The 144,179-nt window shown below is 33.6% G+C and overlaps 2 protein-coding genes across 2 annotated transcripts; one reads left to right on the top strand and one right to left on the bottom strand.

The window, feature by feature from the left end:
• Positions 1-11,519: 11,519 nt before the first annotated feature.
• LOC123523838 (uncharacterized) lies at positions 11,520-89,056 on the bottom strand. Its single transcript, XM_053538141.1, has 2 exons — positions 88,820-89,056; positions 11,520-13,322 (listed from the first exon to the last, which is right to left on the bottom strand). The coding sequence occupies exons 1-2, from the start codon at positions 89,054-89,056 to the stop codon at positions 11,520-11,522; spliced, it is 2,040 nt and encodes a 679-aa protein (XP_053394116.1).
• Positions 89,057-89,421: 365 nt separating this feature from the next.
• Positions 89,422-91,335, top strand: LOC128555550 (uncharacterized). Its single transcript, XM_053538194.1, has one exon. The coding sequence runs from the start codon at positions 89,422-89,424 to the stop codon at positions 91,333-91,335; it is 1,914 nt and encodes a 637-aa protein (XP_053394169.1).
• The last annotated feature ends 52,844 nt before the right edge of the window (positions 91,336-144,179 follow it).

The raw sequence follows: 144,179 nt of genomic DNA on the forward strand, positions 1-144,179 counted from the left end.
TTTGATAATTTCTTTATGCAACTACCGCCATTGCCCCAACATGTGTACGATATAGGTGTTGACATAATATTGCCCATTATTTAAGCGCATTTTCCTCACCTTCTATTTTTTACTGTGTTACAGCTTTCAGCGTTATGAACTATAAAATTAAAGGTATGCTTGTTGTTGATAAGAAACAGCAATTTTACTGTAATTACATAATTTATGTCTTAAAAGTTGCCAAAATTAGTACGTTTTTTATCAGTAAATATTTTCTTTAAAGAAATCCATTTGAGACTCATTTCTATTAAGAGATGTTTAATGAAGCAACAGATTTCTGTCATTCTCTTTGATGATCTTTTAATAGTTGTTTGACCGTAAAACAAAACATTTTCGTATATAATATTGGCATCAGTATATATAGCAGATGCTACCTCATAAAAGAGTAGTTAACAATGGTAAAAATGCATTCTGAAAAATAAACATAAACCCCAACAAATCATTCAATTAGATGAATCAAATAAAATCATGAATCATAGGTTAGGTGGATCAGGAACAGATTCATTGTTATTCTGCCTCGTTGTATTAAACCTAAATACCTTCACATAGTGCACCATATTTTTCGTCTCTAATGTTTAAAGTTAAATTAATCTTGTTTGATTAAAAGTAGACCCCTTGTATTTCAGTGATGGATGTTCGTGAGTTACGTTCGTTTGAATCAAAATGAAAGTCTAATGCATTTATCACTGAACTTAAAACTCCCATGATTAAACAAGTGTGTAGTAAATCACAGAAAGTAAATGATGAATCGTTCAGTTGATTCTACATGATGATTGGATAGTAGCTCCTTTAAGAAGTACAGCATAGATATATTGTATAATTGATTATGACAGTTTAATTCTCTGGCTTAATTCATTACCATGTTTTGACATGTTATCAACTTGCAGTAGTCTTGATATACGACTTGACTTTATTATGCATTTCTAAATTGCCGGGGAAATAGCAGTTCATTTTCTTGGAAGTGAATGGCCATGTTATCTCCAGTGTCCAGATTCTGATTGATTATTTACTGAAAGCTCTTAAAGGCGAACTTAATGTGTAACAATCGGAGGAAAATGAATTCCCAGCTTCCAGTAATTGGCGTCATTGCTTTAAGATAAAATTTCGTCTTAGAATAGGACAGTGATATTGCAAAACATTATGGGAAGGTGAACTTTTGAACTTGATGAGATGAGTATGGAAAGACATTTAAGTAAAAAATCCATTCATGTAAATGACTTATTCTTGCATGTAAACTACATTGATACAATGGTAAATTAATATTCTAATATTCTTAGTCCCAATTTCTAATTTCTATGTCCGATTTTCTAATTTGTTTGTATGGAAAAGATAATCAATTGTGTTAAACATAACATTTTGTCACAAAATTCTTGCATGCAAAATCAATTTTACCTATTTTGTTAGGTTTAAAATGTTAATGCTGAAGTTTTAATTTTTCTACGCCGTATTTCATCAAGTCTCATTGTTCGCATTTTTTTTTCATTCAGAATGTATGATTACGTTTGTATCATCAATTTCAAACATATATAACATCATTTAGAAATTATAATTGGAAACTTAAAAGTTACAATCTGAAAAATAATATTTAGAAGGGTACCAGTGATATTGGTATCCAGCTAAATAGAAATTATAACAAAGAAGGAACCAGAAATACCGGTTCCCTTTTATGACAGAGGGCGCTTCAATGGGCTATTCCAGAACATATCCGCACCCCCCTATGAAAGGCATTTCAACCTCCAAATACCCCCCTTGGAAAAGCATAAGTAGGGGAAACATCCCCCTGGCCAAAGTAGTTTGACACAGTGTACCCCCTGGACAACCTATGGAAGGCATTTTTCCAGAAAAATATCACCCGGACAAGCCATCGTGAAAGACCGCCCTGGACGAGCACTCCCTGGACAACCTATGGAAGGCATTTTTTTTCAGAAAAAAAAAATACCTTCCATAGGTTGTCCATGGGGCGGGGGTTGGAAACAATTTGTACATGGGGGTGGGGGTTTGGAAATGCCTTCCACAGGTTATCATACATTTCATCACAAAATAAAGCGCTGAGAAAGTTGATGAGGGTAGATAGGTTGGTTTTGCTAAGGTATTTTTTGATAAAATCGTAACACTATATGTACTGGTAAAATGAAATATCCTTCAACAATTAATCAAAATGTTTTTCATAAAAGTTTACAGATATTCATAAAACAGTTATATCTCATTCAATCAATAAAAACAGCAAAAGTAACAATCGTCCTTGCAAAAACATTTATTGTAGCATAAGCTATATCTGGTCAAAGGGATAATGGACACATATTATAATATTCTGGTGTGTACGGACTTCCACAAGATGAAGCATGTATGTTAAATGTTCCTAAACAAAGAGACGGACGAAAGTAGTAGTCAATTCCTATATGAATTTCAGCTGAATATGAGTCCAATGTATATTTAAACACAATATATTGAATGCTCTTTTCGTAACCAAGAGCAAAACAACTTCTCTCTGACCGACAGGACCAAAATACTGATAATGTAAACATATACAAGAACAATAGTATGCCAGGCACTCAAAATCTGCAAAAATGCGTTACAAAACATCAATACAGTATTGTGCTTTGTAAGTGCCATGCTGAAACAAAGCAAACGAATTAAATCAATAGCTTCTTGCAAGAACATTCTTACTTAAAAAAACTTAAAAGTAAAAACAAACACTGAATAATCACTCCCAATATCCATTGTATACTACAGGTAAATCTGATGTTTGTAAATATGTCAAACGGAGTAAAAGTATCTTTTTCTCTGCACAAATCAATAAAATTGGCAGTAGTGAAAAGTAGACTTTGAAGAAACGAAATGCTTTATAATCGTCAAATAGGAAAAACAAAATATTAATAGTTTGTCTTACTTTATGGAGTGATTGTAAGTAGAGATTCTACTGCATAACTTCCAAGATAACTTCTTAATACAGAAGTTTGCTGATATAGTATTATTCTGATTAAAGTGTATAAAAATCCCACAAGTGCCTTTTCAGACACATATTATTCTATATAATGTAAAACATAACAGTCCTGTTTACAAAGGCTGTTGGTCGAAAAGCCAAGAACAACCTTTGTGCACATTGAATGTTAATTATTGGTCTTGATATGTACGAAAAATGTCGACCAATTTCATGACCGGGAAGACATGTAAGCATGGTTTCCATCATTTCAAAAATAAGTCTTACATAACATGCTGTCAGCTCCAGATAAGAACATGATGTTGGAAATCTGTTTTTTTTTTTGAATTTGAAATATGTGAATGCCTGTGAAATAGCAAATTCTATTTATCATTGTCATGGAAGACTTGCAGAGAACTGAATTTGCTCTTAGATATACCAGACAACATGATCAGCCAATAAACAATTTATTAAGGTCTTAAAAATGTGCAGCTCAACACAAAAATTGAATTAAACATAAAAGTTAAATGATATCAGTATCATTAGTCTCTATAATATCAATTGCTTGCTAAGAGATATAAGAAAACTTAAGTGAGTACAAACTACCAAACATCGACATGTTAATGTAATAACATACATAATAATGTATACCTTAAAATAATGAGTCAAATCATTATAAAACATTTTTTCTTGGTGGGAGGACGTGTTGATTTTGGTTTGGTCTGTCTAGTTGTCCGTCGATTCGTCCCGCAAATTGTGTCTGATCTGTATCGGTTTGACACCATGAAGGATGTTTTATAGCTTGCAATGCAGACCGTAACATTTGGCCCTGTCTGTTCAAGGATGTCTGGTGAGACCAAAGGCAAAGTAGGGATTATTTTTGTATTTGCCTCTAAGTGGACGTTTTATTTAGACCCTTTCCCTTTGCACTATGGCTAGTTATTATACATCAATTCACCATTGATCTCCATGAGACTGGATCAGGGTACAATTGTGTAATTGTCTTTATGAAATCCTATACAAATTTAAAACTGTGTCACACTGTGAAACCATAGAGACAATGTCATATTGTTTAAACACTAAAGGCATTATGGTCAACCTGATCGATATCACACATTGTCAGAAATTTCATCTTTATGAAATAAATGTCAAGTTTGGAGCTATGTCATATGCGATTAAAACCTAGGTCATCTTGGCCCTCTTTTTAAAAACAATTTCGTAATATAAATCCCTTTTATTGCCTTGTGTCCTTGAGGTGGAATTATCTGTCATTTTATAATTACAAGGGAAAAAGGAGATTGCTTTTGTAAAACATTCATTAGGAATGAAAATACTGTTAAAATGGAGAATAACGAATTCTATTAAATTGGAGGGATCAGAATGACTTTCATAAATGTCCACCCACACTAAATAAATATTATAATTAACAATCTACATGCACCAGTATTAGCATCATGGATATGCACTGTATTAGGAAGAAATCACTTACATAATTTGGAACTGTGAACTGTTTCATGCAAACATTTTATTGATGTGATGTTATGTCGGCTATTTGCAGTCTGTGGTTAATATCAATATTGTTTGCCTCATACAGTTCTCCTTATAAATGTCAGTATCTGCTCTGTTCACGTGCCAACACGTAAAGATTGTTGCAGGACTGTTGCTTTTAAATAGATGAGGCAAATCCCTAATCTGTCTGCATATCGGCCAGTAGATTATCGGTTAAGGTCACCATGTCTAAATTTTGCGTTGTACTTTCTCACTTACATTTTGTTGCCGTTTGCGTCACAAAAGTTTTGAATGTTAGCAGGTTGGTCAAAAACTGGTATACCTGATGCTTTAATACTAGTAATATGTTCTTGACCTTAGATGAACTTAAAGGACAAGTTACATAACCGTAACTTACATTTAGCATATAACTACAGAGCAAAACGCTTTTAAAGTCATTACAAGTCATTGCCACTAAGAGGTCGAGTCACATCACAGGCTTTTATTCTGTCACAATTATTCTTCATTTAAGGACATTTCCTACAGTTGCTCTACTGACAGATTTTTTTTTACATATATCTACACCAGTATAATTCAGCGATAATTTGGATATGTCACCATGCCAATTGTTAAGGTGTAGATGAATGACAAATTTTAAATTGTTATGACAACCAAGAACTGATGCAAACTATGAATTAAATTTAATGACACAATTATTCTTACGTTTTACTTCAATACGTCTAATACTAAATAACTGATACAAATAATTGTATTTATTCCCGATTCCAAAATTGATACAATTTTTTAAAGTTTTTATTTCAAAGAAAATTTCTCGTAAAATGTAAGAAAAATTGCACTGTTCTTTTCTGTTTTCTGTGGACAACTTTTTTCTTTTTTTTTAAATAAATACTATATATGGCTAACATCATATACAACAAAAGGGAAACGTAAAAAGTATTGGTATCCATGTCTTTCTTTCTGGGTTATGAAGATAAAATTCTTCCTTGGATTTTGACTGATTCTTACAAAATAACTCATTTCTAGATAAAATGTATTAATAAATATGTTTTCTATGTTTAGCCTATACTGTTAGATACGATTTCCTACACATATATCAACAATATACATGTAGATATAAACTATTACTATAATATGCACACATCTTGCAAAAAATCAACAGTTACATTCATATACTGCATTTTTATTACTTTTCCGTCTTACGTGTATACAGGCATCTCTGTGTTTTATTTAATTTGCATTTCCATTAGATATATACCAGTTTTTTTAGAATTTACCAGTTGAAACATTTTCACTCGATTATCTCGAATTGTCCGAAACCGTCCGCAACTATTCAACTTCATATTTAATCCCAAAAGGAGTAAGTAACAGATCAGTACGGTACCGATATAGAAATTTTGAGTACGTTCTGCATCTAAGCAGATTTCCAAGAAATTAATTGACTGTATGACTTCAAAGTCAACACAAGACTTTGGAATAAAAGTATAATCTCTCATACTGGCTTTTCCTTTACGACACAGAACCTTTTGAATGTTTTGCATCTAAGCCTAAATTGCAGACACAATTAGACACTTCTTCTTCAAACTCCACCACCACTTTAGAATTATAAATTAACCTCACTTAGCAGGTTTCATAACTCTTGATAGCGGGGATGGGGTGAGAGGTGGTGCAAATTTTATTACCTCTTATGAGCAGACTCAGTAAAACAGAGTCTGCTTTTGTTTTCTGCATGATTGCATTATATGCTTCCAAACGATCTTTTAACAAATTTTATTATCTATTACAAGAGCAGTCTTCAAGTACCTTGCGGCATGCGGCAGCTGCTAAGTCTCCTCGTTCTTGGACTCAGTGTCGTTATATATTCTGCTCCGTTTGGATCACGGAGTATATACAACTTTTCTAAGATAGAATTTCGATTACGCTGGTGCTAGGGGGAGTAAATGGTGTTGCACACTTTCTTACCTTTCATATACAGACTCGATCACCCAGTCACATTATACTGACACCGGGCTGACCAGTCCTAGCACTACCCTCTTAATGCTGAGCGCCAAGCGAGGAAGCTACCAGTACCATTTTTTACGTCTTTGATATGACGCGGCCGGGGATCGAACCCACGACCTCCCGCACTCGAAGCGGACGCTCTACCATGTCACATGTCTACGGCGTGATATTCCAGTGAGGCAGCACTATAAAGTTGGGCATTGTGCTCACTGCTAAAAGTAGACACCGTCGTTTATATGACTGAAAAATTGTTGAAAAAGACGTTGAACCCGAACACACACACACACACACACACACACACACACACACACACACACACACACAAACAGACTCGATCAAACAAAGTCTAAAGTTTAAGTTGCTTGGTTGCGTTGTGTGTTTCCAAAAGATCCTCTTCGAGATTTTATTTCATTTGCAAAACTAAGCTCTTTTCTAATGTTTGAAATTTCGAAAATTTGCATATAAGCAGGTTTCATAGGAACTATTGTACCGAATGCTTCCATCTTCTTCATAAGTATTTTGTATTCTGCGAATGACTGCTATGAGCCGGTTTCCATATTTCCGACTTATAAAGTAAAAAAAAAATATACCCATTTTTTTCAACTTTGAAAATTCTGGTAAAACTTTTGTTTACAAGTTAGTATTACGTGGTCTTAAATATTTCAGTGCGCTATCATTAGAAAACTCTTGTTTAATGTAGGAATTATGGAGGTTAACGGTTCATAAATTGAAAAAGTTAGTTTGTTTCTTATTTCTAAATCCTACAACGTTTCTACTGGGACTGAAAATACCTCGTAGATTATTATTCATTTTCATGTGTGCATGCCATATGGTCATTACCAATAAATTAGAGATCACAATTTAATGACATCAATCTAAAATGGAGATACGTGACATTTGAGAATACAACGTGATATTCCTATTAATTCCAGCAAATATAACGCATAATAAGCCTATTACAATCAGTATCGCATTAATGACATCATAAAATATGATACTGTCAGAATATCTTTAAAAAGTTTCCATTATCATGTTACAGGACGCTTACATACCCTTACCATAAAGATTTATTGCGTATTGTTTTTATGATTGATATTTTAATGTTTTACTTTAATAAACATAGCATTTTTACCGAAAACTAGACCAGTATGACATGCTAATTCCCACAAAAAACATTTATTTTGGTTTAATCTTGGTTTTCATTATAGTTCTGTCAGCTAAACATTTAAGTCGGAATGTTAAAATTTAAGGTCAAAGTGACTTTGGAGCTGAATCTGGCTAGTTAATAATTAGTCCTATGTCCATCAAATTAATCACAGTTTTCGTCTATGGTAAATAGATTTCCCGTATTTGTTACAAAATATACCTGATCTTTAGGTCACAGTCACAACGTACTAAATATTACACGCCAAGTCGTCCTGAAAGTCCATCATTCCCGGAAAACATGGTTTACAAACAGATATTGTTAATGAAGTAGTGGTTATATATGCCTTTATTGCTACAATTTAAGTCTGTTTCTTTCTTTGGTTTTGAATCTTTGAGTTCTATTACTATCTGTCATTTATAATTAAATTTGAAATAACATGTAATGATAACAAGTAAAAAATTGCTGCAAGATGCAGCAAATAGATGGTCGCACGCCCCCCCCCCCCCCCCAAAAAAAAACAAAGGGTTTGTAATAGTCTTCTTATCAGCGAAGGCATATTTCACCCAAGATGATAGTGAAAGTGGATTGATAGAGAATAAAACAGAACAAGCAGAAACTGCAGTTGCTAGATCTGTAAATGTGGCACACTGCTACTCATCCCCGATTTAAAAACTTGTCACCTGAGAAAATTAAAAACAAGAGGGCCAAGATGGTCCTAGGTCGCTCACCTTAGAAACACACCATAACAGTGTAAACATGTTTGACCTAGTGATTTCATGGAAACAAATATTCTGGCCAATTTTGATTAATATTGGACCGAAAATGTGGTCTCTTGAGTTTAAACAAGTATTTTCTTAGATATGCGCTAGTGACCTAGTTTGTGTCCCAAGATGACCCATATTCAAACTTGACCTAGATTTTATCAAGGCAATTATTCTGACCAAATTTCATGAAGATCAATTGAAAAATACAGTCTCTATCGCATACACAAGGTTTTTCTTTGATTTGACCTATGACCCACTTTTGACCCCAGATGACCCATTTTCGAACTTGGCCTAGATTTTATCAAGGTAATCATTCTGACAAAATTTCATGAAGATCAGTTGAAAAAATACAGCCTCTATCGCATACACAAGCTAACTATTGACAGACAGACGCCAGACGTCGACTGAGCACAAGAGCTAAAAATCAAAGAGTACAAATATGCCCCCAAGAGTAAACAAAATAGTGTGGAATAAATTTATTTCAAGGTAAATACAGTATTACAGCAATATAAGTAAATAAAATGCATTTTCATATTTTATCTGTAGATCTTCTATAAAAACTTGAAAAAGTTAACTTCACAGCGCGACAGTTTGCACAGCCAGACCAGGATTCGAACCTGGAACCTCCCTAAAACACAAATTACCATACGTAATTTCCTCAATTTTGGGTTGCTCTGCCAATTGAGCTATCTGGCCAGTGGAACTGCAATATCCTAGCAATATCACTTAAGATAAATTTTCGATTTCTGGTTTTTAAAGCTGAAAGGGAGCACTAAAATGTGGAAAAAAAATGGTATTAAATGGGGATTTTAGTAATCATCCAAGCTTTCTACCAAGTCAACTCTGTATATAAGCTGATTTACCACCTTTTGCTACTGAGCCTGCTGAAATTCTCTCCAAAAAAACCAATTAAAATCCTCTTTTAATATTTAAAACAAGCATTGTCACATATAAATACAAATTAGGTTAGAAAAAAGGTTTGTTTCCGGTATCCCAACCTACCTTCTGGCCGGACCCTAATTCTTTTATATTGCCTTTGGAGAAGGGTTTGTTCAAATGTTTTAACAAAAAGTTGAAAAACTGCACTTTTTATGTTTAAGACATGGTCAGTGATGTTAGAAATTAACTTACTCAGGGATAAATTAGCAGGGGCTAAGGGTGTAACATTATATCGAAATTCATTTTATCATGATACATTAGTTTGGCGATACGCATATCGTATCACAGGCCTGTTTCACAATACGTAAACGATAAGTGAAAACTAGAAATATTGAATGATATCTTTCATACAATCAGTGTTAAAGATAGTAACTAAAGAAACGTATCATTTATTACAGTTTTTTAAACTTTAAAGCAAAATTTCAAGTACTTGCCAAGAGTAGAGATATTGATTATTTTTCATTTTGTCACATGAATGTTTACTTACAGTACTCAATTCGTATCGCGATATGTACCGTATCGTTGCATCTGTATCACGATGCATATTGTATTGTGAGACTAGCGTATCTTTACACCTCTAGCAGGGGCCAAGTAGCCCTTGGTTCCTAGATTTTGGGCTAGGTCCCTTAATTGTTGGAGAACATGCCCTTATACCTAATGTTACAGTTATTTTTGACAGTCTGGGCCCCTAAATTAAAATAGCTAATTTATATCCCTGTTACTGATGCTCTAAAGGAATAACCCCCTTATTCGTATTTTTTGTACACAAAAAATAGTTTCCGAAAGGTCCCACTTAATAATAAAATAAAAAAAAAATATTACTGACCTACCTACCTATTTTCCTTGAGCATGTAACTGGAAACAAAATTTTTTAGGCCTTACAGTACATGTATACTAGCTAAATTGTAGTCATATAGGGTATCTTAAACAGGAAAGTGTGCAGATTGGAAATCATACACTGTTTTTTAAAATGAAAGTATCATGTATTTGAATGGGACTAAAATTACATTTTCATTTTTTTTATTGAATGGGTGTGTAATCTCTCTATAAATCTATATCTACGGAAATACTCCCAACAATCAATTTCTGATCATAACTGGGAGGTCGGGGCAGTTGTTAAAAACTAGAGAAATCTTCAAATAAATAAATGTAGCACAAAATATGCAATTAGCTGCGGTCTCTTTAGCAGAAAAACCTGAAAAATGTATTAATGTCATAATCCAGGACATTGACTTTAATACCCTATAAATCTTCATCATTTAAATTCTATGTCAAAAGCACAATTGATTTGTCATTCATACACGTACAAGTGTCCAAAACACAATTTTCGTCTTGTAATCAAAACTAGCAGAAAAGTAGTGGTTGTTATTTATCATCAGGAAGTATGTACCAGAAGACTGAGAGTCAAAATTTATCACAAGGTCTCAAATCGCCCATTATCTGGACTATCATTGGACTTTATAATAAGATGAAATGCCCCCATGTGCAGGACATTGGAATATGTTTAAAAATAGCTCGCTTTAATAATAAATTGGAAAAACCCCTATGATAAAACAAAATAGGAAAATCACTAATTTTTTCATATTTTCCGAAAATTCTGAGTGATCCATATTGGCAGAATGTCTGCGAAACAGGTCTAGGTTTTAAAATATATGCCCTTTTCCTGTATCTTCGTGCCTCTTATTAATTTTCTGGGTAAAATTCCAAAAAATAGCAAAATATAATAAAAAACATATACATGATATTGAAGATAAATCACTTACCTTTATCATGCAATATTTTCTGTTTGCATATCATAAACATTCGTGGAGAAATATCAAGGAGTTTCCAGCATGTGTATGACCTAATTCCAGGCCACCATTTTCCTATATCATCGTGCCGCTTGAGTTATTCATGTCGCTTATGTAATTCATACAATAATAAGTGATTTTCTACAGAGCAGTTACAAAAGTCAATTCCATATAGTAAGAAACACAGCAGATTCAAGGTATGTCATGTTTTATAAGAAATCACTTTATCTTTTCAATACACACTTGTATTAATTTTAGCAGTGAATGCACATAGGATAATATCACTTTCACTATAGCCTTTTCTCTCCTTTTTCAAAAAAATATCTGTAAATTTATAATGAAACAGTTAAAATGTTAAAAGTAACCTGAGAACATAATCATGAACATATTTACAGTTTTGGCATATAATATAACTATTCTTCAAGGCAGTGGGGGCATAGAAATTTGCTATGTCTCCTAACAACTGATATATCCGTGCAAAATTTCAGATGCACCCAATGACTGCAGCTGGTGTTGTCACACTGGGCCCATTTCACAATGACCAAATATGGACAGTGCTTCAATTCCTCAGGAGACTGACGTTTACACACACAGCATACCTCATCATCATCATCATCATCATCACTGTCATCATCGAAATCATCAACTTGGGCAATAACCGGAGGATTTTTATGTTGCTGAATTCCACTTGTTGAGGGCAGTGGGGATGAAGGTTTGTCAGTTTTCTTTTTCTGCGAGTGTTTACCTGCCTTGGTACATGTATTTACTTTCTTTGTTTTCTGAGCAGTTTCCTCAATGTAATCCTTGAGCTTATTTTCAAATAATTCCTCAGTGATTGCTTGACCCCCTGGAAGTGGCCTCTTTTTTACTGGATTTGTACAATCAATTGAAGAAGTGGTGTCTGTAACAACCTTCTTTTCTTTCTTTTCAGCTTTCCATTCCAAGAACTTTTGGACTTCCTCCTTGCCTGCCTTCATAGCCTGGACTTTCTTTACAGGCGTTTCATCTCGGAAAGCCTCTGCAGGATACAACTTATCCTGAGATATTACCTTCTCACAAAATGGGTGGATTCCAGTTTTACGGAAGGCTGTTTGAATGTTACTAGGAGTCATGGCCTTCAAGTAAGCTCTACAAGCCAGCTCACATATCTGGTATTTAGTAATCACCTGACCCATGTTGTTCTTCATGTACAGACTACACTCTGAGTGATAGAATGTCTTTAAAGGACCATAAATGCCAACATCTAGAGGCTGTAACAGGTGACTAGAATGTGGTCGTAATACAAACAAGATTATGTTCTGAGTTTTGGCCCAATCAATGAGAGATGTTGAGACATGTGATGAGTGTCCATCATACAATAACAGAATTGGCTGCGACATGTTGGAGTATGAACGTGTCAAGGGTAAGAAGTGCTCCTCAAGGTACAACTTGAATATTTTGGCGTTAGCCCATCCTGACTCTGAAAGTACACCTCTGGCACCAGCACTCGCTCCTTGCATGAGATCTAAGTTCCACCTTTTACCCTTAAAGACAAAAAATGGAGGCAAACTATTTCCAATAGCATTAGCACATCCAATGAGGGTTACAGTTGTAGAGCGCGGAGACGTGACAGCCTGTGGCTTTGAATGAAGAGGTGCAATAATATTTGGAGGTTTATGGTTAGGCTGGAGTCCAGTTTCATCAAGGTTGTAGATATGTATAGGCTTATCTTCAAGATTGTACTTCACCAGTATTTCATGAAGGTTACCATAGTAGTTACTAACAACTTCAGGGGTTACACCTTTAGCACAGCAACTTTCTAAACTTCTTGGATTAAGAGAAGTGAGGCGGCTGTTCCAGCGATTAAGGAAACCATACAACCAACAGTTACTTAAAGCTTTGGATGATGTTCTCCTTCCTAAACTGTGTGCAAGTTCTCCAGCAAGATCTTGCAACTGAACATTGGAATAGCCATATCCGAGCTGTGACATGGTTTCTACATGCTCAACAATGGTTAGTTCCTCCTCCTTGGAAAGCATTGTGTCAGGACCTGGGTTACAATTTATGGGGTCAATGTACCCTTTGACACGGTCTCTTAGTGTTTGAGCAGGCACCCCAAATTGTCTAGATGCTGCCTTAACTGCAAGCCCATTTTTTACAGCAGAATATGCTGCTAAAAGTGATTCCTTAGAGTAACTAGATCTATATGGTCTCTTAGGCCTTTTCTGAGGTAGAACCTACAAAAAAAGATAAAAACTCTACTGGGTATACTGATGCAGAAAAGTCTTGTTTGAAAATTTAACCTTAAATTTTAATTTTAGACATCTTCATTTCATTATAAATAAAGAATAAAGCAAAAGTCAAGACTTCAGTAATTTTATTTCCTACACCAGAATTTGGTGGAACTGATATTATTAACTGCACTATAAAATGTTTCTAGCTCTGGGAAATTTTTACACTTCCGGTGAAATTTAGGTCACAACAGTTGGCAAGGACGCTGATAATGCAGCTGTCAAAAGTTTTGGAAATAAAAATTGTGAATATTTTACAAACATTTGGATTGTTTTTGGTTTCTTTGGAAACAGGTACACATTTTCTTATGACAGACATGTAAAAACTGTGGAGTAAAAGCAAAATACCTGTTTTGTACGCATTTTTTCTTCTTTGTTTACAAAATACCATGTGCTTGGTTTGTTTACATACTTTGGTGACGTCAAAAATCTCGCGTGAACTAGCGGCGCGTGAAAAATGACGAGGGCACGAAGATACAAGAAGGCACGAAGATACAGGAATTGGGGATATACAGTACATATATGGACAATCCATGAATTCAAAGATTTTTCAGTCTATAATTTTACAGAACATATGAAATCCTAGACCTGTTAATTTATCTATCTCTTTAGACAAGCTTACTGTCGCTGAGTGGCTGCTTTTTTAATTTCTGATATTTGGCTTTGCAGCCTCAGTTTGACCGTCACAATTATATAAAACAAACTATCGATGTACGTCGGATCAGTTCGACTATCTATCTCTTTAAAGTACTGCCTCGCGCCTCTTATTACTAGGAGTATCACTGTATGTACAAATTCTCTCTGACACAGAGGCGGTCTCAAATTAATAAATTAAAATGCCTAATGTTTCAGTAACTGCAGGACATTGGGATATATTTATAAATAGCTTCGTTTGATAATTGGAAAAACCTTACACAGCGCCACCTGCCAAAAGTAGCATATGTACATGTATGTGTAGTAAATTCGCGCGAAACGTCACGTGGTCTATTGTTTACACTATTCCGTCTTCAAAAACTTCACATTTATACGCATTAAAAATGTTACTTTAACTGCAACTCACCTCTATAAACCTATTAAAATGCGTAACTAAGCAAAAAGTCTTCTAAAGCATGCTATTCATTTATGTTTCCTTTTGATAGTGTAAGTAGGTCATCACTTGGGGTGACTCGCTAGGAGTTTGGTTTATTCTACAATTTAGATCAACGCATGTGAATTGGCACTCAAAATGCGATGTTGCCAAAAACAAAATTGTTGGTAACTTCCCATGTTCTTGACAAAATCCACTTCAAAATATTTTAATAAAAAAAGGCGTCACACTGACATGTACAGCAAGAATGACATAGTTTTCACTGCGCATGCGCGAATAGCTGTGCGCGTATAACTTGAAAGGCTGAAAATGATCAAATCCGATTCAATATAATACAAATTCTACAAATATTGCAAAATATTAACCTGAAGGAACAGTATCAAATAATATCAATTCCATTATTGTTGCGATTACACGTTAGAATATTCACTTTCCGAGTGCCAAACGAAATTTTAACAGAAAATATGACTCGAAGGGAAAAAATTGTCAAAACCGAACCCATGGCACATTCTTAAACTACCTCTATATGCCCGGCCCTGATGGGCCGTGCAATACGGCCCATCAGGGCCGGGCAATAATGCAATACTGCACATGCTTTTAAGTCAGAAAAAATGTTTAAAACACGGAAAGTTGCTTTTTTTAATTGTATCACTGGAAAACAATCGTATTAATAGAAAGAGAAAAAACTTCGACGGCCATCAAATATTACAATGTAATAGTTTTAGAAAAGATTTTCTTTAAACAATTATTGGCAGATGCGGAACTTAGGTTTGTTTTCACTATTGAAGATTGGTAGTGTGGAAAGTACTGTTACAATATTATTTATATTACAACGTATTATTGTGGTAAATGTTAGAGTAGCTGGCGGCATCTCCAAAATGATTTAAACCCGTCCTATTGTGAACTCCTCCACAAAAAGAAACACAGGCTCTGGATAGTCGCCACAAACGCCTTACACATACATCATAATATATGCTTTAAAGGTACTTCCGAGATGAAGTTTCAAATACTGATTGCATTGTGGATGAAAAACGCTACACGATTAATACTTTAAGTTACTTTTAAACTTGTGGAGGAATGGAAAACGATGAAATTGTACATGCTATAAACGTCATCTGTCTTCTGTCCATGCTAGTTTCAGTAAGGCTCTCGAGCTAAAAGCCCTCGGGCTTTAATAGCACTAAGTTTGCCATTGTGACAAGAAAGCACCATCACATAGGATTATTATAACGGTACCTTGATCTGCATCGTTGTATTCGGCTGGAGAGGATTTGCCAGGCCCGGATCTCTCGAAGCGCTTGCGCAGAGTGTAATTCGGTCTGGCAAAACCCTCAAGGACAGAATGCTTCTTTGCAGATCAAGGTACTGTTTTAATAACTCTTATATTATATACATATACCTACTTCTAGTGTTGTATCAGCCCAAAACTATCATTTTAAACAAAAGTCTGAAAACTCGTTTGAAACGCTGACATTTCTGACACTTTGTCAGTTGAGACGCCATCATTACTTCATTTTTGACGTCATGTTTGACGTCCCAGATAAAGCAGATAGTCTCACCATTGTTTAATTTTCCGTATCTGATGGGAGTTGAATACAGAAGTTGTATTCATTAGTGAAGCATAAGCTACATTTCGGACACAAAATTCGTAGGTTTATAACAAAGTCGTTAAATAATTTCTTCTTCAGTGTATATCTTTTTATAAAACACAGTGGTGTTGGATGTGTCATTTATCATATCATTGAAGTTCATTTAAGATATTCTACTAAATAAAGAAAACAAATACGTTTGAATCTTCTTTTTTCTGAGTAAGTATATTAACCGATTTAAGGCTAGATTAAACCCAACCAAAATAAAACTACTTTATTATATATCTGATAATAAATGCTTGATAATACAAAAACTGTTTACGACTGAACTTTAATGGTAGAAAAACTTTAGAAGTTGTGCTGTTTACTAAAATGTAAGATTGTTTAAACCTTAGCCTGCTGCAGGCGAATTTAACAGCCTTTGCAAACAGCCTGGAAGCAGATCAGACGCCGATTAAATCGGGGTCTGATCAGGTTCCAAGCTGTTTGCTACTCTGACAATATTTCTTCCAATTTTGGAGCAAATTGAATGAACTTTACAATTTTAGCAGACGACATTTCCAGCAGACAACAATTTATCTAGCATGCTAAAGGTTAAACACTGCGTCTAAAGTATCTGATGCACAAGAAGATAATGGTTATTTTAATAAGAAATTTGCCACAACTAAAATTCTTGTATTTTAGCACGTTCTTGGAATTTATATTCAGTCTCTTGTTTCAGTGCTTCATTTATACACAAAATATTGTAAATGGAGTATGAAATCTTGCAAATGTCAGACATTCTAGCTGTTCCAATACAGTATTTACTTTTGTACCTGTTGCTGCTGCTAAAAAAAGTAACTATACCGTACTAATTCATTTATTTCGCACATATTCATTGATCAATTCAGCTTTATTCCCAAATAGACATACTTCTTAATCTAATGATCATCAATTACAATACCCTTGACACAATGTTATTAGCCTTAATATCCTTAAATTCTTTGTAAGTGTAGTAACACTATGAAAATAAATCAATTAATTTGCTGTGATTGGACTTTTTCTTTATAGGGAATCAATCCTACCGAATTTCGATCCCTCTACGGTAACATGCGATATACAGAATGAGATATATACTATCGAATTAAAAATGTGTCCTTCCGGCACATGCACAGAGCGTCTGACTTTAGATTTTTTGGAAGAATACGCTTTTTCCTTGCGCCTAATAAGCGTCCACATAACTTGGCCGAACCGCAACGTCTTGCACGTCAGTACAAATATGGGCAATGTTGTTTTTATTTCCAAATCTACCTTTAAAATGATATGGAATCGATGCTGTCATTAGACAGTTCTTTTCAAATCTTATGGGATGAGTTGAAGTCGGATTGACTCCCGATTGAGGCAGTGTCTTATTTCATATTAGTATATAATTCTCCGTTTGAGCACGTGTGTTTTTTCTCACTTTAGAGATTAGAATATTTGGAGAATGTGTACAGAAAAGCAAGCATAAAAATGGACACTTTTGATGTGAGATTTAAACCGCTATAAAACTTATATTCTGAAAATAATTCGGCATTAAACGATAATGCAGATAACTGCTTCCCTAAATCCAGTAAATATTAGTATCGAAATGAAGAAATAAATCTTACATTATTATAAATTCCATTATCTTAACAGACTTTGTAAGCTTTATGCCGCACACATATGTAGGATTCTGAAAACAGATTATATTTACTGCATCAGATGATCTTCTCGGTTAATGAATTCTGCCTCCTACAATGGTACTAAATATCACGTTGGCAAAAAGTGAGCTCGTTTAATTTGCAGGTTATTAAAATATTGTGACAATAAGACTCGAGTTACAGTCGTAATGTCTGGCTGTTGTAGCTAACTAGGTTAATGTTTTTTTCTTTCTGTCCATTTATCAGATAATAACATTGCATGCAACGATGCTTGCCAGCTGCACAAATACAAAGAAAAAAATCAAGCATTTAGAAATTATTTCTATCAAAGGGGACAACAATAACTGTTTATTATGTAGTGTAATATTCACAACATCACGATTTTCTTACTGTTAAAATGATATTTTTAAAGAACAATTTGTGGAATCACACTTACACTTCGCTAACCTTGTACTTTGAACAATGAAAAAGGAAACATTTTAACTATTCTGTGTGCATGTAGAGAAAAGTTTTATTTCTGAAATTAAAAAGACTTATGTCCAATTGAAATTAATAACTGTTTGTATGATCGGTCATGTCAAAATCAAAGGAGAAAATTGCCTCTTATCCTTCTTCAAACAAAAATTGCAGTAGAAAATTCACTGCTTTTTCAAGAAATATATAAAAATATATATGCTAAAAAGAGATTAATTATTTTCATTTGGTGACAAATTCACTGAACAACCATATTTATAGGGGGTAGGGTAAGTAAGATGATAGATATACAATGTGTATTTTTATATTGTGATGTATCAGTGACAAGCTGAAAGGTTGATTAGATGTGAGAGGGATGCACAAGTTACTTCGAGAAAGTGAGCGCAATTTTTCTTGTTTCTTGAATAATATTTTTAAAGAACCATATTCAATCATTATACGTAGAATGCATTCAGCATGTCATGTTTCTTTGCTTTTTCAGATCCGGTTTTGGTTTTAATGAAATATTTTAAATTGTTATCCCATAAGGTCCATCAAACTGACAAGGACAAAGCGCTAAAAGTACGTGAAGTTGAACAACATTTACAGAAATGACTTTAATTAAAGGTTTATCGAACTCATTAATATGAAGATTATTGTATTTTCTCAGCAATGGTTATATTATATTGCATTAAGATCCAGTCTAAGATATTCAAATATATCATTTTATATGTATAAATAAAAAGGAATGTCGATTGTTTTTAACATGCAATTGATGTAATGGAATAGATAACACTGACATTTGCTAGAATGATGTTTTATGCAGAATATATTCTGCTAGGATCTTTAGACAAATTGCTTTCACCAATTCTATTTAGAAAAAAGCAAACCGATCGAGCCTTTAGTTTTTTGTCCTGCATTCAAGTAAAAAATCTGCATTGGATTTCTTAAAAAAGAGGCCTGCACTGAAACTTTATTTCTGTCAAACGTAGTCTCTTAAACTTCCAGAAATTTAAATATGTATGAAGATTATTTGTGTATTTCAGGAAATCTTTGAACAGATCTTCTATAATGTGTTGTGAATACAGACCAATTCAAAGATATTTGCTTACAAATGTCATTCTTGTTATACAAAAGGATACTACAAAAGAACATTTATACTGCATATTTCAATAATTTTAGAATACTGGAAAGTTAGGAGGTTGAAGGTTTTACAATCATTTAGTTAACTGTTTCTTGGCAACAATAAACTCAACAATTCAACTTTTATAGGTTATCAGACGAGTACAAATTGCATAATAATTACCTTTTTTTTATTTTATCGTTTGATTTTTACGATAGTACGTGTGCGTGTTTTTCTTGCGTGTAATGTTGGTGATTTTGCTTTGAAATTGACCTGAAGTGTTACAAGAATGAAATAATTTCTTCCAAAGGATATTCCGTTTACGTATGAAAATGTTCATAAATACGTTGGAGTCTGTGTTTTTGGAGCATTTGAAGCATTCATATCAAAGTCCTTATAGTGAGCACAATTCACCTTCCACCTGTGAGAGTCACTGACCTTACCTGTTGTTGTGTTCACATTACGGAGTGGACCTCTTTATGGGTTGGTGCGTAATTTGAATTGTTTTTCCTCTTGCTTTTCATGTTGAGATCTTATGCACCTGAAAATGAGTCAAGGAACACACAGAGCTTTTGTCTGGACTTCGATTCAAAGTGAAAGTATCATGGAGTAAGGAAAATAAAGACCAAGGTCTGGTGTTTGTTTTCTCAGGTGATATGTTTTTGTAATATGTTCACGTAGTGTACCTTTGATTTAAGATATTGCAATAATATTACGAGCATTTTACATTGAAATAACATATGTGATATATTTCAGTTTTGATATTGACTGATAGGGAAACATTCTAATAGTATGTAATATGTTGCATAATTAAAAACGAATGGGAGAAATTAGAACAGTATAGCTATCATTATGATGAAACAGTTAATAAGAATGATAAAATCTTGTTATTATTCAACTTTCGAAGTGAATATTTACCGGTACTGAAACTATTTCATCGTTTTTGTTACTGCATATCATATGTTGGATAGTTTATTTAGGCTTTTCTTATATATTCCTTTATTTCTTTTGTAATTTTCGTGATATCAGAATAGATTTTACATGGTACTGTTTTCAGTTTTGACGATGTTAAAAGACTAGCTTTTCGTACTTTAAGCCTTGCTCTGTCTGGAAATTATGTACATTTGTTCTTTATTACTAATTATCCGGTCAAAGGAAATAAAGTTATTTGTAAATTAGAGACTTGATTGACATTATACTGGACTGTTTTCATGTTTGTCACATATGAATGAGTAGGTTGGTGAAGTTGATTAAATTATTGGAAGATATATGGGTGACGATCTGAGATATATTAACATTTGTAGACAGCAAAGTGCAATGTACTTTGTACGGCATCGGAATATGGGTGCCTTGTAGAAAACAACAACCTGTGTATCTTCTGCATGTAAACATTTGTTTTCATATCAAGGTCAAATGTATGAATTGTGTTAACAATCCATTAGTTAAAATTACCATCTGATAGGTACGTGAATACTGTGATCCTTGTATAAACAAAATTGCGTAAGTGTGGTCTGTCTTAAACGGGTATGCATACAGTCTTCCAGTTTTATACATTTGTTAACAGTCAAGAGCACTTTGGAACAATTAGATGCATATGTGAACAGCAAGGTGGTAATGTGAACAGTCAAATACATGTGTCAACAGTCAGGTGCAATTGTGAATAGTACAATATATTTCTTAAATATATACTATATAGTTTGTGCTTGAACAGTTCTGAAATCACATAAACTTGATTTTGATTCATAACTATCGTTGCATACTTTATTAATGAACATCAACATCATAGGGAAAGCAAAACACTACAGTACAGAAAATTTAATTGGTCTATTGCAGCTGAATGGTTTGCAACTGCTTAGCTTTGCATAATTTCAGCTATATACATGCATAAACAAGCCCTGTTGTCATATTGTTTCATTTCAGGACCCCTCACCACACCCCCATCTGTCTGACATACTGAAGGTCATTTAGTTCCACATAGGAACAATGGATCGGGAACTTCTTTAACAATTAATTCTGGAATATCACTTTCTTAATACTGATCAGAGCAAAACTAGTCCATAAAGCAAAACTGTTTGTTAATTGTCGAATTAGTCTGTTGTTACTGAAAGCAGAATATTCTCTTATTCTTAGACCTCTCTTGCGATTTTATATTTCATAAAACATTATCTGCACTTTAGAGAAGACTCCTACAAGAAGAGTCGAACATATTTTTCTGATAGAGGCCAGATAAGCTATTACCGAATCTCTCTCAGAACTGGTTATTTTCTGACGTAAAGGCGTAAAAAAAACCTCTGCTTGATTGAAGATGGCTCTAAAGATTGTGCCCGCAACTTTAATGTCACTGCTAGTTATTTTTCATTCATACGTAACAATACTGTACTTATACACAAATAATAAAATCAAATTCAAACAGTGAAAATTGCAGACTAGGTTTGATTGAGTCTGTTCATGAGCAGTAATGGAAAATGCAACACTGCCCACGCCCACTAAGCCTTCGATTGACCGGTAATGGGTTTGTAACTAGACAATGATAGAATTGTTTAAACTTTTAAAGACATTGTGTTCATGTCTTTTGAACAGAAATATCTCGAAAACTTAATTCTCGAATGAAAAGTGTTAACATTCAAAAACTGAAGATTGGTGAGCTACTAAACAATTTTTATAATTTCCTTGAAATGGTACATTGACTCTATATGGAAACAAATTACAGCAGAGGTAATTTAAATCATCAAACATACCCCTCGGCTACTCAAATTTAAATGTTTTAAGCAGAAGAAAAAAAATAACAGAAATAAGTGGCTCATTTATCAAAATATGTCAAGTATAAAATGGCTTTATATGTTACCAGGTGTTAATGATCACCATATACGACATTGAATGACACCTTTGTGATTTGAGGAAATCTCTAAAGTGCTGACAAAATATATTGTTCATGTTTTATGAAATATAAAATCCTGAGGGAGGTCTAATCCATAAAAGTATATTCTGCTTTCAGTAACAACAGGCTAATTCGACAATAAACAAATAATTTTGCTTTATATACTAGTTTTGCTGTGATCAGTATTAAGAAATCACAAAATCACATAACAAAGTTTATGAATCTATTGATCTTACAACCTAACGAGTCGCACACACTATTTACGAAGTTGAAGATATGTGTGTCATATAAATTTGTATTTCAAAAAGCCTCTGCTACACTCCTGAAGTGTTGTGATACCTCTACAGTACATGTAAAGAATTTTACGAAGAAAAATTATGATTTATGAATATTGCTTACAGTGGGAAGTTCACAAAGTCGTTACATTGTGTTGTTGTTATACATTAATAAGATATTGAAGGTATTGGTTTGTGTTTGCTCAATATATTGACGGAATGCCGAAAAACACTCTGAGCTGGTTCAAGTTCAAGATAATTAAGACTGAAATGCTAATTTAAAAGATGTTCTCTTCATTTAGTGCTTGCTTATTTTGTTTAACAAGTAAAAATGACCTGATATTAATTTCTATGTTTTAGGTGCTAATAGTATGTTTGTTAATATGTATATGTTACATAAATTAGAACCTTAACATGTCATCTGTCTGAATACATGACAGATCTGACCTTACTTCTTCAACAGATACTTGCTCGTGTTAGTTTTACATATCTGTACTATAAAAACGAACAACAAAAGAAAAACCTACAATTCTTTATTTTATCGTTTTCTTTGTGAGTCATATTTTTGAATATTTAAAACAAATCACAAAATTAATACAACATGAAAGAAATAACTGTGTGTAATATAACGCTGCTAGTAATATATTTGGTAGGGATCATCGCCATCAGAAGTGTTACGCTATTTAATAACTACTTCTGGATAAATTAACCTTTAAAATTGTTTATTTTCTGTCATAGGTAGGTTTTCTTTTAGTATTGTATTTGTTAGAAGGAATCGAAACATAACAATTTAAACTGCTTATGTTGCATAATTAAAAACGACTGGGGGAAAATTAGAACAGTATAACTAAGATTATGATGAAACAATTAATAAAAATGATAAAAACTTGTTATTATTCAACTTTCGAAGTGAATATTTACCGGTACTGGAACTATTTCATCGTTTTTGTTACTGCATACGTGCATAGCATAGGTTGGATAGTTAGTTTAGGCATTTCTGATGTTTAGTCCAACAAGTATATTTTCCTTTATTTCTTTTGTAATGTTCGTGATATTAAAATAGATTTTACATGGTCCTGTTAAAAGACTAGCTGTTTATTTCAACATTTTTGAAGCTAGAATATATTTGTCCGTATTGTAACCCTTGCTCTGTCTGGAAATTATGTATATTTGTTTTTTATACCTAATTATCCGGTCAAAGGTAATAAAGTTACTTGTAAATTAGAGACTTGATTGACATTATACTGGACTGTTTTCATGTTTGTCACATATGAATGAGTGTGTTGGCGAAGTTGATTGAATTACTTGAAGATATATGGGTGTAGATTATAGATACGAGATTTTAATACTTGTAGACAGTAAAGTTCAATGTACTTTATACGGCATCAGAATGTGGTTGCCATGTAGAATTTGTTTTCATATCGGAAAAGTCAAATGTATGAATTGTGTGAACACTCCATTATTAAAAATTACCCTCTGATACACGCGTGAATATTGTGATCATTGTGTATGTGTGTTCAGTCCTATGCGTGTATGCATAGCCTTGCAGATTTATAAATTTGTTAAGTCAGATGTCCCCCTTGGAGCAGACTTCTGCATAATTATATGAACAGTCAACTTTATATGCGAATAGCTAGGTGGTAATTTGGACAGTCAAATGCATGTGTTTACAGCCAGGCACATTTATAAACAGTACTATGTATTTCTGAAATATATAGTTTGTGTTTGAACAGTTCTGAAATCTCATAAATTTTCTTTTAATTCGTAACGTTTGTGCCCGATTAGCTCAGTAGGTAGAGCGTTGGTCTACGGATCACGGGGCCTTGAGTTCGATCCTCGGGCGGGGCGGATGTTCTCCGTGTCTATTTGATAAACAACATTGTGTCTGAAATCATTAGTCTTCCACCCCTGATTCATGTGGGGAAGTTAGCAGTTACTTGCGGAGAACAGGTTTGTACTTGTACAGAATCCAGGAACACTGGTTATGTTAACTGCCCGCCGTTACATGACTGAAATACTGTTGAAATACGGTGTTAATCCCTAAACAAACAAACAAACCGTATGAATGAACAACAAAAGTATGGGAAAAGCAATACAGTACAGTAAAGAAAGTTTAATTGATCTATTGCAGCTGAGTGGTTTTCAAGTGGTAACTTTGGATCACTTAACCTTGCATAATTTCTGTTTATTTACATACATGTATAAACAAGCTCTGTTGTAATACTTTTTTTTCATTTTATGAATCCCTCTGTCTGGCATACTGAAGGTCATATAGTTCCAACCTGGAACCATGGATCCGGACTTCTTTCACCATTATTTCTTAATATAACCTTAATACTGCTGATCGCAGCGAAACTAGTACACAGAACAAAAATATTTATTAATTGTCGAATAAAACTGTTGTCATTGAAACCAGATATACGTTTATGTGTTAGATATCCCTAGGATTTTATATTTCATAAAACATGAACAATATATTTTGTCAGTACTTTAGAGATTTTCTCAATTCACAAAGGTGTCACTGAATATCTTATATGATTATCATTAACACAAGGTAACATTTAAAGCCATTTTATACTTTACATATTTTGATAAATGAGTCAGTTCTATATGTTATTTTATACCTCTGCTTAAAACATTAAAATTGGAGTAGCCAGGGGTATTGTGAATGATTAAAGTAACCTCTGCAGAAATTTGTTTCTTATATATATGTATCATTTCATGGAAGTCAAATAAGCTTTTGATAGCTCACCAATCTTCAGTTCTTGTATATAAACACTTTTTAATTGGAGAATTCAGTTTTCGAGATATTTCAGTTCAAAAGACATGAACACAATGTCTTTAAAAGTTTAAGCAATTCTTTCACTGTGTAGTTGCAAACCCATAACCGGTTCTTATAAGGCTTATTTGCTTATTGTTGTGTAAGAACAGTTTCTGTTACGTAAAAAATGAAAAAAAAAACAAACAACAAACTAGCAATAACATATAAGTAAAGTTGCGGGCACAATCTTTAGATCAACCTTCAATTAGTCAGAGTTTCGTACGCCATTATGTCAGAAGTAACCACTTCTGAGGAAGATAAGGTAATAGCTTATCTGGCTTCTATCAGAAGAAAATGTTTGACTCTACTTGTAGGAGAAATACTTTCTGTCACCTAATCAAAGGCTAAACATAAAATATTCACTTGTCACTAAACAGGTGGACAAGCTAGAAAACATTCATAAACATGCAAAACAACTTGCATGGTTGTTGTTCATCAAAATTAATAAACAAAAAGTATTATCATGAATTGGTGATTTATCAAGACCTTCTTATTGTTATTTATACAATGCAGTGGTAATGTTAAAAGTTAAATAAATTGAATTTAACATTCTGATTGAATCATGACATATTCTGAATATGTTCTGTGTTTCTACCTTTCCAGCATGTCATTTGTGTATTTGATTTAGGTTGTTGATAGAAGAAATTTCACGACCGGAAAACGCTGTAAATAAATTAATATTATCGTGCACTCAAGACTGTGTACATAATATACATTTTTGTATAATGTTCTGCACGCGATAGATTATTCTCTTTCTATAGCATATGAGTTAAATATCATATATATATATATATTCATATATATTATAAATAAAATATTATTTTATATATATATATATATATAATTATTAATATAATATTATTAGAATATATACATATATATAATCTTAATAATGTATATATAAAACATCAAAGTTTTATGATTCTGAGAAGGAAAAAAGGATGCAATGACATCATAATGAATTAATAGTTATGTAGGGAATTTCGATTCTGCATTTTTGTAGAGAAATAAAAAGAAATAAAATTTCAGTTACAAATGTATAGATTTACAATTTAGCGGCGTCCCTTTGTCTGCACGAAGATCTCCTAGATTCATTTTTAGGAGAAATTTACTTTTATTATTTCATTATTTCTTTTATTTTAAACATTTTCTGTGTACGTTTGATCCTAGTTCATCTAGGATGATCATACAATATAGAATGCAACAATTGCTACCGTTATTTTTTAGTCTTAGACAAATCTATAATTAATTGCATATTGATTAATCATTGTACTTTGTTGTCTCATCAAGTTACATAAACATTTTTCCTTCGTAAACGGATTTCTGTTACATAGCAGTGATAGCATACCCGTAAATCCCGTCTGCCTGCATAACATTTTGGGGCCAAATTATTTTGCAAGTCACTATAAGAATTTCTCTGAATGTTTTTATTTTGTCTTCAAATGAGAATAATGTCCACTTTTTACCTTCACAACACTTGTCGATGCATATTACACAGCTGCACATTAACTTATTTTACACGTAATGGTTCCCTGTTACTACCTTATACCATTCTTTATTCATTATTCATGAACGTGTGCATTTACATAGCAACATCGCTAAAATAGTAGTCACTTGAAGGAATTTAGAAGAATTCAAATCTTGGTGATTTTTACATGACTGCGTTGCAATACAACATATAGAAAATGCCCGCATTTTTTTTTATAATGAAGTTACTTTTCAGCAATCAGAATTCCATCAGAAAAGTATTGAAATCAGTATGTCCTTTCCAACTACTATTGTCAAAAATTAAAATGCATTTGTCGTCATTTCAAATTCATTGCTTGATTTAAGAATATCACGACCGCAAACGTCCTAGTGAAATACTGATGCATTGCATTAATTCATTCGTGATCCATAGCTTTTCTAACAGTAATGCATTACACTTAGATTTATTCTATATGCTTTGAAAGATATTAGTCTGTTGATTTATATATTGAATGATCATTATCTTTGTAGCTGCTTCAGCATAATTGCTAGCTTGACAAACGAAATATTTTACAAAGGTAGGAGACATTTCAAAATTTTTATTTCCCTGTGAATGTGCAAGCGGAAGGTTGGTTGGCTATAAACGTACCAATAATCTTGATCTTGTCACAAATTTTGTCGAAAGGTTTTTGCATTTTCAAGTAGGATGTTGATAACTTAGAAACCAGACAGCATAAAATTTAGATTATAGTGCCTCATAAATCAAAATATGTCAAATATAAAATATCATCAAGTGTATTGGGAAACTGGCAACGTTTCACAAACCTAATGGAATCCTTTGATATTTAATGTTTCCAGGAAGCCCTAAAATGTTGACAACAAAAATACTTTTCATACTTAGGTTAACACATATAGAACACATTTGTATTGCCTCATAATTATAAAAAATACAATTGACTGTGTTATTATTAAAAGAAATGTTTTGATATATCAAACTGATTCATGCATTGGACTGGCTAGGTTCATACATGGTACAAATGAAATAGCATACTAGAACATTATAGCGCAAACTAACACAAGAATTTTGCTCAACACTTCTTGCAAGCAAACAGATATAAAGAGAAAACATAAAAGTATGTACTACTGTCTGATGCAATACAACCCAATGTGAAAATCTCGCAACCTAGACATTACTAACTTTATCCGTGAAGCGAACTCAAATGAAAAAAAAATGACACTTCTGGGTAAAATTCATCATAATCAAACGAAAAACAGTATAGTATAAACAAATACTAGAACAATTAAATCCCCCACTTCCCCCCGTGCAGAAAATATTGCAACCTTTTCATTTTGTCGTGTTTGGCGACCTGGAGAGTTTACACTCTTTTTTTCTATGGGTGTGATGGAGTTATCACACTGTCGGTCATTGCAAAAAAGTTGTGGCGCGAAATATTTCACACTTTTAAACAGAATCCAACGATATACGTTACATATAATAACCCAGAAGTGTTGAATCTGCTCTAGATACCAATAATAAATCTTATTAATCTATTGATCTAATATAACAACCTTATGAGTAATGCACACTGATTACGAAGTTGAAGATGTTCTGTAAAGTTTATTAATCTGATAAACACAACAATTCTTATACACCTGTCATTACGGAATGTTTACGAACAAGGTACATAATTAGTATCATCTGAATTAACACTACCTGTAATCAAAAGTAGGCGTCATGAGCATATAACAGTAATATGTAAAATCTGTCAAAACAAGCACGTTCCTTGTTCATGCAACATTCTAGAGATAGTAATACTACTTTTTTCTTATTCAGAGTGTTTGTACAACTTTACAATATTTTCTCGTGCTTATTTCCTTTTGATATGTTCCTTTACTATTACTTTAAATGAAATATTCAGTATAATTTTATGTGTGTCACATAAATTGTATTTTAAAAGGCCTCTGCTACACTCCTTAAGTGTTGTGACACCTCTGAAGTACATGTAAAGAATTTTATGAAGATAAATTATGATTTATGATTAATCCTTACACCGAAAAGTTTACAAAGTCGTTTCATTGTGTTGTTGTTATGCATTATATGATATACCGTATTGTGTATGCTCAATGTATTGATTACAATGTGAGCTGGTTCCATTCCAAGATAATTAAGACTAAAATACTATAGTAATTCTTAGATTTTCTGCAGTCATTTAGTGCTAGTCAGACCCACCTTGCTTATTTTGTTTAAAAAATAAAAATAACTTGATATTCATTTTATTTCTTTACAATATCAATTCATTTTAAAGTCATATTATAGGCACATATGTCTAGATATCTATTACAAAAATATCCATTGGTCCAGTGTTGATCCAACAGCATGGGTGAAGGAAAATAAGTGTTTTTGTGTGATACGATGGCTATTTTCTTAATATTTTGTAAATTGGATACATTTTTCATTCAACTCAATATTTTATTTATGTATTGTGAAGAAGTTGCACAAAACTGTTGGAAATATTCGGGTGACAAAATGTTAGAAAAAGTTTTAGGTGCTAGCGCAGTTTCTTAATATATCTATATTACATAAATTAGTACCTTAACATGTCAACCGTCTGAATACATGACAGAACTGACTAAACTCTGTAAACAGAGACTTGCTAATGTAAGTTTTAAAGCCGCACTAAATATCAGGTTTTTTAAACAACATTTATGAGCCGCTCCATGAGAAAACCAACATAGTGCATTTGCGACCAGCATGGATCCAGACCACCTTGCGCATCCATGCTGTTCGCTAACGGTTTCTCTATTATTGCAATAGGCTTTGAAAGCGAATCACATGTATCCTGACCGAACTGCACGGATGCGCAGGCTGGTCTGGATCCATGCTGGTCGCAAATGCACTATGTTGGTTTTCTCATGGTGCGGCTTATATGTACTACAAAAACAAACAACAAAATAAAAACCCAATCGTATAATTTTCTTGTATTGTTAACGTCTTTCTGTCTTGAATAGTTTTCTGTGTACGTCAGACATCTGTTTTTTAATGCAGAGAGATGATTGTAAGAGTTAAATGCTTTTCCTGAAAAATACTGTTCATATTTAAAACTAACGTTATAAAGTACGTTGTGTTAGAAATCATACTGTTACTAAAAAATAACAGCTGCTGAAAGGAGAAAGAACATAATAATATTTTCCGGTATACATATTCCTTCCTCAAAAGGGGGGGGGGGGGGGGGGGGGCTTGGACATATCTGAAATAAATGCGTTCAATCTACTGCTGTCAAATATAGAACCTCCATTGACAAATCTGCACAAAGCAAACGCTTAAATAGTACACTGAAAAGCACGAAAATACCATGAAATGAAGAATTAAAGGCGGAAAAATATTTATACAGGACGAATATTTATGAAGACGGGAGGGTTAGCAAACGATTAAAAACGTGAAAAATTTTATTGTTTTTATTAGAGGGAATTGAATCATGACAATTTAAGTTGCTCATTAGGAATATTTAAAAATATTTTCTGTTCCATTACATACTTAAAATTACAATACATGGTAAAACAAAGTCTATCAATCAGTATATCGAAATGTAATTCATGTTTTGCTTAAAACCCATAAGGTGGAGTTGGTGTAACAATTACAGCTATCTAATCAAAAGCGATCAGTTTCGAATAGTTTTACACTGATTGTAATGTATGATAGGACTACATTAAGTAGAAACAGGTGGTTCTGATATCCTTTTAAAGACTCTGTTGCATTAAATTTTAGAGCCAGATAATACACGTTGTGCTAAATATGTATGAAAAAAAGAACAAACAACAACACGACATTGATTGAGGTAGGTATTAACAAATATAGATTAATTGCATGAGCTTATTACTTTTCCTTTAATTAATGATACCATTTAGGTCCTCAGTACACTGAGGCCGCTCAGCTTATGTATTATTAAATCATGACAGCTTTTATCTTAAATTAATTGCACAATAATGTTTAAAATGGTTTCACGTAATTATACACTGACGTAACAGTTACATTCAGTGTTTAATTTGGAATAAATGATTACTTACCATATGGTATTCATTTACATGACATTAAAACATTAGATATGTTACATTGTCATGTATTACAGGGCTGAAAACAGATACTGTAGTGAAACTTTCATTACATGAACTTAAATATTTTTCAAAAAGGTAGTTCTGCACGTTTGATAAACCGGAAGTGATGGCGTAACGCCTTTACACGGGAAAACGTAGAATAAAGCCTGCATTCGGCGTACGGTTATGAATTTATGACAACCGTGAGTAAAGTTATTACAATGGCATTGCTCTACAGTTGAAATATATTAAAACTTCTGAAACACGTTAAATAATTAAAAATAATGTCTTGAAACTAGCTTGAAATGTGCGGTTCTCTTTAATCATGGTCAGATATCTCAAAAATAAGCACAGGAACCTATACATTTTATTTCACCACATTTTAGACCATATGTTAATTTACGACTGTGAGAAGTTTCATTAAAATCATTTCTATTCGCGAAAAAGGTATGAAAGTTGTAACTTTACCATAGACTCCCATTATGAAAAAATGCAGGAGGTCCACATTTTTGAAATTTTTTTTTTTAAAAACTTACTAGAAAAAAAAAAGAAAATAAGGAAAATAAATTGTCCCAGTGGGGCTTGAACCTATGCCCCCTTTAAAATAAAATCTGTAAAAAAAGATTCTTTGGAAGCAAAGAATGCAACCAAGCAGAATAATAGCAGACTCGGTTTCACTGAGTCTGTTCATGAGAGTTAATGAAATAAGCAACACCTCTCACGCCCCCTAGCACCGGCTTGAGCGGAACTCTATTGCACATTAATTAAATTGACTCCATGATCCAAAAGTACCAGAAAATACAACAACACTAATTTAAGTCAAAAGTAGGTTTATGGTCTACACTATTAGGTATCTAATATTTTAAACCATACTATTGATTTCTTTGAAAATGGCATCAGTTTTCTCACTGACATTTTACTGCTGCTAGAACTAAAATACTGTATCTGTCCTGGCATTATGAATAAAAAAATGATATTGCCAAGTTATTACAGACCTGTCAGATTATGTGTTTTATGATGCATTAGCTGCTTTGACCGTAAAAGGGTCTTTCATTATAACTTATTTACTACCGCATTAAAATGAACAGTTTCCCTAGGGTCGGAACATTTGAAAGAGATTTTACTTGCTGACAGTACTACTTTAGTATTTGACCGAAATAACATGCATTATTAATGGATATTCCAAAGAAACTACACAGCATTTGTACGACATTAAATCAAATTGTCGCCAAAGGAATTTGATAATTCAGGAAAGTAGTTTGTTTATACTCATAATAACCCACTTGCTATTGTAAGCGAAAAGTCGTTTGCACTTTAACAGAATAAAATTGAGGATAGAGGGATTGAAATAATAATTCTTTTCTTAATTAAATTTCCTCTTGATAAGGGAACTTAGAATGAAAACGTAATGTTAGACTGTCTTGGAATAATATATCTACCATTGTCGAAATAATAACGGAAATCGGCCAACAATTTAAGTCATATTGTTGTACATTTAGTATCAGATATTAGTGAGATTTTTAACATGACTTGGAAGCACACAATGAATAAAATCCATTAAAATTTTATGCGTGAAGTGTTCATTTTCAATAATCCTAATAATAAGTTATAAGCACCAAAAAATAAAAAGAGTATTTTCATTAGTTTATGAGAAATAATTCCTTTTTATATAATAATAAAAATAAAATCTTAATTCATTTTTATACGCCCGTTTGAAAAACGGGACGTATTATGGGAACGCCCCTGGCTGGCTGGCGGTTGGGCGGGCGAGCGGCCTCCACAGACTTTGTCCAGAGCATATCTTCTTCATGCGTGGAGGGATTTTGATGAAACTTGGCACAACTGTTAACCATCATGAGACGGAGTGTCATGTGCAAGAACCAGGTCCCTAGGTCTAGGTCAAGGTCACACTTAGAGACCAAAGGTCATATACAAGAATGACTTTATCCGGAACATTTCTTCAACATGCATAAAGGGGTTTTGATATAACTTGGCAAAAAATGTTCACCACCACAAGACGGAGTGTCATGCGCAAGAACCAGGTCCATAGGTCTAAGGTCAAGGTCACACTTAGAGGCCAAAGGTCATATACAAGAATGACTTTGTCCGCAGCATTTCTTCTTCATGCATGGAGGGAATTTGGTGTAACTTTACACAATTGTACACCATCATGTGACGGAGTGTCATGCGACGGTCCCGTCTTTAGAATTACTTCCCTTTGTTTTACTATAAATAGCTTATATTGTAACTTTTTCATTACTAGTCGTAGGGAAAAATCTAGACCACGTTTCTGTAGTACAGCATGCATGGGGGGATTTTTTTTAAACTTTCCTTAGTTGTTACTTTAAATATCTTATATTGTAACTTTTTTATAATTGACCGTAGGGAAAAACCAAGACCACTTTATTGTGGTACAACATAGATGTTACTTTCAAATTTTAGATGTATTTTAATGTATCTCTACCTGGTAAGGAGTTTTTTGTGGACTTACAAAAACAAAAGAATCACAATAATTACTAAACAACCACAAATGCAAATACAGGTGCTAGTGTAAAGAAATTTGCTGTGACGGGCGTATATTGAGAGATTCTGGCACTCTTGTTCATGATATAAATGATATAATGGCGGCAACTGTTTTAGATGAAAATGTGAAGATAGTACAGTAAAGGAGACTGTAATAACAATCCCCAAACATTCTAGTCTGGATCTACCTAGAACTGTGTGAACTGATATGTCCTGGATATACAGAAGATGAACACTATTTAAACTAAGAATATTAAGAGATTTGAGTTAGGACATACAATTTGTTAATAAATCACCCTATAACTTGTTCGACAGTTCGAAAAAGTGTTTCCATTTGTTTGTTTCACTACAACATTTGGACATTTAAAGCATACCTATATTCTTTTATAATTTTATCTTGACTCTAAAATGTAACGGTCTTCCTGCCTTAAATTTGTTACGTACAAAAGCACCCTTGCCATCCGGATAATACGAAATGATGTGATAATTCCAAAATGCTACAAACTGGAGGAAATGTCAAACTTGGTATGGACATTGTTTTTGTCAATATTTTCTTATTACTCATTCTGATTGTTTAAAGTATTATAACTGATTCAACATGGTTTAGAAGCTGTACCATTTGCACTAAACAATTTGAATATGGGACATATTGTTCAGTATGGAGAGCCCCAAAACATGTGTACATTTTGTTTTGAGAAAGAGTTTGGCGATTCAAAGCGTTGTCAACCTCATTTAATGGACTTTTGGTAATGAATATAATTTGGTATTATTCAGTTATTATATAAACAATGATATGAACATGTTTAATAGTTTTTATTCTAGATCAAAATAACCCACATTGACAAATATATAAGCATATGTAGAAGTCGATGGATACTGACCCAAGTGTTCATAGAAATTTCGAAAATAAAGCCCGAAATGCTATGAGGATAATAGCCAATATTGTAGTTCGAAATTTCGCATATGCTGTTCTAAAGGTACCGATTGTTGTATATTGAAGAAGTATACTCATAAAATGTGGTAACTAATGGCTGTAGCATGCCCAAGGTAATGTTTTATACACATGATCAGTACCAGATGTTCCTGAAACATTTTATCAAAAGGGTAAATGTCTATATCTTTGTAAAATTCTGTTTTAAAACTCAAGTCCGCTGTCAGAAGGTTCCAAAGCTTACACGCCTGTATCTTTTCTGCTAGATTTTGGTAAGAAATTAAACAAGCCAGAACAAGTAAATTTAACACCTGAATCAAAATGTGCTGGCATTCCACAGGGGGAGGGGGTACACCCATATTTAGAAATTAAGTATAATAGGGGTCTGTTAGCATTTTAAGTGTGTGAAAATAATGGCACTTTAACAGGTCCATTTTGCTGGAATATGTTGAATACTGCTGTGAATTCATAGAAGTACATTCCCTTAATCACTTAACAGATAAAAGTTTGATATTGTACTTAATAACTTTTCCAAAAAAAGTTGTCCACCTACCAAAATTTCATTTGTAATACAACTCACATGCATTTAAATAAAGAGTTGGTCCCAGTGTATAGGATAAGATCTAGACGTTCATTAACTTAATATTTGTTTAATATCCCCTTCTCTCTTCTTCTGTAAGTTCAACACATTAAGTTGGTGTTATGAATTGTAATTGAGATCATTTTAAGCTCGACTATTCGTAGAATAGGGGAGCTATCCTACTCGCCCCGGCGTCGGCGTGAGCATTAGCGTTAGCGTTAGCGTCACACAAAAGTTTGCGTACCACCCCAAATATTTTCAAAGTCCATTGAGATATTGCTTTCATATTTTGCATACTTGTTTGCCATCATGACCCCAGTCTGTACAAAAGAGGAGGCAACTCTATCAAGCATTTTGACTGAATTATGTCCCCTTTTCGACTTAGAATATGCTTATTGTCATGTTAAAGTTTGCTTACCACCCCAAATACTTTCAAAGTCCATTGAGATATTGCTTTCATATTTTGCATACTTGTTTACCATCAAGACCCCAGTCTGTATAAAGGAGGAGGCAACTCTGTCAAACATTTTGACTGAATTATGGCCCCTTTTCGACTTAGAATAAATGTTATAGTTTGCGTACCACCCTAAATATTTTTAAAGTCCATTGAGATATTGCTTTTATATCTTACACACTTGTTTACCATCATGACCCAATTCTGTAAAAAGGAGGAGGCAACTCTGTCAAGCATTTTGACTGAATTAACGTCCCTTTTCGACTAAGAACAAATGTTAAAGTTTGCATACCACCCTAAATATTTTCAGAGTCCATTGAGATATTGCTTTCATATTTTGCATACTTGTTTACCATCATGACCCCAGTCTGTAAAAAGGAGAAGGCAACTCTGTCAAGCATTTTGACTGAATTATGGCCCCTTTTCGACTTAGAATAAATGTTTAAGTTTGCGTACCACCCTAAATATTTTCAAAGTCCATTAAGATATTGCTTTTATATTTTGCATATAATTACCATCATGACCCTAGTCTGTAAAAAGGAGGAGGCAACTCTATCAAGCATTTTGACTGAATTATGGCCTCTTTTTCGACTAAGAACAAATGTTAAAGTTTACATACCACCCCAAATATTTTCAGAGTCCATTGAGATATTGCTTTCATATTTTGTATACTTGTTTACCATCATGACCCCAGTCTGTAAAAAGGAGGAGGCAACTCTGTCAAGCATTTTGACTGAATTATGAACCCTTTTCGACTTAGAATAAATGTTAAAGTTTGCGTACCACCCAAAATATTTTCAAAGTCCATTGAGATATTGCTTTTATATTTTGCATACTTGTTTACCATCATGACCCCAGTCTGTAAAAAGGAGGAGGCAACTCTATCAAGCATTTTGACTAAATTATGGCCCCTTTTCGACTTAGAATAAATGTTAAAGTTTGAGAACCACCCCAGATATTTTCAAAGTCCATTAAGATATTGCTTTCATATTTTGCATACTTGTTTACCATCATGACCCCAGTCTGCAAAAAGGAGGAGGAAACTCTATCAAGCATTTTGACTGAATTATGGCCCCTTTTCGACTTAGAATATGCAATATTGTAATATTAAAGATTTACTCATAGCTTATATTATACTATCAAGCACTGAGAATAGTCGAGCGCGCTGTCAACTGACAGCTCTTGTTTTTTGCTTTGTTCCTTGGGCTATAAGAACCATGTTATTTTGACTGCTGTTCGAAATCTGTGTTATGGTTCGTGGTGTTGAAAATCCTGGGCATTTTTGAAGACAGTATTATTCGACACGTAGATCTTGGTAGGTTGAAGATAACTCCAAAAGTCTTTTCTAAAGAAGCCAAATATCTGTATAGGTTGACTGCCGGATACTCCCCACCAGCACAGAAACATGCGCCAATATATGGCCATATCTTTTTGGCATTCTTTATCAGGTCCTTATCTAAAGTCATCATTCAGACTATCTCTGTAATTGTAAGAATTACATTCATGGAAAGAGAGTGTTAAAATTTCTTTCCGATAACATATGAGGCAAAAGCTCTTAATCTGGGATGGGTTTCATATGCTCTACTTATTAGGTTGCTGTGCCTGTTACCAGTATAACAAGAGCTGGCGGAGGACAGCAACGCTCGACTATTCAACAGCCTTGTTAACTGAATGAATATAAAAGTCGAAAAAGGGGCATAATTTTGTTAAAATAGGGAAAAGGGTTATGGAACCTTCACATTGCTTATCAGCTCATGACTGAGTTTGTGAAGTTTCAATCCTTTTCCAATAGTGGATATTGAAATACCAGCTTACATACAAAAACTTAAAACCAAAAACTGCAAAGGTGAAAAAGGGGCATAATTTTTAAAAATTTTACCAGCTTACATTGACAGTAAAATTCAAACCATACATATCATTTCACATGATGATTGGCTGGATGGTTTTTGAAGGAATGTCACATTAATTAGTTATGATTACCATATGTTGTAATGATCATAAGAGCTTATTGAATACAAATGTCATGGATTCAATCATGTTATAAAGCTAAAATGTTTTATTCCCTCGTCTTTTCGCAAATAACTTGACATAAATTTTACAATAGCCTTGAGAAACATGAGTTGATTTGGTCAGGAAATTCCAAGTGGCAAAAATAGAATCAATTTATTCACTTGCCTTCAGCGTTCAGTTTCTAATTGATTATTTAATGAAAGCTCTTATAATGGCGAACCTAATGTACAAGAATTGGAGGAAGCGAAATCCTAGCTTGAATAGGAGATTGCTTTTTGAATGATTTATGGGAATAAAAGACCTTTTGGACTTTTGATAGTTCCAGGGTGGAACATTAATGATTTTTTTGTTGGATTTAACGTCGCACCGACACATGAAAGGTCATATGGCGACTTTCCAGCTTTAATGGTGGAGGAAGACCCTAGGTGCCCCTCCGTGCATTATTTCATCACAAGCGGGCACCTGGGTAGAACCACCGACCTTCCGTAAGCCAGCTGGATGACTTCCTCACATGAAGATTTCAACGCCTCAAGTGAGGCTCGAACCCACATCGATGAGGGGCAAGTGATTTGAAGTTAGCGACCTTAACCACTCGGCCACGGAGGCCCCTACATTAATGATTATACATACATTAAGATAAAAATAAACATTCATCTTAATGTATGTATAACTTGAAGAACAAAGGGGGCAAGGTGCAACCCTGTCTGAAACCAGAAAGTACAGTAAACCAGTCAGTTTTACAGGAATTTACACGAACACATGACGAAACATTAGAATATAATGACCTTACAGCAGTTAACATTTTCCCAGACATACCAGTTTCATGTAGTTTCTTCCATAACTTATTTCTGTTAATATTGTGGCAGGCTCTTCGCGCCAGTTCACCACACGATATAACCTTTTCCTCAACACTTCAGCCAAGTATAACGCTTGTTCATCATTTTTACTGCACTATACCTATTATTCTATGTCTGTATATATAGTTTGTCATGACAGTCGAGTTAAGAATTCATACCTCACTATTGTAAATCCGAACTGTGGGGCTCTATAGATCAGCATGTATGAACACTTACGCTCGGAAGATAATAGTGCGTCTACATATATGTCATTTCCGCCACTTTTTAAATAATGCCAAACGTAGTAATCGTACGTGGTTATGTTTAAGGCCGGCGCGTTAAGCCGGCTCGTCTTACTCGCCTATTTTCATCTAGATATGTTCTCGTATATACTAGTTTCTTATTTTGTAGCAGTAGACTAGAAGGTATTTGCTTCCCAATGTACTGGTCTGTTTGGCAGCGAGCCTCATAGTGTGGGCAGTGTGCCTGTGTTACTGATATAATCACTTTTTATATTTCTAATACATTTAGTGAACATGTTAACAGTCATTTGCCAGTGAGCAATGTTTACCTTGATTACTTGTTATAGGTACCAGAGCTCAATGTGCCACAAGAGCGAGCTGCAATCATATATGAAAGTAATTCCTATAATACATTCATGGCCCTGTTTCTATGAAATAGGATTCATTTAATAGATTAGCTGAATATAGCTGAGTCTGTTCATAAATGGTTATGAAATGTGCAACACCCCAAGCTCACCTAGCACTAACTTAAGTGTAAATCTATTACAGTAATATTGAATGAACACCACACTTCTAAAGGATTAAAAAATAAAACAACACTGAATCCAAGAAGGCATTATGTATTTGTCTCCTTGTAACGCAATTTGCTCGTTTTGGTTGAAAGTTCTTCCAAAGCCGACAATTCAGCTAAAATATCAATGTCAGAAATTGATTTCCTTTAGAGAATTAATCTAATGAGGCTTGTTCAGGACTAATTATTGTTACAGGATATCTATTGTTCACCCATAATCCCCCTTTGAATTAACAGAGCATGGATGATTTACGATATTGAACAACTAATTATGAAAGTAAAATATACAAAACTTGGTAGGCAACTAATTAACTTGTTAATGACATAGTGAATTTACTGAGATTACAGCAGTACAATGGTTCTCACACAGTCAGCCTAAATGATGAACTTCAGGCTGAAATAATTTTTCCATAAAATATATGAAGGCATCTACTAAACAAAATCTGTACATTTTTTCTTGGCAATAAGGAAAAATCAGTTAACAGAAAAATTGTCGTTTAAATTACGATTAAAACTTTCTGAAGAAGACCCTTGTGAGTAGTTAAAATTTTATAACCATGTATTAAAAGTAATTAAAAAAAAGTTCAATTTGACGACCTGTTTGCATGTGAACACATCTTTACAAAAAAACAAACGTCAGGGCTCTTCAGTCGGCAAGGATCCAGAACAGCGCACATCCATATTGTTCGTTTATTAATTTTAGCACTTGTATGCAACTGCTTAACGAACTGTTTGTTATCCATCAGATAAACTGCACGGATCTATGCTTGTCGCAAAGCCCTAACTATTGTTTAACGAACAGCCGTGCTCATTTTTTTCCGACAGGTGTTTAGTTCGTTCTCATTTGTTCTGTATCAGGAGGTTTTAAAATCACACAGAAAGAAAATGAAAAACATTTTTGTTGATGACTGTTTATTGTTTCTTTAAAAAGATAGAGGTTTTTCTGTCATTTGTTCATGGCACTTTAATTGAAAATTCTCAGCGGGGTTCAGTAATTTGAGAGCTGGAATCTTTTTGTTTTAGATCACTTGTAAACACTGCTTTCAGAAATTGATTTTATACTTCAGCTAGTAAAGCATTGTGTTCAGTGCCATTTTCAATAATGGATTCGAAAAATGCCAAGATGTTGTCTTATCATATAATGTAGCGACGTAAAAAATAAAAAAAAAACATATTCAACACAAAAATATCATTCCGTTGAGGTTTACATTGTGTAAGAATATGGTTAGCTACATAATTGACAATTTAATTTATAATGATTAGCACCACTGCCAATTGAAGCAATGGTTGACCTAAAGTTCATTCTGGTAAGATGCTGATGTTAAGTCGTGAACTTCAAAACATTTGGCTCATTTGTTGTTGGGTTAACCCTCTTTTTGTAAATTTCATCATGACGGCGAGCATACCTTACAAGTGTCTGGTTCTACCCAGGTGCCCGCTCGTGATGAAATTATGCACGGAGGGGCACCTGGGGTCTTCCTCCACCATTAAAGCTGGAAAGTCGCCATATGACCTAAAATTGTGTCGGTGCGACGTTAAACCCAACAAAAATAAAAAATAAAATAAAGTTCATTCTGTAAAGATGCATGATGTATATGTGGCATTATGTGTTATAAATACATTTAATTGGTTACTAGTTTTGTTTGTTTGTTTGTTTTGGGTTTAACGCCGTTTTTCTACGTAATTTCAGTCATGTAACGGCGAGCAGTTAACCTAACAAGTGTTCCTGGATTCTGTACCAGTACAAACCTGTTCTCCGCAAGTAACTGCCAACTTCGTCACATGAATAAGAGGTGGAGGACTAATGATTGCAGACACAATGTCGTTTATCAAATAGTCACGGAGAACATACGTAGCTAGACAGTAAAATGAAATATTCCAGATCATACTTAATGAGAGTGTTTCTAATTTACAACAGATGCTACCGTACGGATTCTTCAAAAGCCATTTTTTAAGTGTACTATAGTAAAAACAATAATAAAGGAATCATGGTTCATAATCTATGCATGGGTGAGAAAATTAGCCCGATAGTTTTATTTGCTGTAAAGCAATCCCTTTATTGTAACTGCGCCGTATGTGTCATTACTCAAGTAGAAAGTTAGATTAAGCTTTTTCAAGACACCGTACTGTAAAAATAAATCCTGATCTTGTTGTGATTAATTTGAATCAAAGTCCTTTGCAGTGATGTATGAAATTAGATAAGCTTACTTGAAGTCGTTAAGGTAATGATGGTTATGATTAGATAAAGATCACGCAGATTGGCAGCAAAATTCAAACCATACATATCATTTCACATGATGATTGGTTGGATGGTGTTTAAAGGAGTGTCACATTAATAAGGTATGATTGCCATGCGTTGTGATCACAAGCGTTTACTGAATACAAATGTCATGGATTCAGTGTTATAAAGCTAAAATGTTTTATTCCCTTGTCTTTTCGCACATGTCCTGACATAAATTTTACAATAGCCTTGAGAAACGTGAGCTGATTTGATCAGGAAATTCCAAGTGGCAAGAATAGAATAAATTTATTCACTTGCCTCCAGCGTTCAGATTCTGATTGATCATTATATGAAAGTTCTTATAATGGCGAACCTAATGTGCAAGAATTGGACGAAAGCGAAATCCTAGCTTCAAATAATTGGCGTCATTGCTTTAAGATGAAAACCCATTCTTTGAATAGGAGATTGCTTTTGGAATGATTTATGGGGATAAATGACCTTTTAGACTTATGATAGGTCCCAGGGTGGAACATTAACGATCATTTTCATCTTAATGTAGGGAATGGTTTTCAATTACCAAGGACATGCATCCTTATGGATAAACCGAGTATAAAGTAAACCACTTCCTCTGATTATTGATGAATTGTTAGACTTTCGGCCTGGGTGGTTCCAATACTCCCGCTTTCATAGCTTTGGGTATTGTTTAATCACCCCTTGGATATGGTGCCTGCTTTTTAATTTTGTCTTTTGGCAGTCCCTGTGATATGCAGGCTCCATAACCTCAGATCCCCTTTCTAAATTCCAGTCTGTTTAGTTCTGCTCTGTTTCGTTAGGAACCATATTTACTGGACCCTCGACCTTTTCATGGAATTACACCTGTGTAGATGAAGGTCAATGTGCACCCCGTGAACATTGGGATGTTTAAATTTTTGTACTTTGATGTGAATGTTGGTTCTGCTCAACCCGGGGCTAGTCTGGGCGTGGACGGTAGCATGCATTTCCACTACAGTCCATGAATAGGCTCAATCAAACCGAGCCTGCAACATTTTCGTTTTTTTTTGTGTTGAGCGACCTGTGAAGTTTCCACTTTTTCTATTTTAAAAAGTTAGACAAAGTTCTTCTGTGCAACCTGTCTAGTCATGCCCTTAAATTTAACAGTATTCTCTTGGTGCACTGACGTCTGATACCCAATTGAGTACATAGGTGTACTGGTATTGAGATGATTTTAGGGTACGTGTGATGTTGGCATGTCGGTCAGGGTAAGATCAATTTACAACCAATGGCGATGTCCCTTTTTTCAACTTGCTTCTTGACTGTATCATTTTAATACTGAATGTATTACTACTCTTCATCACTTTCTTGATGCTTGATGCGTATTTGTCCACTATGTCTTTTTATTTCAATGTCTAGTTTTGTCTTTTAGGGGAGCATATAGTTGCCACCTTGTCTGTCCGTCTGTAACACGTCTTGTCCGGAGAATAACTCAATAAGTTACCAAAGATAATAGGTAAGGGTAGATTTCTCGGAAGCACAGAACACTAAAATCACAGCCGCAGAGCCACGCATTTGCATAGTAGGTCCGCAACAAAAAGAAGCTGTAATGGAAAAATATTACAGACGGGTTGCTTCAAACATCCAACAAGTACATATTAATTTATGCTAAATATAGATGGAGGGAGGGGAAGGAAATGGTAAGGAGCAAAATTGGGCCGGGGATCGGGGGGAGGGTTGTATTCATTGATAGAGTTCATTGAGAGAAAGTGCAGTAACAAGGAACCATAACTCTAGGTGGTCCCAATTTTGAATTATCTCCCTTTTTTTGAAAATCGGGGCATAACTCGAATACTAATATGTAAGGTATTGACTTGATACTTTACAAATTGATAGAGGCCAGTCAGAGGGAGTGCAGTGACAAGAAACCATAACTCTAGGTGGTCCTGTTTTTAATTATCTCCTTTTTTGAAAACATTATCCGAGGCATAACTCGAATACTGTATCAGGTATTGATTTGATACTTTACATATTCATAGAGGTCAGTGAGGGAAACTGCAGTGACAAGGAACTATAACTCTAGGTGGTCCCTTATTTTAATTATATCCTTTTTTAAAAAAAACTTGCCCAGCATAACTCGAATACTTTGTAAAGTATTGACTTGATACTTCACCTAATCATAGAGATTAGTGAGAGGGAGTGCAGAGAACCAAAACTTTTGCATTGAATTATCTCCCTTTTTGATAATGCTTGCAAGAGCATGATTCCTATCCTGAAAACACTTGGATGGGTTTCATTGACGGTACAAATCCAGTTCTTTTACTTTAAAAAATATCGTTTCTTTCTTAATAGTGTTTATATTTGCATTAACTTCATTTGGTGACCCTAATCAAAGTCTGACAAGAATACATTTCCTGTCATGCTACTTTCAGGCATTTGTATATTACTTTACCAGTAGCTACTTGTCACCGAACTGCATTAAGTATAAAGTCTACTGCTTTATTCTAAATTCGTTTTCAAATAAAACTCATGTTCTTATTTTGTTATATTCACACCTCAAGGGCACTTTTCTGCTTAACACAACCTCCGTGAAAAGCCCTTTATGCCACAGTAATTTCGAGGAGCATCCGTCGGTGTTACCGATCGCCTACTATCTCAAAATCGCAGTCAATCAAACCTAACATATTGGCCATTGGGTTGCTACAACACCTATATTTGTCCTTGTTCATGACCTGTATAGGCTGTTTATTTTATTACTACCTATGGTTGTTTCTTGACTTTCTGCTTATATATGGAATGCGTACAAGTTATATTAAGTTGATTGATCCAGAAGAAATGTAACCATTGCGTTTCGTCGTTATATCATAAAGACTATTACGTCACTTTACGCGTAGTCATCAGATGCGCATATTGTATTATGGTGCTTGTGATCCATCTTTTCAGTTTGTAATTTATTTTCGCGCAATAACTTCAGAATGCCGTTGAAATATGATTCTTTTACTACATAGGCGCACCGCTTTGAGAGTATTTTGTTCCTGATAGTTGTTTTCATTATTCTATTTTTGCAAGCGCGATATAAGTAATTTAAATGCATTTAACCAGTATGTGATTACATGTAGGACATAAAATGGCATTCTGAATCCATAGGTCCATGACTGACCTTGTATGGACTTTTTAGTGACATTTCTTTCCGAGTATTGCTGTAAAACTGTTAAAATTGTTGCGTAAAAGAAATAGATATATGCAGGTATATTTTCATAACAATGTTACAATTTATTCTATTTATTAAAAGAGTAATGTAGAAAGAACTTTTCTGCCAAAATTACTGTGAATGGTATTTTCTGGAAAAATTAGGTTATTGACCTTGAAATTCGAAAAAAAAACCCCATGTTTTATAGACTTATTAGATTATTAGAATGATGTACATCTTGGTTATATCATTACAAATGTTAAATATAAGTTTTAGCTAAAAACTAGGAAGTTGGACAAAATTCGTTAAGAATATGTTTGTTTTACATACAAGATCGAAATATCTGAAATAGCGTGAACACCATGTCATACATTTTCATTCGTGGCTGAGACAATAATGAGACTATTGAACTGGTGTTCACTGGCTGTATTTCAATCTTCCGCTTACACACATATTCCCTTTATATATTATTTGACAACATTAAGTAATCAAACATTGTTCTGCATTGATATATTACTTAAAATCTTATGTAACTCTGCATTTGCTGTTATGTTTTTCTGACATAATATTTCAATGAAAATTGGAACAATAATTACAATCGGACGTAAATTCATTGACCTATGACTGTTACAATAAGATAACCCTGAAATAAAATGTCACGTAATACGTTGAAAGTTAGACCGTTTTCAGGATTAAAACAACTCTGTTGCCAACCTCACACCCATTATGAGCTGGACGCAACTTTTATACCGACATGTGAAATATTCTGCAAGCGTTTGTTTATACAATGTTAGACTTTTTATTTCGCGACTTTAGAGCATATTTCTCGATGCAAAGCTAAAGACACTTTTTGTTCCAATATCAGTTTTAGTTATGAATGATACACATTTTGTTATTTTGACTGAGTAGAGTTGAACTTTAATGAAGTTCATATATTTCACAACGCCCATTTACATGATGCCGTAAGAGAAGTCACACGCATGGTATCAAATATTCATGTCAGTATGAGGAATATTACCGGATGTTCTGTTGTAATGTAACAGATGAAATAATAATATAAATATCACGTGCTTTATGTGTACTACTGCCATAAGAGATTTACCAATTTATATTTAAAAGGTAGTTACTTAGCTTTTGATTGTTCGAACGTTTAACAAATAATCATGTACACGTTTTTCGTTCACCTAGTGCTTAATTACGGAATTCCGTTATGGCCATCGCCTTTGAATGTATTGATCTGAAACGCGATACTCGATAGTACGATGATGAAAACGCGAAATCACGAAACCACGATAACGAAAACGCGACAGCACGATAATGATAACGCGATACTACGATAACGAAAACGCGATAATACGATAGTACGATGATGATAATGCGATACACTATCGCGTTTTCATCATCGTACTGTCGCGTTTTCATCATCGTACTATCGTATTATCGCATTTTCGTTATTGCAGTATCGTGATTTCGCAATATCATTATCGTACTATTGCGTTATCACCATCGTACTGTCGCGTTATCGTCATCGTACTGTCGCATTATCGTCATTGTACTGTTGCGCCATCACCATCGTACTGTTGCGTTATCACCATCGTACTATCGCGTTATCATCATCGTACTATCGCCTTCCGGTGCCCATGCGCACATAAGAATTTCCTCTCCAGTGTTCTGGTTTCTATTTATCTTGTTATTTAAGCTCTGTTGAAATTAAAAATGATTTCTATTGCTTGCTAATGGGTTGTAAAAAGTTTTTTTAGCTAAAACCAAATATGTACTTAGGCAAAAACTCTGCAGGTCAATCGGTTCGAGTTTTCTATATAGTATATGATAACAAGAAAAAAAAGAATGTTCTATTGTACCATGATCAGGGCGTTTTTTGTTTGTTTTTATTTTGGTCTGACATGAATATTTTCACAAATATGATGATGAATATTTTCACAAATATGATGGTTTATATTTCAACACTGAAAAGCAAATGCATGTCTTGTAAAGCTCAGGTCATTGATGTTGAATTCCGTAAGACGCATAACAACACTGAAATCGGAGCATTGCAAATATTCGAAGTATATTGTTTGCAGTTTTCATGGCACATAGTTTCTTTTAATGCATCAAAGTCTGGCAATTTTCTGCAAAAATAAAATAAAAAGTAAAGCAGTTTACAACCAAAAGTGAGTTAACGCCCCCTTACTCAGACATTTTATTTATGATTTTACAGGAATGAGAAATGCAGTAAAATTATATCTGCACAGCATTCTGAACCTGTTCAACATCAAACACGCTTTGTCTCCCTAAATTCATTTTCTGTAAATGATTCTTAAATTGACGAAAGCTAAAAAAGCATGGAAAAATGTTAATTATTTTTTGCTTTTGACTAACTAGCAGCTGTAGCTATAGGAGGATCATCAATACAAATCAAGATTTTCACACACTAGCACCCGCGTTCGAATCTGCATATCGCCCTATCGCTAGAGCAGGAGCTGTAGTTCTAAAAGTATAACTTCTAATCTTCTCATTTTTAGCATGCACATGCGCACCGGAAGGCGATGGTGCGATAATGATAACGCGACAGTACGATGGTGATAACGCGACAATACGATGGTGATAACGCGACAGTACGATGATGATAATGCGACAGTACGATGGTGATAACGCGACAGTACGATGGTGATAACGCGACAGTACGATGTTAATAACGCGATAGTACGATAACGATATTGCGAAATCACGCTACTACGATAACGAAAACGCGATAATACGACAGTACGATGGTGAAAACGCGACAGTACGATTGTGAAAACGCGATAGTATATCGCATTATCATCATCGTACTATCGTATTATCGCGTTTTCGTTATCGTAGTATCGCGCTATCATCATCGTGTTGTCGCGTTTTCGTTATCGTAGTTTCGTGATTTCGCGTTTTCATCATCGTACTATCGAGTATCGCGTTTCAGATCAACACATACAAAGGCGATGGCCCTAACGGAATTCCGTACTACTTAATACATGTCAGATGTTCAAAACTTGATTTGCCTATCCATATTGACCAACTTATGAAATTGAATAGATATACATCTTTTTTATTTAATCACTCGTGCATGATATTTTTTCAAAGATTTACTTTTATAGATATATATGAAGTCGACATCGTTAAAAATTCATGTTTGGAAAATTATCATCACAAGAAAAATAACAGAAACATTGTCGTTTAAATTATGATTAAAACGTCCTGAAAAAGACCATTGTGAGTAGTTACAATCTTTTTGGTGGGTTTAACGTCACACCAACACAATTTAAGGTCATATGGCGACTTTCCAGCTTTGATGGTGAAGGAAGACCCCAGGTGCCCTTCCTTGCATTATTTTATCACGAGCGAGCACCTGGGTAAAACCATCCAGCTCGATGCCTTCCTCACATGAAGAATTCAACCTCCCGATTGAGGCTCCAACCGACATCGATGAGGGGCAAGTGATTTAAAGTCAGTGACCTTAACCACTCGGCCACGGAAGACTATATCCCTTTACCAGGATAGATTAGAAATAAACAGAATCCACAAACTGTTTCAAAACTGTCATTTTGGTTCAGATTGTTGAAGTATCCCAATAACTACGCAATGCAAACTTAAAATAAGAAATTAATACGAAATTTAAAGAAATAGTCCATTTTCTGAATACTTTCATATATGTAACTATATGTAATTAGCCTTTTTGTTTATTAAATAAATCTCTGACATAACATACTAAAATGATCAATATCATAAATGATTGCTTAAATGTGATTGACCATCTTCCTGTAACTGTAACTGTTCAATGCATTTACGTCCGATAGCCGTGATTGTTATCAACAATGATCACTTAACATTGTGTCAAATTTGTATTGAAACGTAACATAAAAAGACAAAAACCCAAGCATAAGCAAGTATATTAGGTTATTTATCAAAGTTTTCGTAAAAAAGAGATATATTAGAACAATCCGTTATTAGCTTTTACGTTATTCAGTTCGATGCGACCTATTGCCGCAGATGATTAAAATGGCTGATAATGAAAACATATACAAAATGAAAAGAACTGACGTTGAATTTCAAAAGCATTTTATGATTTAGGTAACATGCATATTGATATAAAAATTTGAATCGTTGAATACGGAAACATCGTATTTTTTGGGTGTCCAGTATGAAAATATATTGTCATGTGGTGCAGAGGTGATCACTGACTGGAATATGTAACTAAATATAGTAAACAGAACAATACTCACTTTTGCTAATTTAGCATTATTCATAAGAAATCCCACTAGTGTGTCTACAGACATAAATTAGATGTTTCATTCTGTATGATATGTAACATAGCATCTTTTTTAGCTCACCTGAGCAATGCTCAGGTGAGTTTTTCTGATCGCTCGATGTCCGGCGTCCGTCGTCTGTCTGTCTGTCGTCTGGCGTCTGTCGTCTGTCGTCTGTCAACATTTAGCTTGTGTATGCGATAGAGGCTGTATTTTTCAACTGATCTTCATGAAATTTGCTCAGAATGAATACCTTGATGAAATCTAGGCCGAGTTTGAAAATGGGTCATCTGAGATCAAAAACTAGGTCACTAGGTCAAATCAAGGAAAAACCTTGTGTATGCGATAGGGGCTGTATTTTTCAATTGATCTTCATGAATTTTGGTCAGAATGATTACCTTGATGAAATCTAGGCCGAGTTCGAAAATGGGTTATCTGGGGTCAAAAACTAGGTCACTAGGTCAAATCAAGGAAAAACCTTGTGTATGCGATAGGGGCTGTATTTTTCAATTGATCTTCATGAATTTTGGTCAGAATGATTACCTTGATGAAATCTAGGCCGAGTTCGAAAATGGGTCATCTGGGGTCAAAAACTAGGTCACTAGGTCAAATCAAGGAAAAACCTTGTGTATGCGATAGGGGCTGTATTTTTCAATTGATCTTCATGAATTTTTGGTCAGAATGATTACCTTGATGAAATCTAGGCCGAGTTCGAAAATGGGTCATCTAGGTTCAAAAAGTAGGTCACTAGGTCAAATCAAGGAAAAACGTTGTGTATGCGATAGAGGCTGTATTTTTCAATTGATCTTCATGAATTTTGGTCAGAATGATTTCCTTGATGAAATTTAGGCCAAGTTCGAAAATGGGTCATCTAGGGTCAAAAAGTAGGTCACTAGGTCAAATCAAAGAAAAACCTTGTGTATGCAATAGAGGCTGTATTTTTCAACTGATCTTCATGAAATTTAGCCAGAATGATTACCTTGATAAAGTCTAGGCTGAGTTCGAAAATGGGTTATCTGGGGTCAAAAACTAGGTCACTAGGTCAAATCGAAGAAAAACATTGTGTATGCAATAGAGGCTGTATTTTTCAATTGATCTTCATGAAATTTGGTCAGAGTGATTGCCTTGATGCAATCTAGGTCGAGTTTGAATATGGGTCATCTGAGGTCAAAAACTAGGTCACTTGGTCAAATCAAAGAAAAAACTTGTGTATGTGATAGAGGCTGTATTTTCCAATTGATCTTCATGAATTTTGGTCAGAATGATTGCCTTGATAAAATCTAGGTCGAGTTTGAACATGGGTCATCTATGGTCAAAAACTAGGTCACCAGGTCATATCTAAGAAAATGCTTGTTTGATCGCAAGAGACCAATTTTTTGGTCCAATCTTAATGAAAATTGGTCAGAATATTTGTTTCCATGAAATCACTAGGTAAAACATGTTTTACACTGTTATGGTGTCTTTCTAAGGTGAGCGACCTAGGGCCATCTTGGCCCTCTTGTTTATATATATTGTTTTAAAATGCCAAAATCAATAACTACAAACTACTAAAAGTTGAGGTCTTGTTCTGGCAACATGCAAAACAAATCAGACGAATTTCATAGAAAACAAGAAATTCTATTTACATGTATCATTCCAAATACGAATTGAATATATCGTTTATAGTTCCAGATATGAATTATAATTGCAATCTAATGCTGGTCTTTGAAGCATGCTGATTTTCCCGCATCTTTGTATCGTGCAAGGTAATTGCAAAGATGACTCATGAAAATATGGCTAAATTGATAGAGGTCATTATACAAATTTGATAACTTTTTTGATATTAAAAAAAGTTAATCATGAAAAAGACATAGCTAAATTAATGAAGGTCATTATACAAATTTGATTACTTTTTAATATTTAAAAAAGTTAAATACAATAGAAAGGCTTTTAATCACATCGATTACAGTAATTTCCGGAATTATATAAAATGCTTCTCGTCTCAGTGTAATATCGAACTTATCTTTCAGCGAGTGAACACATGTTACTTATATTTTCATATTTGGCTGAGCCACGAATGAGTGAAAATGTAAGAACTGGTGTTTACAAAAAAGTTTTTATACTTACATGTAACAAAAACAACAACATATTTTGCGACTGTTTGACAGAAAAGCACGATTCTGCAAATTTTTGATAAAAAATGGGGCGTGTAGGCATTTTTTTTTTTTTTTTTTTATTTTTGAAACAAGGAATGACAAAAACAAGATAAAAATTGCTGCTCTGATAATATCAGTGCATGCTGTTTTGTTAAATTGCCTATATAACTAAAAACCTTTTTATTATAAATAAGTGTTTATATCTTGCTCATAATGTGATGTTAAATTAATATAGTAAATCAGTTTTAATTTTACTTATGGCGGTGCTGTCTTGGTTAATTGTATCTTAAACATAGTACATGTCCCCACTTACTGCCACTGTATATGGTACTTTACTAAAGTTTAGTATTATCTTTGGTTGTGGAAGGTTGGAGTGGTATTACAAATACTACAAAAATCATTAAGAAAAAAGATAAAAGAAACTGAAGGAGTAAAACTCTTTCGAAATTATTTGTTTGGAGGGGGAGGGGTGGGGGAGAAATCTGAGTATAATTACCAAATAAAACTCGACTTCACATGTTCAACAAATGTTTTTCAATAAAATGACTCCAGGTCCAATATTTTTAAGATATGTGTAGAACAAACTTTTAGACACTTAATGCATATTTCTGACTCAGTCAAGGAGCAGAGCTCTGGTCTTGCTGAGTGAAATCCCAATCAAAGCACAAGACGCACAACTTCACATGCTAAATATTAGTCCTGAGATGTTTCATGACTCTTGGTCAAATACGTCTTGAGAAAATTTGAATCAGCGTTGGAGGACAAATGATATCAGACACAATGTCTTTATCAAATCGTCAAGGAGAACATACACCTCGCATGGGGATTGCAATCCATATATTTGCGTTCTCCCTATTGAGCTAGGTGGGCTGGCAATAAATTATTCTTTGAATAAAGATAAGCTGAAAATAGGTGGTTAATAGGGAAGTGAACATTTCACGATCGGAATTACTTCCGTTTAAAATTAATTTAGTCGAAGGCGTTAGATGCTTGTTGTATCTTACTACTGATGCAAGTCAAAATTTAATATCATTCATTCTAATGAAAATCTGAGGAACGCATTTAATACGTAATACAACTAATTTGTTTTTGAAAAAAGGATTTTTTTCTGTCCTTATTTTAACTCCTTTTGCAATGCACCTGATACTGAAGGGATTGAAAATACGTCTAAAATTGTATTCATTTTCATAACAAGTGTGCATAGTATAAGACCAATACAAAAACAGTAGGGATTTACATCTTGAGATTTAATCTGAATAACGTGACACTTCAGTCTAGGGAACAGGTGAAGTGCTTTTCCTTTTACCCGCAATCTTCACAAATATTAAATATTACAACCCGTTATAACAGTAGTGCTGCGCTGTTAGAGACGAATAGTGTTCGTTTCATTGCCAATAAATATTGTATTAATTACATCATTAAACAGAATATGATTTCAATATCTATTCACAGTTTTCATTACATGAACATATTATTACCATATAGACTGAGTATTAATTCTATGATGTTTAACTAACATGTAACCCTTTCTGAAAGCTAAAGTTACTAATACCTTCAAAAATACTTTCGTCTGGAATTCATGGTTTTTTTTAATTAGCAGGAAATACTAGATACGTTCCCCTTGAAGAAAGTTTGTTTTTATTGTTTTTTTTTCCAGTTATTGATGGGTCGAGAAAGTCCTTGCAGCTTTTAATTCTGTGGGTGGGCTGTAGATGATTCATATTCCTTTCAGGATCTGTAGGTCAAAGATCAACATCACAGGCACTTAAAATAAAATGGTTTCTTACTATTGGATGGACAATGCTTAGGATAGCTTCTTCAAATTTGATACAATGAGTGTCATGGGTCAGAATACGGCCTCTCTTTTTAAAGAGTCAGGTTTTTAAAAATGAAACAGTAGAAACTCCACAGATCTCGACAAAACTTAAAATCTTTAGCTTGTTCGTAGACGGTAGTGGAAATGTATGCTACCGTCCACAGCCCCTGACTGAGCATAAATTAACATATGTACACGATACAAGTACAAAACTACAATTCAGATATTTCAGCAAACGTATTCATACGACAATGTATTTGGGACCTTCAATGATATACTAGATTGTAATACCCTGATCCCTGTTGAAACAATGGATTAGCTTAAAGACTACCATTGTGATAATTAAAAGTCGATGAAAAGGAAACGAAGCATATAACGCAAGCATGCAATATCAGCAGTCAAGAAATAACACAAAAATCTTAAAGACACATTTTGTTTTCATTTTAATGTTAAGGTTCGTATAGTTTACTAGTTACCTACTTAAAATTAAGATAGTATTATCATCTATTTATAATTTTCATTGTTGTTATTATTTTTATTTCGGTCGGACCTTTAACTGTAAACATATATCCTTGCTCTATCTTGTTTTTTAAACCTCAGGCTGAAACTGCCCTGAAACTTTCATTGTCTGCAATTTGTAGATGATAATAGATACTGGCAGAAACCGGCGATAATTTCCAGCCGATTTCAGCGAGAAGATGTCTTACATTCAATCAACGAGTACAGAATCCCGTAATCTAATTCCTTCATTCAATATAAGATGATTATTTCTTTTCCCATTAGTTGTAGTTAGAGGGATGGACTGTGGCAGAGAGATGGTTTACATACTGATGTTCCACAAACATCGTTGCTATTATACAGATAACTTCTTCTTTCTTCCTGTAATGGTTCTGTTTAGGGTAGCGGTAGTCTATGGGATGTGGCTTTAGTCGCTCAATCCAGGGGTTATTGGTTCGAGCCACACTGGGGTCATGACCCCTCCTGCTCATATGTCACCAGTACTAGATTTTCCAGGCAGCGGAGTCGACAGTGGTTCAAATAAGCTTAATACATTCAACACAATCGAGCTAAAATAAATTACTAGTATAGACTTATAATTCTGTAGATGTTGTACATTTTGTCAAATTTCTTACTTCATTTTTTCAGTATGTTGTTAAAAAGTATATTAGACCCAAAGTTTGTAACCGAAAACAGTTACAGTTACAGTTTATGTAAATATAAAATTAACATATTTATTTGTATTAACAGTACTATTTATAAACGTATAGCTAAGTTACACAAGATAAATGTGTACAGCCACTAAAACCGTCATCAATTATTTACCGATGAATTTTTCATTGGGTAATACAAAATTGCATCATTAGCATTTTTCACGGAAATCCTAAAATATGCATGATACATGTTTAAAAGGTGAAGGATACATGGAAAAATTAGTAAACCAGATCAAAACTAGATAGCTGGTGTACAACTTGAGTTGTATTCGAAAAAAAAAAAACTGCAGTCTGTACCTTTCATATTTACATACCTGTTTAATCTTAAGAAAATTTCAGATTTGTCAGCTGGTCCATTTTCCAATTTAAAATGACGGAAATGATTTGAAATTAAGCGATTTTGTTAAAAACAGTATTTGTTTATAACTTTGTACAATTGACAAAGCAGCAATATTCTGTAGAAACAAATTTCTGCCATGATATTTATTTTATTTTAGTCTTTATTTCTTAGTCTTTAGTCTTTACTTGAAAAACAAGAAGCTTACCATTTAGAAAAGATCTAACAGTATTCTGTTTTATCTTAGAAATAACAATATAGTTTGTTGTCTTTTAATGTTGAATTAGTTTTCATATTTGATAAAACTGTAAGGAAAAACACTCATGGACCACCAATAGATAATGAGTATCTAAAACTTTATCAGCATGCAAAAACACGTTTCACGTTATTCTAGAATTTCTTAAATATTATTTTTCTTACAGTTCTACTGGTAAACAGAGAACAAAATTGGAAACATTAACGTTATCGTCCTACTATCATTATTCATATTACAAAGTCTGGATCAAGGAATATATTGAATACCATAATTAATGAGGTTTTTCATTAGCTTTGTCAGCCATATTAAATTATGACTGTATAAATCAAACAAAAAGTGCATTTTATATCTTAGCCTGGTAATTATAGAATTGCAAAATTGCATAAACTTACATCTTTTAAAGGTGGTCAATCACATTTAAACAACATTTAATGACATTTTTTACTTTTTGTATATTCTGGTAGAGAATTATTTAAGGAACAAAAAGACCGATTACATAGAGTTAGATTCCTATTTGAAAGGTATATTTTATTATTTTTATAAAATTTTGTAATTACTCCCCTTTAATATGAAAGTATATAAAAAGCTGGGTATTTCTTTTTATTTCGATACAATGTCTAGTTTTACATTTGCATTTGATAGACATATCAACTATTGAACAATCTGAACCAAAATGCAAGTTTAAAAGCTGTGTATAGCTTCTGAAATTATTTATTTCCAATCTATCTTGGTTGCGCAACCAAGATAGGCAAAGGGAGGTAATAATAATTTTTCAAACTTGAGTTTCTAATGAATTTTATCTAAATACATAATTTTTAATGCAAATATTTTACAAATATATTACAATATGTCTAATATTTATACATTTCCTTAGGCAAAGTATGTTTATCAAATTTATGATAAAATAACTCTATCTTGGTTGGGCAACCAGGATAGGAAAACGAAATTTTAAAACTACCTCCAGTGAAAATCTAATTTGTATTAAGTGTTAAGTGAACATAAATGAGTGTAAATGATCAGATGCTAAAGTTTCGAACAAATCCGTTACATGGCCAAAATCTGATTATCCACCTTTAATACTTGAATACATCAAGATATAGTTTTAATGGCTAAAATCATTATTTGCAAAAAAACATTCATTCATATGAAATATCTAGAGAATTTGTCAAATTTTTAACGTTTTTTTTTTTATTTCAAGTAATCATGAATTTACATAAGAATTAAACAATGTACAAACTGAACTATGTATTTATCAGTTAATAGAATAAATACACTATGATCATGAAATCATTTGCACCGCACTACATATTTGTGCCTTAGCTATTATATGTCTTATCTGCCAAGAAACTGCCAGTCTTTGCTGTGTGTCAGTTTTCATGACCTGGGCAGCTAGCGCAAAACAATGATAATTTGATGGAAGAAACCATTTTTGAAGATATTAGTCGTTCAAATATGATACATGTGTTAGTTGCGTAGAAAATGTCAGTACAGATGCAGAATCTAGTAACGCCGTGAATAGGTAATTACCTACATATACAGTACTAAAATACCGTTTTAGTTCAGACACAACTTATATGTACATGCTGTAATTTCAAAACACGATCGATAAGGGGTATAAGAATAATACTGCGATTTGATTGGACAGATGTTAAGGGTACATAACAGCATTGTTTTCTGAAACCATCTTCTACATTTAGAATCAATATCTACATGTATAATCGTTAAGCTGTGTATTAAATATTCAATGGTATAATATAGAATTATTGGCGAGTGTTTGTCCAGTGAGGACCCTTTCCATGATTAAGGCCATTTTGAGGTAAAGCGTCATACTAAAGGTATAAACATACTATAATTTATATTTGTCACAAGGAAAGTTTTATTTAAAGTATGCTGTTCGAAGAAACAAAGGAAAACATGCCAGCCCGGCTTCTTTTTAAGTAGTCCTATGGAACAGAGTTTGTAAATATGATCACTTAGTGACAAAGGAGTCTTTTGATGGTAATAAAAGACACATTTGTAATAATGTCCTGAGATTAATAAAGGTATACTTGACTTATATTTCATATTTGAATTTTGAACAATTGACCAATTTCTACATAAAGTGTATGCTGACATGAAATTAACATGTTTATTTGCATTAACAGTACTATAGCGTTAAGGTTTAAATGCTACACACTGAAAACAATTACAGCTAAACATAGTGTAACTGTTTACTTCCACTAAAACAAATGAAAGATAAATTTTAGCAAACGGGTGTTACTGCATATTTATTATTTTATTATAAATGTAGATCTATATAAGCAATTAATTTATATATTTGATAAAGTTAAATATATATGTGGTGGGAATTTTCTACATGTGAAGTAAATATCTAAAGATTAAATATTTCATTATTTATCTAGAAATCTGCGACAGCACTATAAGTGGGAAGGTTCAATTTGACAAATTGTTGTCTTGATCAGGATGAAATTGTTTCAACCGTTTAATTGTTTACAAACACTTACACTGTGGAAAAGATATTAATAAAACACATTTCATAGAAGACAGGGAAGACAGAGATGATTAATTTCATGTTTCTCTATTTCAAAACAAAATAAACAGAAGCACATTTAAAATACAAAAGTTGTTTAACATTTATTCATAGTTGCTTAAGTTGTAAATAATATGTAACTTAAGATTTCGTGTTTTAATCAAAGTTGCAACCTTAGCATTTTACCTTTATGCACTTTTGTTACAGGTACAGCCTTGTAAGAAATATTTCTGCGTAGTATATAGGTCATAAGGTCAATATAATTGTTACGCATCTCATGCAGAAAGCTTATCATTAATGCCATAGCTTATAGGCAAATAACAAAATTTGTTGCCGAAATCGCTATCAAAAAGAGGACAATAAAATTCAAAGCACACATACAAACATGAATAAATAAGGGAAATTCTGATGTCAGGTTTCTCAACAGAAAGGTCATAAAGGCATGCAGAACAGAATATCGACATGACAGATATCGACAAAAATGCCGAAATAGAATATCAGTTAATCAAACTATAGCAGACAAATATTGAAATGTTTGCATTACATGTTATACTTCATTTCCATAGATAACTAAAGTTAAGACAGAATTTACTGAGGCAATAACAGTGAAAACGCATAAGTTAGAAAATATTTATATATAAAAAATAATAATCTAGCCGGTAGTCAGACTACGGATGAAAAATAATATTTATTGTTTGTAAATATCATAGTTGAATTAAATATTTCCTTTCTACTTTATTGTTTGCCTCACCAAGACGACATGCAGAGTTACAAGGATAAAGAGCAGAAAGCTTTACAATGTATTTGCAGTATTCCTAAAACTAGCACAAATTGTTTTCATTAAGATCAGATGTATAGCACTTCCCTTCCTAGTATCAATGCAGCGCCTTTGTCATCAATCAAACAGTTACCCAGACATAAATCAAACACAACTTTTAGATACATGGAAATGCAGCGCATGCGATCAATTTTATTTTGATAGATTTAATGTGTTCTTATCAAATGAATGTACCAGAATTACGAAATATATCATACAAAGTTGCATCTACAATAATACATCTGTTTTATCTAAGATACTGTGTCTCAATATTATTAATATGAAACGGTACTCTCTCAGTATTTTGAATGTGAATTTTTGTTATGTTTGTTGTTGCAACTTTTTATGTTTTTCACTGCAGTTTCATTGATCTTGTGTATTGATATTGGCAGTACATTAGTCAGGTATCGTACTTCAAACATCGTAATTAATTAACCAGAATGATAGGTAAAATATCAAACAGTACATAAAATACAGATTTACCATAGCCAATAATACATTCCATATGCGCAGCTATGGCAGTGAGTGTAATGATGTGATATATTAATGAGAACAACCCGAAATGTTGATACAGTGGCCCGAGGCTATTCATACACAAGAGGATTTTACCAGGCTGTTACGAAGATAAAGGTATTAACAATTTCAAAACATAATCGCTTAAAATAATCATACATTCATTTTCTTGCTGATACTAGAAAGAGTGACGTAAAATGCATCAGAAATGAACGGCAGTATTGGACAGGGCACATGACTGAAATACTGTTGGAAAGCGGCGTTAAACCCACAAACAAACAAACAAATACAAAATACCTACAATACCGACGAATCATTTTATGTTATAACATATTTGAATAACAGATGATGTATTTACAGATAAAATTCAAGGAGATAATGGAAGTGAAACTGTAGAAGTACGTTAGATAAAATGATAGAGTTGTTTGAAAAATGGCATCATTTCAGTACTTGATACTGTAGAAATTACCGTTCTTCTGTCAATTATGCTTTAACATTTCTTTTACAGATTCTCTAAAAAGATCACCTATTTTCAGTGCTTAATTAATCAAAGAATTTGTTTGAGAAAAACCGAGTCTGAACATCTTGAATTGTAAATTAAACTACAAAGAATGCCATTGATTGCAAAAATCAGTTTTATTCCACATTTTCATTTGCTCCCATCCTTAAAACGGTAAATATCAGTAAAAACCGGCGAATACAGTATTACCATATTGAGAATAATTGAAGTACCATGCTTAGCAAGTTTTAACTACTTGGAATAATGGGACTTAATATAAAATTACTTACATCAGTGTTTACTTGGACATCTGCTGTGGTATCCAGTATCCTCTCAAATAGTTTTATAGGTATTATTTTCTGTAACTGTTTGATACCAGTGACAAAAAGAGCAAGAATGAAGATACTTTTGAAGAAAGATGAAAACTTGGGTAGAAGTATCGTATTTTGATAGGGGTTTGTCAATAAAAGACAACTCAAACTAGTGCTTCTCTATACACATTAACCCTTATCATGCTTTCTATAACGGTTTTGTCCATTTTTCAATTTGGACAATACCAATAACTGTTAAAAGAGGTGCGTACCAAACATACTGACTGAAAGGCGAACAGTGCAGGTCATGATCAAACTGAACGGATGTGCAGGCTGATATTGATCTATACTGTTCGCAAAGGCAGTTCCAATCATGTCCAGCGTGGTTAAAGCAAATTGAGCAAAAGAATGCGGATGTATGAATGATTTTAAACAGAGTGTGTTCCTACAGTTGCTTCAGATGATCTCTATACCTTAAACTTGCCTCCTAAAATGTTATTACAATATCATGTTAAACGAGATTTTTTCACCTGATTAACATCAAAAAATAAAGACATTAAAAAGTTTTGATATAAATACTCAAGTTACCGTATGCCTCGCTTGTTTGTGACTTGGTGTATGATAGTTAACGAGGCAATATTAACTTTATACACCTGATACCTTTTTTCAGTCCACCAGATGATGTTTCTTCTGCTGAAAAACAACATTATAGTGAAAGATGGACAATTAAACAAGTTAAAGCATAGCAAAAGTTCCTTCTAGGGCACATCCATATAAATATATAATGATCATCTTGTAAAAGTTTGGTTGCAATGTCTGTTTTAAATATGTGGAACCCTAGGATAGAACGCAATGACAAGACAAAGACCATTCTACCTTACTGACATCCCGTATCACCCGTTTAAGCACCCCGGGGAGGGGGTAATACATTTTGCACCAAGGGGGCGTTTATTTCTGCATCAAAATACAAAAAACAAACACTAAAATTTTGAAAAAGATCTATGTTGTTTTCTATTGCCTGAAAAATGTCAAGTCCGCTATTTCCACAGTATGTACGCTAACATAAGTTGTTAAATCCAACAACAAAGTAAATCCGTTACCACTTTCAGTTGAGTAAATAGGCAATTAAGAAACACTGGCTGTACACATTGACCCGATTTAAACTCAGTCCAAAAATATCCATGTGTTTACTGGTAAAGTGTTTTGAGAAGTTAATAGAGATGATAGCAGACTATGACAGTAGGGGACATTAAAAGTGAAGAGTGGACATTTTCCGGAACTTGTTTTTTAACTAACATGTAAAATGGATATTTCACGGAAGTATTTGATTTTAATCAGTTACTTTTTGCCTGACTTCTTCACCCCTTCAAAGCTGGTAAGTCATTTTTGTGCTAGATATAAAGTGAGATTCTAATGTACTAGTGATTTGATGTGCTAACAGGTAACGACCTCCCACACAACAAACTTAGTGGTAATTGATCAAGTAATTCACGGCTGTAATTTAGTAGTATCTGTCCTAAATCTCGTGAATGTGACATCCGGGCATTCGATTCGTGAATTTGTTGCACACAATGAGAGGGTCGCAATGGGGTTTATTATCACATAATAAACATGCATTCGAAGGTAACAACATATTTTAACCTTTGTGACAAATGAGATGTTTGGCCTGTTTCAACAACACCAGTTTTCCATCCTCGGGTTTGATAATGTGTAATCCGCAGAGCGCGTTCAGCCAGAGAGTCGCCTCAATAAGGGAAGAATATTTGTAATGTCAGAGGTTATTGCTAAGGTCACGGAGTTCGATTGGCCAGTTTGTAATGACCGAATTTAAGTGTTCCTTCTCAAGAGAAGGAAAAATAAAACATTTGATTCATTCATGCAGAGAAAGTTTATATACTTTCGAGGTAAACTTTTCTTAAGGCAGTGTTTGAATGTTTAGAGCTGAAAAGAACACAGAGGAAGCGTATTTTAGTTTTTCATTTTCAATTTTCACGAAAAACAATTAATTACAATAGAGCATTCACTGCATTTTAGGAAAGGGCAATAATGCACTAAGGAGGTTTTGACCATGATTATTTTTGTTGATTTACTGATAAGATTAAAGTGAAAGTAAATTGATGTGTTGATGCTTTGACCTATAAAATAATTTAACGTTGGTGTTAAGTGACACTCGCTCATTCTATCTATAACTTATTTAATTAAGCAATTAACAAAGCACTTAGCGTGAAATAAGTGTGGTAGAATGTTTTAGATATTTTGCAGAAGTTCAATGCCATTTCGATTCTTCTTGCTACATGTAATTGAATATTATTTTTGAAGAAACAGAACAGGCGCCTGTTTCACAACACTTGTTTGTCTGAGTTTACATACAATTTTATAAAAGTTTCGTCGATTTCACAATACGCTCGTACGAACTTTGGATGACACATCTTAATAAAACTGTACATTACACTATTTGAGAACAGTTGAAACAGCAAAGGTAATAATTAATTGAACACATGACATTTGTTCTTTACAGAACCGGGAAGTATCAAGTGACCTAAATGATTGCCAATCTGTATAGAATTCAACTTCAATTTGAGTTTAATGTTAATCAGCAATAACAACTAATGAAAAAGATCTGCAGAGAAATGTACTATGAATGAAATTATCATCAAAACGTCTACTAACACATTGTTTCAACCAGTCCCATTTTTATGTAAAGTTTACAAAGCTCGATTCATTTTATTTTGTGCACTCACATACAGATACCTGTCAAACATTGCTTTAAATGCTGTTGATCCCAGAGAGAGCATATTTGCAAAAAGGAAGAAGTAGAAGGCTGCCAAATTCAAACATTTTCACCTCAACGACAACCTCAACATGCATTCACTTTACAAAGCTAAGGTGACGAAATCATATTATATGAATTGCATGACTTCAATTAGTATTTAATATGTTATATATTTTATGCAATTTATGCAATGGAATACTACAACTAGCATGCTGCATGCTCAATTTCAAAGTGCTTTCGAGCGATTTAACATAAAAATATCTTATAGTTTTTGAAGATAAATTGGCAGATTTCATGATTATAAAAACAAAAATGTTATTTCTTATTTGTCAAGTAAATTGAAAATTACAATTTTGAAAAGAAAATGAATGAGACCCGGCCCTCTAGCCCCGGGTTGAGCAGAACTCAACATTTACACATGCTAAAAGTACAAAAAGCAATTTAGAGACATCCGCAGATGTATTCAAACGGCGGTGAACATGGAACCTTCAATGATACACGTGTTGAGGCGTGTAATTCCATGAGGAGCGGCGTTTGGTCCCCAGATAAAATAATAGGTTTGCCCCAAACGAAAAAACAATGGGCAGAACTAAACAAACTGGAATTTACAAAGAGGATCTGAGGTTATGGAGCCTGCGTATCACAGAAACTGTCAAAAGACAAAATTAAAAAGCAGACACCATATCAATGGGGTGATTATACAATACCAAAGGCTATGAAAGCGGGAGTATTGGTACCACCCAGGCCGAAATGGTCATGTTGAGAAACTAAATAGTACCAATAACACGACATGAAAGTCGTGCTGAACGATCTGAGAAGATCGAAATATAACAGCCCTGATTGAATGTACGGGGAGAATCTCCTCTTATACTTCTAGAAATTCAAATGTATGGAAAAAATATTGAAATTTCTGTATTTTATTGAATCTTTGAATAAAATCTTCTATAATATCTTGACAATCCTGTGGATATGCAATTGCCATTCATACTGAACGAAGAAACAGTTTTTTACCCAGAATGTTTAGGTCTTCAGTAGAACACGTCCGTAAATTGAAAATGTTATCCAAAGGTCACTTTTATTGCCCTTCTAAACATTTTTTGAATTCCTTTCCAAAGTCAAAAAACAAAATGTCATTATATAATTGGTTTTAAAGATAGATAATAACTAGCTTGTTACACAACACACATATTTGTCTACTTTTATAGACCTTTGGTATACCGTAAAACGTTATAATACTAACCTTAAAACGCTTAAAATTTTGTCTTACACACCCGGAATACTATGGAGATGTAGTTTATAATGTTCGGAAAATCAAATATAGTCCTTAATTTGATCAGATATTTGTACAATGTGTTAAAAAGTTTATCAAAAGAGGATTCGATGCGAAAATCGTGAGGCAAAGTGCATGTTTGGTGATTGACCCCCTCTACAGTTAATCGCTACGCTTTCCTATTTGATGGTGCGATGACTTATTAAAAGAATTTTATCTTGCAGTTTATTTAGTGGTGCCCCTTTAAAGTTAGGCTCTTGGTGCTCTGACTTCAGACAATTTGTTGAGTACATTGGTGTAATAATACCTTAGATTTACCATAACTTTATGTTTTACTTATTATATAATCTGGTATTTTTCACTTATGTTAGAGCCTGTCTAAACGGGGAATAATTTTAAATGTTCAAAATAGGATGAACGCGTTAAAATCGCAGTTTCCTTTACATAGGCTACTGGCCGTTCCAAGGCGATGCTGCTATTTGCAACACTTGTATCTTTTGTTGCGTTGTCTTGTTTGTTGTTAGCGTTTCTTTCCTCTTTCTCCTCACTCACCACCCCCCCCCCACCCTTCCCCATCGCCCAATCTATTTCCCTTGCATTTGTGCTTCTTTGCTTTGACATCCCTTCCCCTTTTACTATGAGTAAGTTATCGTGCCCGCCTTAATTTTGGCTGCCGGAATCCTAAGGCGGTGGCCGATGTTTGTTTTATCCTGCTCATGTGTATGCGTTTCTGTGCTTGTGCGTGTGTGTGTCTATGTTTTTAATTATCATCACCTCTCATAAAAAGCTGGGTCATCTAGAATTGATATAACAATGCATAATAATTTATAATGTTGTTTGTCCATTATTACAGAAGAATCTCCTTTATCAGCCTCTTATTAAAATATTATCATCATGTATTAAATTCTTATAAGCATTTCTTATATAATACACTGTCGCCGTATGTGGCAGACGTGTTTTCTTTGCTCTTGAATCTTACCATAATAACGCTGTTGTGTTGAAATTGTGCTGAAAATTGGATATAATGGATATGAATGTACTTTGCATCTGTGTGTGCTTCTATGTTGCAGTAGCTTCAGTGATTCAGTGGATTGCATCCAGTGAAATATTTGATTATTTTCTTCATGAATTTTTATCAGACATTACCTATCGCTATCGTTCACCTGTAAAGTATACTTACACTAGAGATCAATTATTGGATATTAGATCTACGGTTTCGAACAATAGCGGATTAGGAAAACTAGACCCTACGGCATATAGGATTATAAACTTACACAATTTATCCTGTAAAAAGAAACCGCAATGAAGTAAACGAGGTGGTAAAAGTAAAATAATCCCTAAGACAAATGGTGTCAACTTTTAACAATTGATATACCCTAAGAAATACAATCAGTAAAAAATATACGCGAACATGTATCTTGCATTACTCTGAACTGTAGATCTGTTGTGAACAAAGGTGATTGTGTGGGCCAATACCTCAGGGATGAGAGAATAGATTTTGCTCTTTTGACTGAAACTTGGTACTCGGACGAGAAACAGCATCAGTTTGAAACTTCTGACTTGAACCAGAATGGATATAATTTAAGCGTAACTAATAGAAAAAATCAAAAAGGCGGTGGTGTTGCGATCACTTGTAGAAACTTGATCAATATGCGAAGGGTAATTCACGGCACTGTTCGAAGCTATGAATATGGTATTTGGAAACTCGTTTTCAAAGATTTAACCATACACGTAGTGGGTGTGTATAGACCCCCGGCTCTGTCGACTGATAACCAGTTCGTTGCTGAGTTTTTTTTTATTTCATTGAAAATATTTTACCACATTATCACAATTTACTTATAATGGGAGATTTCAACTTGCATATAAACGATGACAGCAGTTCTATTATAAACTTCAAGGACTCTCTAGTAGCGATGGGCCTTGAACAAAATGTTGATTTCAGTACTCATAGCTTGGATCTAGTCATAACTGAGTCACTTAATGGTGTTTATGTAGAGAAATGTGAGTCTGGACCATTTTTATCTGATCACTATTTTGTTATGGTTCTCTTAAATGTTAAAAAAGAGACTATTACTAGAAGGAGCGTGTCATTTAGAAACTTTCAAAATTTGAACGAATCATAATTTTCTAGCGACCTAAGTGCAATAAACATTGATTCACCGAATATAGACAAGTTTGTGAAAGAGTTTGAATCGGAAATAGAAGATATACTGAATAAGCACGCTCCCTTAACAAAATTTAAAGAAATTGCAACATCTAAAGCAACAAGTTAGAAAGTCCGAGCGTACATGGAGGCGCTATGGTAAAACAGGTCAGTTTGAGTCGTACAAACAAGTACGAAATGAATACAATTTTGAAATAAAATGTCAAAAGAGAAATACACTCAGTGAAAAGATAGAGAATGCTAAAGGTGATTCAAAGACTCTGTATGGATTGGTATCTGAGCTAACTGGTTACAAAATCTGGAAACCCACTGCCTCAAGGAGAGTCTAGTAATTCATAGGCCGAAAAATTTGCTGACTTTTAAATGGCAAAAATCTCAAAAATACGTCAATCCCTAAGTGAATACCAAAACTTTGAATCTCAAGTAAAGGATATATAAAATTTAAACAAATTTACTAAATTGACTCAAGATAGTATGAAAAATCAAATCAATGTATTGAATACTACGTCTTCAGGGTTAGATATTTTGCAAACACGTATTCTGAAATCACATGTAGATGAACCTCTCTCTAGTATCACTAATTTTTTTTCTTTTTTTTTTTTGGATTTAACGTCGCACCGACACATGATAGGTCATATGGCGACTTTCCAGCTTAAATGGTGGAGGAAGACCCCAGGTGCCCCTCCGTGCATTATTTCATCACAAGCGAGCACCTGGGTAGAACCACCGACTTTCCGTAAGCCAGCTGGATGGCTTCCCCACATGAAGAATTCAACGTCCCAAGTGAGGCTCGAACCCACATCGATGAGGGGCAAGTGATTTGAAGTCAGCGACCTTAACCACTCGGCCACGGAGGCCCCCATCACTAAATTGGTGAATCTGTCATTACAACAAGGTGTTTTCCCTGTGAAATACAAACAAACAGTTGTTAGACCTCTGCTAAAAAGCCGATCTTAAACAAAAGCTTTCTAATTATCGTCCTGTGAGTAAATTATCATTTCTATCAAAACTTATTGAAACTTGTTCAAAACTTGTTCTTTACAGATTAAACAAACATGTAAATCAAAACAGTCTTTTGCCTAAGAAACAGTCTGCATACAGGAAATACCACTCCTGTGAATCTGCGCTATTTCGGTTGGTCAATGGTCTTCTAAGTGGTAAGGAGAAAAAGGAAGTAACGGCCCTTATTGCGATTGACTTAAGTGCGGTATTTGACACTGCCGACCACGACATTCTTCTAGATGTCCTAACAGCACAATATGGCGTCTGTGATACAGTTCTTCAAAAGGTAGACTCCTATTGAAGGTCTCGTACTTGTAAGATTAATATCAACAATGTATATTCATCAGACTGCCATCTTGAATGCAGTATGCCCCAGGGCATTTGTCTTGATCCGTGGCTGTATCTCACCTATGCTGGAACTCTTTTTGATGTCATTCCAAAATCCATATCAGTCTACGGTTTTGCTGACGACCATATAGCAAATAAAAGCTTTCGTCCTACATCTGTTTCCGTATAATCACAAGCGATCGGAGACCTTGAAAGGTGCGCAGGTATAATCAATGACTTGATGAATAGAAACAAACTGAAAATAAACACTTCCAAAACTGAATTTATTATGTTTGGTAGCAGACCTCAGTTGAACAAATGTTTTACAAATTCCATTAACATTGCTGGTGATGATGTCAAACGTGAAAGCACAATTAGATATCTCGGTGCATTTTTTGACGAAACCTTGAACTTTAAAGATCATGCAAATCTCAAATGTCGTACAGTCATGTTGGATTACCTACGAATTAAGAACATCCGAAAATACTTAACAAAAGCAGCCACTGAAATTTTAATATTCTCTCTAGTTATATCACATCTGGATTATTGCAATGTCATACTGTATGGTGTAGCTAACTGTGAGTTGCGTAAGATGCAACGTATTCAAAACATGTGCGCAAAACTTGTCCTTAACAGGAGGAAATTTGACAGCTCTAAACAAGCATTGTATCACTTACATTGGTTGCCGGTGAAAGCAAGAGTTGAGTTCTAGATACTTTCTTTCATATATAGCTGTCGCACTGGCAGAGCACCTCTGTATTTAACAGAATTGCCTACAGGGTATATTCCTAGTAGACAAGGTTTGAGATCGTCTGAAAATTCTGAATGTCGTTATGTTGTTCCGTACAACAAGTGCAAAACATTCAATGATAGAAGTTTCTGTACTATTGGTCCAAAACTTTGGAATAAACTGCCGTTAGAACTACCCAAAAGTAGATCACTTGACACATTCAAAAGAAATCTTAAGACACTGTATTTCAGAGATTTCGCGGCATTGTTTTAAAAAATTTTATTACTGTTTATCATGCGAAAATAGCAGGTGATAGTTCTTAAATTTTTGTAAAAGGTTTTACATTTCAACAGTTATATTTCCAAGGTTTGTTTAATAAACGCACTTGTTGGTAAGGCTCTATGGGTAGGGTGGTGTGTAGGATTATTTTCTTGATTTACGGGGTGGGGGGGGGGGGGGGGGGGGTGAACCTCTATATGCAGCTCGTCTGGGCGTACCAGATGCTTTAAGCACTGGTATTTGCAATAGGGGTAAAATGATCTCAAAAGGAGGGTTGGAGTCTCCAGTCTGGAGAAACACAGTTTCTATTTTATTGATTACAATGCCTAGAAAAAAGTATCAATACGTTCTATAAATAAATCTACATATATACATCTCTTTTTCTCTGGGATGAACTAACTTTTATATTTTTATTCTTTACAACTTACTTATCAACTTACTTTTGGTCTTCATAAAACTTTGCTAAACGTAATTTTCAAGTAAATTCCTGAATGTTCCTTACGTTTTAAACCTTAAGTATCTTTAATATATTTTATAATATATTTTATACTTGAATAACCGTGTTCTAGCCTCATAGGTCGGTCTGTGAAATAAAAACACTCTTGCGAGGAGTGTAACGAATATCAGCCATTACTCTGTGTATACCTACTGTAATCGTTAAAGACATAATAAGGGTTATTCCTTGCATTTCTAGAATTGATTTGCAGCCTTTCTTGTTTGCAATTTCGTTAAATGTTTCGCAAACTGGCGACCAAAGTCTGTTATGCTTTTGTCTATCATGGAACCTATAAGGGAATTTGTGCATTATTTCATATATTAGTTTTTCTATTCATAAATTTCTATATTGCACGAAAATTGCTGTTTTTTGCACCAGTTTCAATTTTCTTATGCCCCCATCTCTCATAAAAAACAACAACAAAACAACAACAAAAAAAAAAAAAAAAAAACAACAATATTTTTACTTTCTGTACAGAGTCCATGACCTTGACAAAATGTTACCCTCCTGGGAGTTTGTTCTTTACTCTGCATAGTTTAAAGTACTTTTAATCTCACAATTAAAGCAGCTCCCCAAATAGAGAATATGATTAATAATGTATACCATGTAAGAAAACCACTCCGTGTTATACCACGCTTATGGCAACGGTCACGCGGAGAAATTGTTTCAAACGAGTCTTTGTCATGAATTTCTGTCACGAGTGTCATGACGATTTGTGTTATTTACCGAAATGTTTATCTCATATATCACTGATGAATATTAAATAAATGGGAAGACCAAATTTCCCGTATTTCTAAGATATGAATCTGTCATATTGTAGACAGAAATTCGTGACTTGGAACTATTTGTTGTCATGATGCTCTTGACATTTAAGAGGCAAAACGACATTAGATTTGCTATTTACATTTTTCTGCTCAATGAAAGTATTTTTAGTAATGAGCAAAATAACACTATATTATCAAAAAAATGTAGTGTATTGGCATGTATATTGACTGTGAACTGCCAACCCTCTTTTGTTTTGATAACAGTAAATTACATAGCAATCGTCCTGAAATCCGTTACACTTTGCTTTGCTCAGAAATCCGAAAGCAATTAAGTAAAACAAAGAATGGAATCTCTAATACTTTCTAAAGATTATGTTAAAACATATACCAACATAGGGCAAATACATTATATGATAATTTTCGAATATACGAAATAGCATGAAATTAATATTTTTATGTTTGCAGCAAAATATGCAACAGCCACATTACAACCAAAGCAATAACGACCCTTTCAAAGTCCTACTAATCGTCTATTAATATATTCACTGTCATAGAAAAAACATATCTTAGGAGGTGGCTATAGCAATGTTTCGTTGAACATTGACTGATTATTTAAATATTCTCTAAGTCATTGATAATGGCAGATTGTTTTATTGTGGAGATAAAGGAATTTACGAATCAGTGATGAGGAAAACAATAATTAAAATGGACGCTTTTGATGTTAGATTAAAGTTGCTGCGAAAAAATATATACTAAACGGATATTGTTATTAAAAACTGTTATATAAAGAATTCTGAAACATATTTTATTTCTGCAGTTGCCTCAGATGATCTTCTCTTTCAGTGAAATATTTCTCCTTCAATGCTACAGTAATGAAACGTCTAAACAGATTATAGTCATTTGATTTACAGGATACTGAAATATTGAAAAACTAAGCATTTAGTCATGGTCTGTCTGGCGGATAGTTAACTGGGTAACTGTGTTCTGCTGTTTGTATTGTGCTTTTATTAAAACAGTAATGTTTTTCGGCGAACGCCGTCCAAGAACGAATTCGTGACCTGGACTAACCCATGGCACGTGACTTAAGTTTGCAAATCAGATTACTTAATAACGGATTATAGATAATCTATCAACATGATAGATTTATGTTTAATGTTCTGAGACATTTAACAACTGGAAAAAGCAAATTTTAGTTTGGTCATATTTCAAACCGTGAAGATTGGAGAAAACTACAAAAACACATTTAGATCTAAACTTCAGTATAAATAAATTCTTTGTATAAGTTAAAGATTTGCATCTAAACTTTTACAAGCAAAAACAATTAATTGCAGTGGAAAATTTTACACTGCTTTTTCGGGAAATATTTATAATGGTTTTCAAAGATTTTTAGTACCGTTTCCGCTTTATTTAGATTCTTAATCAATTATTTGATGGGAAGAAAAGTAAATTGATACGTAAATGCAACATTCAATTATGTTCTGTTTTATTTTTTGACGTATTCAATGATTGGCCATTTCTTATAATGATGCTTTATTGGCATTTTCTCTTAAGTTAATCGCCAAACAATCGGATTACATAACAATTACATGCGACAACACTTGATAGTTTAATTAGCTGATATGTTGATTTGGAAAATTCTGTAGCTACGCAGAGATAATTTATCAGTGACATGAAATCTTTAACCATAACAATACAGATTATAGATAAGTAGATCTTTTTTCATCATTCCCGATTGAATATGAAAAGAAACTTTCTATTTAAAGGTCAGGAATTACATTTCATAGTATTTGAACTTGATAAAGACAGAGCGTTTAAAATACAAAACTGATCGAATCTTATAGTGAAGAAATAGCTTAAAAATTTATATATTCACTAAGTAAAAAAATAATGATGAATATTAAATATGATAATATTCAGACTGCTCTGAACTTTTTTCTAAGAGTGTCACCATATGTGTTCAATGACAATATCGCATGAATGTCCAGGTTTTTAATGATAATTACGTTACGCAATATATTAAAAATATTGAAATTTGTATTTTTTGAGGGAATTATTGCAAACCATCGTTTGTAAAATCTTGCCAGTGTACAAAATGATTAATAAAAGAAAGGGCGAAACATGGCAAGTTCTTTCATTTTGTAATATTGGAAGTTTAGATTTTATTAGTGTTTCAAAAAGCTTCGTGGCAGCCATAAACTAGTTTGTATTAAAAATAACTTCTTTATGTTGTTAATTATAATGGCGTTTTAGTTGTAATGTACATTAGTATTGATTACAATAAAACTATGCAAGCGTACATTTTTCACTTCAATGTTTAAATTAATAATTCTTTACTCTTTTGTGATTTTGAAAAAGTGTTTACCATTATTTATTGAGATGTTGATAAAAGAAGTTTTGGAGTCATGTAGTATTGTATAATCCAGACTGAAGCATTTCACAATACGCCCACCATAAGTGAGAGATACTGAGAGGACTTATTTAGTGGTTTATGTATACATTTTATATTGTCAAGATAAGTTGCAGCAGTTGAATTGTGTACTTGATTTTTTGGAACTGATTACATGCAATTATAAGCATTTATCTAATTAACTTATTTAATTTAATAAAACTAAAATCATGATATATTTATTTCAATGCTTTCAAATAATTCATCAAACGAGTGTACAGATATTACGCCAAAAAAAGTAGTAGAAGTATTTTGATGTTGTCATAAATGGCGCACATATTCCGTTAATTCAGTAAAAGACGCATCTGACAGTTTTCTGTATGTATATAGGCAAAATGTTTCCAACAGACAGAATTTCTTTAAACTTTGTGTACTGACCGAGAATCAAGTTTAAAACGGATATATCATAGGTACCGGTGCTTGATCTTGAATTATCTGCCCTTGAAAATAGATGTTTTTTTCAGTATTTTCCGACTTTCAAGGGCAGACAATTCATGATTAAGGCTAGGTAACTATGATTTGCTTTATTTTATATTTCTGTTTTTGATTTGATTCTCTGACAGTAAACCCAGTTTAAAGGTCCAATACTAAGGAAAGTGAACATTTTAATTTCTTTTAAAAAGCACAGAAACTATTTCATTTTATTGGAAAATGAAAGTTGGTATGTGGAAATTCGAAATAAATCGCAGTATATGTACAATTATTTTTCTATGAAGTATGAAGAAAGTTAAAAAGACCTGGGGGGTCATTCTGTCGATTCATTGAAATTTCAACATAATACACATACATTTCTTTGAGTTCTAAAGACCTTCTGTAAATTTTGACCTGCCAATCTTCATTATTTAGTGTCTTGCTGAAGTCTATGCACTGGCTATGAAAAAAATTGCCAACTCACTTTCCCTTAGTAATGGACCTTTAAAGAAGAAATTCTGTCCGTAAGAAAAGTTTGCCCCATGTCAATATAAACACTGTGGCAAATGCCCTTGACTGTGAACATGACAAAATGATACCGCAAAGTCCTGGTCTTACCCATGGACCGAATTTCTTTAAACTTTGTATACTGAATGCAAATGACGACTTAAACAGAACTATGAATTTAAATGCACAGTTCTTAATCTTGTATTATCTGCCCTTGAAAATTGGAACAAACAGCGGTACCTATGATTAGTACATATTTCCGTTTAAAACTTGATTCTCTGTCAGTACTAAAAGGAATTCTGTCTCTAGGAAAATTTATGCCTATATACATATTGAAAACAGTCAGATGTGTCTTTAAATTGCAAATGTTAATCACTCACTTATATCATATATTAAAAATTTATTTACCAAAAAATAACATTTAATAACATAACTAAGTATCTTGTTCTTTCATTGTGCATTTGTGCTCTTGAATTCTGGCTTCCTTGCCAATACAAAAAGCATAATATATTGTATTTTATTAATATGATGGCATTGGCTTTGTATTGGATATCTAAATTCAAATAAACAAGTTGAACACATGAAGAAACAACGACTGTCTATATTTTAAGATTATTGATAATGCAAAAAATACATAATGTCACTAACATAGATGGTCCATGTGAATATTAGCACGATCATTTGTCTTTTGCTTGTTAGTTATCTCAGCGTCAATAAATGAGGGATATACGATGAAACAAATGCAAACAAGTTACCTTGATATGGATATTATATGTTAAAACAAAGTGGAAAAGGCTGTCAGCATAAGGTCTTGTATATTGTTATTTGCCAGGTTATCAAGAATGAGAAAATTAGATGGAACCTCTAGAATGTTAACTTTTCAAGCAAATGAATAACATGGAATTAATTAAGGGTATCGTTTGTCATACGTTCATATCAGCTACCTTTGATTACAGGCATAAAATGTATAAGTATATATTCAGGTGGGAACTATTATGTACTTTGTGCATAGACATATGTTGAGATTCCTAGAGTTATATTTTAGACTTCAAATTAATCGGTTTGGTATTTACAGAAGGACTTGGAAATAATTCAGTGTAATTGAATTCATGATTATTTTGATTACTTCCTTTGCATTTGTCACAACCAAGTTAAACTGTGATTGTTTATCTGATTATAGCCACCTCCTAAAATATGTCCGTTAGTTTGTCCAATGTTGAGCAAAATAGATTATTTCTTATTATTAGACTTTGTTTGATATCATTAAAGAATTTGTCTTGGATAGGGTTACAATAGGATTTCGTCATGATATCTTAATTTGCTGTTTGTTTCTATTCTTCCTTAGGATGTACAGTTTTCGAAGGTCATAGTGTGCATACTTCAACCTTTGTTTTGTCTTGATGATATAATTATGTTTGTATTTGTAACTGGAAATTGTTAGGGCAAAAAGTCTGCTGAATAAACAATCTAATGTATATGTGAACAATACTTGATTTTTTTATAGTCCTCATTGCGATGAAAAAATGATTCTCTGTTTGAATAGTCTGATGACATGATTGATTTTCATTGATGATGGCGTTTGTATACGTTGAGAATGAGCAGTAAAACGACAGGAAAACATTAAAACATAACAGTTCGAACGGGTTTAGTGATCTATATCTGCTGAGTACTTACGATTGCTGACTTCAGACCACTAAGCTTTACACTATTTCTGTTGAGCGTTTATCTAAATAAACTCTGCTGAATTGCTTTCATTTGTGGAAGCCATCTATCTAGCTTCGGGGAGATCAATGGTTCTACTCAGGTATCCGTATTAAATCATCTTCAAGTACTTCTGATCTCAACATGAAAAACTTGTAAATAATACCTAAATTAAATGGCATTGACGATTGACTTATAACTTAGCATATTATCGCTGAAACAAAATAAAGTACTTTAATAAGTTGCGCCTTTCTTGAGGATGTGTATAGTTCCTGAAAACGTAAACAATGTATTTCTCAGCACTTCGGATGTCACATGGTATTACAAAGGTATTATAAAGTTTCTGAAATTCAGCAAATAATAACATATATTTTCTGTAGCTGTCCAATCTAGACAATATGTAATCAAATGTTATAAGGGAATAACGTTTCTGAAATGTTTTCAAAATTTAAAAAAACAAAAAGAGCTTGTTGAGTCTCAATTTTGATAGTAATCTTATATTGGTTGCAAACATACTGAGGGCCAAGGAGTTTCCTCCTATTACTTTAACAATCATCATGATACTAGAATGATGTGTTGAAAACACTATGTAAAGTTGTAACCAGTTTTCGAGAAGATCTATAGGTTATAAAGGTTACTTGTTAAAATCATGTCAGTAACCGCATTCGTTGGATTGCTTTTTTGAAGTGCAATAACCCATAAGTCTGTAAATATTATGCAGATATATCCCTCGTACTGTAACTATGACGTAAAACTTTTTTCTAGATGCAATTACTTTATAGGGATAATCTAATAACAAACCAGACATAACATATTCACTAAGCCTTGTCACGAAATGTACTTATCTAAAAGCATGAGTTCACATGCAAAATAACTTCCATGATTGTTAGAAATGATTTACAGAACAAACAGAGCAATCAGAGACTGATAACATCATTCATATTCATACAGAAAGAGAATATTCAATGTTATATTTGTCATGTCAAAAACTTTACATTTAAATTACTAGAAGTAAAATCATACATTTTATGCATTTACAGACATTTTTTATGAGATATTCTGATTGAATCATGAGGTATAATAGTGAATACATTGCATTTTAATCCCGTTTGAATTAAATAGGTGGGTAACATACATGCTCTTAAAGGGAATAAAACGTTGTTTTGATATAATTTGTTTCTACTAGTATTTCTTAAAGCATATAAGGGAGTGAAAGTCTTTTTGTTTCCATGTCAACAGTAAACAAAATGGCGGATCTATTTAATGTCTAGATATTCATTTAAACCGGTTTTTTCCTTTTTATGTAAAATGATATTTCTTCTTTTCACAACAATGATATAGAGACAGTACGCGTTTTTTGTGTATTCACATCTGCAGAAACCCGTGGGATTTGTTGTTGACCGATACCTTGTACTTTAATATAACATGTTGATAAAGCTCACTACAGAAAACTGCTGTAAATTCTCCTTCAGTGTTATCACAGCGCATTAAATGCATTAAATACTAGTTTTAAAGTTTCATTTAAGTATGAACTACATGTAATATGTTAAGTGGACAGTTGTCTGGCACTCCGCGTATGAATTCCCTGTTTCCGAACATACGAGTCAAGCAAAATACAGATCACCAACAATGAAGAGATCAGTTATTTACAATTAGACTCCAGTCACGCTTTTCCATCAATGTAAAATATGATTGCGATTCATTAAAATTCTTCTTCTTGTATAACCTGGTTTCCAGTATCGCTACTTTTTGTTTCAACAAATCTGTTCCGATGTGAAACAATCAAAGGACGCGTTTGGCTTGACCTTCCAAAATGGCGATTGAAACTATTTTACACGATGCTTCGATTAAGTTTAAAATTGACAACTTAAAACCAGAACGAATACCTATTTGTGATGCTATGAGGTCTGAAAAAGACTGTATCGGTGTCCTGCAGACAGGTTTTGGAAAAATCCGTTCTAAACTACATGTTGTCTTTGAATGAACGTAAGTATCGTAGTGTATTCATTAAACCATTAATCAGATTTAAGGAAATACATTCGTAAAACAAGTAAAGTATTTCACTTCAAATGGTAACTTTAATAAAGATGAAATAGTACAGAAAATTACTTAAAATGTATATACATACATTTAACAGATTTTACTATTATTATCAATCAAAAATATTGACCAAGCAGTGCAGACATGATTGAAACAATAAATATTAATGAATGGTGAATAGAAAAGTGCTTCACATGAAAGCAGTGAGCAAACGTATTGGATGCAAATGATAAAGTAGACTAACCCGTGCACTATAATATATATATTTTTAAAACTTTTACTTTGAAAAGCAGTGCATGTAGGAGTTAAAAATGATTAATGTTCGATATCAGAATACTCAAATGATAATATTACAATCTTTTCTCGAAGACAATCTTTTAAATAAACCAATTTTGTCATAAAATATCTAAAATATGAAATTTTATAACCAATTATTTGTTATCATTCTAGACGCTAGTCTATAAAGGACCTTACCATTTGGTGTGGCTCAGTATATATATACGTACTTGCATTCGGATATAAGCCAATTATTCTTCAGGTGTGGTACTGTTGTCGCACATTTAAGGTGATCAAAAATCTATGTTTTTCCCGAAAAATTACGGCGAGGAGCTGGGGCAGGGGAAGTAAGTACATATACGGAGTTAGCTGAATTTCTAATTTCGAGAATAAAAAAAACTGCATATAATGCCATAGCACATTTATGAACCACAAAGTGTTGTTTCATAGGCATTGATCTTCTTTAATTGCAGTATCTCAGACGCAGCCAGCAAACGTATTGGATGCAAATGATAAAGTAGACTAACCCGTGCACTATATTACAATCTTTTTTCGAAGATAATCTTTTAAATAAACCAATTTTGTCATAAAATATCTAAAATATGAAATTTTATAACCAATTTTTTGTTATCATTCTAGACGCTAGTCTATAAAGGACCTTACCATTTGGTGTGGCTCAGTATATATATACGTACTTGCATTCGAATATAAGCCAATAATTCTTCAGGTGTGGTACTGTTGTCGCACATTTAAGGTGATCAAAAATCTATGTTTTTCCCGAAAAATTACGGCGAGGAGCTGGGACAGGGGAAGTAAGTACATAAACGGAGTCTTCCTTTGAGGTAAATGTTTTAAAGTTCCTTCGAAATACGCACTGTTGTAACTCAAAACTTTTTAGTATTGTTCAGGTAAAAAAAAAAACACTGTTTCATGGCTTACACGAAGGTAGAATTTTTATCATACCCTCTCCATTTGAAGAGGAAAGTAAAAATGAATCCAATATTATTTGTTTAGGTTTCCTCAATTCAACGATTCATTTTCTTTTCATTTTAATCCTTTGCAGTTTTTTGGATATGCCCTGTGTTTTTTTTTGTGACAAAATTACTACATCCAGGTATGGCCTTTAGGTCTTCAGTTTTGTCAGATGTCAATTTCATTTTGTGGTTCAAGTTATTGTTAGCTGAATTTCTAATTTCGAGAATAAAAAAAACTGCATATAATGCCATAGCACATTTATGAACCACAAAGTGTTGTTTCATAGGCATTGATCTTCTTTAATTGCAGTATCTCAGACGCAGCCATGATATTTCGCCATAAGAATTATTAATGCATATTAATCATTTATTGAAAATAATCCCAGTTATGTAAAGAATATTCTTTACTTTTACTTTCAAAATATTGAAAGCAAGGCTCTGACTGCCAACCGGATAGGTCATCTAAGCGTGACCCTCTATTGACAACAGTTATTTAAACCTTGTTAGATATTGACCTAAGAGTTAAGTACATCTTAAACGTGTATATGTCTGACAAGTTAATCAAAAACATCTGTCGTTCATAAAGAAGTTTACCTTGGTTTACTTTTTTTGAACTTCATTTGCCTCTATGGTTGAGATAGGTTTAGCTAGCTGTTCATATAACACATAATTTTATTTGAGCCAGGTTATATATAGTTTTCAATGTCTTTATGTATATGCAAGTGGTACGATTCTAGCCAAGAGACATTCTTATAAATGGAGGCACATATTGCGACTCCTTTGTATGCTGTTTTCTTTGTAGTTAAACACAAGAGCTACAAGTGTATAAATTAACGTCTAGGTTGCTAGATCAACACCAATGTCATCTGTCTGGTAATGTATTTTGCAACATCTCTGGTACAGTTAATGCAGGCACCATAAATGTAAACAGCTACAGCAGAAAATAACTTTTTATCTATGTTCCAATCGTCCAGACTCTAGTGTTTACGTAGCCGCAATGTCCTGGTGTTTATTTCACACTTTACGTATTAACGTGTCGTTGTAAGTCACGTGATAGAAATGGCATAGACTTCATAAACATTGAATGCAGTTTCATTTGTATCTGATCTATGATGTTATTTAAAATAATATTTTCACAGTTGTTATTACTTTATACTTTAATAAAACAATAAATATTGGAAATTTCCGTTATGCTACGATTACATGGGTAGGTGTTTATAACAGCGTACGGCCCGCCGAATGACATATCGGACAAAAGATAGTGCTGTAAAATGCGAAGTATTTGTGTGGTTTTAATCGAAAAAATAAATATGTCCCAATATTTTTATAAGTTAAGAAAATAAAAGCACATGTATTATTTCTTGAATATTTTTACTGTTTGACCTTTTAAAGTCATAACATTTTCTCCCGTGAATTCTGGCTTAAATTGATTCTGCATGCTCCAGATTAAAATTATACATCATTCTCAGGTTACAGGAGTGTATGTAGTAATATGAACTTTTGAATTTTAAAAGGTACCTTAAATGAAGTCAATTTTATTGGCAAAATGTATTATGCAATATGTCAAATGGCCCGTGAAACATTTTGAATTATTTCTTTAAAATGTTATAATAAGAAAAAATCACAGAAAAATTTCTTTTAAGCTAACGAATATGATTAAAAAAAGATTCATCAACAAATATAACAAATATTTAATGAAGGAAGATGTTTTGTGTCAAAAAGAATATTACCTATTAAAATCGTTTTTGTCTCCGAAAAGACCCTATGAAATTTTAACAAAAGTTATCCATTTTTAGTCAATATCAAATATTAAACCATACTTTTTAATGATAATGTACCTTTAACGGGTAGAGTGAGCGATCTTTTTAACAACTGAAACACACCTGCTTGATTATTATCCCTATGACAATATTCAATTGAGTAGCAATCCAGTCCTAGTAATTCGTCATTTAACGACTTTTGGTAGAACAAGTGTTACTATATTTATTTACATATTTAAGATACAGTAAATGATGAGTCCATGGTTTGCTCTTTCAAGGCTGAACTTGTCAGCCTCAACCTTCAAAAGATCAATTCAAAATTGCCTCCATGGTATTTTCATATATCCGATGTAATATCCATTATCAAGCATAAATGCATTTTATGTAATCTAAAAGAATATGTCTAATCATTTTCACATTTTTACTAAATTTTGCAAATAAAAAGTCTTACATTTCATAATAACTATGGCAGACATCTTGATTTTCAAAACTGCCGCCATATTTCAATGTTTCCTTTCGAAATGATGGTAAAGCAGCACTACCTTATTATCTATGAACATTTTCCGTATTAATGAACTTTTTACTGATAGAAGTGAGTATATCATAAAAGTGAAATATGTTATCAGTCAATTAGTTTATACATAATTTATTTTAGGTCGATTTTTAAGGAAGTTCTACAACTTATATTAATCACTATCGACAGCTTATTCCTGATGGAATCCATCGCCACGAGGGTATGAGAGAATAGGCCAGTTTCCCTTTTTAATGCTGAGCGCCAAGCAAGGGAGATACTGGTACCATTTTTCACGTCTTTGGTATGACGCGGCCGGGGATCGGTCAGTCAATTAAATGACAAGGTCACAGTTAATACCAAAGTCAAAATGTCAACATTTCTATGATAGTTAATGATACGTCTTTAAAACAATTTGAACAGAATTACATACGTATATACTATGCGCATAATTATAACTCCCTTTGAAACTTGAAATTAAATTCAAATTCAAGATGGCTAACAAAATGGCCGCCAAGATGAACAAAGTACCCCGTTCAACCTTCTCTGTAGTTTAAAATATGGCAATGGCTAAAATGCATCATGATAGTACATATTCTCTACAGATACGGGTTTGTAGAAAGTGTTCAAATAGATGCCTTATTGATTACAGATACACATTCTTCTGTACTTCAACATTTTTTCTTGCTTTTACATTGTGTTTGCAAGAAAAACATAACAAAGGTAGGGATCAAGTATAAGTATGCTAATTAATATGGGACTCAGACTGCCATTTTATAGTAAAAGGAAGTTGTCAGGAAACACGGATATTAGAAATACATTTTTTCGTGTAATTGTAGGGCAATTTATAAAATAAAATTGTTACGTATTTATTACAGTATCACCGCTACTGAAAGGAACAGCCATGCTTGACATTAACAGTATTATTCACTGATTCCCACAGCCGAACTCCAGGCTCTAGGTTGGTAGACAATCGGTTGCTATTCTTTAACTGGGTGGCAGGTCTGCAGTCGTTTTCCCTTCAGTAACAAGTACCGCCTCGAAAAGGAAACGCACTTTCGCTCTGCCGATGGCTTGGGAGGCGTCTTATCCACTGGGTGGCCGTAGCTCGGTGTCAGACACAATACGTCCATATTGTTTATTTTGGCAATCTAAAGGTACCTGCACTCATCTGTAGAGTCTATCATAACAATGTAGAATCTACAAACAAACATTTTCTTATATGACATTATATGATCATTTTGAAAGGGTACTTTCATAGTTTTGCTGGTTTTAAATGTCTTCCATGAAGTGGTTTGCATGTGACTAGCTATATATGACTCTGATCATATACTGTTATAGCATGCGGAGCTTTGGATTATCCGCCGTTCTTTAGCGGTTTCAATCAAATGTTCTGACAAGAGTACGAGAAAAAATGTATCAGAGTAATAACATTTGCATCTTTCAACCGAGTATCCGAGAGTATTTATCGCATGCAATACCAGTCTAGTGCCTAAAGACGGTTGCAATGACCTTGTTAGCAGGTGATTGTAATACTGATGTGGATGATAGGAACTGGTTAAATTCGCATTGGTATCGTCCTTATTCTGTGACAATGGTACATCTCAATTTTCTACTATTCGTCACTTGTCGTCGAATTAAACTAAACATACATTCTAAATTCAGATTGCAAGCCTTTGATTGTTTAACTAGAGCTCAAATAATTGCAGACTTGTAAGCATGTATCTTGAAACTTGCAGTACTTTGTACAGTTACAATTATTTAAAGAACATTAAGATTGTAGACTGACTAGCATCAAGCGTCGCATGAGTTATCATAGTTAATCTAATTGTGTTTAGTGTTGGGATGTTATGGTTCAATAATTTCTCTTTAGTTATGGCCCTTCATTTGTCGCATTTTACAATTTCTGCACGGTAAGTGGTGAGACACATACGTTTTCCAAAAAAAAAACAAAAAAAAACAAGCTTTAGTTAAAGTTGGATGCATTCTACGTTTCCGAAGGGTCTTTTTATAGATTTAATTCTTAATCTAACACTCATATATGTAAAGAATGAACGAGTTTTTGTTGTTTAAGGTATGACCTACCTAATGGTAAATATTTTAAATGTTCGAAACATGTTACAGCAATATACAGTATCCAGTGAGAGACTTATATGCAAAACAACTTTTACCGTGCCGTTTTTTATAAATTTTGTATAAATCATGATATTTCCTCAAGCTCAAGTAGATACAAATTTCAAAGTGATGGCCACAGTCCAAAACGTTTGCAGCGAATTCATTATACCAATTATTTTGATAAAAGAAACGTCAAACTATTTGTAAACAACTATAAAACACAAAATAAAACTGTGAATATCATTTTTGTCCAGGATACCTCAAGTAAAAGGATTTAATGAGACAGAATTCTATCTCAAACATTGAAAAATTAAGGTCGAGCCATGTGGGACTGTTATAAATTTTGCTCACTTCATTCAAAAATAACCTTGAGGAAGACAAAACACCTGCCTACATTTCTTCCACAATATGTAATCTAAAGAGTAAAGGCAAAATGGAGAACTTTAACCGTATGTAACTCAGTATTTTTAAAGCTGTCTAACTCTGCCACCTTCTGTTTGACAGGTTAATACACTTTGGACAGCAAGAAATCACTTATTAAATGAAACAATTTCACTTTTGTACAATAAATCAATAATAAGTCTTGAAAAAAAGTTTTAAAAAAGGAATTTAAGGAAAACAACTTTTGGTCTCAGTTGGTCTTGAACCTATACCCCACTGAAAAATTTAAATCAAAGTCAAGGAGGAAAAAAGGAGGTACATTATGATATGGGTCATACATTAAGATACGTTTTCAGGCAATAGTATTACGGAAATGTAAGAAAAATTGAAAGGGAATACGTTGTATGCCTTGGCGTCCCTTTTGTTGGCCGTCTTAGATTTACCATTAAACACCAAATTTCAAAATTCACTTTAAAAACATGAAGTGTCATTTAACTTTACATAAAGCAGAGAAACGTGGCATTTAGATATTGCCATTTTGTTCGCAAATTGGAAACATATATTATGTTTATTCAATTTAGTCTTTATAACTCATACAAAAGATTTAATTAATGTAAAGGTAGATATAATAGGGTTATTATAACAGTAGCTGGATCTGGGATGCAGTATTCGGCTCGAGTGGATTTTGCTAGATCGGATCTCACGAGGCGCGCAAGCGCCGAGTGTGATCCGACCTTGCAAAATCCACGAGAGCCGAATACAAAATCCAAGATCCAGCTACTGTTATAATGACCCTTTTATTATATACCTTTACCATTTTGATTCTTGTTTTGTTCTTGAACGAAATCTTCAATGTTTATCGATATTAATTGGAACTAAGTGAAGTTTTTATGTGCACTATTTATAGAAATGTGTCGTGTCATGCATATTAATGAAAATAGTCCGGCAGCATACAATACGGAAGGTACAATACGGAATTTAAAAGGTACAATACGGAATTTTTGTCTGTGTGTTCATATTTAATTGTAAAATACAAGCTGATTTTTTACAGAATTTATTTAGGTATATAATAAATGAACATATTTATATTATTTCTGTATGATATGTATCAAATATCGTGGCGACCATTTTGAATGGACTTCTTTGAAGGTCAAGGTCATAATAAGTACAATCAACTTGACTCGGCATTTATGAACTATTCTTTATACTGTATAATAAAATGTTTTCGTCTTTAAAGACAAACAGTTGAATCTATTGTATACTTTGTAGAAGTTAACGTCCAAGTAAGAAAATTCAAGTAATAAAAGTTTGTGAAAAATTACATTCTTGTCACATAAATTACATCGCAGGAGTTGACTATCTCCATTTTATATATTTTACTTGTATAACAACAGTTTAATAATGACGTCATTTGAAGTACAGAAGTTGCATTTTCTTGTATTTAATGTGTAAAAAAGAAAAAACAGATTCTCGCATTTTATTTTATATTTCATACGATTCTATATTAAATTGATAAAAGGCAGCACCATTTATAGTTTTGAGTTCCTAATTTTGAAAACTCCATATCTTTAAGAAATATATAATGTCATAAAAAAGACATTTAAAACTTAAAAATGAATATATAAGTTGTTATTATAAAGTTTCTTTGACACAATAATATCCAATTAACCAGTAAAATGAAACTTATCCCAAAACGAATTTACGATTATGTTGTTGTTGTTATATATTTTATACAAATGCAAAATACTTAAAATAGCTTGGTTACATGCATTTGACAAACAAATATTAGGATATTTATATTAAGTCAGACATTAAGAAAACCAAACATTAAAATTAATTAAACCCTACCTTCATATGACAACATATTGCTCAGGTGTTTTGAAAGCGAAAGTTACCATAAATTTTATGGTTTATGGGTATTAATTATGATTGAAAGAAATTTATCAAAAGGTTCCTGTTTTGTTCATATCTCCGAAAAGGTCATATGACCTAAAGGTGCTTTAAAAACACAACCAACAACAACCCTAAAAGGAAGGTACAGACTTTTGCAACAAAGGATTAATATAAATTACAGTTAAGTAATTATTGGTAAAGGTTACGTAAAGGAAGTACCTGTGTATTATACAATGCATGAATGTCATTCATTTCTATGACTTCATTATAGTTGGTGGTAAGATATACTTTTCCTACAGTCTGTTTTACTTAAGAAGAGACAACTGAACACATTATAGTTAATATAATAATTAGTTATTGCTAATTAGAAAACTTTATAACATTCCATTTAAAAAAATGCAACAGATTCTATCAAACTTTAGCCGGAATCATGTATTCGTGTAAACATCCGACGAAGGTGGTTTTTAAAATTGCTATTTAAGTAAAAGTGTACTTTTGAGCAGTTTGCACTGACTATTACGTATGATAGGATTACATTACATATTTATCATATAAATGTGTTTTAGATATTGTCTTGATGTATTTGCTTACAGCACTGAACAAGTAAAGAAACACATATGGAATATAGATTATGTATTAAAAGAAAAATACAATAGCAATTTTCATTATAGAGCTGCATATTTTTTCAAAAGATTTTTAAAATGAATATAAACAGTGCTATACAATTTTTGCAATAATAATAATAAAACAAGCACAGATTGTTATTATTTTACCGTGCAAGATTGTACCTCAGATTAATTATACAGAAATGGAATTGTCGCATTCAGCACACGATACTATATCCCAGTACAACCCGTTTTCGGACAGCTAACGGTATATCGCTACGGTTTCGCTACGTGGAAAATGTTCAACAATTATAAATGCTGGAGTTTTGTTCAACATCCATTAATCCTAAAAAATACGCAAGTAAACAAACCTCATCCCGCAGCATGTTTTAGATATCCTTTCCAAACATGGCTGACCCACTTTTCCATTAACCGGAAGTTGTACAACCCATTTTCGGACACCTGCTTTAAAATATACTGCGCTCCAAAGTTTACGTCACAAAAAGTCAGAAACAGTTTAAACAAATCTCGAACATCAAATGTAACTGTTAGTAACAAGAAAAATACCAAAAACATATTTACAAAGAATTTCAGCGTTAGTTTATGGAGTTAGTAGGTGGGATCAGCACAAATGGGGCACAGGAACGTGTCTCCTATTCTGATTACCCTCACTGTTACATACAAAATGATAAGTGTACTCATCCCTTACATATTATCAGCATAAGGTCTATATAACCCCCTAGTGGGCACATGCTTCTGAAAAGAAACAGAGAAAAAAAAAACTACTATTTACTACTACTACTATTTAAAATTTTATTAACCAAATGATTAAGAAAACCTCGTAAGGTACACTGGTCTATAAGCGGTAGCTTTTTGTGTGAAGTATACTTTTGCAAAATTTGATAGTGGGGGCGGAGCCTGTAAAATAACCTAATCTGTCAGACGACCAGAGCTTTCAACATGAAAACATAGGATTTATTTCTAGAAACACATATTTTGAACGTGAAAATTTGGGAATAGTGAAAAACATTAAAAATGTAACAGTAATAAGTTTTTATCATTTGCTTACCATTTTAATTTCAATATTTCTTCAAAACTACCAGCGTGACATTTGTATCTGTAAGAGATCCTAGGTCTGTCCTTACTAACTGTGTCTCAATTTAATACATGCCAATAAAACAGTTTCGCTTCCTTTGACAATTTAAAATGAAAAGAAAAAAATCCTTACTGACATTTAAGCAATGCTGTAAAATACACGTCATAAGAAACAATAGACAAAAAATGTCCGTTAAAAATAAAATGTTTATGTGGTGTTATAGGAATGGGCGTAAAATGCGTTGTATTTAAAGTCTTATATTATACAGAATAGTTTCTCTAAAACCTGTATATCCAAAGGTTGTGTTTTATTGGTTTCAGCACTCCTTCCCTATTGCGTTACATATAATTACTACGGATATACAAATTCATTATATAAATTGTAGAAGAACCCACATAGCATTTGTCTGACATTTGATACAATTGTGGCCAAGGAAGTGTCAAGATACAGATATGTTACTGATATGTTTGTTCAAAATATCAGCTACTTGCTATTGCAAAGTAGAAAGTTGTTTGTACTTTAACCGATATTTTCACATAAGAAACTGCAGCATAAGTACTAGATAGGACGACAAATAAACATTTCCCTAGAAGTAATATTCATCTTACAAAGAATGTTAGGCAGAATATGTAGTGCTGAGATAGCTTGGAACAATGTCAATACCACGGAATTTAGTTTAATTATGCAGATTTGCAAACTGGGAACCCAATCAACAGTTTAAAACAAGTTATTGAATCAGACAACAATGAGGGTTTAAAATAAACATAATGATAGAAGGCAATAAGAATAGATAATATATGATGTCAAATACATTCCTGAAGTTCATTTGTCAAGTTATCATCTTACATTTATGCAAATAAGCTATTGGCACCAAATAAAAGTATTTTCGCTAATTCCTGATAAATTAATGTGTCAAATTAAATATCTTTTAATGTAAATAAATTCTTTTTTATGTAAATAAATGCTTTTTGTATGTAAATAAATTCTTTTTTATGTAAATTCATTATGTTTTGTCAAAAAGTCATTAGTGTTTTTGTGATATTACGTCGGTTAAGCTCATCCGAAATTCTAACTGCGAGAGATTGTTATAAAAATCCACTAAAAGCTAAGTTTGACCAGATTAATTAAAAAAAAATGAAACGACATGTCTTGGTTTCACAAGAGACGACATCTTATGCAACTGAAAATTCCATTTAATTAAATTTGAATCAGGTCATAAAAAACTCTCTCTAAAGCAGAGATAAAAGTTCAAAGAATGGCTTCAACCAATGTTTATCGGAATAAAATTTCATGTATTTCCTTGGTCTATATTATTTTGACCTAAATTCTTATGTGCATTATGTGGCTCTTACCTCCAGCCTTGAAACAAGTGTCTAATGTTTGTACTTTATTTGTACCAAATTGTTTGTTTGTCACTAGTATGTAAAAGTGAACCTGCAATCTTTCCGTTTTCAGTCAGAATTTTTGAAAAACTTCAAACGTGTCTTGAAACATGATTTCACTCACCTAGTTCTGATAAAATATTTGCACTGTTTCTTTGCTGTTGTTCTTTGCGAGCATTTTTTATCTGGAAAAACACTTTCGATTTTAGTTTCCTCTTTTCTTTTTCATTGTATCAATATCCATTTCTCTTATTACAAACTACTTCTTCCGCTGTTGTTTCCACTCATCTCTAAAAGTTTGCTCCAAGATACATTCGCCTATCTTGTTTCCAATCATCTCGTTGTCTCTTATTTCATACCATCTCATGCTCCTAAATTTAAAAATCTTCTTTTTTTTTATTTGTACTTGTTCCAGTTATTGTCTTTCTCTGTTTTTATCTTGTTCGATTTATTTAACTGTTCGATAATTGTATATATTATAGGTGAATACTTTTGGCCAATAACTTATTGTATAGTTGACAAATATTTTTGTTGGAAATATTATTGAATTGTTATAATCAAATAATTGGCTAAGATAATGTCTGTTGTTTTACCGACCCCACTTAATCTTTTCTAGATCATTACTTTTAAACTATGTAGGGGTCGTTTTCAAATTAGGAACATAGGTAGATGGCAACAGGGAGGAGTACACAGTGCACGAGAGCCAATAAAGTATGCCATGATTCATTTTCAATAATTAAATGTTCACCCCCACTTTAAGATATTTATGTAAGCCTGCATTTTTGATTGCTTTAAATGTATAACTTCGTATACAGGATGTGACTGTGCCATATCCAGACATTCCTATTATACAGGGAAGGACAGCCAGGCACTTTCGTAAGGATATAATACATGATATTAGTATAAAAGCTGGCTTCGAGCATATTAGTATGACAGCTGGTTTCAAACCACATTGCCTTTATGGCTGTGGTTTCGAAACTTTGGTTTCGTTTGGGATATACAGTTCTTTCATTTGATGAAACCTTCCAAGCGGCTTATGTAATGACAGTTGTTCTACCTAAGTGCAATCTGCCCAAGTGCAAAGGTTCACTATAAGAAATAGTACACAGGAAGTAAAGTATTGATGACACAAGTGTTGAAAGAAGAGTGAAGCGGACAAAATATTTGTTACACTGGTTTCTAACTAGCTGATCTCACAAATGCAACGTAATTAATGAGAAAAACTCAGGCAAAGCTTTTTCTATAAAATGAAACTTTGCAGGCACTAATCAATTCATCTATAAATCTGTGTTGAAATTTTACTCTTTATTTCGAATTTTCGGACACTTGTCCTTTTTCAAGAATATGGAAATATTTTTCTAACTAAGTAATATCCATGTAACATTTATATCACAGGAAATGAATAATGTTGACGTCCTGTCACTAAGACAACGTCACGTCATATCCTGTGTAAGACGTGACGTCGTTTCCCGCAAAAAGGGCAAGGTGCCAACATCATACATAACCAGAGAGCAAAACACAATACTAAGTGCAGCAAGATATACAAAATAATAATAATAATAAATAAATAAATAATAATAATAATAAAAATATATATATATATATAATAAATAAAAACAGCAAGATAACTGTCCAATTCATTTTAAACCCCTAAAAGTTAAAATATACAGGATGTCTATACGCAGTCAGTTTGAAAACACTAGAAATGCATGCATTGTCATTTAAGTGAAAGGACCCTCCATAGTTTTTAGAATTACACAAGTTAAGTTAAAGAATCCAAGGGTCACTACTGATGACTATTAACGACTTTACTGAATGCATTTTAAATATTAAGTTTTACGTTACATCCCTGGGGTGTCTTCGTGCCTAGCCTCTTTATCCATTCCTCTTCTACCATCTGTCTGTAAATGCGTCCTTCGTTAAACACCTTTTGAAGTACTGCAACCTTTACATCTTCTGCTGTATGACCCCCGAAATGCCTCATAATTGGTTTATCTGCTTGTTGACGGACATCTCTAAGATGTTCTTCTGTGCGTTCTTTCAGGGATCTTTCTGTCTCTCCTACATAAACTGTCATGTCACACCGTGAGCAGACCAGAGCATATATTAAGTTTCTGTCAGTACATTTTGGAACTGAGGCTGTATTGTAGCTGCTGTTTTTGTCAGTGGACCAGACTTCTCCCATGTGGAGAGACAAACATATTCTACATTTACATAGGTTAACTGACTGCTTTAAAGCCTTGTTTGTTTTCCCGTGCACTAGGATGTCACATATATTTTTGTCTCTTCTGTAGGCAATAATGGGTGGAGATTGGAACACTTCCATCATCTTCTCAGATCTATATAAAATGTTCATATGTTTCCTAACAATTGAGTGGATATTAGGGAGCTGCTTGGTATATGTTAATACTATATACCAAGCAGCTCCCTAAGGGCCGAGACATGTGGCTTGACCTGTACATTGAAATGGTGAAAAATGACATAGTTAACTGTTTGAAAAAGGTGGGGAAGATGAATGTTACTGCTGAAGAACAGAAAGCTTTTCAATCCCTGTTACACAATAATGATATTGTTATAAGGCCTGCTGACAAAGGATCTGGTATTGTTGTTCTAGACAAAACAAGTTATCTAAATAGTCTACAGAAAGAAATGGAGGAGAGTGATTCATACGCAGAGTCCGAGAATGATCTAACGCAGACATCTATGAAAGAAGTAAAGAAATTAGTAAATAGTATGAGTAGAAATGGATCAATCCCAAAAGACATGAAACAGTACTTATTGCCTAAATATCCAAAGGCTGGTTCTCTAAAAGGTAATCCGAAACTTCATAAAAAGAGTGTGCCAATGAGGTCAATTGTAAATGGAATGAACACACCAACTGAAAGATTGGCAGAGCTTGCAGAACATGAACTGAATGAATTTGTAACCTCATCACCAAGTTACATCCGGGACACTACTGACTTTATAAACAAACTGAAAGACATTCAGACACCACTTCCTGAAGGTACATTGCTATTCTGCTTTGATGTCTGTAAATTATATCCATCTGTTCCCAAGAAAGAAGGTATTGATGCATGTAGGATAGGTCTCAACAAAAGATCAAACATGCTTGTCCCAACTGAAGATGTGGTAAAAATGATAGAAGTCGTCCTCAACAACAATAATTTCAACCTTGGTGGTAAACACTATATACAGAAAAAAGGTATTGCTATTGGATCCAAGTTAGGAAAAAATTTTGCATGTTCATACATGAGAATCTGGGATGAGAAACTTATGAACTTTCACCAGCAACCCCTTTTCTACAAGAGATTTATAGACGATGGATTTGGTTTATGGACTGGCGGAGAGGAAAGTCTGAGAAATTTTGCGAGGCATGCAAATAGTATACACAAAGATATTCAAGTTGAACTGAGATATAGCCCAGCTAAAATAGAATTTCTAGATACATGGGTAATACTTGAGAATGGAAAAGTTTACACCAGCCTGTATAAGAAGCCCACTGATAAACAATTATATTTGCACAAAAGCTCCAATCACCCACCAAATACAAAATCAGGGTTGGCGTATGGCTTAGGTCTTAGGCTTAAGAGAATCTGTGAAAAAGAGCAAGATTACCAGAAACACAGAACTGAACTTAAACAACAACTTCGCAGAAGAGGATATAGTGGAAAAGAAGTAGAACGGCAACTGACAAAAGTAGATACTTTAGACAGAGAAGACCTATTACAAAAGCAGACTAAAAAAGGAAAAGACAAACGTGTACCACTAGTATTAACATATACCAAGCAGCTCCCTAATATCCACTCAATTGTTAGGAAACATATGAACATTTTATATAGATCTGAGAAGATGATGGAAGTGTTCCAATCTCCACCCATTATTGCCTACAGAAGAGACAAAAATATATGTGACATCCTAGTGCACGGGAAAACAAACAAGGCTTTAAAGCAGTCAGTTAACCTATGTAAATGTAGAATATGTTTGTCTCTCCACATGGGAGAAGTCTGGTCCACTGACAAAAACAGCAGCTACAATACAGCCTCAGTTCCAAAATGTACTGACAGAAACTTAATATATGCTCTGGTCTGCTCACGGTGTGACATGACAGTTTATGTAGGAGAGACAGAAAGATCCCTGAAAGAACGCACAGAAGAACATCTTAGAGATGTCCGTCAACAAGCAGATAAACCAATTATGAGGCATTTCGGGGGTCATACAGCAGAAGATGTAAAGGTTGCAGTACTTCAAAAGGTGTTTAACGAAGGACGCATTTACAGACAGATGGTAGAAGAGGAATGGATAAAGAGGCTAGGCACGAAGACACCCCAGGGATGTAACGTAAAACTTAATATTTAAAATGCATTCAGTAAAGTCGTTAATAGTCATCAGTAGTGACCCTTGGATTCTTTAACTTAACTTGTGTAATTCTAAAAACTATGGAGGGTCCTTTCACTTAAATGACAATGCATGCATTTCTAGTGTTTTCAAACTGACTGCGTATAGACATCCTGTATATTTTAACTTTTAGGGGTTTAAAATGAATTGGACAGTTATCTTGCTGTTTTTATTTATTATATATATATATATATTTTTATTATTATTATTATTTATTTATTTATTATTATTATTATTTTGTATATCTTGCTGCACTTAGTATTGTGTTTTGCTCTCTGGTTATGTATGATGTTGGCACCTTGCCCTTTTTGCGGGAAACGACGTCACGTCTTACACAGGATATGACGTGACGTTGTCTTAGTGACAGGACGTCAACATTATTCATTTCCTGTGATATAAATGTTACATGGATATTACTTAGTTAGAAAAATATTTCCATATTCTTGAAAAAGGACAAGTGTCCGAAAATTCGAAATAAAGAGTAAAATTTCAACACAGATTTGTACTATACTTCCCTTCGGAAGATTTACAGACATATTGTGAATTCATCTATAGTTTTTTGGGAAAGAAAAATTCATTTTGCACGACTTTGTTTTAATAATTATGATTTTATCATGCTACAGAATATTAGTGCAATTTATCTGAAAATCACAATTATGTGTAACGGTTTTATATTTGAACATAAAAGAGTACATAATTGTATTGTTAACTGTTATTTAAAAAAACAAACTCCTCAGGGTGAATATCTTAATTATAATCTATTCTGGACAATATGAAAAAATATCAAGAAAATAAAAGAATATCTGTTAGAGTCATCGTACTGAAAAAAAAGTCCCCGGGGAGCGTCTTGACTAATGAAAATTTAGATATTAAAGATATCAAAAGAGTTTAAGTTCAATGTTTTGCCTTTTTTTTCTACATGTTTTTATTTGCTTTTATTTCAAATTAGATATTCCCAGTGTGCTTTAGAAAGAAGGGAAAGGTAAATATTTTGTTTACAGAATGTTTATTAAATTTTATTCTTTCAAAATAGTGTGGATTGTTTAAGAATTTGTTTATGACACTTTTAAATTAATATAAATTTTCAGAGATAGGGGGTTCCTTTTATTATTACATTACTAGTATACTTATCTGCGATAATGTGTGAAAGAGCAAAATGGAACTCTTAATTAGTCTAGATGTTGCCTTATCATATCATGTTGTGAATAGCAAATGAATTTTTGGATGATACTATTGGCACACATTATTCCATAAATATCAACAATCCCATTTACAATTATACCAATGAATAAAATCTGTAAAAAGATCCTTTTGAAGCAAAGAATGCAACCTAGCGGAATAATAGTAGACTTGGTTTCAATGAGTCTGTTCATGAGAGGCAATGAAATGTGCAACACCTCTCACGCCCCCTAGCACCGGCTTAAGCGGTGGAAGTCTATTACACATTTATTGAATGGACTCCATAATTCCTAAGGACCAGAAAATATAACAACACTGAATCCAAGTACGGGGAGACTTTTTACAGCCGCTGCACGGCACTTAAGGATTGCTGTTGTGATAGTTAATAAAATCTGTGAAAAGATCCTTTGGAAGCAAAGAATGCAACCAAACGGAATAATAATAGACTCGGTTTCAGTGAGTCTGTTCTTGATAGGCAATGAAATGTGCAACACCTCTCACGCCCTCTAGCAGCGGCTTAACTCTATTACACATTCAAAGGACCAGAAAATATAACAACACAGAATCCAAGTACGGGGAAATATTGTGAATTGTGTTTACGTTAACTATAATTGCACTTGCACAATGGAATTTATTGATTTATTACATTTATACTGGATGTCATGAAATTTTCACTTCCAAACACATGACATGTACTGTGCTTTACATTATGTAATTCTGAAGGTCAACAGATGTCACCATGTCAGAACTTTATCTTCTATTTCTTTGTGTCTTCTGCAATAACGTCTTCACTGATGTTGATCCTTTTTCTAACATGTACACCAGTCAAATGTTCTGAGTACAAAACTTGCATTTAAACGCGAGTTGAACCGTCTGGCCTGCTCCTAATAACAACATGTAGTGAGGAAACCAACTGCCAAAATGGTTGTAGAAACAGTATCTGAAATATGTACAGTGCAACTTGCATTTAGAGAGCAACTAAAAAGGTCGAACAATTTAGTAAGTTCAGTTAAATCATATTTTATTGCTTATGAAATACGGCAATACAGGACTACAAAACATGCAAATGAACAGCGAAAAAACAAGAGGAGAGCATGAACACATGCATAAATGAAATTGATATCAAAAGGCCATAAGCTATACCAACATTAGTGGACGACCCTTCCCTATTAGACGAAAAGAGGTTTAGCAACAGAATTGGACTCTCAATACAACATAATAAATGCACGTGGTCTCTTAACAAACGTAGTATCTTGGTCAAGGTTGATTATATTTCTCTTTCCATACCCAACACGTTTAAAACATTTTCCGTACTTATTTTACAATAATTAACCGATCAATTATTGATAAAGCATACCTGGTGCATTGACAAGATGGCTTGGAGTATTCCTCCTGCACGTGCACACAGCTCTATTAAGATCTGTGCTACATGTTCTCATTATTTCTATGTCGTTTATACATGTAACAAGTTACAGAAATTATTTACACATGATATACTGCACGAGGAATTCGGTGTATTCATTTTCTTTATTATGCGTCCTTGATTTTGACACCTTTGTTGAAGTATGCACTTTAGTGGTAAAGAGGAGCTTACAAATGTATTACCATAATGAAATGTTTCAATATAGATAATTGATTCCTCGATTTATTCAAATTCTATGTGTGACAAGTGTAGAGTAAGCATTCTTATTCCTGGCCGCTTATGTAAGACTGTGGTTTGACAATGCTGCTCTATATATTGTTAATCATCAAAGAACAGGTTTACATTTTGCAGAGGTTATTTTTCGGATTTTATTTGCAACGAGACTAACAGTTTTATTTTTTTTTTCACTGAATATAAAATACAATGTTTTCTTCTGAATGAAGTTCTTTACAAGTTAAATTGTATTTGAAACAGATTAAAGAAACAACCACATTATATTTTAACCAATATTTGAAACATAATGTTAACATGTGATACATTGTCGCAAATAACTGTTTGTAATGTCGTTTTTACGGGGTGTTTTGACAGGATAGTAAAATTTTATGCTAACAAGGAGAACACGCACCTTTATAACACTTTTTGTATATTCGCGTTTGATGGTCATACTTAAACATGTAGGTCTAACGGCTCTGTAATGCATGATTAAAACATGTCCAAGAGGAAATACACGCATACGTAGATATAATGTTAATAAAAGACCCATGCATGTTTGTGTTGTGTTAAATCATCTGCAGCACCCTCTGGATACATTGATGCCCGTACCAAGTATGCAGATGTTATACATCATACGTTATCTCTAACCTAATCACTTTTTAATGTTAAATAATGCATTTTAATCAGATAAAACTTACTTTTAATCATCTAATTAGTGCAATGCAATGAAAGCAATAACGCTGGATTGAACCAATAAAAATCATCATGGTTAATGATATGTGCTTGACTGAAAATGACATTGCTCTGTGATAGCTTTAACAAGAAATATCTTTAACAAGAAATATCTTTAAAAATGATGGTCGGCGAATTGTAATAAGGAAAGAAGTTTATGAATTTTTCATCTAACATTCATCTTTCATCTAACATTTTTCAAATTGCATAACTAAACACCGCACTTTAACAATTTAAATGGTTCTCTTTTAATTTTTCGCAAAGGTTTCGTAGGGTTGCAATTTTGTTTCGTTTATCCTTAGACGAATAATTACAGCAGTAGTTTGATGAAGATTCATGAAGCGGTTCATGAGAAGAGGTCATTAAACGTGTTTATATTTTTAGCTGAACTGGTCCCTATCCCCATTTGTAACAAAATAGCAGGAGACCTTACGATATTGTTACACATCGAGTTTGATAAAAATCCATTACATTTTAGTGGTTAATGCGAAGAAAGGCATATCTACTTTTAGCTATAGTGGTCCCTAATAGGGCCCAAGTTCCTATATAAATAATTTGGAAGAGGACCTTATAATGATGCTCCAGACCAAGTATGACAAAGATCCACCAAGCTGTTCATGAGACGCTGTATAAACTAATAAAGGCAATTCTAGTTTTAGCTCTAGCAGCACCTAAAAGGGGTCAAATGTCCCAGCTGAACAAAGTTGGCTGCGGGCCTATTAAGATGCTACAAATCAAGTTTGATTAGAATACATGAGAAAAAATCAATTAAAGGATTTTTTTATTTATTATTTTTATTTATTTCTAAAATAGGCCAACTGATCCCGCTTTAACAAATAGCATATTCGCTATTCATGAATCTTTGGACAATGACGTCACACCTATAAAAAAGTGAAGGTCAAGCAAAACATACATTTGTAATTATTTCAGTATTTCTGTTTCATAAGCAAAGTTTGACCATAGTCATATCATATAGATAAACTGTATGCAGCGTACCTTCATTTCAGTGTAACGAGATTCAGTCATTATATAGCATATATATAATAAAACAGATTTCAACCGAGTTCAATATTTGCATACCATACTAAAGAAAAATATTCATATATAATAAATCAGTTAAATAATTTATAACAAATATATCAAAGCAAACAAGTAGTCATTTTAATATGCAATCTGAATAAGTCACAAAAGCAAGAAACCTTTTCATATACAGACGACAATTGTAACAAGGAAAATCTTTTAAAAAGCACTCCTCTACATAAAAGACTCTTATCACACCATTATTCATGTGATACGCAGACCGTATTCAGCTCTTTCTTTAATTTGATATATGTTGGTATTGAACAGGTTTTTATCATATTTATTAAACTTACTTATCATTTTGAGATATATCAATATTCTTGCTAAATATACTGAGCCAAAGTTAGCTTTAAAACTGTGAACAGCGTCGTTTAGGATACACGCTTTGTCTACATTTCACTCAGCGTAGCACAACCAACAGAGTGAAAGAAATTGGCACTCTCGTCCAATCAGGCAGAGTGTTGCATAAATCTTCCATTTTGATAAATTATCTATAATGCGTTATCAAGTAGTTTCATTTGAAAACTGAAGTCACGTGGCATAGGTAACGAAAACGAATTTAGACGGCGTCGCCGAAAAATGATGGTCGGCGAATTGTAATAAGGAAAGAAGTTTATGAATTTTTCATCTAACATTCATCTTTCATCTAACATTTTTCAAATTGCAAAACTAAACACCGCACTTTAACAATTTAAATGGTTCTCTTTTAATTTTTCGCAAAGGTTTCGTAGGGTTGCGATTTTGTTTCGTTTATCCTTAGACGAATAATTACAGCAAAGGGGTCAAATGTCCCAGCTGAACAAAGTTGGCTGCGGGCCTAATAAAGATGCTACAAATCAAGTTTGATTAGAATACATGAGAAAAAAATCAATTAAAGGATTTTTTTTTATTTATTTCTAAAATAGGCCAACTGATCCCGCTTTAACAAAAAGCATTTTCGCTATTCATGAATCTTTGGACAATGACGTCACACCTATAAAAAAGTGAAGGTCAAGCAAAACATACAATTGTAATTATTTCAATATTTCTGTTTCATAAGCAAAGTTTGACCATATTCATATCACATAGATAAACTGTATGCAGCGTACCTTCATTTCAGTGTAATGAGATTCAGTCATTATATAGCATATATATAATAAAACAGATTTCAACTGAGTTCATAATTTGCATACCATACTAAAGAATAATGTTCATATATAATAAATCAGTTAAATAATTTATAATAAATATATCAAAGCAAACAAGTACTCGTTTTAATATGCAATCTGAATAAGTCACAAAAGCAAGAAACCTTTTCATATACAGACGACAATTGTAACAAGGAAAATCTTTTAAAAAGCACTTCTCTACATAAAAGACTCTTATCACACCCTTATTCATGTGATACGCAGACCGTATTCAGCTCTTTCTTTAATTTGATATATGTTGGTATTTGAACAGGTTTTTATCATATTTATTAAACTTACTTATCATTTTGAGATATATCAATATTCTTGCTAAATATACTGAGCCAAAATTAGCTTTAAAACTGTGAACAGCGTCGTTTAGGATAAACGCTTTGTCTACATTTCACTCAGCGTAGCACAATCAACAGAGTGAAAGAAATTGACACTCTCGTCCAATCAGGCAGAGTGTTGCATAAATCTTCCATTTTGGTAAATTATCTATAATGCGTTATCAAGTAGTTTGATTTGCAAACTGAAGTCACGTGGCATAGGTAACGAAAACGAATTTAGACGGCGTCGCCGAAAAACCAGTACATTAGTGACTTACCTATAGCATTATAGTTGTCATAAAATGCAAAAACAAATACAAGTTTTATAAATGAACGCAACACACATGAAAAGGTTTGAATTGAAAAAGGAAACATTATAGCAGGACAGATTTCAGAAGGGAAGATGTTGTTCTCTCTTATGTGCAAAGTTAAGGAGGCATGGTTAATTCAAACTTCATTGTATTTTATATCCAAATCACATGCATTTCAAATTACAATCGAAAAAGCTTTAACTTACTTAAGTTGCCTTTGGTATATACCCCCGAATAAGTAAAACCATTGCACATCATCAACAGTAAAATTAAACTTCTGACTAGCTGGATGCGTTTTGAAAGTATACAACATAAAAAATGATAACATGCGAATCTTTCCATAATCACAAGAGGTTAAAATTTGACATTGGCATGTCAGCTGGAAATTCGAGCTCACTTTATTCCTTGGCTTTTTGACAAGGATTGAATGTACTAAACATTCTGAACACAATCAGGCTATTTTCTTGGAAGGTAAAGGCCATGCTGTTTCAAGTGCCCTGACAGATTGATTATTCACTGAATGCTCTTAATGGCGAACCTAATGTGCAACAATTGGAGGAAAGTGAAATTCTAGCTACAAATAATTGGCGTCATTGATTTCCTTGGGACAGGAGACTGATTTGAGTGTGATAAATTGGAAGAATGAATGCTTGAACTCGTTATGTGTCCCAGGATAAAACCTTAATGATTATCTAAATATTGGAATGATGGTCTTCTGTTACAATGTGCATGCACAGTTAACCCTATAGAATAAAAAATACTTATCACTTATTTTTGATGAAATGGACAATTTCCATTGCGTTAGACAAACCTTTCCTTTTAAAACATCAACTATTTTGTTGTGAAGAAAGTGACTGTACAATTCACGCAAAAACTAATAATTATAAAGACTGAAAGGGGATTCTTTTAGTAGTACAATGTTAATACTGTCAATAGAGAGAAATGTTTTTTTATTCTATTGTGAAAATCAATCACAGAAAAGTATGTGTGTAAATGAATTAACTTGAGAAATTGCTTACATGTTGTTAATGATTCAATTATCTCCCTCTTTCTAACTTTGATAACTTAGACAAAGATACCCCAAAATCTGACAACAGTGTGCTTAGAAATGAATCATGCTTGATCGTTTTATTGGGTGAAGGGACACATCTACAAATTGAGGTTATGTGGCGACATTGTCAACATTTAAGAGTTGAAGAAGAACCCAGGTGCTACCTCCGGGCATTATTTCAAGCACCAACCTTCCAATAATTTTGTGGACATTAAATGACACATTGACCTGTTGTGAACTTTAAAGTGACATGTCAACTGAGTATTATTGTGAATGTAGAAGGACCTCATGGCATTGTAATAGGAATGTATGGTATATTATAAAGACGTTTCCTATATTTGTTCGATTTAATTAAATAAATAAAAAATTGTTACATTTGTTATTTGGCAGTGTTATACATTTAATTCATTCTGTTCAATATAAAGATGCATTTTGACTAAGAAACCAAGTTGGACGGGTCCATAACATGCTTTGACAGCTGGATACGAGTCCAATTTACTTTCTACTGTATGCATACTTTTGACAAAATTGGAAACAGTGCATCCAATAGAACTAGATGGTCGACATGAACGATAGGATTTGAAATGCAACCCTATACAACAAAAAATAACATTCATCGAAGTTCAGTGCCATGAAGATCTTATATTGTTTGTTTCTTATTCAGTTAACACGTAAATTGTAAAACTGAACCTTCCAGTATGGAAATAAAACAGGTATTATAAACTTATTAAGCAACATTGGTGTGCCTAAAGTTATTATTGGCACGGCAAATTTCTATTGGAACTAGGGCGGCGTAACCCAGAGTTGAATATAGTTTTAGATGTGTCAAGAACAATTTTATGCACGCAATCCTCGTTTGGTGAATTGTTTATTGTACATTTAAACATGACTTCTAGGTCTTGGTGCGAGTTACAAGATCCAAGTATGCACATTTTTATATATCTATTTAAAGGTGCATAATAAGGAAATATACTTTAAATGCACGAGAATCTAATGCAAACCAGTATAATTATGAACATAACACGTGTACATCCTTGATGTAAGAAAAGACTTAATTCTTTAACTTGGGACAATACGCCGCTGTTCATGGAATTGCACTCTGTGCATCATTGAAGGTTCCATGGGCACCGTCGTATGAATACATCTGCTTATGTCTCTATATTATGTTCTCGTGCTTATAACATGTGTAAATTTTGAGTTCTGCTCAACCCGGGGCTAGAGGACGTGGACGGTAGCTTGCATATCCACTACCGTCCACGAACAAGCGCAGTCAATCCGAGCCTGCAACATTTTCGTTTATGACGTGTTAGGCGGTTTTCGACTTTTTCTTTTTTGTTAATAATGACTACCACACCTTTTATAAGATATATTTCTTAGCAAGAACTTTGAATAATCATTGCTTTTTATCACTTTCATTGATCTATGTATTTGACTGATATGTTCATGTAGAACTTGCAATATTGAAGTATAGCTGTTTCGAGAATATATATGAGACTGCATATGAATACACACAGTTTTTGTCGTATCTAGGATGGACTACTTAAATTTGTACTTTAGTAATAGACAACATGTGTAACATTACCAAGACAGCTCATCTCATGCAAGCTCAAATAATATTTCATGTTATATATGTTTTAAAATTTAGTGGAAATAAACAATAAAGTATTCATGAAACAAAACTTGAATATCCTCTAGATAAAGGATTTTGCCAGTGTAGCATTTCTCTGTCTAAAGAATATAATGAAATCCCATAAATTCGTATGCAGACACAAATTGGATATCTCATTTTGTACTGTATACTTCTAAGCAGAGCAATCCTATTCAAAATGTCAAGAACAATCCTTAAACTACTTAAACTTGAAGAATTGGTCTGGCAGCATGCAAAACGAAGCAGATCAATTTCAAAGCTGTTGTCTATCCTTGATTTCAAGTATTAGTCCTTTTTAGATGGAACAAAATATTTACAGTTTCAAATATGAGCAAATAGTTTAATAATATTTTTTAATATTGCTTGTTGAATTTAAATTATTAATGTGTTGCCGGAAACAACAAAAGCCATATGCCCTCCGGGAAATTATGAGTTTCAGCAGAGAGCAGAGGTCACCCTATCCAAAATAATAATATGACGTTTGAATGATAAAAGTCATTGACATTTTTGATACATTTATAATATTTGAAATAATAGAGTTAAATCCAAAGTGAAATTGCTTGAACATTAAACAATACTGATGGCAGTATAGTAGCGCTATAACTACAACATGTTAAATGTTGTATTCTCAATAACTTTGACAGAAGCCAATACATCCAAAAAAGCAATATGTGTTCTATCTCTGACATTTGAATACTTCCGTTTATGCAGTCCGGTAAAATCTCATTGAATCCTTTTATTTTTGTAATTTTCATGAACTTCATCATAGTTATAGTCTCTTGATCTGAAGTGTATAATCCTCCTTTACATTAAGCTGAGACTGTGAAGAGATGAATGCCAATTTTGAAAAGCACTTCCCTCGAAATGGATAAGTTATGCCAGAAGACAAAAAGCTAAACAAATGACACAACTGGCAGACTAGCTATGATCAGTTCAAAGATTTCAATTTCTTTTCGATGATACCTTTGCCACTTACTAGTTTCTTCTTCGGACGTTGGAGCGAAGCATACACACCAAGGACTTCCTGAAAAAGGATAAGGCAGCATTAAAAAACTGTTTTCAGTCATCCTGCAAATTTAGCTAATCTTATGTTGCAAAGGTTTGGGGTGATTTATAAATAAATGATGCTAGTCTGGCCTCACTACCAGAGACTACAGAGGTCACAATTTCGGGCATTCTCAATGAATCTTAATCAGAGTGTTTGTTCGATCAAAAACATAGACAAATTTGATACTAGGTCATCTAAGCTAAGTCAAGAAATAGATACATTACATTATCAAATGAAAGTCACTATATGACCATCTGTGAAGTCGCGGAAAAGAATTGACAAGCTGTCCTATATGTAATAAGCACATGAAACCATAATTATTTTACCTTGCCGTAAAAATGGAATTCATTTAAAAAGTAAAGTGAAATATAGTTTATAGCAATTTGCATGTGTTTTCCTAACGTCGCAGACGTATGTCAGGTTAGAAAAAATAATAAAATATGCGCATTTTATGTCGTGAAAGTAACAATATACCCGATCCATTAAAATTTTAAATCAAGCATTTCAGTAAAATAAAATAAACAGCGATTTCCTAATAGTTTAATGGCTTTAATTCTTTTCATCTACTATTCCGCCTGTATATCCATGTAACTAAGTATAGACTTTGTGTAAATTTTATGTCACTAGGACAAATAATAAAAATACAAAATTAGTACAAGTTGGGTCTCTGTTATATTTTTCTCGTCCATATCTACCTTACAGGTGAGCGCATTAGGCCAATCATGACTCCGGTTTTTTGAACTGCTATTTCAAACTGAAGGGATTTCTCACTATACAGGATTACAAACGGGGCCTCCGTAGCCAAGTGATGTTGGCTCGAGCCTTACTCGGGGCGTTGATTTCTTCATGTGAGGAAGCCATCCAGCTCGCTTACGGAAGGTCGCTGGTTCTACCCTGGCGTCTACTCGTGATAGAATAATGCATGAAGGAGCACACGGGGTCTTCCTCCACCATTGAAGCCGCCATATTACCTATACTTGTGTCGGTGCGATAATAACACCACCACCCACTAAAAAAGATTAAACAAGGATTACGAGATTACGACAATGACGTGTTCTAACCTTGAGCAGATATATTTCAGACCTGGAGTGTATGATTGCAGAGGCTGCGGCAGTTGTTGAACCCATGTCAGCTGAAAGTATCCTAAATATCATTTAGGTATTTTGAAAACCTATTGCCAGTTAACTTCTGTCTTCTTAAGCAACAAATGGTATAGCATATTACAAGGTAAATGCTGTTGTAGAATCATATTCCACTCGCGTTGTAGGCAATAACATGTGTATGGTAATAGCAAGACATAATAAGAAATCAATCCCTGTTGCTTCATATTTTCAGTAGTGGAATCTCTACATACATCTATTGTAGCTACCATTGTATCTTTTTTCATCATAACGAAATTTGTAAACTTTATTTAACAGATAAAACAACGGGTTTTAAGGATAATGTCAAAATAATGATCATAATAATTGGTTTTATTTTCTAATGTCCTTAACTATTTTATCACAGGACGACTAGGTTCTTTCTTGATTGAAATAAATATGAATGGTAGTACAAAAGGATATTCAGTCACATTGCAATGATAATCAAGTTGACGCATTTGACGGATATTAAAATCTGTTTGGAATCTACGACTATGAGAATGCAGCATTGGGAATTTCCGTTGTAATTGGGCAAACGCGCAGATAGCACTGGAGTAGAAAATGACGTTGTTTTTATCACATTCAGCCGATGGTTAATGTAATTTCTAAGTTGCCTTAAACATTGTGCCTTACAAATGTCAACACCTGCCCTGTTTGCTTGTGTACATCTTACAAAATGTGTTCGATCTTAATTTGTTTTTACCTCTTTAAGTAATTGAGAGCTAACAACAAGTTTTACTGTGTGGTTAATGAAACCCATTGGAACCATGGAAATTGATTAACCTTCTTGGTAATGTTTGTTAAAAATTATGATAAACCTCACAAAACTGTAGAAACGAACATAAATGTTTCTGTGTTATAGCGGCTCACCAAATCAAAATATAGCATTAAAATGTTCATACAAATAACTAATTCAAATTTAATATATATTGACGTTAATTTACCTTTTTAATTAAAACTAAATATCCATAACTATAATGCCATTAATGACATCAGATCACTGACATGAAATTACATGAAATTTACAAGTATATCTAAAAAAAAAAAAAAAAAACAATGACAGATATTCTATTAGAACTTAACAGAGAAGAATAAATTGTAAAAGATGTATGAACTGTATTCATTCCAAACGTACTAATTGAAACGCAAGTTTGTAGGACGTACTTGCAACATTTGCTTAATTTATAGATATACAGTCAAACGACACACATTACCAATAATTAGCGTACAGGATATTCCTAAAATTTCATCTTCTTAATAATATATATTTTCTTTATTGAACCTTCATGTGTAGTTGTATTACACCAATGTGTTCAGCAAATTCTAGTTGAATAGGTGCATCTCAGTTTTACTCACTGGATTAACGTAATGTAACTGAAAGGATATCACTGGGGTCAACACTGCTGCATGCAAATGGCAGTGATACTCCCTGGTCGTTCTACTGCATGTGCTATGACAGACCCACATTCACAATAAAATTACAGATATCTTTTCAAAATCAGGAAGTATTGCAATTTTAATGTCTTTTTTAAATTTTTGGTCAGACTTCTACATGTTACTAATATGTAATTTTATGGACTTTGATTCTAGTGACGTATTTTAAATATACTGCTAATAGAGGTTATGTTATTAAAAAGGCTCAAATTTTAAACTGAGAGCTAATTTTAAGTGATTTGGATTTCTTGAAGATGGAGAAGTAATCTGTCACAATGGGTTCATTTTAATTTTTTTATTTGGGTTTTACGGCGCACCAACACAGTATAGGTTATATGGCGCCAAACAGGACTACAAATTTTGGTTTCACATCTCCTTTACATCGAAATAAAAACATGAGGTATGGAATCAAAATTTGCATACATGTTGGAATCACAGAGTTACAGCAAAACCAAGACCCTATTAGTCGCCTCTTACGATCATGCAAGGGTAAGGCAGTGGTTCCAATTCTTTTCATACACAGATCGTCCCAGAATCCTGTTTAGTGTCAAGTGAATAACTTCTTACAACCTCATTATATCTACAACATATAAATACATCTATTATATATATTACATGCCTAAGGAGACAAGGAATTTATTGCCAATCGATAAGTCTGTAATTACATTCATTACGTCATAAAACAAGTTACTACTGGTATATCTGTAAACAGTTTTCAATACAATGTAATATCGTGTTAACATTAATCTGATATTACCATATAAATTCATTGCCTATCAGTTTGATACATTGGCTAAAAGGATAACCTTAAACTGAAAGATGGAGATTACTACTAAATCCTTAGAAAAAGCCTATATCATGAATTTTATGTTTGTTTTCTGGTACTTTTATTCAGCAAGAAGCATTTTTACATCCTCATTCGAAGGAGACTCTGTATACGTTTTGTTATTGACAGTGGTCAATCACTTAGAAAACTAATTGCATTTGGTCAATAGTATATTGTTGTTGGTGCAGCAAAAGGTAAAGATCACGGAGACCTTGATACATGTATACTGGAGAATGATCTGTCAGACGACTAACTTCATGAGTCAGCCTACATTGTTCTAGAGGTTTAGAGTGAAGGTCACAAATGGTATTCAAATGACTGGGTATACTGCCATAAAACGAAATGACATCACTTCTATGGTCAGTGGACAACATCCTTCTTTCAGATGGTCAGGAGCTAAAAGGTTACAGTGACTCAGAATGGAAAACAAATTCTGACAAATTGCTGGAAAATGGTTCATCTTAGAACTGTGGACGTTTCTCATTAGTAACGTCAATGGCCAAAGGAAAAATATACATACAATTTTACACCCTATACTTCCGGCAAGCCATGACAGACGGCAAAAATGCTTTACAAACAAATTTTACCCAAAATTGCCACGAATGGTGCTTTTAAATGCCTGTCTGGTATTCTTATCTTATGTTTTCAGCCGACACAGAACAGTGTTAAATTGCAAGAAGTCAGATATTATCTAGGATTTGTATTTTTCCCTTGAACAGAATAACATAATAATGTTATCACTATACATTACCATACTTCAAAAATGTTGACTAGATTTCATTGATTTTGTGGTAACACTGGTTTAAAAACTCCATGATTTATCAAAAAATTAGTTCCATATTTCTTTGAACGTTCTATTACAATTTGTTATCTACAATGAAATATTGACTGAAATTTAATTACAAGCGTTATGATGCAGTATTGAAAAATGTTTTCATTTGTGATTCCTAGAACATATCAAGTATAATTTGCAGATGACATGAAATTAGATGCCAAGAAAAATGACCAAAATGGTTGATGCAGAACAGAGGATAGTAACAGCCCCTAAACAACAATGTGGTAATATCATAATGTAGTACAACATGAACTTTTCTGGTAGGATATAACCACTAGGTCTTGAGCCATAAAAAAAAATTCTGTCTTCGTAAGAATTCGTTGCAAAGTCTGATCAGTAACCAAACAAAAAAACAAAGACAAATATCAAACAGGGAAAGCCACGCACCAAAAACGCAGCCTCCACAAAACGAAACCCACAGCACGCAGACGTGCACCACACACACACACACACACACACACACACACGTACACACGCACACACAAAGCCAACACACGATGACAAAACAAACAAACAAAGGAACACATTGGGGCACCGTCTTGGAACGGTCAGTGGCAAAAACACCACTGGGGAGCTTAAACCGGTTTATGGTGCGCACCCAACATCACTCTTACCCCCACCATGTTCCAAAGACACGAGACAGTGTAAATAAATGTAATCCCCTCCAGGTGAATCTCTAACACACGTAATGGAAACAAAAAGGCGTGGCATTTAAAACACAAAATTGCTCGTGTATAAATATATAAAAAGCAAACCTTAAGAACCAAAAACATGTGTACTCAATGTCTTTTCAGAAGACAGAGCAACAAGAGAAACACATTTAAGGTAGTTCTGCACGTTTGAAAAACCGGAAGTGATGGCGTAACGTCATTTATCCGGAAAACGTACGGAAATGAAATTCAATTTATGAATAAATCGAAACCTGTGAGCAAATTTGTTACAATGGCACTGTTGCTATATTTCTAAAGTCAAAATATGATATTTAAACATATGGCACGTCAAAAAATCAAAATAATGTCTTAGAATTAACGTGAAATGTTCGGTTCCCTTATATCATGGTCAAATATCTCAAAAATAAGCACACGGAGGTATTGTAGGTATATTCTGAAGTTTTGAAAAATTGGAGTTTTATCAAATTCTACATTGTAAAAAATTCTTTGATCCAAACGTGCAGAACTACCTTAAGGGCCCGACGAAACAGGTCAGAAGACAGATATCAAAACAGTTCGGTCCTGGTAGGATTTAAAAACTGCTTATTACAAAGCAAGTCGTCATTGTTATGACAAATAATGAATTCCTTGGATAAAAAACAAGGAAAAATATCAAACAGGGAAAGCTATGTTCCAAACATGCAGCCTCCCCAAAACGAAACTCACAGCACGCATATGTGCACATTACAATCACACACTCGCATACTTAAACACACGAGGACAAAACGAACAAATAAAGGAACACAGTGGGATACCACCTTGGAACGGTCAGTGGCAAAAACACCACTGGGGATTATGACTCGGTTACTTCCAAACTAACCCGTGAACCTAGCAATTTTGGCAAGTAAAATGTCTAAATCCTAATAATGCTTAGGTTATTAAAATGACTCAAATGGATAGGAAACACTTTTGGAAATAGGAAAGTATTCCAACACAACTGTACAGTGTACTATAACTGATTTGTAAAGGTATACATATATCCTTAAAGGCTCATAAGGTTTTCCGTTATCAACAAAAATGTATTATTTCGTGTTAAATTCTATTTCCCATAATTGTGTCAAATTTTGAACATTGATGAACAAAGTAGAAAGTTTTATTGAATATAATGTTTTTAATTACCTCAAATTGTAAAAGTTTACGTGCACTATTAAAAGTAGCGCTTTTCTGACCGTATAATTGTGCATAACATCTATTTGGATGGCTGTTGCGTCTATTTCTAACATAAAACTTAAAGGCTAATGGAACTTTAATGTACATACAGTACCTATTGATTGTTAAAGCCATAGAATAAACCGATCATAAACATTCATTGTCTGCGATTTTAAATGATGTAAGACATTGGCTGAAACTGGCGATGATTTCAAATTGATTTCATTGAGAAGATGGAGAAGCAATCATACAAGGCAGACTCGTAATCTAATTCTTACATTCAATAAAAGACGATTATTTCTTTTCCCATCAGTTGCATTACGTGGATTAACTGTGACAGACAGATGGTTTGCAATACTAAAGGAAATACAAGGATTGGCATTTGAAAAAGTTTTCTTTCTTACTCTCACAATTATTTAGATTTCCTCTTCTTATATTGTCCGTCACTTAATAGGAGCAGTGCTCCCTATACTACATTCTTTGAGCAACGTAGACTGCTTTTTACGATATCAGTTATAAGGAATAAATACAACAGAATTTGGTAAATTTTACAATGTCATTTATGCGGATGGTTATTGCACTAATGTGACTTTAGACACAAATGTCCCATTCTTTTTCTTTGAATCACTAAATTATAAATAAGTAATATGCATCTAATATTGTAGCAGTTTCTTAACTATGAAGTCTTTTTAATCAGTACTTCGAATGTAAAAATTGTTTTCGTTAACATTCTATTTCAAGATAAGTCCTGGAGTAGATCGGATGGATGGGACTTTAAATTACCTATTTGAGGACACAATCTAATAATTTTCTTAAAAAAAAAATAACAGGGCGAGAGTCATGACAGTTTAGCTTTACATTCAAATTAACATGTTATTGCACGTCATGTATTGACGAATGAGGCTATGCCATGTACTATATACAGACCTAAATGTACAGGACATTGGCAATGTTATCTGACTGATGGAATCGTAAGTAAAAATTAATTATACGTGATCACATTAGTACTTAAAAGTATTGATGTATTGCATGACTAGTAAGTTCATTGTAGGATTTAATAGAATATGTCCTTCAGTTTTGGCGTAATGGTTGTGAACAAATTATCTGCCTACCTTATGAGTGGGACAATCTAAAATCTTACTAGTCGGTCAAGTTATTACTTCTTTATTTGTTTCTACTCAAAGGGTTGGATAAAGTACTAAAATTAACATTCGACAACTCTTATACTGACACACGAATTTCCACCATAAACAAAAAAGGTGGATAATTATGATTGCTTTTAATAATGCTACAATGCTAATTGTTTTGAGATATGTAAAAATGAAGGAATGATTTTATACCCTTTCATTTCTTAACTAGAGTTTATATTTAACTAAAACTACTAGTATTCGTTTCTGAGAATTGGGATGGCTTTGCAAATTATTGCATAGAACAGTGTTTTGTCATTATTAGCAGCCATGTCTATTGAACTATTTTCCGAGGAAGCATCTGATTGTTATTTTTTTTTAATTGAGCAAATAATTGATTGTGCATAAAAGATGAATTTTTCATTTCATCTAAACGTTCTTATTGCTCCCTAGGGACGTGATATGTTAATCAGCAACTGTATTAAAGCAGTACTAATCGGTTTGTTTCACAAAATACCATCTTTACAGTAAAAAGATTGATTTGTATCAGTTTTCGAACCCATACAAAACAATTTGATGATTTACTATTGGTATCTGCATTCCACCCGACTGAGCAATTTTACAATCTATACTTTTTGGACAGTTAAAATGAAACAATACTGATATTTACTCGTCAAGTATTGCACAAGGAATAAGAATTGTTGTTACAGCTATTATCATGAAATGGACTCGTCCTCGCGTTTGCACGGGAAACACGTTATCATTGGGGATTAGTACAACCCTTTTACTGAGTGCCAAGCAAAGGAATTACTAGTATCATATTCACGGCTTTTTTATATGACGCGGCCAGTGAACCTCAGACCTCCCATTATCAAAGCGGACGCTTTCCAATTAAGACAGTTTATAAAAACAACTATGTAAATAATTATGGATACTTAGGTCAGTTATGGTTTATTGAACAAGAATCAATGGCTTCTACAATAGATTGACGTCAACTGCGTCAGTCTTCTGATATAGTTTGGAAGTAGTTAAATATTTAATATTGTGTAATAAAAGGAAAATTACTGCTTTGTATGCATACTAAGCGTGTGATATTAATTATTAATAAACAAGTTACTGGCATATCTGTAATTTGAAAATTTACTCTTATTTCAAAATTTAACTGTATTCATTGTTTTCATTTAGTATATTAATTAAAACAAATAGAAGACAACACGTACGCGAAAACAAGAAAACTTTGCATTCAATATTAATTTTGTGAGGTAGTACAAAAGCTATGGAAGATATTCCATGGCGACATTGCTCTGCATTTTTCTACCGATGTTGAAAGTAATTATTCTAAAAGAGCTGATTTACTCTAAAACCTACGACTGAACGTTATCAGTTTTATTTCCAAAATAACAAGATATTACCTAACAATACCCACTACACAATGTTCTCATTTGTGTTTTTTTTTAAGTCTGATAACATTTCTTAAGAAATTACCTATAGATCATCAGCGGGATCGGCTATCAACGATATTAGCGAAACTGCACTGGAGGAAAGCATTATTCTGAAAATGACACTTTCCCATAGAAATCAGGATTCCAAGCAGATTATTTAAGGTTGAATTTCTGTGTAAAGTATTTTTCTCAAAGGTTCTCTATAATAGTATTTGTCAAGATCTGAATGGTAGAGGCAGAAATGTGCTGAGAAACCAAACATATAGTCGTCTTGCTTATCTCTAGAAATATCTATCAGTACTATGGATTAAGGCGGATAATAGAACATTAAAGTATTGATAAAAGAAATGAATGTTTACGTACTTTCGGACGAGGTTCGAAATATCTAAATTAATACAAAAAAAGATGGCACATTGAAAATCGAAGAAGGCGGAATAAAATGGGTTTGTTAAAAGAACAGACGGAACACTGATGCTGTATATTTGTCATATATCTTAGCTTTTGCCACAGAAAGTTATATTTTATTAGCTCGTCTGAAAAAGAACAGACTATACAGTGTTTTTTTTTCTTGTTACTGTAGCACTTAAAATATCCTTCAGATGATTCAAATTATCACATATTTCATTTTAATTCTAGGTATATATTTTTTTCTTCTGCTAAAATGACAACAATAGCTATCTGTTACCATCTGCAGTAACATTATTTGTGATCACAGATATCTTCCAGAAACATAAGGCAAACCTGTCAAACGCTGCATTTCTTGTTATTCATTTCTCTAAAACTAAATACAATGCCAAAAATTTCATCATTGTTTACAGAAATAGTAAAATGATATGTTCTGTTTTATTATCTTGTAACTCTTTCTCTAGTAACGATGTTTCTTTTAACTTTTTCTGTATATTAACTATCTGTCATACATAACAGTAAAAGATACCAAGTGATATCGTGTCCATTTATTTTATGTACGTTTTGTTATGACTGTGTTTGAAAGACTACATGTGTTTGTTTTTGCCGAAAATCATTAATAAATTTGCAAAAGTTATATCACCCCAACACGTTTTCAGTTTATTGATTCTAAGAAATAGTATTACATTTAATACATCCTATAGTTTCTCCAGGAAAGCATTATGGAATTGAAACCGTTTTTACTCTGTTAACAAAAACAGTTATCTTGACTTTTTCTGTAATTGCTATAATTGAAAGGGATCATTTCTTTCGGCAAACACACACCCTGTAAAGTTTGATGGATGTAGGCCTATGCATTTGTCATTTGATCAGCTATTGATTGGAAACCATGTAATTATTGAGGTCGTTGTAACCTTGACTGACCCATTTTTTAACATTATGCAACAGTACTTAAACGCTTCGAAGGTTGAAGCGTTCTTCAATTAGTGACTGGAAATCATTTCATCCTCAGAGTAACTTCTTATCCTCGTACTGATCCCTCAAACAAAGTTAGCCATTTACTCACAGAGGGTCATTCCATAACGTTTGGTACTCTTAATGCCAAACTGTTTCCATTTACTGATCAGAAACGATGGTCATTATTGATGTCGCAAATATTAACATTTTAATGAAACTGTTGACAGTCGTAAGTAAAACACCATTACAAAAAAGTCAAATAAAATGTGTATGTCTGTGTGCTTATTGTTGAGAGTCTATAATTTCAAGCAGATATTAAGACAGTATTTGGACTTTTTTCACGTGTTAATATTTTTATTATTATATCATGTTTTCAGAAAGATAATTCAATTGCCGTTTACCTTTGTCGGATCCAGATTTGATACTGCTTCCCCGGATAATTACGTTATGCCATTACTTCCGTTTCATGAAAATTTGAGAATTGCCTTAACTGTGTTTGAAAGACAATCCGCTTCTATTTAAGGCTAGTTCATGCATTACATTGACAATTTACAATGACTTCTACGGCCGAATTTTGCCGTCTGACAAATGAATGATATATCTCTTTGAGAACAGACCGTTATACACATTGAACTATTTTGAATGTCCTTGAAGAGAGATTTGAATTGTACGTAATTTGTTGACAAATTAGACTAGTTCATGCATGGTTATTATGATAAAAGATAGTGACAGTGACATCTGAATGTTAAATTAATTATATGTAATAGGATCAGTACTAAAATGTGTTGATATATCTTGCGTTTACAATGTCATGAAAATAGATGGTTAAATTAGCGCAAATCTCGACAACCTGATTGATGGAATGTAACTGACTGATACGTTTTTGCGAGTATTGTAAAAAAGGTTTATACGTGAATTTTGATTACTATCAATCTACTTTCCATATTGATACCAAAGCCCGTAACATTTAACTGAATGCATTGCCAGTCCTGTGTCGGGAGAAGGTGTATGCAATTACTACAGATATTGTAATGTTGTTTTTTCGCAAAGCGGCACCTTATTGCCATTTTGTTTAATTGAGCAAATACTTGATTGTGTTTACAATGTAAATTTCCAGTTTGATCAAAACACATTGTCTACTTTCTCACAAAAGTCTGCGCCTGAAATAATGTTGTGATGTTAGATACAATGTATGTTTTAACACATGCTAAATGCGAGATTGGCAATGCGAGATTATTTTTCATGTGTATTGAATCAAAATAGGAAAAGAAGAGGAAGTTGCTGGTACTTATATTCTTTTAATGTTATGTTATGATGTTTTCTTAAGAACGCATGCGGCAGTTTTGGGTAAATGTTTTCCCAATAATAGAATTTTTTCAAACTTTTTGTATGAACACAGTGTCATGTTAGAAACAGAATTATGAAAAAAATTCGAAGGTCGCCATGCTTGTTCATGAGTTATGTGCCCTTGAATATGCAAATTCAAGAAAAATCCAGTTTAAAGGGCATTTTTCTGTTTCTATATTCATATACAAAGTTTGAACAAATTCTGTTATTGGGAAATGTTAGCCCCATCTCTTATACAAGAAACCTTAGCAAGTGTCTTTAAGTTTATATCACCATTTTGACGCCTGTTAATTTTTGTAATAGATGCCATTCAAATTTATCGTTGATATTTAATAAGCTGCCAGTCCGTCTTTCACAAAGTTTCTAAGCTTGTTATGATAGTTATTTTAATTACACCTTAAATTATTTTTATAGCCATTGAGTAAAGGGGTTATAGCATACCATACAGTTACGTACCGAGTCGATTCCGACAGTATATTTCTAGAAAGATACATATCAGTACCATGAATATTTGATATTTGTCGATTTTTGGCATGCAGAAAGAGGGGAAAGTATGTACTTAAATAACGTGAAGGGACTGACTATCGTTAATCTAATTTTTTATGTAAAACAAAATGGCATCATTTCAAACTGTAACGGACTTAACTTCTTCGTATTTACCCAAACGTTAAAACCAATCAACATTCTTGAATCCCGTATAGGCCATGTTTTCTCGTATTGACCCCGGTTTTCTCCTTTTGCCTCAGTTGAGCTTGTTGTTAGTTTAGTCTGTTTCATAAGATTAGCATAACTTACCTGGTATCGTATCCAATATTTCATTGTTGAATAATAGTACGAATTACAATGAAGACATACCGTAAATAAATACAAACGTTTCACTCAATTTTGGTTCGAAGTACTGGTTGATGAAATAATATTCTAATATAGCAAAACTCTTATCACCATACGGTTGAAAGGCAACGTTTACGTTTATCAAGTAATGAACACCGCAAAAATGGTATGAAAGTAACTATCAAATCTGAGCATTCATGTAGGTTCGAATAAAAAACGCAATTGTTTAAGGTCACAGTAAATGAAATAGGATAACATACAGAAGGGTGGTAATTAAGTTTTAATAGCATCATTTTGACAGAAGATAATAAAAATGTAAGATGAAGATAAGGACAAACAAATAGTTTTAAAAAGCTGTTATTAAAATATCCATGTAGTTAAACTGATAAATGTATCCTTTTTTACTGACATTACCGTAATAAAAGACTATGTCAAAGCAATAAAGTTTGATATTGCTTCATATTCCGGTTAATGTTTTACTAGACCATGCAATTTGATAGAAAGTATAAGTAGGGTAATGATAGCGTAAACTTGTTTTCATTTAATACGAAATGTCAAATAAAACATGAAAGTCTTTTTTCTGCTTTCTGACTTACGTAAGGATACAGGCATTTTGGCAATTTTGTGTGAAAAACATTCAAACTTCAAACATATTTTTAGTCAGACTAAATGTCTGAAAATCGAGGGGTTTTGACATAGAATCACAATATTTATTTCGATTATTTTTATCTCTATTTTGATCTGTACATACTTTGCTCTTAGAAGGACAATAGACAATCCAAACTTTTGTAGTTTGATCTATACAAAGAACTTTTGTAGTTTAATTAATACAAAGGAGTCTGGTTTTTCAAGCTAAAGAATTAAGAAAAAACCAATAAGTGTAAAACTGATGGTGTTATATAATCATGATTTGATTTGTTTGGGGACAAAAAGATATATACTACGAAAGTAACATATTCAATTTCAGTGAATATATACTAGTATATTTGTAATCTAATTGATAATTAGTACAATGAAACAAACCAAAATGATAACAGTTTGATTGAGTCAGTACATGACAGGCAATGAATGCCGTCGTTGTATTTCATTTTCTTCTGAAAAACTGTCATCGTACACAAATGAAACTTGAAAATATGAATATACAAAGTCTGAACTAATATTTCTTCCGAGTACTATAATAACTCTTAAGACTAAACACAATTTCAACATTCAATGTCTGCAGTCTTACAGTGGCAGAAATTGGTGATGATTTCAAGTCGATTTCAAAAAGAACATGTCTTACATTCAATCAACGAGTTCACATCCGAAAATCTAATTCGTACATGTAATATAAGCCAAATACGTCTTTTGTCATTAACTACATTTGGTCACGTGTTATGTACTCTGACAATAAGATTATGATCAATATTGATGCTCTGAGTAGATTGGTTTTGTCAGTTAAGGAACAGACTTTCAGAACTTTTTTTCTCAATTTCATTGCGATAATAATCCATTTCTTACTTCAGTGTTGGCTGCAATTTTGCGTAATCAGGAGCAATGACCAATGTATTTGCTGTAGGCATGGCAGCCAGTCTGTCTGTATTTTGGTAAATTGGAATGGAGATTTAGTCACTGCATTCCTGCCTTCTACAATTATGACTGTGACTGTTACGCTTTGACAAACTTAAATGTTAATCTATGCTAAGGGCTTATTTCTGTGGTTACAAATTATTTCGCATTCTTTCTTAAAGCTGGTCAATGACATTTAAGCAATGTTACAAGACATTTTTCACTTTTCGTAATTCTGTTAGAGACTTATTAAAGGAACAAAAAAACTATTTATTATATATATATTTGTAAAAAATTATAATAATTTGAAAAACTCCCGTGTAATATAATTTTAAAAAGCTGTTGTTTTTTTTCAACGTAATTTCTAGTATTACATTTGTATTGATGGATTTAAGGAAACTTGGACAATCTTAACCAATAGTCCCATTTGTAAAACAATGTCTTGCTTCTAAAAACATTTATTTCCAATCTGTCTAAGGTACACAGAAGTAACGATAAGTTTTCAAGCTTGCATTTCTAATGAATTGCATCTAAATATATGTTGCCAATGCATATCGTTCACATATGACACTGTCATTAGCTACGTATAGTTATTAATTTATATTTGTGCTAATAAAACTCTAATAATCTATAACAAACTGGTAAAGGAAATCAAATTTTGAAAACACCACCAGTGAAAATCTAACTTCTACATGTATTAGGCGCTAATGGACACTTTGTTAAATAAGTGAAAATTATCAGATTCTAAAGTTTCGACCAATTCTCTTACATTATCAAAATCTGATTTAAAATCTTACCAATTCTAAGCAACCAAGTCAAGCTCTAAATGTTTCCTTACATTCTTTAGATTTTGTAATGACTCACATCAGTCGAATATAACAAAACACAGTAACCGAAAACGTTTTTTCTGTGACATATATTTTATTGCATTGAAGTGACTATATATTATTAAAAACAAAAAAATGAATATACGTGTACATATATATATTTGGAGAGAGAGAGAGAGAGAGAGAGAGAGAGAGAGTTTATAGGAACAAATCACCACTACAATATGCCAGAACAATAACGGCAAAGTGCCTAGCAACACAGACGAACGTGCATATTTCACAACAAGCCCACTAACCCAATGGAATTAGTTTCGATGCTGCTTTGTTCTACGTACTGGTTCAACTTTTGCAGATATCTGTTCTATTATGATTTATCATAGGTAGAGAGAATTTACGCGAACAAATCATTACTGCAATATACAAGACCGCTCAGCAGCAAAAACGAGCGTGCACATTTCACAACAATTTCACACACCCAATAGGATTAGTTTTGATGCTTTTTTCGGTCATACAACCCATTGTAAGATATTTATAAAGAAATATATAAGATGTATATAAACTTAAAACATTTATGCTTATGTGTTTAGAATTTAGAATTTCTATTGACCGCAATATTTAAGATTACTCAAAGGACTGTAGTATATTAAGAAAAATAAAGTTTTTTTTTATATTTCACTGAAACAGTTTCAGTTACAATATCTTCTGGGTTTATTATCGTAATGGTTTCAATGACATAGAGTTGTTGTCTATAAGAGATGTTTGCTATGCCTTACACAGATACATTCACTTGAAAGATCATATTAAGTAATCTGTTGGTGACATACATTTTATCGTTTTATAAGGATACGATTGTTGAAAAAGTGAGTAAATAAAGAGTAGTTGTGATAGATAAGTGCTTCCGTCTAAATCATAAATGGGTAGATTGTAGCATATTTCCTGGCAGATTGATATATGCTCTTTACGTTAGTTATTGTAAGAATGTATATGTACCTAATATGAAGAACTGACCTTTCTTATCCATCAGCAACAGGTAATAAATATGTTTGATACAAAAATATCAATCATCAGTTAAAATATAGCACATAATAGGAAGGAAATAGATGTGTGTAGTTAAAGCTACATGTTTCTGTCAATGACTTATTTTCTATCCATTTCCATTGACTGAAATACATTGACTCCAATGTAAGCAATATGAATCCATTACCGATAGTTAGAGTAGGAAATAATTCAGATTGGAGGCATATCTGATGCTATTTCATTCAACTGAGCATAATATTAAATGTATATAAAGGCTTAATTTTCCATTTGATCTAAAGAAGCATTCTAATGGGTTACAAGGGATGGGATAGGTTTATCTGCAATATCATTAATGTAACAAATATAATGTACTTAATTATGCAGTGTCTGTACCTACCATGAAAAAAGTGTATTTAACAGGTGCAAGCGTGATGATAATTAGTCCACAGTTGTTTAACAATAGTAATGTTGCTTCAATTCTAACCCATTGAAAGGACACACACTGGTGTTAAAATTACAAAATGTTATGTAAAATGATTTCAGACATAAAACACTCGGGAACAGAACATCCAGTTTTGCTTCAAATTAGTTTGACAAACCCGAAATCCATACAGTCTGTTACATTTCTGATCTGAAAAAATAATACATGAATATGTGTAACATGTTTGGGTTTGAAAGAAACTGTCAACTATTAACAACTGTATAGATAATTAAAACTTTCTATTTTAATTAGCGTATATATAATATAACTGGATAACACGGAGAGAGCTGGGAATGAATCTATTAGAATTTGTATGAATTCTTTGAAGATTTGCTATCATTTAGGGCCATTTACCCAGGTTTTCGATTCTTCCAAATAGGATTAGACATATAAAATGCAATTAGATATCATAAAAAAGGTTGAAAATGAAACACTACCTTAACCCTGTTGTAAAAAAGAGAAGAAATAGATAAATTTGCTATTAAACCATCAGATTTCTTCATAAAACTACAATTAAACATGTCAGGGTATTATATCTCTAGAAGTGTAATCTCATTAAAACAAAATTATTTTATGACACTTGAGAAATATATCGGGTATCAAACATTTGACCTTATGGATACAAAGAACTAATATTTCTTTTGCAGACTGAGGGACTGGTCTTTTTTTTATTTCAGTACACACTTTAATAATGGCTTTACTTAAGGTCTTAGAAATAGGTTAATAACAAGGCTAAAATATCAGTGGTAAATTAATTTGTTTATACCGCTGATGTTAATATAAAGTGTTCGTACATTATTCCAGTTCCAAATGCTTAAATAAGACACATTTCGAAAAGAAAGTATATTCTCCTTATAAAGAAATTCATTACAGTACTCTCAACATAATGTTATCGTAGGTTGACATTTTAATTCCTAACACAATGGTCTACGTACCAATCAGCGTGTGTGTTTGATACGATACTAATCACGCATTTGTGTCATGAAACAGCATTATTAGTTCAATTCCATCAATGTTTAAAGTTTTTGGCTAGATTGGTTTTTGCTTTGCCAGCTTCTATCATAATATTACACTTAATTAAACAACTTAACATGATGTATGCGATATACAAAGCATTTAAATTAACCGGTGGTGATAACATTAACTGCCTTTTAAACAAAAAGATCTGGTTTGAATAACTTCAGCAGCTGTTCAAATAGATGGAAAAATAGAGCGGCGTGACATTACATTTACATTAGTCTGATAATAGATATATATTATTATTCCAGTCAATGCAAGGAGTGGTGGTTTTATTTGTACCTCTTGAACAGTGGAACACATAGTGGTTTTCGTTTTCAGTTATAGCTATGTTTTCAATTCAAGGTCTGCTCAAAATTGTATAGCTGAACTGGCTTTGAGTACTCTTAAACGCTAACTACTGTTGGTTTGTTTAAGAGTTTACAAAAGTGTTTAGTCTACTACCTTTTTTAAAGATGTACGATACTGGTAAATGTATAAAAACAACTGCTCATGGTTGTGATTTTCAATAAGATAAAAGAGTTTCAGACAAATAAAACTCTGATCATCAGTTCTATAAGGATGGAAACCTGTTGTAATTCTGTCTCCTAAATATGCATTTTTTTTGTAGCAATGCGCCAATAAGTCGTCGTCTTTTTATAGCAAATGTCGGTGCCTTCTGGACATTATAGCTCATTTACAAAGTTACTAGGAACAGCAGCAGTGTGTTGTACCAACCAGCCAACAAGATTAACTGGAGCGCCCACTATCTATACTGCCTGTCAATCTATCAGTTCTAACGTTTCAACTATCACGATGTTCATTTCTAAGACATTTAATTAGGAGAATGACTGCTAGTTGGAATCATGCAAGATTATTTAGAATCATATCATATATTATTGCACTATTACACAGGGTATTCATGAATCTTCTTGTGTTACAGATGAATATCTTGATATTTCTTTACAATTAGTTCTAGTTGGAAAATGAAAAAGACAGGTTTTAAAGAATAAGTGAAATAATGTTAGATAAATATCCAAAAATAAATCCGCCATTTTCTTATAAGTTGCCATTGAAACCGAATGCCTGCCATTTTCATCATATGCTGAAGTGAGCATAACTTTCCGAAACTGAAGCCAATAAGTAATAACATTTCGCTGGATTAAATCATCTGATAAGACCTATCAGTTCGAATAAACTCTAGAACAAGGTTACCATTCTCTTTAACGATGTAAATTCTATAAACAAAATGTATCAAGTTCTGTCGCATGAACAACTGCAGAAATTATTTTGGAAATTTTACACAAATCTGACATGGTAAATGATAATTTCAAACTAACGTATTTATCTGGAAAGTGTAAGATCGATCCGTCGACAAATGAATTTTGGGTCGTCTGATGTCAATAGAATAAACCTTATCATATGTGTCCTTTGACGATGAATTTTAAACTAAACAAGATATTTCAAATATTTTATGTTGTTTTATCACCTTAAATATCTTTTGAATAGAGTGTAATATTTCGTTTTTCATTGAAGACAATACGGCTATAAAATTGGCAATATTAGACATTTTAACTGTTCCTACTACGCTCCCAGAAACACATATTTAGTATGTTCCTTTTCAAATGTCATTTAATAACAACATTATGGTATTGCTTACATTTTCTGAAATCAGTATGTTGATTTTTATCATATCTTAATTTTCACTCATATTTTTGTAGTTTTATTGTGTCTGAACAAATACCAAGATCGCTAGATCTGATTAGAAAAGGAATGTAGGGATAATACACGTTGTTTCGTATACTTACGTCTGCAGAAGCCCGCGAGAATGTTTGTGACCGAAACCGAAGGTCGAATCCATAAACATACCCCAAAGGGATTCTGCAGACATTTATTCACAAACCAAACGTATATTGTCACTATTCTATATATGTTTTAACTTCCATTCTGTCATTAAATATCCATAAACGGGACCAGAAACCAGAAAACACTACCAAAAGCATGTACTGAAAATTATTTAAAAAAATATTTTTGTTGAGCCCGTAAGGGAGCGAAGACATAGTTGTCCAAATAGCTGTTCGATGTATGTGCGTGCGTGCGTCCGTACGGATGTCTTTGTCCGGACCATAAGTTTGTCATTGATTGTGGGATTTTAAAATAACTTGGCACAATTGTTCACCACCATGAGACGGTGTGTCACGCGTAAGGTCAAGGTCACACTTGAAGTTTAAAGGGTAAATATGGCTATAATTGACCTTGTCCGAACAAATATTTCGTCATTGAATGTGGGATTATAAAATAACCTGGCACAATTGTTTACAAGCATGAGATGGTGTGTCGCTTGCAACACCGGCGTCAATATCATAAAGGCCAAGGTCACACTTGGAGTTTAAAGGTCAAATATGGCTATAATTGATATTGTCCGGACAATAACTTTGTCATTGATTGTGGGATTTTAAAATAACTTGGCACAATTGTTAACCACCATGAGACGGCGTATCACGCGCAACACCCGTGTCAAGATCTTAAAGGTTAAGGTCACACTTGGAGTTTAAAGGTCAAATATGTCTATAATTGACCTTGTCCGGACAATAACTTTGTCATTGAATGTAGGATTATAAAATAACCTGGCACAATTGTTTTATTTGGCACAAATGTTTGTCTCAGTGAGACAGAGTTTCGTGTGCAACTCCCAGTCCTTTTGACAGCTGGCGGGCTCGACATGTTGCCCTTGGGCATCTAGTTTTATATATATTTCGTTATTACAAACATGTGACTACCCATAATTTTGCATATAACGTAAACATTTGGTAAACAGAAACACAATTTCAAGAATGATAATTTTACTTTCGAGTTATTTCGAGTACGAACATATTTCAAGTACGGATGAGTACGAACGTACATGTAGTGAATAGCCCGCCCGCTTAGCTCTGTAGGGGCAGCCTTGGTCTACGGATCGCGGGGTCGCGAGTTCGATCCCTGGGCGGGGCGTATGTTCTCCGTGATGATTTGATAAAAGACATTGTGTCTGAAATCATTCGTCCTCCACCTCTGATAATTCACGTGGGGAAGTTGGCAAGTTACTTGCGGAGAACAGGTTTGTATTGGTACAGAATCCAAGAACACTGGTTAGGTTAACTGCCCGCCGTTACATGACTGAAATACTGTTGAAAAACGGCGTTTAACCCAAAACAAACAAAAATATGAATTCTGCGAAAAATTAGATAAAAACATACCAAGTTTTCCGTCCGCGCAAAAATATATGTCCGTTCCCGGCAAAAGCATTTTCAAAAATTATTATTAAATTATTATTATGTAACGGAACCTAATTTGTGTTTCTTTGAACATAGTATTTCTGAGTGCTTATCTATCGTTCACAATCGGACATGATTACGTGAATCAATTAATGACAAAAACATGCTTCTGAAGAGCAGTTTTCAAAACATGAAAATAAACATACAAAAAGAGTCACTACATAGAGAACAACTAACTGAGACATCTAGTGACGGGGCCGAATGCCTACACCAAAAGATAACACCATAGCATTTTCACCAAATAGAACTGAATTTTCAACCTAGTGTTTATTTACATTATATAATGTTGCAAATGCTTTTAGCATGAAAGCTTAATGATAATAAAAATGGTAAAATAGTAATAATAATAATAATGATAATAATAATAATAATAGTAATAATAATTATAATTATAATAATAATGATAATGATAATAAAAAAAAACAATCTTATTTTTGCAATGTCACATCAATGACGTATTTCTACAAGTAAAATGTATAATTTCTAATTTAAGGCAGTTTATTTGAATAATTCAATAATAAACAACAAATTGTATCTTTCAATATTTTAACAAACTGGTAAATCAGGATTTAATCTTACAGTAATATTATCAATTGACCATTTAAGAATCAGACTCGAACTTATCTGATATATTCATTGTTCCAAGCATTAAATGACAACAGACACTGGTAGATAATGGTGATTTTATTGACAAGCAGATGTCAATTAGAAGAGATTATTATTTATTATTATTATACCACATTTATATAGCACTCTTTTCATGCACTTGTACACGTTCAAAAGTGCTTTACAGAATAAATTGCAAAAATACAAACAAATACGTATACAAAGATAATGCATTCCACATTAACAAAAATCATGAATGAAAACAAGTATAATTTAAAAAAAACAAGATAAAAAAAAAAAAAAATGTATCGGTCAGTTAACAAAATATTGTACAAAAAAGTGGGTTTTGAGCAGGCTTTTGAAAGCAGCTAGCGTGTCAGCTTCCCTGATTTTGACAGGAAGAGAGTTCCAAAGCTTTGGAGCAGTGCACGAAAAGCTGCGATTGCCATACATCATGGTATTAGATTTTGGCATAACCAGTGACAGCGTGTCTTGCGATCTTAGGGTCCTGACCGGTTTATACACTTCTAGCATATCCCTAATATAGGCAGGGGACTGATTGTGTAACGCCTTAAAGGTGTGGGTCAGAACCTTGTACTGCACCTGTATTTCACTGGCAACCAGTGAAGCTCCTTCAGAACCGGTGTTATATGATTGCGACGGGGCGTCTTAGTGATTACGCGAGCTGCAGTGTTCTGGACATGTTGCAACTTGTTAAGTGTGCTGTTTGGTATACCACTTAACAAGGCATTACAGTAGTCTAACCGTGAAGTAACCAGGCTGTTTATAAGGGTTTTTGTGCATCACTGGTAAGATACCGTCTGATGTGACCTATTCTGCGAAGTTGTGCATATCCAGCCCGGCACACCGAGTTGACTTGTTGTTCCATATCCATACCGCTGTCAAATACTGCTCCAAGATTCCTAACACATTTCGTGGATTTTATCACAGAATCACCGACCTTCACAGAAACGTCATCAATGTACTTGGAGTTACGCTTTGATGTCAATAGCATTACCTCAGTTTTGTCAGCATTGAGCTTCAGCATGTTGGAATTCATCCACGAGACAATTTCAGTCAGACAGCTCTCAATGCGGCGCAAAGCTTCACTTCTGGCCACAGCCTCTATCGGCTTAAAAGATAGGTATAATTGAGAGTCATCAGCGTAGAAATGATGAAGAAGTCCATGACGTCTGCATATGGCACCCACGGGTTTAGTGTACATGATATAGTTCTTTGGACCAAGCACTGATCCCTGGGGCACACTGTATTTCATCAACGTAGGCGTCGACAACTCACCATCAACGCATACAGTTTGATAGCGGTCACTAAGATATGATGACATCCATGCAAGTGCTTTGTGTGTGACTCCAAAATGATGTTCGAGCCGGTGTAACAGTGTTTGGTGATCAATCGTGTCGAAAAAAAAAACAATTGTTGCCGTTTAAGTTCGGTCGACATATCGACCTCACCAAAAGGCAATAATTGTACAGTATTTGAAATGACTTCATAAATGCAATGCAAATACGTCGTACTGAAGCTTGATGTTCTACCGAAACTGGGTCTTTAAAAAGTCTTAAAAATCCGTATCTTTCATATTTACCATGGTTTGGTTGTTTAACCATTATTCTGTTAAATTTCTATTATGAACGTGTCCATCTTTCAATTTGAACTGTACAATTAACTGTTAAAAGGGGTGCTTACTAAAAAGATACTGACTGAATGGCGATGTCAATTAACAAGTACAAAATCCCATAATCTAATTCTTACACTCGGTATAACATGATTATTTACTGTTCTATTAGTATCAGATTTGGAAACAGACTGGCAAAGAGAGTCTTTGGAATATTGATATCTCGATCAGACTGTTATATTGCAATTTCGAGATTGTTTTTTTGAAACCTTATTCTCTCTTATTGTCTTGGATATGTAGATTTGTGTGAAATTAATACATTCCTTACTCCAATATTGGTTACCATTTTGCGTCATCGGTACAATGACCACTTACGTCACCGAGAGCAATGAACACTCTATTGATTCCTACAGCCGATAAATAGGACAACATTCCGTTACAACAGTTTAGACTGTATCTCGTATGTATTAACACAATTAAAAGATGACAGCGTTCTTCCTTAGCTTGCTGGTGGCGATTGATTCTGCTTTTGCGACCAGTACAGACCAAGATCAGCCTGCACATCCGTGCAGTCTGATCATGGTCTGTACTATTCACCATTCAGTCAGTATCTTTTTAGTAAGCACCCCTTTTAACAGTTAATTGTACAGTTCAAATTGAAAGATGGACACGTTCATAATAGAAATTTAACAGAATAATGGTTAAACAACCAAACCATGGTAAATATGAAAGATACGGATTTTTAAGACTTTTTAAAGACCCAGTTTCGGTAGAACATCAAGCTTCAGTACGACGTATTTGCATTGCATTTATGAAGTCATTTCAAATCCTGTACAAGTATTGCCTTTTGGTGAGGTCGATATGTCGACCGAACTTAAATGGCAACAATTGTTTTTTTTTATTAAATCAAGCCTACTCATAAACTTTAATTACAAATATTTGCAGCTTTTGGTCATTTTTCGCGGTACACTGTGCACGACGTCGCATTGTTTTCACGTCAAACGTGATTACGTCATAGCTGGAGGTCAATATGTGTTTTTGGCTCCGATTATAGATATAATAATAAAATGTAATATTGCAATATTTTAATATTTTGTTTTAATTATTTATCAGGATGTTTTGCCTTATATATACTTGACCCAAGTTTTAGGTGAAATATTTCAACATGCTCATTTTCACCATATTTGGCATATAATGAATATATGACACTGAAAACTGAGGTGGGTGAAAATAAAAGTTATATATAGGTAAACGGCAAGAAGAATGTAAATTTTCTGCATAATTTCGAAAGCATTGCAACGGTTTACTACAAATGTACCTTCTGCATAATAATGTTCGTTATATATCGGAATATCTTGCAAAAAAAAAACCAAAACAACAAAAAACTCTATGTCAATAAGTTTGACCCACTAATCACTTTCAGAGTAGTCACTTTTTATGGATTTTAGAGATAATTTTTCCCCGTAAAACGTGTAGGTTAGTCCCTTTAACATATGCATTACGACTAGGACTAGAGACATTATTTACACTCAAGTATCAGAAAATGATCAAATCAATGATTTGTCATCGGATAAGTACATTTATAATATAATGGCTAAAGGGACATTGAACGTTTATCTGCCGCTGAAAAATTGCAGTTTTACGCTTATTGGATGAATGAATCAAAATATGGAAACAGAAAAGTGAATAAGAAAAAGTAAATGCACCTTTGCAAGTATATAATAGACAATATTTTCGAAAAATAAAAATCTTACATGAATGCTTATTCTCAAAAATACTAAAATGTTTTTAGTTTTGTCATAACTAATACTGAAGTCAAATATTTTTATCTGTGTAGCTGACCTACGTAGTAATTATAAGAGCCTTTTCATACCTAGAGGTAAATAAGTGCATGGTTTGGACGACATAAAAGGCACCAAATGACCTAATCCTACAATAAAGTTTTACTAGAGTGACTGTTTCCATTTTATTTCAAAATATTTTGTTTTGTCCAGGATTGTTTCGACCTAATTTATAAATTACTCTTCTGAGCAAAATGCTACTATGATTATATAAGACTGTTTTGATGCAATCAACTACCCGTTTATCTAATAATGGTAGCTCCTACTTGAAGTTTAGTATTAAATTTTTCACTTCCACTGCCTAACATGTTAAGTGGAGAATGAATCAGTACAACATGAATTCATGTCAGCCTAATAATTCTTTATCCGTACTAGACGTGTCCGAAGCGAGGTGTCAAGATAACACCAGATATAAATGTTAACATACAGCGTACTGACCTTGAAGGAATCGATGATGGAAATATTGAACCAGATCAAGCCGAGACAACTGGTAGAATGTCTCAGTAAGAACAACCTGTATTTCTAATAAAGTCTTATAATACCAGTTCAGTTAAATGGTGTGGCACAAATATGAACTGAAAAAGCAGTCTATGTAAGTAGTGTGTATTTTTGCTTGTTTCTTCGTTTTTTGTAAATATACTGTGCGCAATATTGCAGTTGGTTGAAATGTTCAACTTGCAGATTGAATAAGGCAATTTCGTTTTATAGTCAATTTCCAATTCCTAAGAGACTAAATGATTCTCACATTGAAGGACAGTATTTTGCAACAATATTTTGCCAAACGACAAGCTTAAGAGTTATAAAAGGTTTGCAATTTTAGAAAATGTCATTGCACAATGTATGCTTAAGGCGGAGTTAAACATAAAAAGGGAAAAGCTAATAAGGAAAGCAGCAACAGAGACACCAAAGGGAATGTATGTGAAGTACTGCACCAATTTTTTGTATTTAAGTAGGTTTTGTCTGACAATTCATAAGTATAGAATGAAAACTTTAAGATGAATCTTTTGAAGCAAAGAACGAAACGAAGCCAAATACATGTAATAGCAACACGGGTTATGTTTTGGCAATAGGGAGAAATAGGCAGGAGACAAATTCATATCGCATTTCAGCATTTCTCATATACCCTAAATTCTGATCCATTAAAAAGGCCTCCGTGGCCGAGTGGGTAAGGTCGCTGACTTTGAATCACTTGCCCCTAATCGATGTGGGTTCGAGCCTCACTCGGGGCGTTGAATTCTTCATGTGAGGAAGCCATCCAGCTGGCTTACGGAAGGTCGGTGGTTCTACCCAGGTGCCCGCTCGTGATGAAATAATGCACGGAGGGGCACCGGGGGGTCTTCCTCCACCATTAAAGCTGGAAAGTCGCCATATGACCTATCATGTGTCGGTGCGACGTTAAATCTAACAAAAAAAAAATTAAAAAGACCGTTTCTGTGCGTTAAAGAAGGATATAGTTTACCGATAACTTTTTGTTTTTTGTTGCGTTTAACGTCACACCGACACAATTAAAGGCCATGTGGCAACTTTCCAGCTTTGATGGTGCAGGAAGAGCCAGGTGCTCTTCTGTGCATTATTTTATCAGGGGCGGGTACCTGGGTAGAACCACCATCCTTCTACTAGCCAGCTTGATAGCTTCCTCACACGCAGAATAAATTGCCCCGGGTGAGGCTCGAATCCACATCGATGAGGCGCAATTGATTTGAAGTCAGTGACCTTAACCACTCTTCCACGGATGCCCCTAATACATAAGTGGATGTTTTGAAGCTTCTGAATGGTTCAAAGGGCTACCTGATCTCTGGCTACAACACCAGTAGTATGATATATGGAAATATGTATACACAAAAGAAAGAGATCACAGCGTACAGTGGTATATATCCCTTACTGCGTTTAAGGAAAAATGATACTATACTATCTTAAATAATATTCTTTACAAATGCAAAGTATAATGTTCTGAAAGTAAAGGTATCATGTTTGTTTGGTTTGGGTTTAAAGCCGTTTTTCAACAGTATTTCAGTCAACCTAACCAGTGTTCCTGGATTCTGTACCAGTACAAATCTGTTCTCCGCAAGTAACTGATAACTTCCCCACATGAATCAGAGGTGGAAGAATCATTATTTCAGACATAATGTCGTTTATCAAATAGTCACGGAGAACATACGCCCTGCCCGATGATCGAACTCACGACCCCGCGATCCGTAGACCATCGCTCAACCTACTGAGCTAAGCGGGCGGTTGTGGCAGGAAGAGTTAAACAAAAGGTCATAAAAGGACTGAGAAAATACATGTGCAATTGTTTTACAGTTTTAAACACATACTTCATGTTAACACGTAATTCATTACAGATATACCATGCTTATCTTTAATGGACATGTTCGAACATCAGAAGTTTACTAAGTCCAGAAAATATTGTCATCTTTGCTAGATATATTATTGGTATTATTTCAGCATCATGAACTACTTAAATTAGACAGATTTCTTTGTATTGTTGAAGAAAATCAAGATGTGTGTATCTATTATCATGCCTCTTTTTAGCGCAGATTTCCATTTCATTATTTCGTTGTAGATCGTAACAACGTTAATTGTAAAATGCCATGCTGGCCTTGTTTATGCAACTATATCCAAATACAACATTAACATATAGATATGTATGAAGGCGAAAATGACATAGACTCAAAAAACGTTAATTAATTAACATGGGAAAATACACCTTTCTTTGATCAAATACGTGCATGTCATGTAAGTCTTAATGGATTGGTATTCGACATTAGATACATCACGTATGTCTTTAAGGATGGTTACTTTATGGTTTGATATGGCTTAATTTTGTTATTTCCGACAAAAAGTTTTGAATGATTGGAAAATTGTCAAAAATTTCAACACTGATGTGTTCTTAGCACTTTTCTTATTACTTTGCTTTTAGTCATTTTCAGATAATTGTCTTCATTACTTCGATGAAAATAATAAAGTTAACATTTAATTCTGCGTCTTCGCTTATTTGCTTGATATGTTCGTAACATTCATTAGACTGTTACATTAACATGCAGTGATGTCACTTTTATCGTGTCAACGTAACAAGAACGTGCTATTTTCTGTAGTAACCTGCAAGATTCATAAGATAATTAATAATGATTAATGAGAATGTAGTGTTTTTGATTAGTCAAGTTGGAACATGATCCATGTAATATCGGCTGCAGTTAATTTGTCGACAGTTTGCGTTATCAAAAATAATACGCTCCAGTTTAGCGCGTTTGAATTTTCTATACACATTTTTTTATACTTATAAGTCTTTTTATTTCAACCGGAGACAATGTATAGTTTTGTTTATATAGTTATACTTATAATACATGTATTATATTTTAGTAATATTTCACAAGTCGTCTCAAAATTGACAGTTGTTCAGAATATATTCTAAATGACATACGTTTCACAAATCCCAACTGTCTTTTGTTTCTCTGTCTCCTGTCTTTATTTAATCATGTTTGTGTTTTCTTGTTCATATGCCTCATCTGTGGCTACCTTTTACGTAGATGTAAATAGTATTGCAGGCGATTTGTTTTCAACTGATGTTAGAGCTTCAGAACTACTGAGGGGGCCATATCGTGCCCGAGTGATTAAGGTCGCTTCTTCGCACATAGAAACACTTGCCCCTCACCAATGTGGTTTCGAGCCTCGCTATGGGCGTTGAAATTTGCATGTGAGGGAGCCTTCCAGACGACTTACAAGGGACTTGGTATTAATATTTGTTCATTGGAGTCTGCTTAAAACTAAAACATCAACACAAAAATACCACAGGCTAGTCATGTGTCACTTAAAATTGTAAATCAAGAAGTGACGCGACAGAGTTGTACTTGACAGTCAACGAAGATTCGAAAATTAATCGATCAAGATAGCTAATAAAATCTAAAAAGTAGATCCCTCGGAAGCACCGAGAACAAGGCAAACAGTGAAAATTGCAGACTCGGTTTGATTGGGTCTGTTCATGAGCAGTAATGGAAAATGCAACACTGCCCACGCCCCCTAGCACCGGCTTAAGCAGTATTCAATTTTCAAATCTAAGTGAGTTGAAATCAATGCTCCCGAAGGACCAGAAAATATAACAACACTGAGATGAAGTCGGGGCGACTTTTTACGACCGCTACACATCACTTAACACCCGCTGTTGTGAAGTAAATAAAATCTAAAAAGTAGATCCCTCGGAAGCACCGAGAACAAGGCAAACAGTGAAAATTGCAGAATCGGTTTGATTGAGTCTGTTCATGAGCAGTAATGGAAAATGCAACACTGCCCACGCCCCCTAGCACCGGCTTAAGCAGTATTCAATGTTCAAATCTAAGTGAGTTGAAATCAATGCTCCTGAAGGACCAGAAAATATAACAACACTGAGATGAAGTCGGGGCGACTTTTTACGGCCGCCACACAGCACTTAACACCCGCTGTTGTGAAGTAAATAAAATCAACACATCAACAAGAATGTCATGATCTACAGTATCAAAAGCGGCACTGAGATCGATGGCAATTAGTGCCGTAACTTCTTTCTTCTACGGCTACCACACATCACTTAACACCCGCTGTTGTGAAGTAAATATAATCTGGAAAGTAAATCCCTCGGAAGCACCGAGAACAAGGCAAACAGTGAAAGTTGCAGACTCGGTTTGATTGAGTCTGTTCATGAGCAGTAATGGAAAATGCAACACTGCCCACGGCCCCTAGCACCGGCTTAAGCAGTATTCAATCTTCAAATCTAAGTAATTTGATGAAACAAATTCATCGTTGCGTAAAATACCACACTAAGTAAACAGTCAGTCCAAATTATCCATTTAAATTCTCTTGATTTCTTTATTTGACACTGCTGATATTACCAATTTAAGACTAAGTCACACTCTTTTTCTTAACTTTTGTTACAGTTTGCTTTTTTTTTCTCCTATCCTGCTAAAACTCAACAAAAGTAGTGTATGACGGAACATAATCTGTTTTAAAATAGACATATTTCCCACATAAAACATTAAAAACAGGAAGTATGAAATAACATTATCATAAAAATATTTCCTTTCACTGAGGTTGGTATAAAGATTTACTATTCTTGGAAAAGTACTGCCAATTTCAGAAAAGCTCGCCGAATGGGCGTTTACATCAAACGCTGGTAGTAAATGACGTAGGTGTCACTCTAGTTATTGGTGAGAGGTTAATTTGATCACGCTTGTAGTTAACTTCGCCCTTAAGTATTTTTCAGTTGATCGATACAGGTTAGTTTCAAAAGCAAAATATCACAGGTATTTATTTCAAGATAGCTCTGACTCAGCATAATAAATACATTCATGTGCATATACACTTAAATCTATGTAGATTATAGATTTGAACATTGATGTGTATACATGTTTTTATATAGCAACTCTCGACGAAATAAAATAAAACTGCTACCGCAGGTTTTGTCTCGAAGGTTTCATGTATTTATTTTAAATTGATGTACATGTATCCATTCTTCGTAAAATGTCCACGGATGTTGGTCATGGAAAATATCGCATAATCGATGTTGTCTTTACACATTGAACTGTAAGTTTGCTTTCAGTTGTGAGAAAACAAACTTTGTAATAGATTATATTCATCCATTTATTTATTTATTTATTTATTTATTCAAAACTACATGCAGTTTCTTGTCGCATATAACTGGAAGTTGTCCCTAGACTCGTGAACGCCTGGTAATACCTAGTATTAGTCAAAATAGTTCGACGTTCAGAATGTTTTATATTTGTGACAGGAATCTATGCGTCAAACTTTGAATGACCAAAATAATTGAGGATAAATCACAGTACACAGTCGTGTAAAGTTATTGGTTTTATCGTTTGTGCATATTAGCTGTCAACATACAATGATACATAGGTTTAAATCACTAGAAAATTCGTAATGTTGGATATTCTTTGATAATTTTTACATAAATCAATGAGGAATTGAATCACCTTTCGATGCATATAAGTTTTATTTAAATTTATGGCCAGTTCGTGAAATAATCGGCATTCAAATTTATAGCATGTAAAGCTTCGGCAGCGATGAAAATTTCATCGGAAATTGTTCAATTATTTTGGTCTTTCGAGTGTTTGACGAGAGTGTGGATATTGCCCATATGAAAAAAGTGTCTCAGTATTTCCTAGGATCGCTTCAAATCAGGTGGACTATACCTAGTATGTGTAGTGCCTTTCTGTTTTAAAAGGCACATAGTTCTGTGGCAGCTTGTTGCAAATAATAGAACATTTGGCTCTTGTTACACAGAAAATGGAAATCTATGACCATGCACACGATTTTGTAATAAAAAGTATATTGCACAGGCGCCACTCGATGCATTGCTATTTTAACTGAATATGCTTTCAGGTTACTAGAACTAAGTCTTGTTCAGTAAGTCATTTCTTCTACACATGTGTATCGGACCACAACGAACGCTGAGTGCGGCCGGGTAAATCGCGTGCAGTCTTAGCACTTTTTATTTTAGACTGCTTCAAAAGTTGCTAAATGGTGCATAACACGCAGCCAATTTTCATTAAACATATACGCATTTTCTTTCCTACACGGTATGAATTTATGTAACAAATGTCGGTAAAAACACATAATGATGCGATCATTATAACTATACGTCCATCTGAGTCTGATTACTACTTCTAGTCTTCCATTTCTACCGATATTTTCTCTCAAACTGTAGAATACCAAACCAAAGATTTAACGTCGATAAGAAAGGATTCCATATGAAAAGATATACATTATTTCATAGAAACCCGTCAAATAATTACTGCATATTGGAGACATGTGGTACGAGATGTCATGAAAACTTTAGTCAAACGAAAAATGTAGAGATAAAAATAAGCTGTTAGTCGAACCCGTCGACAAAAATCAATTTGGGAGTTCTATATCGACTTTAGTCTGGCATTACTGCAACAACGCATCCATGTGGTTTCTAGATTCCGAATTGTAGTAACCATCCATCGTGTGATCGCCCTTGTAGTCGAGTGGTAAGCCGCTGACTTGAAATCACTGTAACCTGTCGGGGGATGGGTTCGAGCCTTGCTACCGGCCATATTTCTATGTAAGAACGCTTGGCAGATTCATACGGAGGACGGGGGTCTTGTACTGGTTCTTCCCAGGAGCGATGGTTAGGTAAACTGCCCACCCGACAAACAGGAAGAACTGTTGAAAACGGACGTTAAACCCAAGAAGAAAAAAAATCCGTCGTGAGCAAGTTTCTTGGTTAGGAAACTTACTTAGTCATGAATCAAGTTTTAATTCTCTGTTATATAAAGTTAAATGAAGGAGTTCAGCACTTATTTTTGTTTCGGTTTAACGTTGCATCGACACATTTATAGGCCGTAATTATGGCGATTTTCCAGCTTTGATAGTGGAGGAAGACCCAAAGTGCCCCACCATGCATTATTTTGTCACGAGCGGACACACGGGTAGAACCACCGACTTTCCGTACGTAAGCCAGCAGGATGGCTTTCTCACATGAAGAGTTCAACGCCACGAGTGAGACTCAAACCCACTTCGATAAGTGGGGATGTGATTTGAAGCTGGCGACCTTAACCACTAGACGAGTCTAGCACTCAAGGCGTTTGATTTCATGTACAACGGCTACAGGACCGAAATTTGAATCGATGATTAGGTGTAAATACATGTTCAATGTACGAAAAGAAATGACTCCAGCTGATTTAATCGCATGTTTACTAGATTCTCAAACACATGATACTTTACAACTTGAATTACGTATATAAACCGTGCATTTATGTTTAAATCAAATATTGTATTTTCAACATGAAAATTCCCTGACCTAGCGACAAAAATTTCACATATGATAGGACGTGTGTAATTTTACATGTATAAACACACCTTTTGATCTTAAACTTATATGCATCCGCTGACTAAATTTGCATTTTGTAGTGAGTGATTTTATCAATTTGTCACACAAGAAATCAATTTAAGAAAAAAAAATTACGTGAAATAAATTGAGATAATGCGACGTTAATAAACAGCTATCAAATGAGACAGTTTTACGCACATAATGTAAACGGGGCGAGTGGTTGATGTCTATTCTGTAAAAAATGTTTCACTTGAAACTGATTCTGAGACACGGCTTAAAACTGCAATATTATCAGTTTTTAAAAACCGTAAACACATTGCATGACTGACTTCAGTTTATGTGTTGTTTAGACAATTAACGGGAAAACCCCGCATAATTTTAAATGTACATAACTTGTCTCGCGTCTTGGGCGGAGTTTATGTAAATGACTGTTACAAGATTAGCCACTCACGATAAGAAAATCGATATCAGTCAGTCACTTCATGTGTATGCAAACACTGAATCGGCGCACTGTTCTGAAATTGGCAGTAATAAGGACCAAGGGCATAGCTTATACCTCACATTAAATTCTAGAATTCGATTAAGGTTACTTAACTTGCGGAAAGGGTTAAAACTAACTGCTGAGATTGGTATTTTGCCTTGAATAAAATCTGAAAAGTAGATCCCTCGGAAGCATCGAAAACACTGCAAACAGTGAAAATTGCAGACTCGGTTTGATTGAGTCTGTTCATGAGCAGTAAATGAAGTTGTGTATGACGTCACATGATTTCATGTCACAACGTGATGACGTCACTGCTGTAGGTCAATATAAGATTTTTTTCTACCGTCCAGTCAACATGACTTTCTATTTTTTATCATGCTGCTGTGTAAAGAGCAATGAAAATGACAAAAAAGGATATAAAATTAATAATAACAATTGTTAGTGGTCATCAAGCACATTTCAAACTATTTTAGAGGTTTTATCTTTTGTTTGCTTTGCTTTTAGCTTTTGTATCCCAAAAGACTCAATTGCAACAAATAATAATGTCACCAGTTACCGTTACTTTACCAGTTGGCGTAAATAAAGTCATTTATATCTATATGATCATGCTTCGTGCATAAGTTGATAAGTTGAAAATTAGTGCGAAACGTTTCAGTATACAATTTTTGACAAATTCATCCGTATTGAGACGTTTGGATTTGATTGCCTAATGTACATTAGATTTATCGGTGGGAAATTGGCAGTTACAGCAGTTAACTGTTAATTTAGTGTTTGTTGTTGCAACAGTAATAGAATAAAGAATGTTGTTACTGCTATTAAAACCTAACAACATCAAAACTGCAAGTACTACTTCAGTGCAAACTTCCGGTGATCCGTAGGTTTATGCTACTTCAAACTGTATATAGATGTTACATTCTTACTAAAAGCTTTGATATTTTTCAGCTTTGTAATTATTGACATTTCATTCTTTCTCAATGTTTAATTGCTGTAACTGCTGGCAGTTCTAGCAGTTAACTGCTGGCATTTACAGCAGTTAACTGCTACTGCTGCCAATAATGAACATTCAGAAAAAGAAAATCAGCTTCCAGAGAGCTGTATTTAACAAAGCAGACGAGTGCAATATAATAAATAATATTTTATTTTAATTTTGATAACCATTTTTAATATTCTAAACACAGCCACATACATGTAATAAGTAATTAAAAATCAAACTGATTCGAGGACTACTTCAAACCACACAAATTGACTTCAGTATTGACGTTTTATTGTCGTCATGCATTTTATATGACTTCGTTCACAACTTATGACCAGAATAGTAGAACAAGAAGGTCATGGTGACCATGGATAGCTCACCTGAATAATATGTTTTAAATGTCAAAATGATGCTAAAACTAAAAATTAAGAAAGTAGGTAAGTAGGTCACATTCATGGTTACTGGAAGTCAATTTTAAGATCGGTGTGTAAAACTGTATTTGACATCCAAATGTCAAGGCTGTATCTTAAAAAACCCCAAGAAAATAGATCAAGGTCACAGTCATGTGACCCCCCTCCCTAATTACTTTGGGACCTCTTTTCACTCCAGGGTAATAATTTGAACAATCTTGGTAAAGGACCACAAAGCAATGCTATTTACCAAATATCAAAGGCCTAGATCTTGTGGTTTCAGACAAGAAGATTTCTTTTTTTTTCTATGTAATTCTATGTAAAACTTCGGACCACCGGGGGCATCTTTTCACCATAGAGACAACATCTGAACACTCTTCATAGAGGACCATTAAATGATATCACATGCCAAATATTGAGGATCTATGCCTTGTCGGTTTGGACAAGAAGTAGTTTAAGTTTTTCCTTTCGGTTGCCATGGCAACAAATGTTCTCTGTGGAATTTAACAATTCTGAAAGGGGGGCATCCAGGGTTCATTCCTGTGAAGTTTTGTGTAAATCTTCTCAGGGATTTTGAAGAACATTTTTTTATATTACATGTAATGTGTTTTAGCTCGATTAATCATTCTCAAGCCCGTCCGCTAAGCCCAGAATGGAGAGCTCAGATCTACGGATCGCTGGAATGCGAGTTCGATCCCAGGGCCAGGCTAACTGCCCGCCGTAACATAACTGAAAAATTGTAAAAAAAACGGCGCTAAACCCAAAACAAACATCTCGAGTCCGATTCCTAGGGAAAAAAGTATGGTGTTATATGATAAGGTGTTGGCCTTACCCAATTAAGGCTCGAACCCAAGACACTAACGTTAATCGTCCGGTACCTTAAACATTTGACCACCACTCCATTTCTAAGGAAAGTAGGGGATATACAAAAAAGGTGGTAACCTTTAGCCTACTAAATATCTAAAATAGACCAGTCCATTATCCATAATTGAGCAATACCATTTATTACTCGATGGGGGATTTCACTGAAAATTTACTGGCTGAATAGCGAACAGTGCAGACCATGATCAGCCTACACGGTCGCAAAGGCAGAATGACTTGCCGCCAGCAGGCTAAGGGTTAAAGGCGATAACTTCGCAAAATATTTAATTTAGTATTTGTGTTACATAACGACCAGTTCTTATTTATTCGAGACAGAAAGAAGTATAAGGTAAACACGTGTAATACCACATTAAATTTGCGCTAGTATAATACCACATTAAATTTGCGACAATGCAACAAACACATAAAACATGTTTTCTGCAGCATTTTATGTACTTCTCTGCTACTGAAGCTAATAAAGACAGTTGCTTGCTAAAGGATCTATTTCAGTGTGTCAAACCTAATTGTCTTAATCATTTCAGTTCCCGGAAGTACAATTATTCTCTTCATTAAGTCATCAGATATAGTCTTATTGACACAATGTTATTGCCAAGGGTCTTCTTAATATCTAAACCATTACCTGGTAAATCCATAAGGTCATAGTAATTGGATAATTAAGGTTTGAGATAGCCTGGTATATTTGTTTAGGGTTCAATGCGGTTTTGGGCTGTAGGTGCATAATCTTTGCACCAATACAACAGGCAATATGCGTAACTGCAAAGGTATCGAACAGCAAAATTGTCGAGATATTACAATTAGCAATATTCTTTGGTTATGACTGATTTACACTGATGTATATTTGAAAAATGCAGCACAGTTCTTTTATAACTGTAAACATGTACCCCTACCATGGGCTGAATCTGTAAAAGACCATGCGACTAATGATAAAGTATGTTAGTACTTACAGAGTGAAGATAGATCTATGAAGAATTTAAAAAAGCTAGTTTAATTACATAGATCGCCTTGTATGTTTGATAAAATGCATTATAGGGCAGATAGAGATGACAGAAGGAAAAGGGGAAATGGATCTAGTGAAGTTCCGTTTATAATCTTAGTTTTAGCACCTGCGCTAAAATTTGTTTCTTTTGTGTTCAAGATAGGTTTTGTGAATTACTAATTTCATTTTCGGTTTAATAGTTAACATAAATATAATTTACTATTGATAACAGAAAGAGCACTCAGCATACAAAAAAGTAATTTCCTGTACAATGGAAAGCTTGGCGATGAAATGTGTAAAAGCTTTTGGGAAATTTATCAATAATTAAATTTTAGGACTGGTGCTAAAAGTAATATTTAGACAATATTATACTTTTTTCCCTTTGTTCTTATACCCAGTTTCGTTTATCCGAAGGTGCAGTGTCTCTTACATACAAGGATAACAAGGTTATGTTCACAGGTTTCTTAATTGTCTTTAATTCTCGTCAACCCAGGGTATAGCGAAATGTTTACAGAGATAAAATAGTAAGAAATCTATGTCATTGATAAGGATCATGCACAACAAAAACCACTAACTGTTGAGTACAATTTAAAGAAATAACTGCGTTTGTGTGTTGCAAATTTCAACTTAGTTACCATCATATCTAAAACGATATGCACAACTTTTCAAATAAACTGATTGAACACATCTGCTGATATTGAACTGATAACTTTGATCCCCGCTGCTGATCAAAGAAAGTTGTGGTATTAAGCCCATCCGCTCTGAAATATTTGATGCATCGGATAGTAATTAAAGGACTTTTGACGATGAAATTGTGTCAGTGTGACTGTAATTGATTGCATAAGTAAGAGAAAATCTGGTACTCTTAAAAATTAAGCTGATTAAGCCAATTACATTTGGCACAATCAATCAGCTCTTTAAGAACATAAATTTCTAGCAGTTTCAGCTGCGTAAAATGTACCAACCATTTCAAAACTTTTGTTAGGTTTAACGTCAAACTGACACAATTACAGATCATATTGGGATTCAAAAGCCTTTGATAGTGGAGGACGTTTTCAGAGCCCATCCGTACAATATTTCATCAAGGGCTGGCGCCTAGGTAGAACCAACGACCTTCTATAAGCCAGCTAGACAGCTTGTTCAGATGAAGAATTCAACACTCCGAGCAGCTTTTGAAACCAAATCGGGGCAAGTAATTAAAGTCAGCAACCTTTGCCACTTGGCCATGAAGATCCCGTTATATCGATAATGTGTGATGAAATGTTATATACATAAACATATTCTTTATTCACATATCTATTACAGGCTGTCAACCAGGTCTTCTCCAAAATATAGGAAGAATATAGGAATATTTTCAAAACAAATATAGGAGTTTTTGGATAGTTTTGAGGCAAAATATAGGAGTTTTCAACAACATATATTTTCATTTACTGGTACATATACTATCAACTCTTACCTGTACACTTACTGTCTTACTGTTTCTACATTAATCAATGTCTAGAATGTCTACCCTTCTCTTCAACAGCATCACAATCACAAGACAGAAGACTGATTCAAAGCCCACAACATATTCCACTGTACCTTTCATTGCTCTCAAGCTGTTTTCGTGCAGACTTGGATTTCATTGATTTTGGAAGTTAGACAGTGAAATAATCCACACTTACCCTCTAGTTTGTTAATACTCTGGTCATGGCTGGCAATAATGTCAACCATCTGTTTGGTACATGTCTTAGGAACAGGCTCTCATCCATGTCATACTCCAGTTGAAGGTCTTTAAAATCTCCTGCTTGAAGAACTGATACATGTCAAAAGTTAACTCTTCTGCATCACTTCCAAAACAGTTGAGACCTTTTCTAAAAGCATTGTGCACTGTATGGAGGTTGCAGGGTTCAAAGACAAGCAAACCCAGGTTGCCATCTGCTTTCAAACTTTCATTGACTTTTCCGTGAATGGATTTGTTGACATTCAGGCCATCAGATGAGAGACTTATCAAATTCTTCATGGGTAGGTCTACTTCAAAATCATTCCCTAATCTAAGGAAAGCTTCACTTACAATGTCAGCTTTGCATGGCCAAAGTGAAAAGCTTTCAAAAACCCCACAGACACTTCTCCTTCAATATTGCTCCAAAATCTTATCAGTATGTCCATTTGTCTACATTGCTGTGCTGTAGTATTTTCATCAAACATAAGAACATACCCTAAATTTCCATCTATAACTTCCTTCACAATTGCTTCTGTCAAAATGGTCTTATAGCTTCTGAAACTATGTATGATGCTTTTGTCTTTGACAAAGAAAACCGATCAGCAATATCACACTTTAACATCTTCTGAAACACTTTGTCAAGGCCATCACATGATCTGAATGAAAAATCAGCAGCTGCTACTTTAAACACCACAACATCTCAGATTCAGTGACTTGATGTTTCAAAGGGTGACTTGTGAATACATGTTGTATTTGCCTCTGCTCAATATCGCTTGAACCTACAGTAGCTGGTTTATTAGATGCTCCAGAGGCTGTAGCAGTCACTGTTTTACCGTCACCCTTGGTCAACACTTTTTGGGCAGTGACGCGGCAGTGTTCTCAGTCTCTGAGAAAATCTTCCTGTTGACAATTCAGTAAATGAAAACTTTGAATTTTGGTAAAACTGCATGAACTGTATATTTAAAACAGACATGGTACTTCTGCACCAGTTTGTCATCTTTACTATACTTTTTGATGTCAGAGATCTCAGAGACTTGCCTTGTATTTCATCATTGGGGAGTATCTGAAAGAAAAGTCTGAATGAGACTTTGATTTACCTGAAAGACCAAAGTCCTGTTTCACTGCCTTGCAAAGTGACCATACAGATGATGAAGAAGAGCAAAACTACGTTATCTTAAGGATGGTGATGCTGCGGCAGACATGGGAATTTTTTTTACCTATAAAATAAAGAATCAAAAAGCAGTATCGAACCAAGATTTACTCTCTTATTCATCGGCAAGAACTTAACTAAAAAATATAGGAATATTTTTCAAAATATAGGAAAATATAGGAAATATAGGAGGTTTTTCAGAATATAGGATTTTGATCCAAAATATAGGAAAATATAGGAATATAGGAATCAGTTCACAGCCTGCTATTATTACGACAGGCGATGTTACTTAGGGAAAGATCTGCCAGAAAAACAACAACAACAAAACTGCACAAGTAGAATCGCTTGTTATTTATAAAATGATAGGTGTTGCTTTGATATCACATGATATCTGTTCGATGTAAGATGGTGCTAGTTTTAATTCAGCTTATGTCAGCATGGTGTCTTATGATAGCATACAAGATTCAAACTTTGAAGTAATCCGTTGAGATTTCTCCTACAAAATGCATGCGACCTTCCGCATTCAGAAAAAAGAAAGATAACGAATGTTTGCGAAGATACAACTGAAATTATATGGAAGAGAACTGTGATGTTATACGGAAGATAACCGTGAACTATTTAACACTTTCCAATGCTTTTAAAATTGCGGGAAAAGAATAAAAATATGTATTATAAACAGATGTCATTGTCTGTATATATTCCTGGCGAAAAGTGAAATTATCAGTTTTCCTGAAAGATACAAAGACTATTTCTGGGAAATAACACCAATATATATTAGCTGATGGTTTGATCAGGTTTAATACTTTTCCTCGTTTGTCCATCCCTCGAAATCAATACACAGATGTACTGCGACATCTACGTTTTACAATGTGACTGAAAGTGTCTCTCTTGCAAACCACAACTTTCCCTTTGTTGCTCTGTATCAAATTGGTAACAGTGTTTGTTTCCTTGCTCAGATGTCTGCAAAAAATGTCAATTTAAGGCAGTGTAAAGCTCTGGCCAACCACAGATGTACTTTTTCATTGAATTCAATCAGATACAAATGTATTTTAATTGCAAATTGAGACTGGTACAAGAAAGTACCATGAAAAACAAAAAAAATGAAAGAAATAAAACGCTAAAAAATACTAGTATAAATAGTATTAAGAGCTGACAGAAAATGATGTTTCTTTGTCATACCGTGAGTGAGTGAGTGAGTTGGGTTTTACGGCGAATCGACACAAAATGGTCATATATCGCCGAGAAGTCATATTGCAAACGCCAACTGTAAAGCCTAAACATTGATGTAAAAATGTAAAGCATACCTAAAAAAATCCATGTAAAAATGCAAAGAACACTATGAATAATGTAAAACATATCTAAAAGCATCCATGTAAAAATGTAAAGCATATCTAAAAACAGTAATGTAAAAATGTATGTACGTATGTGTTAAAGTATCAGCTGCAAACATAATAATATTGCAAGATGTAAATAAAAATAAGAAGTGTTAGATCTTTTGATATATTCCTATCTGCTTTAAAAACGATAAAATATTTCCAACTGAAACGTTGTCAAATAATTCTCTCAAAGATTGAACGTCATAATATGTACTGCGTTGTGTAGCAAAGTCCACACAGTCGATTAAAATGTGTTTAATAGTTAGCGGTGTTTGACATGGTACACGGCTGACAAACAACATCGTATTTAATTGAAAATACTAAAATCTATATCTATGATTGGCAAAAGAACTGATTCAGTGAAAATTGTCACAATTGTTTCTATATCTCTTTTTCTATATCTTCGTGATCGCTTGTGTCTATTATTTCTTGTTCTCTTGTGTCCCGTCATCCGTTACACATTTTTATGCAATATCATGCTCTATCGTTTTCAGTCAATAGAATCTGTGAAAAGATCCTTTGGAAGCATTGAACTCAACCAAGCAACAAAATAGCACACACAGTTTGAATGAGTCTGTTCATAAGAGATATTGAAATGTGCAACACCCCTTACGCCCCTACCACCGGCTTAAGCAGAGGAAGTAGGACATATCCAATAGTTTCTAATCGTCTTTTCTTACCTTTGTGTAATAATCGTTTACTCTCTACTCTTCAGTCATCTGCACATCCTTATTTCTTAACTTCTTAACCATATGGGCTGTTTTTGCTCCAGTCATTTCTTATCGCATGTCTCGAACTATATCTATATTAGCTGTTTTAAAGCATCTTTACCTCTATTGGTTGAAATCATCTCTTGTTCTCTTGTTTCAAGTCATGGCCTGCTCTCTTGTTTCCAATCATCTCTGCCGTTTCAAAGTAGTTTAAATATCATTACATATCTTGTTTCCAATTACCCGCTTCTCTCTTGTTTTCTTTTCATTTCCATTCGTCCCTTTCTAACTTCATGGGGCCGAGTAGTTAAGGTCGCTGTCTTCAAATCACTTGCCCCTCATCGATGTGAGTTCGAGCCTCACTCGGGGCGTTGAATTCTTCATGTGAGGAAGCCATCCAGCTGGCTTACGGGAGGTCGGTGGTTCTACCAAGGTGCCCGCTCGTGCACGGAGGGGCACCTTGGGTTTTCCTCCACCATCAAAGCTGGAAAGTCGCCATATGTACTATAATTGTGTCGGTGCGACATTAAACCCAACAAAATAATAAATGAATTTCTTACTTCATTCATGATTTTCCGTTTGGCCTGATTACATGCTGGTGTCGTGAAAATAGTGACGCGTTATTGCTAAACGGCATCATCTTACATGTAGCGTCTTTTCCTTTTGCGGTTCATAAATGAGCTGAAACGAATATAGGGGAATTTCAAGATATGACCCATGTAATAGGGTACCTTGAGTTTTTAATTCCTACCTACTTTGGGCATAGGCTCAAGCCTCTCTGTGACCAAATTTTTTCCCTTACATTCCCTTTTTTTCTAGTCAGTTTTTAGTTTTTTTCAAGACTTATCTTTGATTTATTGTGCAAAAGTGAAAATGTTTCATTTGATAAGTGATTTTTGCTGTTCAAATTGAATTTACCTCTGAAACAGAAGGGGGCAGAGTTAGACATCTTTAAAAATACTGACTTACATGCGGTAAAAGTTCTCTATTTTGCAATTACTCTTTAGATTATATATTGTGGAAGAAATATAGATAGGTTTTTCTTCTTCTCCAAGGTTATTTTTGAATGAAAGGAGCAAAATTTCAAACAATCCCACAGGACTCGTTCTTAATTTTGCAATGTTGGAGTCATTAAATCCTTTTACTTGAAGTATCCTAGAAAACAATGATATTCACAGTTTAATTTTGTGTTTTATAATAGTCTGACGTTTCTTTTATCAAAAACAATGGTAAAATGAATTCTCTGCAAACGTTTTAGACAATGGCCATCAATTTGAAATTTGTCTCAGCTTGAGCTTGAGGAAATATCATGAATTATACAATATTTATATAAAAAAAAAGCGGCACGGTAAAAGTACTTTAAATTTTGCATACGTATCTCTCACTGCATACAGTATATTGCTGTAACATTGTTTTGAACATTTGAAATATTCACCAATAGGTGGGTCATACCTTAATATAATTGTGTAACTTACATCACAATATGTACAGATATGTCATTGTTGAATATCAATTGACAATTACCTGGGTATCCGATTTAAAGTCAGTATCTAGCATTAACGTATTCACTAACTGGGATTAATGGTACTGAAAATAGATTATATTAAGCTAAAGTTTCCATACTTTTGCGGCCAACTAGTTGCGTTTCTATGTGATATTCGCA

This window comes from Mercenaria mercenaria, chromosome 1 (assembly GCF_021730395.1).
Source record: "Mercenaria mercenaria strain notata chromosome 1, MADL_Memer_1, whole genome shotgun sequence".
NCBI lineage: Eukaryota > Metazoa > Mollusca > Bivalvia > Venerida > Veneridae > Mercenaria > Mercenaria mercenaria.

What these genes read in the sequence shown, in the direction of transcription:
- LOC128555550 (XM_053538194.1), top strand. Translation starts at nt 89,422, where the DNA reads ATGTGGCTTGACCTGTACATTGAAATGGTGAAAAATGACATAGTTAAC.
- LOC123523838 (XM_053538141.1), bottom strand. Translation starts at nt 89,056, where the DNA reads ATGACAGTTTATGTAGGAGAGACAGAAAGATCCCTGAAAGAACGCACA. An exon ending in AGACACCCCAGGGATGTAAC is followed by an intron (nt 13,323 to 88,819) that starts GTAAAACTTAAT and finishes CTTTTTTTGTAG; the next exon opens with GTTCTACCTCAGAAAAGGCC.